Source organism: Plectropomus leopardus, chromosome 3, assembly GCF_008729295.1.
Source record: "Plectropomus leopardus isolate mb chromosome 3, YSFRI_Pleo_2.0, whole genome shotgun sequence".
Classification (NCBI taxonomy): Eukaryota; Metazoa; Chordata; class Actinopteri; order Perciformes; family Serranidae; genus Plectropomus; species Plectropomus leopardus.
Window position 1 is genome coordinate 5,754,482 of NC_056465.1, and position 131,243 is coordinate 5,885,724.

Sequence of the window (131,243 nt, forward strand, 5' to 3'; positions counted from 1 at the left end):
AGTGAACAGAGTGCTGAGTCGAATTCAAAGAGAATATAAAAGGAAAGATGGGTGCAGCATTTATTACCATTATCTGACCAAAGAACTGACAAACAACCCAAACTCACTTGTACACTGGAGCGAATGAATTTACCAGAAAAACAGTGAACCAAAACACGATAAAGCCAGCAACAAAAGCAACAACCACCACAACAACAGCAGCAGCAGTAGCAGCAGCAGCAGCAGCGGTGAAGGTGGAGAACATTATCAGTTAGAGACAGAAAGAACACAACAGCTGGCCCCAAACTGCCAACATCTCTCACCACAAAAAATACCTCTAAATGAAAAGGCAACATGTCAGACAAGTAGCTCCTCTCTTTCACTAACTCCTTTTAGTTTCTCTGTGTTTGTGACGCCTCACACCTTTCTGTCACCAAGCGAGGGCTGCCATGACAGTTTCAGCACTCCGTCTCCTCCGCACGCCGGCGGCAGCGCTGAGTCTGCACTCCTCCACCACAAACACTTCTTCATTCTGTTTATTTCTTGTTGTCTTTCTCTCGGTATTAAACAGGCTAAATGAGGACGTGCTTTTATAAGGCGGGAGCTTTGAGTGTACCCCAGTTTAAGTTACATCGCAGAAGAAAGAGGACGTTGTACTGCCGCTTTCTGTCACTCCGACAGTCTGTCAGATACTTGCTTTCCCCGTCTCTCTCTGTGATACTCTTATTGTAAATTTAATTGAGGGAAACTTTCAGGAGTTACAAACACCAAACTTCTACCAACATATGTAGAACTTTGCTAAATGAAGCCTTTTTTCACAAGACAAAACAGCAGCATTGGACATATGTTTGTAAAATTAAAACAACATGTCCATGTTTTACTGACCAGCGATCAGTGGGAGTTATGTTTGTTCTCTCTTAACCCTCATTCCCACTGCACAAAACACCCATCAACAACTGCTAACATCTGGCTCCGATCGGCATTAAAGGGAACACAACATCCAGGTAAGTGCGTGACACTAGAAGGGACCTTTCAAGTGCACATTGAACACCACCAGATGGCGTAACGTGAGAACACGACCGGTATTAGCCTGTTTAATACCGAGCCTCTGCAGAACTAGCTGTGGTGTTATTACATGTGGGCGGATGGCACCTGCCACATCCACCTGATACTCAAATAGGCAGCGTCGTTTAAAAACGTGGCTAGACAGAACATATAGTGTGCACATGAAATGCGTCAGGATGGCATCAGGCTGTAGTGCTGCTGGTAGTGTTGTAGTCAAGGTCATATATATGTGTGTGTGTGTGTGTGTGTGTGTGTGTAAACAATTTTCCTCTTTTTCTATGAAGGGTTACAACCATTATTGGTGACAAAAAAAAACAAACTACAAATGACTTACATGATTGGCTAGATTTCAAGAAGGAAGTTTTGCATTCAATCACAGTAATTATGTTAACAAATAAATCAGTTGTGTTCTCAACCAGTCTCGATTAAAAATCCGGAGTACGCTATGTCCGAGACGGAGATAAGGCCGGGTCAAAATGCGTTCGATTCTGAGACGAGACCTAGACTCTCTAAAAGTGGACCAATCTCAAATGCTACAACTGGTAAAGATGTAATATAAGGAACGTGAGGGCACATAAAGGGCGGGCAGGAGGGGAGGTGGATGGGTCCAACAAACATGGACTTTCACGTGGGAGTCTGGTGTTTTTTTCCTGTCTGAATGTGAATGTATTTTTTCTACACCTTTCTGTGTGCCTCCCCTGCCCTAACAACCACGTGCCAAACACATGCCACTTCATCCCACCATGTGCATTTGTTGACATCACTGTAGCAGCATCACGGAGCACAAACAACAGATGCAGAAGGATACCTAAAATGTAATATGTAGACATGGAAGTCCACTGACAAAGCTGCAACGTGTGATGAGTTGGGATGAGAAATATTTCACTGATGACATGAGGTGTGGTAGAAAATGTATCATCACACCTTGTTGTTGTTAAATCTTGTGGAGGAGGATTTTTGATTTAATTTTTGATTGCTCTACTAGAGTCTGTCCATACTCCCGCCTGAACATTCTCCTGCATGACAAATGTGACAAACAGATAACAAACATTACAGACACACACACACACACACACACACACACACACACACACACACACACAAATACACACACGCCCTCCGTCTATGGGGGGAGCTACCTTTTAGTTGGGCATCAGTCCGGAGAGTGTGTGTCTCATCAGTCCGGACAGTGTGTGTCTGCCTCTGGGTCCAGGTCCTAAGTGTGTGTGTCAGGCTCAGTGACACCTCAGTCACTTCGGCTCTGCAGCTGCACCGTATAGTTGCCACCAGGAGTGTCTGCGTGGCATTTTGCGGGTGCAGAGGGTGACAGGATGCGTGACAGCAGGCGGCGTGGGACTGGCACTCCCATGTCAGCTGTGAGAGCCTGTTTGGCACTGAGCAAACGGAGATCCACCCTCAGGACTGAAGAGGAGTCACTCAGAGAGGAAAACTGATCCTGGGCCACATGTGACGAGACTGTGTTTATAAGCTGGTCTGACTTCATGTAGTGTGACATTCATCTGGTCCTGCTGAGAGTAAAAGGACAGACTGAGAGACGAAGGAAACCACTTGCTGAACAGTTACTGATCTGCAGATAGTGTTTTGAAGTTAATAGAAAAGTCTAGGAGAAGTAGTTCATCATGGCATCAACATTTTAGTGTCTAATTTGAAACCATTGTGCTTCAGTCAACAAGCCACAAAGCACATCTTTTACTATATATATATTATATATATATATATATATATATATATATATATATATGTATATATATATATTATAACATAATTGATTTCTGAAGGTGTTAAGGCAAGTTATATTTAAGGCTTTTTAAGTTGAAAGCCACTCAGAATGAAATTTATGACCAATTTTACAATAACCAAAACTGAAATTTAAAAAAAAGGGGAAAAAAGCTGACAATTTCCCCAAATGTTTATTGTAACTTAAAACATGACATGATTTTTGTGTCTCTCACTCTGCATGGGAAATTCCACTGCCTTGATTCCAATCATGTAAAGAGTGAAAAACTTTTTGTGAAGAAAACACGAACCTCTTACACATCACTGTTTCCCAGTTTCAGCCATGCTGTGAAATCTTGGTTTAAGACAGTTTTCTTTGACTTTGCACTTCCCTGTGTTGTTCAGGGCACAGTGACAGCAAGGAACAAAATATGAGTTTAGTTGGTTCCACTATCCTGATGTGTCATTTTAATGCAAGAGGCACTGGGAAATAATTTTAAAAAAATAATAGATTTTTTTCAATTATTTTAAGATTATACGATGCAGCATTAGAAAAAAAAAGATTAATAAAATCCTACTTCCCATACATGAGCATTATTAAGACTTAAAATTGGATTTAAGAACTTTTAATACAATTTCACACCTTATATTCAGATTAATAATTTTGAAGCCTTTTAAGACTTTTTGCGGAGGAACCCTAATTTTAATGGTCTGCACTGGATGTTCTGTGTAATTCTGCAGAATCATCAATGTCGATGTTTGCATCTGGCAGTTTTGGTTGTAACAATCAGCAGTTAGTTGCATGTAAGGATGGCAGCACGGATCTCTATCTCCTATGCTTTTGACAGATCCTGGTTTCTTTTTTTCATCTTCTCAAATAATATGACAAGAATCATCATCAAGATTTGATAAGAATGAATGAACCGTCATATTTTCCACCTATTAGTGCCGATTTTGTGCAACACTGACATGTGGACAAGAGCATCAGTGGTTTGAGTCCAATCTCATGAAACTTTAAAATGTGTTTTTACAAGAATCTGTTTTGTCTTAGAGTGAACTGTGTGACTATTTGTTGCTTTTACTGAAAAATTAAGCACTGCACATGGTAGGATTTAGAAATATGAGGGTTTTTAGGGATACATGTGAACTGGGGACTCAAGGAACGTGAGTGAGTGTGTTTGTGTGTGTGTGTGCATGGTGCAGGGAGGGAGTCTGTGGTATGGCTGCAGGCCAGGCTGAGTGGAATAATTGATTGCTGATTGACCCTCCACTGCCACTGAGGCCAGTCCTCCCCACTGCATTACTGCACATACTCATCTGGTCAACAGCATGTGTGTGCACCTTCACAATCGTGTGTGTATACTGTGTGTGTGTGTGTGTGTGAGATCCCTCTGCCCACAAACCGCAGCCACAAACCATCAACTATTATCAGAACAAAAAGGGGCCTGTGTGACCTGTGACACGACAAAAATGAATGTCTGAGGAATAATGACTGATTGATTCAGGCTAAATGCTGAATCACTCTCTCTCTCTCTCACACACACACACAAAGATGGGGAAGTGAAACATGAATGGAAGTGATAGTGGTGGTTTAAGAGATTCAGCAGGAAGTCGACCCCTTGTCAAAAGGTTGACTCAGTAAATCGCCTCGTGATCACCGTCAACAGGAGATAATAACTTGGAAATTCCTGGCAACAAATAACGAGCCGAAACTGCCTCTGAGCATAAAGACGATATAAAAAACACAAAACCAATGTGCAGCACAATATATATAGAATTATTTGTGATATTGCAAATTGCTTTAATAACAATTATCTGAAGGTAATTTTCACTTTATGGCACATTTTCCTTTATTTCAGGTAAAATGTAGAGTGTGATTCACACACTGCCCCTCCTCCTGCTTGTTTGGAAATCAGCACATCATCCCACCGGTCTCATTTATTTGTTTGTTTGCTGGTTAGGTTTGTTTATTACTGTATTTTCAAAGCACGGGACAAGGTTAGATTTGCTGTTTGGGCATATTTTCTCCTGTGATAGCATGTTTGAATTTGTCTACTCAGCATGCGGCGTGTCAGTGTGTGTGTGTGTGTGTGTGTGTGTCTCAGTGTGTGTGTGACAGTATGGTGCCAGTGGAGGCAGGGCATACGCTCAGGGGTCGCCGCAGCAGTATGCTGCCGCCGGTGCCAAATTGCTTTCCAGGGCAGGGACCGGTGGTGTGGTGGCCCTCCAATCCCCCCCTCCATTTCCCCTGCTCTGTAGGGGCTCCTGGCCCCGGGTCACTAACTCAATCACCAGATCAGGAGTAATAATTATTAATACCCCGAGAGCGTTAACAGCACGCAGGTGATTTATCAAAAATGTCGATTACATTTTGCGCAAGGTGACAACTTTTTAAAGCTGAACACCTCCCAGGGGAGTGGGCCTAACTGGAGAACACCTCTGCTGTACGGAGCCAAGTGGGTCTCTACTAAATGAAAAGGCCTGAATGGCACCATGAGGATGTTATTTATACAGCAACCAGTTCTTCAAAATAAAAGTGTGTATCACTTTTACCTCTTGCTGCTAAATGAGAATGTTATTTGTTTGACTTCTGAATTTTTTTTACAGGACAGATTAAGTGTCCACTCTACCAGGTGAGTTACCAGGCATCCTAGATGAGAATATAATTTTAGATGAAAGAGAGAAAAACAATATTTGTGGACAGATTAACCTGCTAGGGGACCAAATATCTGCTTAAGGGCCCTTTTTGAGCACCTCTATGTCCTACACTCAATGCATCATGTATGTGCCTTGTCGAATCCAAAGTCCCATTAAAGCTATAGTTGGTAACTTTTATGAAAATAACTGTGCAATATTTGCAGAAACTGTCAGTATATTCTGAAAGGATTTCACAAGACTGAAAAACATCATGTCCCTCCTCCTATTCCCACTCCTAATGGCATTTGCTAGAACTGACACCAAAAACAACCAGTCAGAGCCGAGAAGTCTCCAACACATCTGTCGATCATAAACTTTGGTCAAACTGTCAAACCAAACAACAGGCAGTGCTGATCAAATATGATTCAAGATTGTGTTTCTTCATTGCCTACCCCAAGAACCAAACTCTGCTCACCTGTTGGACCAACTATTGCAATTACATACTCTCCACACTGTGGACGCATACTCTTTTTTTTCTCCTCATAAAAAATATATGATGCAGGGTGGTGAAAGGTAAGCATGACATTGCCTTGTACTTCTGTGGAGTGGAGTACAATCACGGTTCTTTCACAATTTTCCTTTTAGGTCCACAGGACAGCATCACTAGATTTTCTGTGCAAAATGGCAAACAACTTTGGTCCCTATAGACTTGGACCAATTGGGAGTGTAATATAGTGCCTGCACATATGATTTGCTGTCTCAGAGTGAAGTGAATTTAGTGTTCTTTAAATATGTTAGTGTACTGTTTAACTTTAAAGTTAGAAAGTTTGTGGCCAGACTGCCATATTGTAAATAGTTGGCTAAAGTGCTAAGAACAGCCCACCAGCCGGACCAACTTTTCTCATTTTAAACAGTACACTAAAATATATTTCTAAAAACAGAGGAGAAAAATAAGAATGCTGTAATAGAATCTTGCTTCATATTTGTAAAGCACCGTCTGTCCGACAATTTAAGTGCAGTTCATGAGCAGTGATTAACATTACTGACAGCTGCATTAGGGACTCTTTGGCTCTGACTATTTTGTTTTGGTTCACATACAGTGATGCCGTTAGAAGTGCTACAAGGCAATAGAGTAGGAAGAGGAGTATGATGATTTTTAAAAGATTATTTGTCTCATTTAGTGCTGTGTAATAATAGTGACAGTTTTCACAAAGATGAAAAAAGTTGGGGTTTTTTTACTAAAAGTTACCAACTGCAGCTTTAAATAGGGCAAGTTACTTCTGGTGGTTATGCTTAATTCAAAGAACTGTTGTATGTTTCTCTTTTGCAACCAAGAGCATCTTTTTCACAGGCTGATGTGAAAAGCGGTGATGGTGACGGCTACTACGGTGGTTCATAGTCTGAGTTTAACAAGTACTAGCTTAGCAAAGCTTCAGCAGATGCAGGAGAGGCAGTAGAGAGTGACAGAGGGGGGAGGTGACTGAATAGTAGGGAGGCAGTACATCTGCCCACACACTGTAACATTGCAACTTCTTAACTTAGTATTACTACTACTATTACTTTTCTCCCCACTGCGCAATTAGCTCCCCATTAGTCAATTAGCTGATTATCAGAAAATGAAAAATTGGCAACTATTTCGACGAACATTTGATTCATTTTCTATGAGGTGTTAATACTTTTACTCAAGAAAAGGGACAAAGTCTTTCTGATATATAATAATCATTTGGCCACATAACCAAACATCACAGTATGATACAACATGGCCAACTAAAGCAGGGCACAATATGCTCTGCAAAGAGATGTAATACTGTTTATTAGCACAAATAAGGGAGGGGTAGGTCACAGAGAAAAACAACAGAAACGCACAAATGTATGAACATTAAATAAAAATCAGAGCCGGCCGACTGCCCACAAGAGACTGAGTCTGTTAAACTTCACATCACACACAAAGCAAAAAGAATGAAAAGCAAAATAGTTTCTCTCCAATCATACATCATTAACAGCCTACTTGTACACACAACCCATAATGATGCAGACACAGAAAAATATGGGATATATTGCGTCCAGCCTTGACGACAAACAACAACAACAACTACAACAGGTAAAGGAGGTGGAGACTGTGGTCATTATCAGTCTTATTAAAGGATGTGGATCTATCAGCTGTGAGCTTCCACAGTGTTTGTCTGGGCTCTCTGTTTGTGTGTGTGTGTGTGTGTGTGTGTGTGTGTGTGCTGGTATACTGTAGGTAAGCTGAGCTGAAGAGACGCTGACTGTGTTGAATCTCAGCAGCAGCAGCTCCAGACGCCAGAGACACACTGCACCTCTCTCTACCTCCCTCCCTCTCTCTCTGTACCTCATCCTCTCTCTCTCTCTCTCTCTCTCTCTCTCTCTCCATCCTTCTCACTGCTTCACTTGTTTTGTTTCTCAGATGCAGCTTGGATGGACTCTGCCCTGATTTATGGATAGAAAAGCCCACAGTGTAGTCATGGTGATCTCTCTCTCTCTGTCACACACACACACACACACACACACACACAAACACAAACACATATACACATGTGCAGTACATGCCTTGTCCTTTATTCCACTGCATCTAAATCTGTGTGTGTTACATGCACACACACACACACACACACACACACACACACACACATACATACTCTCTGACTCTCAGTGAGGTGATGGCTGTCACACTGCTCAACGTTTCCTCTGAGTCAGCAAAAACAGAAAGAGGAGGATAGTGATGGAGAGGCTGAAAGGAGGGAGTGAAAGAGGAAGAGGAGAAGGAGAGAGGTATTAAGAGAAAATTTAAATTTGAGGTGAAAGCTGTGTGTTTTTCTCTCTCCAAAAAAGATTTTATTACTCAGCAATTGAATTAGTTTGTGAATTTGGTGAAACATTACAGACAGATGGATAGACGCACTTAAATAACCGTAAAAGGAAATTAGATGTGTTGTTTTGGTATGGAAAGACACTTTATAAAAGAACTGCATAGATGAGTGTTGTGAAAAACTGCACAAACACAAGCATACACATAATGTGTGGATGAGGGTTTAAGAACTGCACTGACAAAGTATTTTATGGGACAGAAATGTTTGTTGCAAAGAAACAAATGAGGAAGATTTAAATAATCTTTCTTTTTTGGGTAAGAAGGAAAGGGCAATAACTATAAATGCACTTGTCTCTTTGGCTGTTTCAGTCACACATAAAGTGGTGACAATGATTCAAGCACTTAAAAGACAAATAAGTCGTCAAATTTCACAAATTTTCCATATTAAGAAAATCTGAAAGCCTGCAAGAAAAAAAATGTAATTTTTACATCTCGGTTAGGCACATTTTTGTTACAGCCATGCTCCTGTTAAAATAGCCTAAAATATTTTAAGAGTTTCAAGATTACACAAACACAATAAGCTGAGATGCACATATGATTCTGAGCAGATCACTAACTTTTTATATTGACGTCTGCTGGCCTTGACGTGCGTGACCCCGCAACACACACGCACTCACTCACGGTGAGTTATGATATGTGTTTGAAATGAGCCGCCCGCCGCGCGCCGGGCCTGACGGCGGTGTCACATCAGCACCAACGCGGGGTGGCATCTGTGTCAACCCGCGGTGCTTCCACCCGGAGAGGAGGAGAGCAGAGAGCACTTAATGCAGTTTAGGGCACGAGCACGAGCGCGCGCACACGCCGTGGACATGGAGAGTACCTTTGAAAGCTGTCCCATGGACACACTCAAAACATACTTCGGGTGAGAAAGAGAGTTTAGCTGCTCGGTGGTGGCATAGAGCAGGCCGGATTCATCCATCCATCAGCGGCTGATGGGGCGCGCAGAGGCCCGCTGACAGGCAGCCGGAGCCGGGGCAGCGGAGCGGAGGAGCCGAGCGGCTGATGCAGCTCATACACAGAGACAAAATACAGCCAAAAAATATTACTGAATAAAACATCGCAGGAGGAAAAACAAAAATAAATTAACACTACATCATAAACAAATAATGCATATATAAACACTAATTGATTGGACTGAAACGTAGTCATATTTTTTTCTCCGCCTTTGATAATAATAATGATAGAGGAACAACAATGCTAATAGACTCACTGTCAACGTCATACACTCGTTAAAGTTCATCATATAGGCTACTTTATCATTATCAAATGATGAAGTTTCTGATTTCATTTAGGATTAAAAAAACATTCTATTATTATAATAGCCTATTATTTTAATTTAGAGTTTAACTATTTTCTTTTATATAAATTGTATAGACGTTTATTGATGCAGGATTAAACTCGAGTAATTGCGCAAAACTTCATTAAAAAAATCGTTCACAAATATGAACATAATCACTTAGTTAATAATAATGATAATAATAATAAAATAGTAATAATACATATTAATGAATAAAAAATATATTTATCGGGCTGTTGGACTTTTTTAAAAAAAAAATTAAACCACATTCATAAAGCTGCGATGGAGCTCTGCTGGCCTAAAATAAGAAACAAATGCATGCCATTCTTACGTAAATGCTTTAATAATTTAGAGGCAGGAAGCGTTTTTGTTTTGTTTTGTTTGTTTGTTCGTTCGTTTTTTAAAAAACCTTTTCTGTTGACAATGACGGCAGCGGCAGTCTGACAGATTTGGGACAGAACTTTTTATTAAACATTATGAAAACAAGATTCTCAACAACGTTCCACTTTGTAGGTTTTTCACTTGTTGACACGTTAGGACACGTTCATTGAATAAATATAGAAATTATATGTACAGATATACATTAACAGCACTGTGCAGAAGTTTACTTTCCTTTTTGTTCTCCTTTTGATTTACCGCAGTCTTTACAATCACATTTTTAGGCTGTAATTGTTTTAGTAAAAAATTGTAAAATTTGAAGTTATATCATACATTAAAAAAAAATTAAAACAGTTACTGAAGGGATAATGTCGGTGTCTGTAATTATTTATTTTTTTTTAAAAAGAATAATTTGCAGATGTGTTGCAAGATTCCTTTTGATCCTTTCTGTTGTTTTGATTCCCATAAAAGATCGAATATTTGGAGAGCAACAAATAAAAATGTTAGTTTTGCATTTATTTTGCATTTAGTAGCTTATTTTTGGATGCATTTTGATCTAAAGGTAATAATCTCAGCCTCTCTCTTCCTGCAAGTTTCCGCCGTCCAACAGGTGCGTCGGACACTTCTGCACAATATTGCACATATATCTAGGCAGCAGAAAAACACACGAACCAGGGGTTTCTTGTTGACAGAATAATGCATCGAGTTACTCCAAGAACAGTAAGCTCTACCACAGGCAAAGTCTCCTCTTTTCAAACAATCAAGCATCCTCCTATCAGACACAAGATCTTTTTATTAAGACACCGGGGCTGCAGAATAAACCCGCAGGCCCTAAAAAAATTCTCGTCTACAAATTAAGTAAAAAACAAAAATTAAACTATTTTAATCATCAGGTTGGTGCATAGAGTTTTAGCAGCGAATGCAGTCCTTGTCCATCCAATAAACGAAGCTTTCGCCTCATTAAATTTACATCCAGGATTTTGGAGAGTAACAGATCAAAGGTCCTATTGATAGAAAACAAAAGGTTTGTCCAGTTTGATCTCTTCTTAGTGCAGTATAGGCTTGCCTTTGACATTACACATGTTCAGAAGGAGGAGGAGGATACCATAGACGATTTGCATGCTGTAACATACAAACATTTGTATTAAGACATTTCGAATAATCCAAGCAACAAAAGCTCTTTAAAAAGAGGAAAAAAGGTAAAATAACACAGTTAACTGTTTGTTTGTTTTTTTTTCTCTACACATTATGTACAGGTGGAAATAAATACAGTCTAAAATCTGGCTCAGTTAATCTCTTTTTGTCGTTTTTCTTTTCTTTTTAAAACAATAGAAAAATTGATTGAAAATAGCAGTTAAAGACGCATCCATTTTTTTACGCAGTTGCAGATTGCATTTTTGTCCGCAGTTCTTGCACCTCTCTCGGGGGGGTGGGGGTGGGGGGCATTTGTGTTTGCATACCCAGGCCTTGCTGATGGCAGAGGAGGAAGAGGAGGGAGGAGGAGAAGGAGAAGCGTTAGAGGAGGAGAGAACCATGGGCCATGCTTTCCATACATGTGGAAGGATTCTGGGAGATGAGTTACCATACATGTCCTGCATGCAGGGTTGCAAATAGGGATGGGAAACTATAGACTTGCAATATTGAAAAGGTCTCTTCTCCGCATCACAGACCGCCTCGCGTTCACACAAACAGTCTGATGAGCTTTCTGGAGCCGGAGGAGAGGCGGCGTATTGCTTTTTCTGCTTCATTTCAGTCCAATCTGATTCTTAAAAAAACATTCTATCCCCAAGTTTTAAGACAAAAAAAAAAAAACATCCCTCTTTCTGATTTAAGACAGTCATGTTAAATGCGACGTGATTGGTTGAATGAATAAGACTTCTGACCAGTTGCACCAGAGAAAAGTCTAAGTGATCCCATGAGCCCACCTGACAGGTTGCAGTGAGCTTTACAGAAGTTTAGCCATCTTTAAGACTCAAAAAAATGCGCACAAGGATTACGTTTGTGCGCTCTAATGCGTATTTGTTTACTTTGTCGAGGGAATAACTGTAAACAAAATACAGAAAAATATAAATTAATGTAACAAGGGGGTGTTTGGGGTTGTTATTCGGAGTCTATGCTACAAAGAATCAGTCTCTCACATGAAGAACTCGGCCTGTTTCCCGGGCGGATCTCTCGTGTTCGCGGCTCCACCGGCAGAGTAGGTCCGGCTGGCCAGCTTCTCGTACTTCTCCTTGTAAAGATCCCTCTCCTTGGCGAGGCGCACCACGTCCTGCTTCAGCTGCTCCACCTGGCTCTGCAGGGTGCACTTCTCGGTCTCCAGCATGTGCCTTTGCTGGACGCGTTTGAAGCGGCAGGACTGCGCGTAGCCCCGGTTCTTCAGGGTGCGTCTCTTCTGCTTGAGGCGGATCACCTCCTCCTTGCTGAAGCCCCGCAGCTGCCGGTTGAGCTCTCGCACCGTCATGCTGACCAGCTGCTCGTCCGAGAAGCGGTCCTCCAGGCGGGTGTGGTGGCCGTGGTGGTGGTGATGGTGGTGGTGGTGGCCCTGGTGGTGGTGCGCCGCCGAGGCCGCGGACAGGTCCTCTCCGACGTACTGCTGCCCGCGGAAGCCCTCGTAGGCCTGGTGGTGGTGGTGATGGTGGTGCGCGTTGCCGATGAGGGCCTCCACCGCGTCCTCCGGGGTCAAGTTAAGCGCCTCCGGGTTGATGTGGTGCTGGTAGCTGGGGATCCAATACAGGTCCTCCAGCTGAGGCTTCCCCGCGTTGCTGTGATTGTTGTTGCTGTTGTTGCTGCTGCCGCTGCTGCTGCTGCTGTTGACCCCGCTGGTGAGGCTCTGGGCGGGCTGCGCGCCCGGGCTTGGGGCGCAGAAGCTCGGCGAGGAAGGCACGGAGGAGCAGGGTGTGCTGATCGGGGTGGAGGACAGGGAGCCGGACGGGAGGCGGTGGCAGTAGCGGTCGGCCTCCGGCGGCTCCTTCTTCACCTCAAACTTCATAAGGTCAAAGTCGTTGACGTACTCGATTGCCAGGGGGCTGTTTGGCAGCTCTGCGCTCATGGCGAGGTCGGTGGCCATGTCAGTCCATGCGACGACTCCTGCCCTCACAGCCAAACCGACGGCGGGCAGCCCTCTCGGATACAGATTGCGAAGAGCCTGTATGGTGTATATATAGACACGCGCACACGCCCGGTGCACAGAGCTGCTGCAGGGCCGGTGGGTGGGTGGAGAAACTTATTAAGGTTGCTCGGCTCTAAGACAACTTCTATATATAGTGGCGTGAATATACGTATGCATGTAAATGAATTTGTACACCTGCCAGTTTGCCTTCGCTCGCTGCTCTTGTTGACAACTTATCCCAGGTCAAATGCACGCTTTAATACCAGGAGCCCCCGGGGCGGCTGAAACAGGAGACACCAACCTGTCTTGTCCTCGCTTCACCTCTGCAGCCCACTTGTCTCCCTGTGATTTACTGTCCTCGATCAAGTGACACGTAAAAGACTTCTCCGCCCGGTGCGTTATAAATATTTTCCAAGCATCCTTCTTCGCCTCCTGCTGTTTACAACTTGATCAAGTCCCAAAGGCAGAAGTCACTGCAGCATGGCCCGGGTTGAAACTTTCTCACACAGTCACATCAATGAGTGTGTGACAGCCACGGGGCACAGCGCAGGCGTGCGTAAAGATGCCAAAAAGTCCCAAGAATCCAATATATGGAATGACACGTGCAGAAGTTTTCAAAGTTAACATGCATTTGAGATGAAAGTCCTACTTTGACGGACAAGAGAGTCTGGTCCCCTGTTATTGTGGTCAGTCCAGATTTTTGATGCAATCAGCCGATTACTGACAGCTTCGGTCCCCACGGTCCTGTCCGCCCTCACCAGGGCGCGCTGTTGACCTTACGTGTTGACTGTGTGTATTATTACACAAGAGGTGATAAATTCCACTTGGTTTTCTCTCTAACAGCCCTCAAAATTGTTTCTAAGAGCTTCACGGTGCAAGCAGCGGTGTCACTGAGGCGCTGGAAGGCAATCTGCTCTTATAAAGACAGCGGGGCCCGCGACCCTCCCACACAGAGGTGTGACGGGCCAATGGGAGGAGATCACAGCAGTGTATTTGCATTCTCCTATAGCAAAAGCCTTCACTCTGGCAGCGGCCAGCCCGAGGAGAGCCGATTGGAGCCGAGCGGCGACGAAACGGAGAGGAGCGGAGCGCGCAGCAGGAAGAACAGGTGCAGCAGATCCCCCCCTCTAGTGACCGAGCAGATGCTACTGCACGGAGGAGCGGAGGAGTAAAATGAGTTTCTCCGAGAGAGAAAAATGTTTACTCGGAACAGAGAAAACAGTTTTCACCGTTTCAAACATGCGTGTCAGTTCAGTTATTAAGGCTGTCAGCACGTGTTTAGATTTCACAAGTCAGAAAATGATTTCCAGGTTGTTAATTCGGGGGATCTATCAATTAATCTATTTATAAGGACTTTAAAGTGAATATTGCTATACTCCAGAGCTTTTATTTTTAGAATGTTATGCAACATGAAACCCTTTTAATCTTTCTAAAATAAATTTTAACCCTTTTAAACACCATTATATTTATATGTAAGGTTTTTTATAGGTTTACACATGATTGTGATCCACACTATATACAATATTATATATAAGATCGTGCAATATTTAATTTCTGAAGGCCTGAGGTAGCATTTTCAGTTAGTTAGGGACTGTGCTTTGTTTATCAGAGTGGCTGTGGTATGACTTCTATGTTATTCCTTGAGCCTCCCTGAGTGATTGTGGAAAAATCACAATAAATAACTATATTTCACAGTTCCTGGCTGATAAATTCTGGAGATTTTCAAAGAAAACATACCTTTTCAAACCCTATTCAGGGTTTTAGTGATTGTGATGGTATTTAAAATAAATACAAAATACAGCTATTTAAGACTGAATGTCTTTCCCCTGAGAAAAATCACAGAACCTAACTCCCTCCCCAGTGCTTAAAAAATATTTGGAGTGCGTCCTCTGTTTTGCGCATCTCCTCCTCTTTCATAACAGTAATATTTTGTTTTGGACTATAAAACCAACTAATTCAATCAAATTGACCCCTCTGACCCCTCAAAAAAGAACCATTGTGGTTAAAGTAAGTCATAATCAAGGTAATTAGCCACAATGCTGACACATGAAATGAATTTGATAATGTGCTGCTGGAAAAACAGGATAAAGCTACATACATCGACAATAAATATATGTTTCTCATTTATTGAAAAACAAACTGCCACAGCTGAATAAAAGAAAATCAAAGTATGAACACCGTACCCTGTGTATGTCTGAGTGGGAAATGATCCTAAATGGGAGGGGGAAGCATGAAAAGTCTGGAATGAAAAGTTTGGTTTGAATCTTATTTTTATTTTTAATTAAAATTGGCTGAATAAATCAGTTGAAAGACTGAATTTTGTGGAAAATGAATAGTAGAGGCTCCTCTCACACCTTAAAGGGTGAAACAGCAAAAGGATTTGTCTCTAAACACAGCCAGAGCTGAAGGAGTGACTGTTTATGCCTCTGTAGCACAGAATGTACATATTTTTCCCCAAGAAAGAGATATTGGGGTTCAATAAGAAAAGAAAGAAAGAAAGGGAAAGAAAGCAAACTGACTTGCTCACTCACGCCACTCTCACAGGATTAGTCCCAGGGGCGGACTAACCAAGTTGTGCCTTAGAGGAGAAAACAGCAAAATAGGGGTTCCAAAAACAAAAAGAAATAAAGAAAGAAATAAAGGAAGAAAGGGGGCAATAAATACAAACACTCAGAATTGGGGGAAAAAAAATAGGGTATGACTGTAGGTGTCTGTAAGCAGCACCGGAAAACCAACAATAAAAAAGGGTTTTCTCTTTCACTGCCTATACATGGGTATAGTACAGAAAGAAAGAAAGAAAGAAATTAAGATAGAAAGTAAGACAGATGAGCAGATCAAAGGGGTGGAGAAACAGAGACGGGGCCAGACTACATATGCACAGGGCCCCGTATCCGTTGCTACACCCCTGGCTTGACGTCAAATATGAATACAACACACACACACACACACACACACACACACACACATATATATATATATATATATTTTTTAGCAAAAATAACTACAGATGAAAATCACAGAAGGAATACAGACCAAACTGTTGATGTATCTTGTATGTGCAGCACTGTGTCTGGTTGGTGTTAAATTAAATGTAGAACTTTTATTGATGTGAACATAAAAAGAGAAAAAAAGGTCAAATATGACTAAAAAGTCAAATCTTCCCCATTGACTTTATTAAAAGCAGCTTAATGTTTCCATTTGACTCGTTTAAGTCTCGGAGAGGAAGCCCGGGGACGCTTCTGACACCACAAACTACCAAATCTATCAATACCAATCGATTGAATGCCGCGCGCCCCTGTGCCAAAAAAAATCAATCCGCATTTCCGCGAGGCTGCGAAGAGGCCGCGCTGTGGCTGCGCGCGGGGTTAAGTATGATTGGATCGTCCTGCTGGGGTTTTCATTCGCAATTAACCACAAATTGCATCCCGTCTCATCTCCGCGGATCGACGGATAATTAAGCCCCCGCCGCGTGCGTCTCCATCCTGGACACATAGGTCTTTTAGCCCGGGGAGAGAAAGAGGGAGGGGAAAGAGAATTCCAGGATGGTGATGGTATCATGGGACTTGAACCACTGCAACCAACTTAGCCTTTTCAGCAGTGGTGGCCCCCCGGGGTCCCATCCACACACCGAGATGTGAGTGATATATCTGCGGGATAAAGTGCCTATCTGCGGGAAAACACAGGTGGCAGTAAGTTAAACTTGGTCAGATGTGAACAGGAAGACCTTGCACAGCTGCTGAGCTTAACTTCCAGTCCGAAATGGCCATGAAATACGCGCGCGCCCCCCCCCCTCAAATCTGCTGGCGAGGATGAAAAGAAGAGTCTGAGATGAAGGGACGGAAATCATATCAAGGTATTTTAAGTTTAGGTGCGCTAAGTCATTAGGAGAGGGTATTTTTTATCAAATAAGCAGGAGTTGGCCCTTCAAACGCCGAGCTAAGCAGTCTGCATTGAAATGGCACCTTTAAGAAGATCTGCTGTGGTCCATTCATTGTCAGGGGAAGGGGAGTGTCTGTGGCCGAGGGCTTGAGACATAAATTTTTGAAGTCAGGGTTTTCATTGTGCCTTTGCATATTGGGACTTCGCTGCAAGTGCAGTTCTACCGATTTAAGCAAAATGGACATCAGCAAGGTGGAGGATCGACAGTGGGCTTTGAGCCGGCCGCAAGGCGAGGCGAGCTTTGAGCCAAGGTAGCCGGCATCCCAAACCAAAGAGTGCGGCTCCCAGGGAGGTGGCTCGGGGTTATCTGAGGCCCGGAGGGTTTTTGTCACCGCTGTTAAGTCACTAATGCCGCTGCGGAGGAATCAGCTTTAATTGTGTGGAGATGTGACATGCATGCATGTGCACGAATGGTGAAGTTAACAGGGAGGGTTACTTTAGGAATCAGGAGTTTCACCACATGGAGGAGGCCTCGCTTATATAGATACCACGTCTGTTCACCAGAATGATGAAAGGTTTGTGGTGTCAAAGAAGTAGCAAGTTTCTACCTCTATCAAACTTTTAAATAACACTGCTTCAGGCAGGAGGAATTGTGCAATAGTTCCGTATGTGCCATGTGTGTTATGTGCAATGTCCAGTATGTGCAATATTTTGTATGTTCACTTTGAACTATATGTAATTTATTGGTGTGGTGTTGCCCGTTCTCACTCCGTCAAATAATTCCGCTCTGTCAGTGCTTTTGCTTAATGAGCGTGATGCCAAAAGTCACCTTCTGCGTCCAAATGGAACATGGCTGGATGGTGTCAGATGAGAACGTGTTCAGATAGAACTGGTGACATTGTTATTAAACACTTGTGGACAGCCGGGTGGTACTAGTCGCGTCCACATGCAATGCGCATGGGCAGCATCTCTTGAGAATGCCACTGGATGGAACCAGTCGCTTATGCATGAAACGCCGTAGGACAATGTCAAGTAATAATATTGCCGGTAACCATGTAATATAAGGAAAGTGAGTGTGATTATAGGGTTGGTGGGTGGATGTGGTGGTGGTGGATAAGTCCCACAAACAACCAACTCTTGTGCAGAAGTCTGAAGTTCACTTACCCTGAGGATGTGTGATTTTTTTTTTTTTTTTTTTTTTGCCACGTGCCTCTTTTGCCTTAACCTGACTGGTGACTTTGTTGCATAATCCCAACTATCGTGACAGTTCACACTGTTGTGTAAACATAAGGACCATACTGCTGCATCCAACCATGTGCATTTATTGACATCACAGTAACTGCAACTCTTGAGTGTAAACAGCTAGTATAGCGTCAACTACAGTTTGGTACAGCTAGTATTGTTCTGTTTATATGACGTTTGTTTTATTGTGACTGTGAAGGCATTTATGGGTGGAGCATTTAAATCCAAGTCCAAGACAAATTTCCCTATAGGTACAATAAAGTATATTTTATTGTAACTGTGAAAACACAGAGTCTGGGCTGGAATTCTACACTAAACCTAAAGGATAACTGTTTTGTTTTTTTGTTTTTTTTTTTTTTGACAAATTGAGTGTTACTTTTGTAGTTTTGACCAGCATTTCTTTTGGTGATGACACTGTACTCACCAGGGATCCGGGAACAGCCTGGAAGACTGTGAAACCAGCGAAGACGTGACAATTCCAACATGATGACTGTTTCCACCAGCACACACAGATCATTTAGTCCTGCCTATCAGAAGAGGAACACACACCAAACAACTGAGTAAATACAGAGACAACACACCAGGTGATTGGTAGGTGAACGCTGCTGAAACTGAGAACACAGAAACATGTTTTTTTTAAAGAGTTGCTCATTTACTCTGCAGTCCACTCAGAAAGGTGAAATATACAAAGGAAAAATTCTAAATTTGGATGAGGTGGTTGATGAGGTTTGAGGAAGACATTGACTGCAAACTGCAGAGAACATAAGGAGAGAGAATAAGGTGGTTCACTGCCACTAGGCGGGTTTCCGTTAACCCTCAGATTGCACTGATTGAAATTGTGAATATAAAACATGCCTAATAGAAACATGTGAATTGAGAAAAAAAACTTCCATTTATCACAAAAAAAAATTTTTTAAATTCGCATGAGGTGGTATTTCAGGAGATAAAAAGCCATATTTTGCAAAACTGCAATGGAAACACTTTTTTCACATGACGCTATGGCTATGTGCTTGTCAGGAGGAACTGGCTCCCTCGAACATGATGCAGCAGGAGCTACAAGAGGTGTTGCATCACATAGGTCTTAAAAAGTTGAGCAGATCATCCAGAAGTTTTGAAACCACAATTCCTCTGTGTAATCATGGACTTTCACCTGCCAGAAATCTTGCATATGTGGCAGCTCCCACATATAAGGGGCTTGTTTTTCCATTATCGCTGGCATAACACACCTAAATCGCCTTGGATTGGAAATAATGATGGCTAACGGGCTGCTCCAATAGAAATAATCCTGCATGTGTTTTGAACATTCATTGCTGTTATTCTTGGAATGTTATCACTAGAGAAGTCGCAGGACATTGCAAGAGAAGTCTTTAATAACACTCAATGGAAATGCAGTCATGTTGCAATTGTGTTTTATCAACATGCCAGAAATACCGCTTAAGTTTTGTCCAAATATGTTATGGAAACCTGCCTAATGACTGTAAACTGTGAACCTGCTGCAGTGTTTTGTGGACTTTAAACAATAACTTATTTCAATTTTTGGTTGAAGTATCCCTTTAAGTTTTTACACGCAGTTCATTAGATGAGGTAGTGGCAGAATAACTAGATGTAAAGGTCGAACTGTATTGTGTCTTTAGTAGCTGAAAGAATGTAGATTTTCCTGAGCAGACCGAAATGTTTCAGCACTCCACAAAACATTTAGCACAGCTAATAAAGTTGTGAATGACTTGATATTTGCATATTTTCTGTGATACTGAAAGGTGTTTAAAGGTATATATATATATATATATATATATATATATATATATATATATATATATATCCACATATATATACATATATATACTGAAATTTTATCATAACCAACAGTAAAGAAAATAAGATCCAAGTTATAATAAACAAGAGTTCTCACTCAAAGGAAGAAAAGCTTGAAAGGAAAATCCTCATAAAAAAAAATAGTTTTTTTGAACAAATGTTACACACACACACACACACAGATCTTATCAAGTCTCTCAAAACACACTTTCTCTCACACAAACACACACCCAATGAAGAATCACAGTTGACCTTTCTTTTTGTCTCTCCGAGTCTTCGTGGACAGATGATTTCTCTCCTTCTGTCTTCTCTCCGTCTCGTGCGCTTTTACTAAAAATTGAAATATTGATCTTAATTAGAGTTTGCCGAGCTCAGCAGCTCGCGTTGAGGGTTTTAGACAAGAGGCAGCAGACATCTGTCTAAGGCACTTATGTTTTCAGCGCAGGAGAGGAGCAGTGTGGGTGAGGAGGAGGAGGAAGAGGAAGGGAGGGGGAAAAAAAAACGTGTGGTGAGAAGAGAAGAGTGATGGCTCCCTGTCTCCTGCCTTTTCTCAGAAACATGTCAAGCTCTCCATCTCTGCTCGCTGCTGTCAATACATCTGAGAGAAAATCGAGTTGAACAGTCACACATACACCAACACACACACCATTCAAATATCCATCCTGACTAAATGTATTCAACTGGCCAAATGTGACAATCTGTACACGAACGTTTCCCAAGTTTCTTCAAAATTATCAACCCACTGTTCACTTGATCTCTCTGTCAACATTTTGGTTGCAATTTATTGTTAGAGACAGTCCACATTGGTAAATAAAGGCAATCTTATTTTGGCATTTTTATTCATACAGTATTACAGCGGCATAAAGAACATGAAATTAACCCTTTGAAACCTAAGCAAATTGACTCGATTTCTTTCAAAAATATGGCAAGAAAGCAATTAGCACCGAAAGAAGACATTACCCCCAAATTAGCAAGAAATTAAGAAAGAAGAAATTAAATATAATAAATAACACGAATAATTGACCAGGAAAAAAGTGCTTAAAAGCTAAATTCTGTAACATAATTTTAAGTTTGTAATCATGACACTTATAAATACATTTTTTATTTGTTTTTTACTAGAATTTTTCCCTAGCTTAAATTTCTTTTTTTCCTAAATCTGCTTATTTCTTGCAATTTGTGAAACATTTATCACCAAGTTTCTCATTTTTTTTTTTTTTTTTTTTTTAAAGAAATCATACTAATTTGCTCAGGGTTCAACAGTTTATACTTGTGAAAGATGTTTGAAAGCAGCACAAGTAAAGTAATGTTGCTCCAGGTTTCAAAGGGTTAGAAATATTTGGTGGATTTTATGCACAATAATGGCTTAAAAATGACAAGAAAAACTCATATAAAAAAAATAAAGGCAGTGTGTAACATACACATGGCTACCACTGCCATAGGACTAACATTGTTGATCCTTCATCCCACAGTGGCTTCGTTTACATGCACACTAATATTCCACTATTATGTATGATATGACAAGTTTGAATTTGATGTAAGTCATGTAAAACAGCATACCTGAGTAAATATTCAAATTAGACTTTTTTTTTCTGAATTAAGCATTTTCTGATTAAGACATGGAATATTTCAGTATTAATCAGGTTTTAATAGCATTATTAGACATGTTTTCTGAATGCAGAAAATGTGTTTTAGCTGGGGTTTTTAACCCCAGCTGGATATGTGCAAATATTACAATGCTTACCTTTTCAAGAGTTTGTTGAAAGAATGAAAGAAGGAGGCTATATTTGTATGGTAAGTAAGTAGTAATGGTATGGTAATGTAAGTCCCACCACCGGCAGAACGCTGAAAAAAATCCTGTTTTGATGCAAAGAAGCAAAACAACAAGCAGAGTATGTGCAGCTGCATGTAAACAAAAATATTTGTGGAAATTTCTATTTTATTAGCTTTGTAAAAAGCTTAAAACCAGATTTTGTGCATGTAAACATACTCAATGTCACCCTTCTTTAGACCCCTTAAAAGTCTCATCACTTGGTCCCAAATACTCTACATCTTTAAAAGTTCTCCAAATCTCCAAATGAAGGAACACACCCAGCTCTTTTCCACAGACCTTTTTCGTTTTCCACAGTTTTCCACCCTTAAACATGGATAGACCCCAGACAGACGCATTAACTTTTTTTTTGTTGTTGTTTTTTTTTTTTTTTTCAAAATTCTATGCATTAACATGAACGTAAAACTGAGAACTCAGTATCCCAAACAGATGTCTCCTGCACACACAGACTGTATCTTCTGACAGCTTATTGACATTGAGGCAGGACACATGTACATATACCTGTATTGTGTCCTCCTGATTGTGTATTAATTTCGTGGTACTCCCCAGTTTCATGCTGCTTGTTTGTCGGTGTGACAACACCTTTGTTAAATAGCGTGGTAAGGCTGTAGATGTAACACACAAACACAGTCTCACTTACACACACACATGCGTGCACACAAACAGTGTGGGTCTCTTAATAGTTGTATTAATAGAGGTTTGTACTAACTCTGCAGAGCAGTGGATGAGTTACTCATCCCAGCACCCTCTCTTTCTCACTTTACACCATCTCATGGGGGAGGAGGATAAAAGGAGGCACATTGCTCTATGCCAATAAGTTAGCTTACATAACTGTTGTTTTCAAATGTACTCATACCAAAAAGTGCTGGAAGAAACATCAGTTTTGATCACTAATGTCCAAAGACCCATTCAGACTTGATTTATTTCTCTGATTTTAAAATTTCCTGCGCTGGTCAGTGATTTTAGCTTGGAATGAGTGTATCACATTGACAGTTCTATCCGATATCAGGCGAGCAAGGCAAACTAAACTTAGAAACTTTGTCAACTACACAGAAGAACTGATATTGTCTTCTGACTCGTGCTGTCTGCATCTTTAACAGACCATACCCTGTAATTCTATTATGTTTAAAATGCAAGCCCCCAGGAACAGAACGGGGTTTTGAAGCCAATTTGACAAATGCCATATTTACACTGCATGTCAAAGGTGGGAATATCATGCCATTTATGCCGTCTTGCTGTTCTGTATACAACGTCTGATCTTAAACGGGGGACAGAGTAGTCTCGCCTCTGAGCTGGGATCAGAGGTAGCAACAGCTCTGTAACGAGGTTTATGTAAAATGTAAAGTTGGAGAGACTTGACCATGGGCTGAATGGGTGTGACATTGTGACCTGTATATGTCCGCAAACTGGGAAAACGGGGGGTCAACAGGAGCTCGTTGACCCCCTGAGCAGAGGACAAGATCAGCTGCCATATGACAGGTACAGTAAATGATTGTGATTGACGTGTTATGCCTTTGTTATTGTTTAAAAAAGACTGTGTATATTATATGTCACACTAGAGGCAGATGCTCATGTTAAACATCATGCCTCTTTTGATCCCAGGATGCCATGATTCAGTATATAATCCTACGTATGCATGGCCCTGTAGCACCAAATTGTGGAGTTACATATTACTGCTGGTGCGGAGGCATAAAAAAAAATTAATATTTGACACCATTCCTGCCAATAAAGGTCGCTTAATCCTACACATCAGACCTTTATGATGTCACTGTGAGCTGCTGTCCTGTTCCTGCTGTGGATCAGAGGCGGCTACAGAGAGGTGCTGCCTGTGTCCGGGAGGAACAAGCGTGCGGCGGTCTTGCTGGCGTCAGGATGAGTGGACTGTCTTATCATTCCACAACCATCTGAACTATCTGGAAACATGGACAATTATAAATCAGCAGTCAACAATGTAAAGCCGGAGATATAGTTGCTGTTAACTATGTGTATGCGTACGCATGATGGCTGACAAGCGTTGGTTTTGTGCGCCTATGTGCATGAGATGCAGTATGTATACAAACAGCAGGGGCAGTGTAGAGGCAGAGCGGATGTGACAGAGCAAACACAGCATTGGCAGCACCAGAGACAGGTTCTCCCCATTGTCTCGATGGGCTTGATTTAGAGGCCTTACATGCCACTGACATTGTCACTGCTGTTGCCTTTTGCTGTACATATTTTCTTATATATATATATATATTTCTAGATATATATATTTGGATATATATATATTTTCTAGACTGTTTGAGTTGGCGCCTTGTAATTTCATTTTATTTTACTGTTTTTGCACCTTGTTTTTTTAATCATACTTGGCACCTTGTTTTCTATTTTCCAACATTTTAATATTTTTATATTTTAATTATTTTTGTCATAATTCACTGCTTATACTGGACCTCATATTGTAATTGAGATTTCCCCCTAAATAAGGGTTATCTTATCTTTTCTGCCTTGATCTCATCAAAATGTGACTAACTTCCTCGAGTCTCCACGTCTGTTGTTTACATCCCACACATCTGTAACTGTATACGGCCTGAGTGCTCTCATCTGCCCACTAGAGGTATCCTCCAGTAACACACATCGCATGTAAGCAAGTAGTTATACAAAAATTGCTCCAAGCAAAGCAAACAAGTTTTAACAGCAACTATGTCTCCAGCCTAAGAAGGTGCAAAAAACCGGAGGAAATTACAGAGCACAAGTTAAAGGATCTGATGGAATCATCTTGTATAATTCCATATGAAAAGTAATTCCAAGTGAAAAGTCACCTCGGTGAAGTGAGGCGTCTGCACAGAGCTCAAAAGATACTGAAAGACAGCAGCCACCCCAGACAGTCTGTTCACCCTGCTGCCATCTGGAAAAACATACAGAAGTATCTGCTGCTGAAGCAGCTTCTTTCATTGGGCTGTGAGACTCCTCAACTCCTCCTTCAACACCAAAACATGTAGCACGATTTAGGACCACCTTTAAATTTCATTTCTTCTTAAGCTACATATAAAAAAAATGACAAACTTACCTTATACCTTGTGCTTGCTCTATGGGCCCATGGATGCTTAAGATCCAAGTAATTCTATATGTGGAAAGTAAGATTATTAGCTTCATGTGCTAAAGAGCAACTTTCATAGGAATAAACTGGGCCCCACCTCAAAACTGCATCCAATTCTCTTTATACATCCATATAATAGTGTTGTTTGGAATGATGAGTTAATGTACCTTCTTTTTTACAATTTTACTACTGTCTGAATTGGAAGTGTAAATGGAAGCAATGGAGAGAATGACTTTTAATACGGAGCAAAAAAAAAAAAGAAAAAGGGAGCAGTCTCTGCGTGTGCATGAATTTCCTCAAATCACACACACACACTCACAGCATGGTGAGGATGAAGTCACCGTGCGCTCATGTGTCTCGTCTTCCAGGCTTTTAATGTGAGGGGCACTTCTGCTTCTGTCACCACCTTCCAAATGAAAACTCTCACAAACACACGCTCGGGTCATGTGACGCCGCTCCCAAACAGAGACACACTCGCAGCCCATAAACACTCTCACAGCGCTGACTTCACATGTCAAAAACAGCCTGTGAAACAACAAGTGGTTAGAGTTGATATTTTATTTGTCAGTTTAAAATGTACAAAATCTGATGGGAAATAAATCTGTACTGTAAACACCCAAAGTGATATGTCAGATATGCAAGAGATTTATTGATATAGATGATAAAACTTTCAGGCCCTGAGTGAATAAATTTATAGGGAGGAGATACAGAAACACGTGTCAGGACAAACCTGGAGCACCGAAATCATCCAGGAGTGTTTTTCACCTCCAGTGCTTGCTGCTCTCTGTCGTCTCACAGCCGAGGCTTGATCTGCAGTTTTTTCTCTGCGAAGGAAAAGCAGGGAATTTAAATGAAGAGTATTGGCAGAAATGAAATGACAAAAGACAAGGTGTGTGTTCATTCATGTGGAACCGACTCTGATCTCCTGCGTGCTGAATCGTGCTGAAACACTGAGTGATGACATCTTAGCTGATGGGTAAATGAGGAAGAGAACAGGACAACAGGGATGAATGAAGGTGTGTGTGTGTAGGAAGTGTGTGTGTGAGGTCGCAGTCCGGCAGTGATACATTGCATCTGAGCTAATTTATGCAAAGTGAAGAGGAGCTTGTTTGGCTCAGATCCACCTTTAATGAGGCTCTGGGCGGTGCAGAGGGACCACAGTGTCATTTGTAATACTTAAGAGCAGTGCTTCCCAACTGGTGGGTTGTGGTCAAAAAGTGGGTCACCACTCCATTCTGAATGGACTGCCAGTGACTCGAGACCATGTCAGGTTTGTAAAAAACACACTGTATTTTAAAGTACAGTGAATTTGCAGCACAGAGCTTTAATTTTGAAATAGGGTTTCCTCCTGTATAGTGAGAGAGTGTTTTTTTTTTTTTTTTTTTTTTTGCAAAACAGTAACTACTTTATTGCTTTATTGTTGGGCTCTTGGTATTATGTGGCCTGTTTTTTCTTTCCTTTTTTTTGCATTTGCATTTGCATCTTCATCATCTTTCCATGCAAAGCTGCTCAGAGACATTATGTTGTGTTAGAGTAATTTCCATTATAAAGCTAATAATAGATGATTTTGTTGGGCTAAAAGGAAGTTATCATTGTGCTGCTGAGTTCTGCATTGCTACCAACTCAAAGAATTGCATCCATGCGATCCCAATGGAGGACACAAAGGACTTGCGTATTTCTGTCTCCCAAAGCACAAGATGAAGTAGTCAAATTTCTTGTTTTGTCCAAAACCCAAAGACATTCAATTAACTTTCATGAGAAATACAGAAACTAGAAAACAATAACATTTAAGAAGCTGGAATTAACTTTTTGTTTTTTGTAAAAAAAAATGTCTCAAACTGTTTGATTCATTATGAAATCAGGTAACCATTAATTTCACCCTGTAAAGTCTGAACATTAAATAATAGCCAGAAAATTCTATTTCTAAAAATTCTATAAAAAAAAAAATAGATTTAATGTTTTTACAGGCCTCTTTGACAAAATGTAAAAAGATTAAAAAAAAAAAAATTTGCTTATAAGGTAATAATTTTGTATTATATTTGATACATCAGGCTATTATGGTAATTCAATGACCACAAAGAATGTCATTTTTGAAAGCAAATACATACCTTTTTTAATGTAGTTGGAACACTTCGGCTAGTTTTTGTCATTTTTTTACCACCTTTATAGTGCACTGTGGTGGAAAAAAAGTTTTTGTCCTCATTCAGGCAAAAATTGACTTTATATTCCCCTAAAAAGACCTTATAAGGAAAGCCATCCACCATCTGAATGCCCAAGTTCTCAAGTGTGTGATAAGGCTGTGATTGTCCCAGAGGTAACAATAGGTCATTTAATAGAATGAGGTCAAGGTTGCATCCAACAGCTTTTTTTAAAGTAGTGTTAATGTCGATAACATGAAGGTCACATAAAGTTGTGTATCAAATCTGATATAAATGGCATTTTAGTGTTAATAGTTAACGGCTAATCAACTGATTGACATATCTGTTTAGCTCTATTCTACTACAGTAACTATTAGTTTGGATACGTCTTCTTCAGAAACACGTTTTATGGGAGTAAACTCTAATAGACATACACACAAAGTAAAATACAAAAACAAGAACAGTGTAACACATAACTTTGTCAAGATAGTGTTTTCCAGTCCTGGAAAGTTACTCTGCAATTTCCCAAGTTTTCCAGTTGTTAATTGTTAGGAAGACATTCCTTCATACTTACTGGACATTCACAGCAGGCCAAAGCAAACACACTTAAACGCATAGTAAGATAAGAAAGAAAACTGAAGCAGAAACATTTGAGAACATTTACTGTGACAATGTTATTAGAAATGTGGGCTGTTTGAACAGTATGTGAGTGAAGAAGGTCGAAAGTCAAAATGTCTCTGGGCAGGTCAAAGGTCCTGCTCGTTTCCACGCATAAGAGACTAAATATAAACCATGAAAGACAAGGAGGATTACCTAAGAGCAGAACAGTAGAACTGACCAGAAATATTTCAAACAAACCCTAATTTTGTCTTCTGTTATTTATTTAGAAGCTGACCAAATTTGGAAAATCCTGGGTAATGAAGGAAAAATGAAACATGGAGACATGGTAGTATTACTGGAAAAACTCATTGGCAGTTAAGTTGAGTCTGATGATCCATGTCCAGCTTTTCCATCAGAGCAGATACAGCTGACACTAATCAGCTGTCTCTCAGCAGTTTCAGTCTCTGGGGACATCTTCATTTTGTTTGTCAATAAAAAAAACACCTCTGTCATCTCTTTAGGCAAGACAAAGTACAATATAATATTCATGGAACTCAAAGAGTACCTGGAAGCCTGAAGCACACTCAAAAAAACACCCTATTTATTTAAGGGAATTTTTTAAAGACAAAACTAAATTAATTTTGAGGAGACCTTAATAAAGTAAAAAAAAAATTAAAAATATGGGGTAGGGTTGGGAGATGTTGGTTCCTTAAGTGAGACAATTGTTTTATTTTATTTCATCTTACTTGTCTTTTGGACACTGATTGTATGTATTATTATTCGCTTATTTTAACAATGACCTGATTTTTGATATATTCTACAATGGATGTCAATAAAGGAAAAATTCATTTAAAAAATTATATATATATATATATATATATATATATATATATATAGGTTTGTGTGTGTGTGTGTGTGTGCACATTTAACATAGGCGCTACAGCCCGCTGAGAATAAGGCTGAATGGGGGATAAAATACACTTAATTAACTTTTCGTAAAAACGTTCTGTCAATAGATAGAGAAAATCAGAAAATGTTTGGTAAAGTGGCACAGGTTAAAACAGGTTGAACACAGGTGAAAGGGATAAAGTGTTGCTTTGCTGTGCCAGCCAGCATGCGTGTGTGCGTGTGTGTGGTGTGTGTGTGTGTGTCCGTCCAGTAGGCAGGGGCAGGTGGATGGTGGAGCCTGGTGGGAGGAGGAGGGGGTGGATGGGGGAGGCAGCCTCTCTCCCTAATCCTCTATCTGTCATGTCTGTCAACAGAGAGCTCAGCTGTGCCTCCCTCCAGCCCAAAACCTAAATATTATTACCTCTGTCCTCTGAGCATTATTACTCCTCCCCTGAGCATCATTGCACTCGTCAGCCCCGCTCTGATCATCATTATCTGTCTGCAGCTCAGACCAATCACCACTCCCCTTTCTCGTGAACTCAGGAATGATCCTGTGGCTTTCATGACAAACATGATCCTGCCACAAAACATGTCTGCACAATATGCTACATAGTCAGCACTTTTACTTTCACAGTAAGCAAACTACAGTTAGTCCTCTTAGGGAACATTGTTTTTTGACAACTTAGATTAAAATTTCCACCCATAATTCCTATTAATTAAAACATTTTACTTGTCAAAGCTGGAGATGTGGAAAACAATGATGGAAGATTTGCAAGACAAGTTGAAAACAAATTAGAGATGTCTCCATACCATTTGTTTATTCTAAATACGATTTAAATACTGAGTTCTGATCCAATACCAGCGCATAAAAGTAACACAAAACTACAATTACCGCCATGTGTTTGTATTCCTCCATTCACCAGTCAGGCTGCATGTACAGTTTGCATCAGTGTTTGTAAAACATGAATGCTTCCCACATCCCCGGATGTGCTCTATGTTGGTCAGGTCACATATATTTGTACCTTTAACCTGCAAGGTCTCGGCTGGCAGTGTGTCTGGTGCGTCTGCCTCCTCTGGGGAGCTGGAGAGGGAGATGAAGGACGGCAGTTCCAGAGGACCTTTGGTGGGCGTCCCTGGAGCTGCCTGAGAGCCCTGCGGCATGACGACAGACAGGCGGGGCCTAGAGGAAAGAAACAAACATTTAACTAGACCTTGAAGCATATCAAAATTAATTTATATGATGGTTCCGGTCATTCAAGAGTGAGCTCTGTAAAATCCTCCTCCCTGACCTCTTAGAAGGCTCCTTGGTTCTGGCTCTTTTGGCTGTGGCAGTGGAGGTGCTGCTGGCGCTTCGTTTTACTCGTTGGCGGTGCTGCAGCTTGCAGCGAGCTCCCCGAGGGCAAGATCCCGTCTTAGAGAAGTCCGGACATACCAGAGTGTGTTTTTTCTTGCACTGGTGGTTAGAGAAAAGGGAACATAGACACAAACACACAGGTTTACTTGTAACAAGTAATATCAAGAAATTACAAACTGGAAGTCACTCATAATCCTTTTCCACCAAATTATCTCTGGTACTTGGAGGATATGTTATCGAGGAGGACATCGCAAACTGCAAAACACAAGTAAACGATAGCTGCAAAATCATGGATTGCCCTGATTACCTACAAACGTTTGCCCTTTTATTACAGATACTAGTCCATACCCAAGAATATGTGCACCACAACCATATGCACATTTCAGGGGATGTGCGTGCCACAACCTTGTACAGACTACAGGCCTGTTTATTGGTGAAGACTTCAACAAAAATGCAAATAAACAGGCTAAAAACAAACAAAAAAAATCTACTTTGTTAGTCACTGGTTCAACATCAAATGCACTGGAACCTAGACTAAAGGGGCATTTACACGGCAATGGATCTTGCATGAAATGTTAAACTTTGGTTGTGGTTTGGCCTTTCATTCACACAACTAAAACATTTTGCAGCCCTGAAAACATAATCTTTTGAAACCGGGTTCCAGAGTGTAATCTTTTGAAAACATCACCCCTTCTGTCGCTGTGTAAACTTGCAACATGCAAATGCGCTTTTGCACATTCTATGGTGTGTGATTACAAAGTTATACCGCCACCTACTGGCCTGGCATACATACTACAGGATTTTTGGTTGTTTTTGCAGATCCGTGTACATGAGGATCGTTTTCACAATGTTATCATATGAACGCAAATTTTTTTAAAAACTCAGAGCAAAGACTTTTCTGTTATTAGCAGGGTGGTTTTTGTCTAAACGTGGCTTCAAACTGCTAATGAGGGGAAAAAAAAGAATAAATGAGTTCTGACTGTGGACCCACAAAAATGTCTCACTTTAGAGAGAGGACACCTAATGCTAAAAGAAAGGTGGACACACAAGAAACGATAAAACTAAAAGTTCGCAAAACGTGTACAAACATGTTTAAACCTTTATGGGAATATCTATAATAGATAATGTTTCTTTTCATCCCTTAAAGAGATGAAAGTTTTTTATGTCTCTGGTAGCACTCGGATGATTTCACCACTCAAAGTTAAGAACTTGTGTGACAGCATTTCAAAACAGCTAAGTGAAGATACATCCTGACCCGGTACTTGATAGGTTTCCTCTGTTATTCCAGCCACTCTTTTGTAAGTCACTACTTTCAAGAGACTCTCTTTCCGTCACCCTCTCCTTTAACGTGCAAGATGAGCAAGTGGGTCACAGTTAGCGTCATTCTGGGGAGCATTGTGCATGAGAGAGAGCGAGCTTTCACATGCATGTTTGCAACTGAGTGTGTATGACAGTGTAATACGGGTGTAAATTGGTAGCTTCATTCTCCACGAGATCCGATCCCTCCCACCTGTCAGAAAAGCTAATTATATTCACTCTGGGGTGCAGGCTGCGAGAAGTGTGTGTGCTTGTGTGTGCCTGTGTGTGCCTGTGTGTGTGTGTGTGTGTGTGTGTGTGTGTGTGGAGGGGTGAGGAGTGCGGGACCGGGGAGCAGATTGGGTCCAGAAATAGAGTGTGTATCGGGGGACCAGTGTGTGTTTCTCTGTGTATGTGTGTGTGTGTGTGTGCGCGTGTGTGTGTGAAGGGGAGAGGGAGCTTGAGATCGATTTTCCAGGAACGCAATGGACTATTGGTGGACTCTCTCTGGAGCCCGTCAGCCCCTGACTCGCTGCCACCAGAGCCCCTCTCATCGCCCTCACACCCATGTTCCTGCACCCCTGAGTGCCAGGGGGACCCAGGGTCAGCTCGCTGTCAAATGTTTCTTTGGATCATCTTATAGGGCTGCGGTTTTGACACAACATTTCGCTCAACAAATCAGATCTGCTGCCGGTGTCAGTAACGAACATCGTTTTATATTCAGTGCATGACATCACTGCTGAGCCTGTCAGCTCCACACTGGGCTGAGAAATACACTCATATTCATCATTTAGTGTTTTATTTTGTGGACAATGTGTTTCTTAAAATTGAGAACTCTGATGCATAATTTTAGGGCTGCAACTTCATTTTACCTTTCAACATGTTTCTTTTTTTCATTTTTAGGTTAGTGAAAAATGCACATCATATCTTCTCAGAGATAATGGTGACATCTTAAAGTTGCAAATCAATAATGTTTGGCATTTTGCTTTGCTGAAATAAATTACCAAAAGTGTCCATTAATTTTCTGTTTGGTGATTTATCAACTAACTTTTCAAGCACTATGTGATTTTTTGTTTTTTTGTTTAATTTAACATTTAAAAGCTTTAAGCCTTAGTGGCAGCATCTGTTTGACTTCCTATCCCCATCAGAGCTCCACAGCTGACTCTATAGTAACGGTGATTGTGACTTTTGTTTATACGCGATTAATAAAACTTCATCTGTTACAGTTTACACCTACAGAGCAACATTAAACTGAGCATCTCCTGTCAACAGGCCAATCACCTACCTACCTGACCAATCAAATTTCAAGCACTTTCTGATTATAAAGTTGCTGCTGCAGACCTACAAATGTTACTGCTTTTTTAAGGAAGGATGAATTATTAATGTGTAACCATTTGAAATCTGAGCAAATTGGCTTAATTTCTTTCAAATACATGGCAAGAGGGTGATAAGCAATTTAACATAGATAACAAAAATAAAGCAAAATATTAGTAAAAAAATAAAAAAAGTTACAAGGAAATTACCCAAAATTAAGCAAAATTAAACTGACATTTAAAAAATAACAATCTTACAATGTTTTTACCTTGTTTCATTTTGTTATTTTATGAATTGTGACACATTTTTTTCTTTTATTTGTCGTTAAGTTTTTTCTTTTATTTGTCGTTAAGTTTTTTCTTCATATCTGTCTTTTTAACACGTAACATATACAATGTATATGTGACGTGTATACAAGTATACTATGTCACTTATACCTTTACATACATAAACAAATATTGTATATACTATATTGCAACATTAGGTGCTCTTATCATAATTATTCTTTCCCATATCACTCAAGAACCTATTGCTGACATTAAAATGTTGACTTTAATATACCAAATCTAAACTTTGACTTGTAAAATGTGCTGTCTCCCACAAAATTCTGATCCAGAGAAGAAAAGTGTGACGGGCCAACAGGAGTTAACAAAGCTGAAGCGCTTTCAGAGTATAAAAAACAGAAACTGTGTGAGAAATTGACTGTAAAAGCTCAGTCCACTCCCCACAGCTCCATACATTCTCATTTTCATAAAAAGAGAGACAGAGAGAGGGAGAGAGAGAAAGAAAGAAAGAGAGAGAGCTGGGAAATGGGAGGAAAAAGCTAAAGTGGACAGAACATCTTTATCCCACACCAAGTTAACAATTTTCCACTTGATTTAAGGAATGCTGGGATGTCTCTGGGGCCTATTAGAGAGCTCTCTGCTGGGCCAAAACCAGGAGGAGTCAGCACATTTACCAAGAGACTGAGAGAATGAGCAGAAGAGGCAAGGAAAAGAGAGAGAGAGGGAGAGAGAGAGAGAGAGAGAGGGTGGAAGATGGAAAAGACAGTAAAATAAAAAAAGGGACATCACATGCATTTACATCTTAGGCATTAAGCCGACAGTCATCCAGAGCAGCTTACAGCGAAGAGAACAGAACAATAAATGAACTCAGGTTTGTGGAGTATTACTGTAGAGAGGCTGATGTTAAGAAAATGAAAGTTCAGTCTAGATCTTAGCTCATGTCCAGTCCAACATTATTGCTGCATCAAAAAAAAAGACCCTCAGTTTTTCAAAAAAATGTCATATTGTAGTAAGTAAAAATGTTTTAGTATAGTATGTCATAAAAATGTTACAGTATATCAAAAGATGTTGTAGCATAATATGCCAAAAAAAAAAAAAATCAACAATAAGGTAAAAAAAAGTCACAGTATAGTATGCCAAAAAGAAAATGTCATAGTAAAGTGTTTTTAAAAAAATGCCACAGTATATTATGTATAAAAAATTGCCATGGAATAGTTTGCCAAAATGTCATAGTAAATGTCAAAAATTGTCAAAGTACATAGAAAATGCCATAGCATAGTATTTCTTAAAAATGCCATAGTATAGTGTGCCCTCGTACAGCATGTAAAAAACCCCATAGTTTATTATGAAAAAAAATTGCTGAGTATAGTATGCCAAAGAAAGTCATAGTAAATATGTCAAAAAATGTCACAGGATAGTATTTCAAAAATGTCATAGAATAGTATGTCAAAAATTCTCATAAAGTATGCAAAAACGCCATAGTATAGTATGTTAAGCTGCATAATTCATTTTAATGAGAGCACTGTGTTGATGAAAAAATGTACACATTGTTCTGCAGAAAAGTTGGACGTGGCTCAACATTTGCTGCAATGCCGAATAGTGACATCGGGGAGCACACTGTTCTTTGTGTGATTAAATTATAAAACATTATTTAACTAAGGCATATTACAGGGTCCCTGCAGCTTAAGGCAAGTTAGATTTAAGATTTTTAAAAAAATGTTACTCAATAACTACAACTGAAGGAAAAAAAAACAAGAACAAAAAAAAAAACATGATGCGACATCAGCTACAGGGACAATTCTGCTCAAATGTCTATTAAAACAAAAAAAAATGGACTTGTATTATGGCGGAGATGAGGGCAGAGCAGAACTGGGATATTCCTGGTATTTGTTGTCACATTTTCTCAGCAATTTTATTTTAGCTCACTGTGCACATTGGATTCAAGTGGCTCGATTCCCATCTAGTCGAGTTTTTTCATAGAAAACACAGAGGCTCATATGCATTGTCTTGCACCTCTGCAAACAGCTCCCCCCAAACAGTTAAACTTATTTTACCTGTCTGCTGTTTGATGGAAAACCACTCGCAGCAAAAAACTTTAGCCGCGGATCAGCCTGCTGCTTTTAAACATCATCATGAGCCGACATCAGTTAATGACCCACCTTCAAGCTGGTAGCCCTTTTGCTAAGGAGACGCAAATCGCTGCCACGCTGGGCTGCCAAACCAAACCAAATCAAACTAGGCCAAGCCAAGCCAGCCATGAGTGTGCAAAAAGGGTTAAACTCACTTATGTCAGCCCCTTGCGCTGCAAGAGCTCGCATGAGTGTATGGCCTTTATGGGGTCAGATCAGGTCAGAGTGTGGTTTGGTATTTTAGAGGTTACCAAACAGACAGTAGATGTAGCCAGAAGCCAAAATGTTGAAAATGATGTTGGTGGCGCATTTTATGATTGACTTTCATGTTTTTTTTTCGTTAGTTATAAACAGGACAAATTAGACAGGGATTACCAAACTCATCCCACCCTGCAGGAAACAGATTGGCAATGTCAGAAATATCACAACAAAGAATTGAGTTGAGTGTTACATTGAGGTAAAAAACAAAGAGCAACTGCTTGAAAAGGGTGAAACCACAGAATCATTTGGCTAAACAGAAGATCAGAGAGCTCTCTGTAACCGATTGCCGCTCACACCCTTTCAACGTGCTGAATCTGCTTCGATAGGAGCCAGTAAGAGTCAACTAAAGCCAATCCTGTAAAAACTATGGTTGACAGTTGGCCACTGACGCTCTGATGGCTGAGTGTCGACTTATCAGGCACCAGAGAGAAAATGGACCTGATACAGGAGCCACATTTGAGCTAATGAAAAAAAGGGGGAAATAATTAAAAAACGCTAAAAAGTGACGCGGTGGAGTTAAGAAATGAGAGGACAATTAGGATGGCAGAGACAGATCCTGCGAGGTGGAGGGTGAGTGTGAGACAAAGCCAGGATGAGGCAGGAGGAGGATGGAGGCGAGGAGCAGACTTAACCCCCGAGCTGCTGGAGTGTCTGCCTGCCTGGCCCAGAGTGCCATCCTCAGCAGTTTTCCCATCTATAATTACTGCCTGCTATCCATCATAGAGCCAGCAGAGCCTCACAGCACAGCGCTCCATAAACACACACACACCCAGGCACAAACACACACACAAACACACACACACACAGGGGGAAAATCACAGACCTAAGCACTTCAGCTAATAGAATAAATATTAATATCCCTTTTGTTTTCTATATCCTCATTTCCCCATGCACTATTTAAATGAGGTCTGACAATGTGAAAAAGCATCTGTTTCACACTCGACGCTCAGAAACAAGCAGAAAAAGGAGGAGAGGGGGAGACAAAGGGAGGTAAAAACACAGGAGGAGGAGGAGGGTAAGGTGTGTGTTAGGTGGATGTGGGGACAGTGTGTGTGTGTGTGTGTTTGTGGGAAGGGGGTGCTCGGGTGTCTCGAGTCATGTGTAGGTGGCTCTCTGTTACCCATCAGGCCCGCAATGTGTCACTCAGACACTACAGTTATGCCATTATGGACCACCACCCCCTGCAGCTGTTGCTGCCTGTGTGTCACTGTGTACATGCCGCTGTGTGTGTGTTTGTATGTGTGTGTGTGTAAGGAAGATTGGCTACCAAACTACTTGTTTACCTAAGCCTCAGTTTAACTTCAGTGGAACTGTATACATGTCGTACAATATAATTATACATTCAAATGACCAACAAAGCTTAGACAAAGAACTTTACAGTCCGTAATGGCGTCAACACTGTGCTAAATAAAATCTAGTGAAATCAAACCAGTGATGAAGGCGTTGACGGCCTATCTGAATGAGCCAAAAGGCATCGGTTGACCAGCGTCTATGACCTCGGCCTGACCTACACTGAAGCTGCCTGGCTTTGGTGAACACATGTCTGTACTTGGGATAGATTTAATTTGAGGATATTGATGCCCAAGTGTCATTTAACTGACTCTCCAAAGAGAGAGAGACGGAGAGAGTGTGAGGCAAGATAACCATGGGCAATGACAAGTAAACAGTAAGCGAGAAGAGGGAAGTCAAAGTGAAAGCAGACTTGATCTGGTGCTCATTCTTTGTAATTTTGTATCTGAGCAGATCAAATTTTTTGCAGACATGAAAACCAGAGCTGACTGGGAAGATATGCTTATCTCAATCATACAAATGATCTATTGGGATATGATTTATTCATTTACTCTTTTTTTTTTTAACACAAGGCCTTTGGATGAAGTTGTATAATACACTTCTAGAGAGTGTGCATCATGAAACATACTTCCAAAAACAAAGCACATCTCATGCTAGTCAATCTCTTTGACTTTTATATTGCATAGAAATGTGGTAAATGAACTAATACAAGTTTTTATGGTCTTGCTTTGTGAAAGGTATTACATAAACTTTACTTACTTACTAAGCAATAAAATGAACAAGAAATATATACTTTTTGACAGTCTCTCTTTCAGTCTCTCTTGCAAACTTGGCGCAATTAACTAATTTCGAATAGACAGTATTTAGTGATGACGCATCATTGCATCTTACTAGTTAGGGGCTGTAATTAGCATGTTCTCCTGGGTCTTGTGTTCCCATCAATGTGTATTGGAGCTGGAGCCGATAAATACCCATGACTATTGCAGAGTCACGTGACTCTGTGTGGATGCCGATTATTACCTTTCCCATTACATTTAAAACAAGATGCTAGCAGTTTTTTTGTGCAGTGGAAAAGGTTTTCGGAGACTATTCACTGCTAGGAGAATGGATGGAAGCTCTGGAGACAGAAATAGTAATGACTGAAGCAACTCAAATTCTAGCGTAAACCCCACAGCTGGGGTTCACAGCAAACTGGGTATAATCTGTGTAATAGCAGCCACAGAAAATTTGCTCATCTGGTTAGAAGTTTGCTGTGGGCTGGCTAAATTGGAGTTAGTATTCCAGTAGCTGAAGGTCGGTGTCCTTGGACCATCCACCATTTTCTGCTTTCTCACTTCAGCTTTGTTATTCCTTTGGGGATTTGGCATTACATTAATTATCAGCGGTCACAATAAAAGCAGCAACTTCTTTCTTCTTTCCTCCGCTTTTGAATCATAGCAATTCAGGCTTTCAAAAAATCTATTCAAACATTGTAAAAAGAAAAATTGTGATACTTACGTGAATTGCTTTTTCCCCAACCATAGAGGTTTCCCTGTAACATTTGTCTCATATTAAATGGGTCAAACCAGATAAGGTCTCCAAATTCACTTTTTATTATATGCTTTATACTCAAACTTGGAGATATCTTATTTGTTTTGTTTATTTGTTTCTCTTCTGTCTTTGTTCTTGTTATGCTTTATTGTACTTGGTGTTTCGTTGTAGATTTTCTGTATTGTCATGTGGAGGGAACCGGACATTTGTGTTTGTGTTGTTTGCTTTGGCTGGATTAAAAAAGTGCTCATACAGTATAATCCCAATGAATCTGCCTCAGGTTGAAGGTCTTTGGTGTGTTTTTGTGGTTTACCTTCTCTCCCTCAGGACAGTAGCCTTTGACAAAGTCCTCACACACTTCAGCTTTGCGGGACACATAGACGTGACTGTAGGGACAGTCGCTGTTGTTACAGATCCCCTTCAGGAAGTAGGAACACACAGGCATCTGGAGAGAATCACACACAAATATGGAAGCCATGTGAATATGAGAAACTGGTCATGGTATTTGATCAAGACAGGGTAAAAAAAACGAGGTATTATATCAAAAATGAAAAAACATTTAATAAAAACTCTGAATGAATCCTCTTTTTGTTTCATTATATTAAAATGTAGTGATTCATCTGGCTTTTGTTGGATGGGTCAAAACTGCCCAAAACTTTCAGATTCAGGCAAAATGTCCAAAAAGAGATTAAATTGATTTTGGGTATCAATCTGACTGACTAAATCAAGCACTTCTGATCCCTGGCACTCTTCCTGAAACTTATCAGACAATAAATAGAGATTTGGTTGTGATAGCAAAAAAAAAAGTCTCCTGGTAGAAATTACAGCCTCCCAATGTTGGGCAATAAAAAGAAAGTTGGTGTGAGTCATGGAGAGGATGTGTTTTTGGTTTTTTTGTCCAAATACTATATGCCATTCTGTTTTTGTTCTGCATCAAGATCATCTCCCCATGAGTTGCCCCCCAAAAAAAGAAATAAAACAAGGGAGAGTGCAGGGGTGATGAGAGCATGAGATTACATGAGATTATACAAATTTGTTAACAGACATGTGGTTCTAAAACCACATGTCACGTACAGTACAGACATGTCCCGTGTGCCAAGCAATCTGTCACACTGAGCAGTTAAACGACCTTAATTGCAGTTGACAGCGGGAGAGTGAGAGTGAATGTGTGTCCTGACCATCTCCCCATGAGTTGCCCCCCAAAAAAAGAAATAAAACAAGGGAGAGTGCAGGGGTGATGAGAGCATGAGATTACATGAGATTATACAAATTTGTTAACAGACATGTGGTTTATAGAGGGGGTTCGGTGAAGAACGACAGCAGGGGAGGGGGGCGGAGTGTGTGAGAGAGACTCCACCTTGATGGGATGGGATCAGTTCTACCTAATTAACTGCTACAGAAATATTTATACAGGCTGCAGCTCGTCCAGCTCATGATGTGTTTATGTGCTCTGGATGTGTGCGCAGACTGGTCCAGGGGTGGAGGGGGGGGGGGGGGGGGGGGGGGGGGGGGGAGGGGAGGGTGGTGTTCCCGGGGTAGGGGTGTAGCAGGGGGTAATGCCAGGGGAGTAGGCTCGGGGGTGTCTGGTTTCGAGGTATTTGTGGTAGTGGGGGGACAGGAGGAGGGTGCAGCAGGATTCTAGATTCGGGCTCACCTATCAACACTAGTGTTCGGATCAGGTTCGGAGAGCTGCTGGGTGCATAACCCTGCACCCCCCTCCACTTCAAATCAACCCCACTTTGCCCCAGGACCCCCATACAGTCCTGTTTAAGGGGCCACATGAAATAAGAGCGGGAGTATCCTGTGGAGGGATGGGCAAAGGTTTGGGGGGGAGGGGGGGGGTTGTTGGAGAGGTGGCATTACAAACAGACAGCTGGGCTCTCAGCACTTACAGGCAGCAGTGTGACAACCAACACAGGTGCAGGGCATTGTGTGTGTGTGTGTGTGTGTGATTGGAGGGTGAGAGCGAGGCACCTGTTGTTTGTCTTAAAGGGAAAAAAAGGGAAAAAAATAATCTTTTCCTTTTTGAGTGGCTACACTTTCCCCTAGACGGTATACAGTATTCTCTCTCTCTCTCTCTCTCATTATATATATATATATATATATATATATATATATATATAAATATATATATATATATAAAAGCTATTTTTCTTTTTTTTTATAGTATAAAAGTTAGTAAACATATGGTCACAGGCAGGTTTTATGTAGGAATATGGTAATTAAAGTGAATTAGATTAATATACATTTGGCCTACTGGTACATGTAAGGTATAAATTAAAAAGACAGTATTGGTTTGATGGTAGATTTTGAGATTTGTAACATCAGAAACAAGGTCTTTTATGCATTGACCCATTTTGACAGATGGAAATTAAAAGTTCAATAAATTAAATTAGATGGCAATCAAGAAATTCAATTTCAACAAATTCAGTTTTGAGACCATTTAATGACTAAAAGAAGGGGAACACTACCTCAATTAAAAATGCCAATATTTTGCTTTCACAGCCTAGGAACGTTCAATCAGTATTTGTGAACATGAGCTACTCTCTCTCAAAGGCAAAAACCACAGAAGTAAGTCTCACACTTGTGATGTCATCAAGTATAATAGTCTAGAGCTCTCCGTACAGACAGAGCACAACACGTCACACCCTGAAAGCCACAGAGGGGAAACTTTCACAGCCTTTGGATATGTCAGTGATATTCAGCAACATTGATTATGACAGTGCATCTTGTGGAAAAAGCATGTATTTTGTCCATATGCCAAATATGTTAAAAATGATGTCATCAGGTGGACAATAGTAAAAAATACAAATTCCAAAGCAAAAGCCCAGAATAACACAATGAATGTTTTTATGCTTTGTTTCAAGTGGTGCATTTTTTGCACTTAACAGTATAAATGTAACAATTTTGTTCACACAGTGTATTTTAGAATTATTGTAGGAGGCTGAGCTGGAAATTCCAAGATTATAAAAAATAAATAATCTTGTCAAAATGTATGCTATATGCATGACCACAGCCAAAATCATAAAAAAAAAGAAGAATGACAAGCGTGTTAAATACACCAAACATTCCCGAAGGATTAAATCAAACATTTGCTTCTTTGTTTTGTTTTTTTCCAGGAGAGAACACTCACAAAGTAACACACACTCACGAGGATGAGGTGATGAAGGAAGAGAAATCAGTGCACACCCACATTCATCCTGCTGGTTTGAAGGTCTAACAGGTGACCCTCAATCACATGATCTAACCTTTAGGCTGTTCTCCTACCCATAAACCCCTCCTTTCACACAGCATCAGGTCAAGTCTTCCTTACACTTTTGCATGTCATGGAAAGAGGAGCTGTGCCAAGAAGGCAAATATGATCCGAGATCACTGTTCCCAATCATGTGTCATCTTATAGCTACACACTGTTCCAAACCGTGGCCTTTGCAATGAAAACCCATAAAAAACTATGTTGTCCAAAGGATAGATCGTGTGTGGGTGCACGTTACCTTCTCCTTGGCCACCTTATGGGAGAATGGGCATGTCCCGTCCGCCTGCTTGCATGTGCCTCGCAGAAACCTGCACATACACAACGGAAACAGGTCTGAGAACACAGAAGCTAATAGATGTGCAGAGGGAGAGGAGCTGCTGGTTCCTGAAGTGATTTTTCCCAGTGTAACATGCCATTGGAAAGTTTTTTGTAATGGTATCCTTAATATACCTCAACAGAGAAACATAAGGGCATTATGAGGCCTCTGATTTTAATACATTTAACTAAGTCATTAAATTTTTTTATTGAAAAATTAGACACAAATCACTCATTTAAAGCAGAAACAATCCCTTCAAGACTGTTTTCTTCTGATGATTTACAAGCCATTTTTTTTCGTTATATATTAAGGTCCCTTTCACACTTTAATTAGAAAGTGACAGCTGAGGAGGTGACAGGACATTAAAGATCCCCTCCAATGAAAATTACAACACTTGCTAAACTCATTAACATGCCTATATAGTGTTTTTATATGCTAAAAGACACATTATGACTTAAATAAGCCAGCAACATCATGGCTGAGCATTTTCGCCAAGGAACTGCAGTGTGTCTTAAGCCCTTTTTACACAGAAATGGCGCTAAAGGACTGCTAAAAAGTCCCTTCTTTGTGCTGTCTTTGCATTTTTACACATAATCTGTGATTATAGGCAGCATGCTGGCATAGTGGAATCAACAGATGCATGATAGGCATGATGTTTGACAACAACAGCATCAGCCTTTAGTGTGACATATAACATACACATTGACAGCACTTTCTGAATAAAAACAATGGCATAACATAGCAATGACAATGCTTTATCGTTCCTCTTATATGGCAGCTCATCTCGTCCTCTGCTCGCAGGGTAAGGAGGCAGTGGACTAGGCTTGGGTGGTATCTATTTTTTTTTTATACTTTTGTACCTTTCTGTATCAGGTATACGACGGTATTAGTGTGCAGCGCAAACACCCCCTGTGGCCACGTTGCCTGGGGAGTTCACTACATTCTGCAGGCTGTCTTGCCATTCTCAGTGTTTTAAATACACAATACACTCACGAGATGTCAAGAAAAGGTAAAGTTCTTACCCCTTTTTTCCTTACTGAGCAGAAAAAGACAACCATACACCTTCTGAATTCATGTTTCTCTCTTTTACTGAAACTAAGACTTCTAGGTCACAGAACCTGTTTTTTTCCCCCCATTGCCCACATTAACCAGGTTAGAGCAGCCACACTGTCAGCATGAGCAGCGCTGCTCAGTCCTTGGCTGCTACTCAGCAGCTGCACATCCAGAGAAACGGAGTCTTGCTGATTTTTTTCCGCATGACCCATGCCTTTTTCAGCAAAAATAGAAAGTTCGTCTTTTGATAATTATATTGACTTTCACTATAGTTTCCGTGTCTTAATCTGTCATTGATGGAAAGAAATACAAATGTATCTGTTTTATTCAATCTTTCCATTTTTTGTTTCAAAACAAAAGCCCTCTGACAACGTTTCTGTCGACAGAATCCCTTCAGTTATTGACACAAGGCATTTTACTGTGAAACATTTGCAGAACTGCGTTGTTGATGATGCAGTAGCTTGTGCGGCTTCATAAATGAGTGGAATATGTGCTTTGAACTGTGAAAACACAGGAGTTATATAATAGTAGGCAGCCCTGAAGCAGCGACACGACAACAAACGCTGCCAATGTGAACACAGACTGCTCACATGTGCATTGTGACCCCGGCGTAACCTCCAGGGCACATGATGCGCACATCCTCAATACAGCCTTTCCAGAATGAAGTGAATAGAATGACGATGGTCCATATTTTTTAGAGCATTTAAAATCACACCCTCAGGATTCCTGAATACCTTGGTTTCCTGTATTACTGCGATACCGCCCAAGCCTATCCATGACCTCATTGTTTTTCAAATTTGCTGATGTTAACAACCGTTGTTCTTCATCTCTGAGTCTGCAACTAGATGCTTTTTCATTCTACCGTGGTGGGTCACATCCTGCCAGTTGTCCCTTTCAAATAGATGTTGTTTTGGTGCTGTTACTACCTTCATTACTGGCTTTAATGTGAGACAACTCTATCCCCCTATTCTGTGATCGTACCTTTTATACAGAACAGCAAGGCGGCGTAACGGCATAATATGGCATGAGAAAGGGTAAAAAGGTCTCATAACAGTGCAATTCCTTCGGCTTTCCATGCAGGTGCATGGAGGGCGGAAAAGTACGCTCTCTCTGCCTTACGTGTTCCACGTAAGCACGAAGAAGGGCAAAGATGTCTGAAAGCAAAGCAATACTGCCAAATATCACACTGCTTATACATATAAAACTTTCTTTGACTGATGTGGTCCTGACTGAAATGTTATTTTGATAAACACAAATGAGTTTTTAGGGGTTTAATGAAGGTCTGAAGAGGAACTTTAAGGGGGAAAGGTATAAGGAATGACATGCAATAAAGATCTCCAGCCAGGGGACACTGCGATTCGATGAGGTTCATACATGCCTTTAAGTTCTCCAAATGCCAGTAATCTAACACTGAGCATCACAAAACAGGCTTTTATTTCCTGAACGCCTGATGCCCTAAATAACACCACACACTTCACAACTCTGTGTTGTCTGTTCAGTGCACACTTGGTACAGTGGCAAAATTATCCACCTTTACTGAGCACCAGGGATCAGAACATTAATCTTCCCCCTTGACCCTTCACATATGACAAATAGCATGTTCTTGTGTGTTTACTGTATGTTACCTAGTGCAGACGGCAACCTTGTCTGGGTCGTGGATGTAGGGACAGCTGTTGCCACGGTTACACTTGCCAAAGCGGTTGTAGTACATGCAGTACTGCTTCTGCTGCTTCTTCTGACGAGCATGTCTGATTATGGCGAGGCTCCGCTGGACTGCACGGCTTGTTTCAGAAAACACAGACAGACCACAGGTATCCACAAATCAACAACAAGCAGATTAAGGAAACTGAAGTGGACAACTTGTGCCAGAAATAAAGTTTAAACTCTTGCCCCAATGAGGAGCTTCGGTGTAAAAGTATCCACCATATGCTAACTTTAATTTTAAGAGATTACCTCTGGCTTTACAGCACTCAGTCGACAGTGGTGAAAGGCAGTTAATGTTGGGGGAGGGAGAGAGGGAGATCAAATGTAAAAATCTTGGCTGGCTTGGATTTCATGATGGTGACTTTGTATGGGGAGAGCCAGCAGGATGGCCCATATAAGTTGGATATAAATGTTCACACTACTTGGGCTTGAGTGCTTCTGCTGAGAAGAGATGAAACTGGTTGGTGGTGTGAAAAGCTTACCTGGCTAAATGACGAGAACTGGAGGAGCGGGTGAAAGCAGGACTCATAGGTGAGACCTGGCCACTGCTGAAAGACCTTCCTAAATATGGAAAAAAGGGATACATGAGCAGTGTAAATGAAATTTGTGTTTTGTTTTCAGTTTAACTTTGCAAATAATCTCAACAGTAAAACAATCAGTTTCAAGGTGGACACCCAAGATTAATTACTGTAACCAATTCAGTGTTGGACCAAATGTATATAAATACATACATATATAATGGTCACATATAATTGTTTTGGTTAACTGATTAGTGACCGACTAGAAATAAAAGTTTAATGTGATCATGTTATTGGAGTGGCACTGTTCACCATAACTTTTTGGCACGTGTTGAATTTTTAATAAGCTGGTTTTTAATAAGCTGCTTATAAGTTCTGACATTATTTAGGAGTTAACTTTTCATGAATGAAATTTCTATATACATGCACAACAATATAAACAAAATCTGAAATACCTGTATGTTTTTTTTGGTGAAGAAGAACTGAAAAGTATGAGAACACCCCGTGTTACTTTTACATTTGTGGTCAACAAACATGTTTGTGGAGATAAAGTGAATTTTATTAAGTATAGTTAAGCATTTACAGCTCAACTATAAATGATTCGCAGCGGTCTGTGTTTTTACATAAACAAGTCTTTGCCTTTATTACCAGTACCAACATGATGCAATGTCCAGGAGCAAGTCCTACAATGCATTAACTCCTCCTAACTGACTTATGTTGTGAAATGTTACCACAATATTATAAGCAATTAGTCTGGCATAGCGATGAAGACATAGACACATATTTGGAAGGAGAGTAGTTAGTTTTTGTCTTTATCATTATGCTAGTCATGATTATGTTATCTTGCCTAAGTCTTATTAAAAATAAAACGCATTAAAAAATTCTGTTAGAACTATTCAGATCAGATATGACAGAAGTAAAGCTGTGTGAGTGTGTGTTTGTGAAGCAAATGCAATAACAACCTGATATGTGCCTGGTTATTTATACTGTGGTGGTTTGACGCGTTGGTGCTGAAGCCAAACGTGACGTCTAGCTCTGTCTGAGAACATCAAAACACTATGTACCCAATGCACTCCACAACCACTGGAAGGAAAGGTGTGTGTGCATATGTGTGTGTGTGTGTGTGTGTGTGTGTGTGTGTGCGCGTGCATGTAGGGTTGTTGGAGGCCATGAGAGGAGTGGAGGTTGGGGTTACAGATGGCAGTCGATCTTATTCAGACCTCTAATTTTGGAACTCTTTTTGGCTGTTAAAGCTCTCATCAAGTGTGCACTCTGGTGTGATTTAAGCAGAGCAGGATTACAGGCCTCTGGCTGCAGACCAAAAACAAATGTGAGGCGCGCCTGGGGGGAAGATGTGGAATTACAAGTCCTGCTGGGGAGACACCTGAGGTGCGTTTGTGGAGGATGCAGGAATGTGTGTGTTGGGATGCTGGTCACGAGTTGAACAGAATGGGGCTCTTCAATTTCACCTGCAAGTGTAGTTGCTACAGAATGTGCAGAAGAAGTGTGAAGGAGGTAGAGAGCAGATCCGGGCTTTAATCTGCACCGTCCAGTTCTCCAGACCCTCCCCCTCTCTGCTCTGACAGATGACAACTTTATTATTTCAGATGGCAAATCCAGCCAGCTCCCGTAAGTCTATTAGAGAGCATGTGGGCAGAGCTGCAGCCACAAACATGAATAAACACTCCTTTATCACCTCGGGGTGCACACGCATACTGCCCTGTGCTCGCAATTCATGTCCAGAAGGGCTGAGTATCAAACCTCAATATGTTTTTGGTGCTGACTGAAATGTGTCTGTAGCACTGACTATCAAATGCTAGTTTTAAATAACAGGTCAAATTCGGACTCTTGTCTGCTTAGTTCCTGATTTAGATTTAAGTTTTATCAGTTTGAGACTGTGTTTCATCCAGCCAGCATTCTTAAACAGTTACTACAACACCAAAGAAGTTTTGCATATATCGTGAGATAAAGGGATTTTTTAGGAAAAAAAAAGTTTTCATTACTCAAATGTATGGAAAAAAAGAACAAGTTTTGGGATGCACAAATGTGCTATGACAAAATTGCTTTGGATTCCAACACTTCGGTACACTTGTGAAAAAATAAAAAATAAATAAGTGCAGAACTGCAAAGCCAAACCAAACAAAAACCCTGATCAGTATTAAGTAATAACGTTAAAATTACTCATTACACATTACACAAGTGAATTACATTCATCTGAAAATGAGAGTTTAAGAGATTTATATGTGTAATGATTAAATGAAAGAAAAAAAAAATTACATCTAAAGAAACTTAGATTTGGCTCTAGTAGCTACACAATGGCTTCTCTTTACTGCACCTGCACCTTAAGTTCCTTTGTTAAAGGAACACTTCATCCCCAAATCAAAAATACATATCATTTGTCTTACCTGTAGTTCTATTTATCAATCTAGATTTTCTTTTTGGTGTGCGTGGCAGAGTGTTCGAAATATCATCCATTATAATGGAACTAGATGGCACCAGCTTCTATTTTATTGGAGAGGAGGCAGACATTTTTCCAGCCTTCATCTCAGGAACGGACACTAAAACAGTCTAGATTTTTTTAAAATAGCACCACAGGTAAGAAGAAAAATATATTATGACTTTGGGGTGAAGTGTAAGCCCCACAGGATTTGAACCTGGTGCTTACATTAGATGACCGATGTGTTACGATGTGTGTGTAAAATGACACTGACCTGCATGCACTGTGGTCACAACAAGCAAGAGCTCTGCTTCATAATACTTAATACTACCTGTCTTGTAACAGCTCAGCCATCATGCATCAAAGGGAATGCAAAACTTAATGCAAAGTAATGCAAAATGTATTGCAAAGTAAAGCAAAAGATTATTGGAGAAAAAAAAATGACACTTTTTTGGATTTAGTACAAGCTTGACGTGCAAACTAATTATGTTTTGTCCTGAGTATTACTACATTTAAATTTCTGTGCCTTAATTGTGAATTATCACAGTTCAAAGTTCACAGTTCACAGTCGAAGACTATTACAATGACAGTCAGAGTACCTGTTCGGTTGATGGACATGCTGGATGCCACGGTGCGGGACAGCTTATTGGCTGACACCCGATACAGGGAACCACGAATCCAACACATGCTGCTTCCCCTCCAGTGCTGAGTGGATGACGGGTGTCTATAATGGGGAGCTCGCATACGGCTCTGAAGGAAACTCCTGAGAGAAAAATAACATAACATGAAAATAACATGAAGTAAGGGATACGATAACAACTTTGGAACTTAAGTTTTATATTCACTTAAAGGATTAGTTCACCTTAAAATTAAAACTTTGTCATTATCAAGTCATCCTTACAATTGAAAGTTGGGTGTTTTATAGTCCACAAAACACTGCTGGAGGTTCACGGTGAACTCATCTTCCAAACAATTGAATCAAATAGTGACCAGCATTCAAACATTAAAAATACACAATAAACCCACAAAATGTCTCCTCACTGCTAATCTGAATTAATCCAAGTGTCCTGGAGCCCCGACATGCCAAGTTGTTGTTTTTTTTCTCTTTCTTTCTTTATTTCTATTGTCTGTTACCTGCCAAGGGACTATGGATGTTAATTAGCATTCCTGCTAACTCCAGCATATTGAAAATTGCATTTTATACTGATGTTCATTAACATACTATGTCTCTTTTAAATGAACATTAAACAAAAAAATAAAGGTGTGAGCGCTCACTCGAGACAAACTAGAGCTAGAACTAGAGCAAGCAACAAGTCCCTTTATCGGATTTAAAACTACTGTGTGTGGGGGAGGCCTCTGGGTAGCAAGGAAACACTGGCGTGCAGATACAGCGAGCTTTCGTTGGTCTTGAGGGAGTTTTAATATGTATTTTTTTTATGTCTGAAACTTGGTCATTTGCCACCATTTGCTTCAACTGTTTGGGGGCTGAGTGCAAAGCCTTTTCCCACTGAACCTCTGGCAGTGTTTTGTGGACTTTAAAACTTCACCCAACTTTACATCGACATAAGGGGGAATAGATAATGACTGAATTTTCATTTTTGGGTTAGCTATCCCTTTAAAGTTTAAAAGGTCCCATTTATTAAATCTTGGATTGATTAGACTCTTGTCTTACACTCAGTTTACAAACTGTGTGAAATTCATGTCATACTCTTAGCGGGGCTGAAATTATCCTCCCCCCCCCCCCCCCAACACCACCACCACCAGTTCCAGCCCTCTTTTGCCTGTCTTTCCTCAAGCTCCTTCACTATATCTCCCCTCCTCACTTTATGTTTCCCATCCTGTAGTCTCCCCTCCTCCCTCCCTCTCTCTCTCTCTCTCCCTCCCATGTCACAGCACTCTGTTAAATTGCTCCTCTAATGGAAAGGACGGCAGTGTGGAAATGGAGAGAATTGAAAAGAGGAGAGGAGGAAATCAATGAGATAATAGGCAGGGCAGGGGGCCAGAGCAGTGAGGTTGGCCCCTACACTGGAGCGAAGAGACCACACACACACACACACACACACACACACACACACACACACACACACACACACACACACAGTATCACAACACACTCCTGTTACAGTATGTACAGTGCACACCATCACAGGCCTTTACACACACATGCTCTCCATTCAGAAGTCACTCAGTAGACGTGTGTGTACATGGGAGCCTGTAGTGTGTATGGGGCTGCTGGGTGGTGGTGGGGCGGTGCAGGGGTTATGGCGATAAATTGCGCTGCCCTGTCACTTCTATTTGGGGCGGATTGGGGTTGGTGTGTAGGGTGCCGCTGGAGGTAATTTGCTGCCGTATTTCAGATGGGCTGGAAATGGGTTTGGAGCGAGAGTTCATGCCTCCCATTACAGAGAAAAGAGAGGGTTACCCTGAATGCACGCCGCGCACAAAACAACTGACACGGACGCTTAACGCGCTGCAGGCGGCAGAGAGCTGCTGCACTGCTGCAAAGGAGGTAAAAAACGGAGCAAATATCAGCCATCAGCTGCGTTCACGTACACGGTCTACCTGACTGCGCGCCATAACTCAGCGGCACAGACACTCAGTTTCACTGATACAAGATCAGTGGCTGCCCTACACAGGGCAACTGCAGCCAGGGGAGCTGTAATGGAGGCTAATGTTGGAGCGCTGACTGCCACCCAGGGAGGCTTAAACAAGAACCGGGCGGCCTGGGGAACCACAATGGAGGTTAATGGGGATATGACATGAACAGTTAACACAGACGGCAGTTAACCCTGAACCAGGGACGCAGTCGGGGGGGATGACTGGGGGTGTAGCACCCAGTCTGTTAGAATATTTTCTAACTGGGTTCATATGTCTGAACATTATAGTGACTGTCCTGCTGATAGCTCTCACACATTTGTGTTTACCGTCATTTAATTGAATTCACCTTCCTCGTGCCATGTATTTCCCCTCTGTAGAGGTACCTGTAAACTACTGACTGTTTGTCTGCCCCCCCTTGGAAGCTGAAGTCAAACAAAACTAATGGCTACAATAGATATTCATTGTCAGTTGAGCACAGCATTTGCTGTTGTTTTGATGCTCTTAATGAAGCAACAGCTTGATACCAACGTACTTCTTCTAGAGGCAATGAAGAAGAGAAGAAGGCGAGCACTAGAAGGCCTTTCTCGGTGAGGACAGAGTATGCGCAGAAAGAATTCAGCAAGAGAAGAATCAGCTTCATCATGTACATGATCCAAATTTTCCTTTGATGGGTTTATGAAAAAGTTTATGAAACTACTCCTCTGCAATCAACCGAATTTGAATCAGTTTGGGCCTGTTGAAGCTGACTGAGGTCTTAATCAAGGTCTTAATCTATTTGGGCTTTTAAACATATTCTAATCAGATTAGTAGGCTCCATGTTAACATGGTCAAGGTTTCCAAAAGATTTATATATTTGTAGCGGCCCACCAAGTTAAATCATCTACTGCCACAAATTGATTTTATAGTTTTGGAGCTGGACCATTTATCAGGAGTGCTATTGGAATATATTATATATACCGTCTGTGTATTCATTGCACAACTTTCTCGGTGCACAGAGCATAATCTGGGCATAGGTGGAGCAGCTGAACATCAGGCTCAGTGAAAGTGAAACTTAACTATTAATTGCGCTGGGTCTAAAGATTTACTTTTACTCCCTCTGCAGCAGCTGCTCCTCTCATCCACTGATCTTTTCAGCTCGGACCGGCTTTATAGATCAATTATCCACTCTGCGACTTAAACTCCTCAACCTGCTGCTGAGGGAAAGAAAAACTCATGATGAGTTCTGCCTGTGCTGCATTCATGGGCATGCAAAAAGGTCCCAATTTAACAATGGGACACAGAAAGATATAAAAAGGTACACAAACTAGATTAAAAAAAAGAAAGTGGCGATGAAAGCCCACTGCTGCTTCGCCCTCATCTCGCTGTGTCTCTGCCAAAAGTTGCACAGGAACACACCAAACTGACAGCCAACCAGCACTTATGTTCATCACCTGGGTGAGAGGAAATACCCCTTCATACCAGCAGACAGCGGTCATCTGTAATTGTCATTCAAAAGAAAAACCAGAAGACTCCACAGCTGATTTAACTTGCTAAAGCAGAGGGAAAAAAGCAGGCGAGAGTCAACTAGGGACAAAATGGGACACCCCGCGGCTACAAGGGACGCAGATGAGGGACCTGCCCACATTGGGCCGACGGCTTACTGTTGTCTTGGTGTGTCACGGCCTTTATTTAGCCTAAAACAACACATGTTCCAACTATACATATGCAGAAGGTGCAAACAACTCAGGAATTGAACAGAACATGTTTGTGTCACACAAGTTATTCGACAATTAAGAGAGCAGTCATATAAGAGCAAAACGTCAAAATAGACTCAGTCTAAACTGCCAGGTTTATTTGACTTTTTGTTCAATATGTGCTGTAGACTCTTTTGTGCATAAATACTCTCAGTCTTCTGTGCCACTGTACACACAGCCATGTGAATGAGTTTCACCCTCAGGCCGAACACCATTAGTGAAAACAGCCTCTGTAGGAGATTACCTTATTGTAAAGGTAATCTGCCTAATAAGAGAGCGGGAGAAGGAAGAAGAACAGAAGCACACAATACGAGAATCAGACCATCAAAAAGTAATAACATCCTTTTAAAAGGAGGAGGTGTTTTTTCCTCTCTGCCTCCAGACTCTCCTTGGCCTGTTCCCCGTGATGTCCGTGACCTCCGGAGGAATATCTGTTATCACAGACCCTCCAGGCCCATCTGATGCACAAATCCTCCACAGCTGGACAATCAGGGGGGAGGCCTTTCAATGTTGAACACACACTGTTCACTACTGCCTTCCTCTCTGTTACAAGACCTGAGGGACACATCCATACAGCCATCATACAAACTGCTGAACCATTTCAAGCTGCACTGATCAATATTTTCTATATTAACAATGGATAAGAAAGCAACACGTAATGCACAATGGGTCACTCATAGTGACGAGCCCATGTGGAATTATCACCAAAGATGCTCTATAACAGATGATACCTCATTACAAGCTGCACAAATGATATGAAATGGTATTTACTTCCAATCTCCTAAGTAAGCCTGGTCGTCTATTCCCCGCATACCCCCACCTCATCTTGAAGTATAGTAAATGTTGTATGGATAAAAAATACGATTCAAAACAATACACCGCTGTATCCAATACAGATTTTATGTTTCTCATTTTGCCTCTTGTTTAACACTCCATTTAACAACAGCCAAACTATATCAAAATATCTTTTTGATATACGGGGCTGAGGGGATAAAGCATGTCGTCCCCATTCTCTCTCCCCCTTTCATGCTGTTGATCTGCCCTGTCTAATAAAAGGCTGAAATGCCAAAAAAATAATCTTTAAAAAAAAAAAAAAATTCTGTTAACAAACTCTCACACAGCTTGTACAGTATAATCCAATGGGGCATTTCCACCAACAGGCCGGTTCGGTTCAGTTCGGTTCAGTTCAGTTAGGTTCAGTTCAGTTTGTATTTTTTTTTGTGTCTCCAGGTCAAATGTTGTGGATGGTACCCTACCTTTAGTAGAAGCATTTGTATCCCCTTTGTTTGGGGTACCTAGCACTGATCTTATATCAAAATGTGGAGCTAGAAACTCTGCAGTCCGATGACTGGTCAGTAGAGAATCAACACTCAGTGGTCAGGGCTGAATTGTGGCTAGTTTAACCGCTGTTCATACCGTGACAAGTTTTTCATAATGCAACGTGTTACTGAGCACACGACCAGATAAATTAGATTTGGATTATCCTGAATGAGTTGTGTGAGAGTTTTTAGAAGGATATTTTGATATAGTTTTGCTGTTGATAAACAGCCCCAGTGACTTCAATTAATCAACAATGTTTGCATTTATGGATTTTTTATTCACCGGAGGCATGAATGAAAAACAATATTTCTTCATAAATTCAAGGGCGCACAGCATGAATAACTCAATCAAAAATCAAATACATTGTCAGTTAAATTTCTGTTAGTTGATCATTAATCACCTAATTCCTGCACCTTACATTCATTTAGCTGTGCTTTAAAACATAAAGAAAACGATTGGAGGTCGCAGTAAAAGAACATTAACTCCCCAAAAAGTAAAAATATGTTGAGAAAAGGAAGAAATGAAGGAGGGGGCAAGGGCATGCAACAACTCCCCTGTGACTAGTCTGCATGCGAGTGTGTGTCCTTCCGTGCGTGTATGCAGGCAGGTGTGTGTGCGCGCACTGCTCTGACCATGCGTTGCACAGATAAAGGAGAGCGCGATTCAGCACTACCGCCGCTGTTGATGAATGATCCGACTTTTGTTTTAGTGACAGGGAAGAATTTGGAGGGTCGCGCGACTGCTCCGAATAATGCTGCCCTTGTCTATTTGTCTGCAACCCAAGCATTAGTGAGCTCATATTGGGGAAACAGTTACCCTTGAAACAGAGCACAGCAAAAACAGTCATCGGGCTAATTCCAACAGTAAGGACTGCTGCTCTTCTTTCGGCACTTAAAGGAAACCAAAGTGGCGTCGTTAGGCATCGCCATGCTATCGAATCCAACTTAAAGGGACTGTAATGAACAAAATCTTGTCTGAGGGTAGAAAATAACATTAAGAAGCAGCCTGGAGAGGATCTGTGAAGAGTATAGTGTGAACAGAAGCAGAGGAGGAACCCAACAAATGATGGTAGGTGATGGGGAGATGACTAATGTGATAAGTAATGAGTAAATGAATGAATTGGGGTATAAAGGGGGATGAATGGGGGAGTGAATGCGGGAAAAGGAGGAGAGGAGTGAAGAAGAGGGAGCGCTGCTTCACTTTATTGCCCAGTCTCTTACATCCTGTACTGATCGATACTGAAGCACTAAAGGAGATGAGCGCCTGGACCGAGTGTGTGTGTGTGTGTGTGTGTGTGTGTGTGTGTGTGTGTGTGTGTGTGTGTGTGTGTGTGTGTTTGTGTGCGTAGATGAATACACTCAAAAATAGTGTACTCATTTTGAGGTAAAGGGTCCCAGGGTTATGTTAGAAATAGATGGATGCAAGTAGAGGCCAAAAAATTTGGATAAAACTTCAGTTTATTCAAACTGTTATATGCATGATGTGACAAAAAAATCCTAATATATCTTATAAAACAGGAAGAGACAAAACAAAGAACAGAGCAAATGAATGGGTATTAAGAAGGGACAGCGGAGAGAGAAATAGAGTGTGTGTGAGAGGGATGAAGGGAAGGCCAGGCTGTAATTTATCCTCCAGTGTGCATGCTTTACGGCTTTCTTAATTCAACTCCTGCTACTATTAATGGAGTTAATGTTGAGATTATATCTATTTTCTGGTGGCGCAGGTTGAAATACTGCAGCCGATTTCCCCGCTCCTTCAAACTGCTGCACGGCACTAAATCAGCCACCACGCTCGTTATGGCTGAAAACAGGTAAGAGCTTGGCATGCTGGGTAGGAGAAACTCTCTTCATGTGGGCCTGGGAGCAGGGAAACGTCTATATACTATAGCTGGTGAAGAGGGTTTAAAGTTTAAAGTGTGGTTTGAAAATTTACTAAAGTTTTTTTCTTCTTCTTCAGTGATTGATTTGATTGATCTTTATCCTAGTCTTTACATTCATGCTTTTATGTCATTCTGGTGCATTTTCTTGTACGCTGCAGTTTGTATTGTCTCTGTGTTTAAACGTTTCAACAAAAATAAACTTGCTTTTCCTAATCACACAGATATCGACGTCAGACTGGTGCTATCAATAAATGACATTTAATTAAACAGTAATAAACAAGTTATTGAGGGTTGATGTTTCACATGTGTAAAAAAAATACTATATAACTATAACTATAACATTATACAACAGTCAGATCTGACCAAACAATTTGATTGGTTGAGAGGCATTCCATGAGTGCTGATATACAGAACATCACTGCGACTTTTAACTCTACATGTAACACTCTGAACTCTTAACAGAATTATTTCCTGATGGGTTGTGTTTGTTGCTCACTGGTACACAGTAAATAGACTTTGTTCTTTCAATAGTGGGTTGCGTTGTTAATGTGCGAATTGGCTAACAAACATCATGGGATCTTGTTTTGGACAATTATTACAGACGACCACTGTCTGCTGTCCTCTCAAGCAGGCGCAGAACACACGTGCTTGTTAGCTGACGGTTTGGTGTTATTATTTATTTTGTCATTTTCCCTTGTTTTTGTAGTCATTTTTCCTTGAGTTTTCTTATTCTACCATTGCTGAGTAGGCTACATATATAAATGCTTTCCCTTTGTCTGTTTAAATTCTACTTATTGATGTTTTTTCCCACTTTACTACAGCCTACAGTCCAGCCAGAAACCAAGTATATCAACAAATTTTGGCCGTGTTTCAGTAAAAAAAACATGTCCACCTCAAATAATTATACAGATGAATAATTAATAATTGAATTATGAACGAAAAAGCTATGTAGGAGATTTTAACTGTCTGTTAACTTAATTATATCTACTTTCTGTCTATTTCATGTAGCAGGAGCATTCATTCTCCCGCTGGACAGAATAGAGGGCTGGTGGAAGGAGAAGGAGTAGATACTGTTGATGTCATGTTAGTTAACCCTTTCAAACCGAAATCGACACCACTTTTCTTGTGCTGCATTCATACACCTTTCACAAGTATTTTCAAACTTTGAATCTTGAACAAATTGGTTTGATTTATTACAAAAACAAGAGGGAAAAGGCAGTGAGCAACTCAGCAAGAAATGTCCCAAAATTTGCAAGAAATAAGTCAATTTACAATTTTTTTTTTTTTTTTTTTTTACAAAAGCTGTGGAAAATGTCCACAGAAGTATATTTGTAATTGTAATGAAATATTTACAACTATTTTTAATGAGGTATTATGTTTTTTAACACCTTTTTTGATGTAATTTCCTTGGCTTTTTTTTTTTCTTCTTTCTTTTCAACTTTTTGTTGTGTTTTTTCTTTGTTTATTTCAGAGTTGTTGTTGTTGGTTTTTTAAGCAAATTTTTAGTTCATTTTCTTACATACAAATTTCTAGATCATTTCTTCTTAAGATGCTCATTGCCCTTCTCCAATGTTTTTGTTTTTAAAAATCAAGCAATTTTGAGTCTGTGCAAGGCATTTTATTTTGAAACGGACGCACTGCATAACTTCCTTTCTGGTACAATCTGCTCTGTGGGGCTTGACACGACTGCTGTCTACCTCTGGCAAAAATAGACTGCACCAAGTGGAATCACGAGCATTGTCTGGAACAACCGTGATCGGTACTAGTGGCTGTGTCGTGGCTGTAACACGAGGGGGCCCGTTGGAATTTAGCAGTAACAAAACAATGCAACATAAAACCCACATGAAATATATTGGAAATCTGTGGACCACCATGTTAGGTTGAGGCTGTGCCTTTTAGATGCATAGCTGTGAGTGAGGGGTTCAGCTATGAGCGGGCCCGGAGATAAGAGCAGAGAACATATGAGGACAGGGATCAGTGGGTCTGATAGGCCAAAGATGAAGAGCAGCACTCAGTACTTAAGAGCAGAGAATATGAGCTCATGCTCCACTCAATGGCTCCAAACTGATAAAAGTGGACGGCCTCTCGAGTTAAGCAGATAGATAAGCATGAGAAAGGAGCACATGGGTGGGCGAGGGAGGGGGTAATCCACTATCCATGGGGACCCGACCTGTCCCCCTCCCTCCCTATCTATTTCCTCACCTCTACACACTTGGTGATATTTCACGATATGTCACGGGGCTCAAATTGAAAATCCCTTGATGAATCAATATTTACTGCAGCAGCTAAATGAATAGTAATAAGTCACCAGAGAGGCTGAGTCCAGCCACAGTTTGGGCCCCTCTGTCTCACCAAATCTGGATAACACAAATGAACCAACACACATATACACACACACACACACACACACACACACACACACACACACACACACACACACACACACACACACAAACGCATGTAAAATGCAAACACGTATAGGCACAAAAATGCTGGAATTATAAAAGGCTACCCAAACATAGCCAGTACAAGCAACTCACAGAGTATGCTAACTCAAATTGCTAGAAGGACATCAAATTTCATTCTTATTTGATTAGGTTTTGTTAATTTGCCTCTGCGATATTTGGTGGCACTCATTTTAATGGGATTGTATGGGATTTTGTTTGTGGTGCTCACATATGGGCCGGAAAACTTTGAGCCGCTCAGAATTCAATTTAATTTGGATATTTAACCTAGAAGTAATGCCACTTTGTACCCCGTATAACGGGTCTATGTGTGTGTGTGTGTGTGTGTGTGTGTGTGTGTGTGTGTGTGTGTGTGTGTGTGTGCGTGTGTGTGAGACTCTCTATTCATACCAGCCAGTTTCCAGGCAGAGCATCCTGTTAATTCTCTACGCATTAACAGATCGTCAAAACCAACCACAACAACCTGTTCAGAGCTTTTGCAACAAAGTTCAAACAGCACTGCAGGGAAAATAAGGCTTGACACCACTAAATAAAAGGTAGTGTGTCTTTTCATAGTGATTAAGCCATGAATAAGGCCTTAAGTTAATGTTTGTCGCCCAGTAATGACCTCTTTATAAACATTAATTAACTCACAACCACAACCAGTTGTGTCACACAAAAACGACCTGCTTAACTCAGAAGTTTAAAACTCGAGCATATGGGCTGGATTTTTTTTCCAGAAACATGGGAAGAAGACAATGAACAACTTCAGATATGGCCCAAAAATTAGCAAGAAATTTGTAAAATGTTACGTGAAAATTACCTAAAAATTAGCATTTTTTTTCTGTAACATAATTTTAATTATTTAATTATAAGAATTATAATTTCCTTAACTTTTTTCATAATATCTAGTAATGCCCCCCCCCACACCACCTAATCTATTTTTTATCATAATAATTCTTTTGCAATTTGCAGGACATTTCTAGCCAAGTGCTTTGTTCCCAATGTTTTGAAAAGATATCACAACCATTTGCTCAGGTTTAAATGCTTTGTGAAAGGTGTCTGAGTCTAGCATAACAAAACTGACACTGATTCCGGTGTTGAAGGGTTAAAAACTTGTTTCACCCCTGTAAAAGTTCTCAAAAATTACAGGGGCGGTTCCTGTGGTGGAGACACACACGGGCAGTTATTTGTCAATTTATTCAGAGCTGATCACAGAGAAAAAGAGAGAAAGATTGATTAAGGAAAATGCTAAAAATTTGCAACCCTACCAAAAATGTTAAGAGTTCTCTGGTTTCAGATTATTACATCATTGTAAAGTTTGGATTTTGTAACATACAATATGCAATTTAAATTTCACTTTGTGGTTTTCACAATGTCATTACATTTTATGGACTAAATTTGTAAAGGAATGAAACAATTTAGAGACTCACCAAAAAAGAAATGAATCATTAGCTGCTGTTTTATATACTGAATTCACTACTGCTTTATTCACTGAGTAATCTCATTCACTGATTGGTGGATTAAACCTGAGAATGTGAGAATGATAGAGGACTGAGACAAACTGAAATGAACGTTAGATAAATGAAGAGAGAGGAGAGAAAGAGAAGACTGGAGATGTAACAACATTAAGAAACAGACCCACCCAGCCTTTCGCTCTCTCTGTATCTGTCCGAGGTGAGACGCTCTCCCCGCTGGTGTAAATTAATGTGAGGAGCACAGTGGTGCAAATGGTTTATTCTCTGGGTTATCTACTGTGTAAAAATGAGCGCCATAAATTTCCGACCTCTCCCACTCATGCTGCACATGACAGTGACATTAAAGACAGGGCGCTGCTTGGCTTTGAAGGATATTAGCCATTGAGACACATTAAAGGCGGACTTGCAGAAGGCGTGTGTGGATTTGTCTTTGTTAATGTGGATTACCTTGCAGTCTGGATCCTTTTGGCTCTCCAAGATAGGCCAGGGTTGTAGTGGGGGGTGTGGGAGGTGCTGGAGCCCGGGCGGGTCACCATCTTGTAGCGAGTTCTGAACACCCGTTGAGAGGCGGGGCCACGGTGGGACGAGGAGGAGAAGGTAGGACCTGAGGACAGCAAAGTTGACCGATCAGTGTGAAATTCAGCAATTTGATTCTGATCACACATGGAAACAAAAGCAATAGCTAAACGTCCCATCAGTGTAAACAAATAGACATATTGTTAATGCCTAAAACTGTGCATACACACACAGACACACACAAGTTTGTCTGAGGACTCTGGCAGGTGTGCTCTTTAATAAGCTTCACATATAAAAATGAGAGGGAATAACAAAGGCAGAATTTTTATGAGCCTAATAAATCATATCCTCTGTCTCTTTGCTCACTGCCTTCATCCCTCCTGCCCAGCCTCCCTCCCTCCTCCTCACTTTAAGTCTCATTCGTTATTTCATTTTGCAGATCCATCAGAGAAGAGGCGCAAGAGTAGAGAGATCGCAATAGAAAAAAAAAGAACAAAGTGTTTTTATTTATTTATTACTTTGACTGTGTATCCATCATGTTGTTTTATGATGGCCTATACTGGCTGATGTACTCGCACAGAGAGTAGAATTTGCATTGTGGGTTTTCTAATGCCGCAATTCCTCTGCATGGTACATGATACCTTTACTCAAATTGACTCGCTTTTTTTTCTTTCAGTTTTCCACTAACAAATGTTGTGGACAGTTGCTGGTACATTTTTTAAGCACCAATTTAGTCGTCTAATGCAGTATTTCCTCCGCACATTACAGGGCACCTCAACTCAGACTGACTCACATTTATTTCAGTTTTTCAATAACAAAAGTTGATAATACATGCCCCACCTTAGACTTATGAGGCTCTATCTGTATTCTGAGCGGTTTGGCCTACTGAGCTTCACAGTTTTGCATTTAAGGTAGGATACATTATATTCACCTTTTTGTTTATTACATAAAAAAGTCCAAAATGCAATTACTTAAAAAAAGGCTTTCTTTACTTTTAACGCACTTTTGTTCTAAGTCATTTCTGTTTTCGTTTTTTTTCTTTTTAATTTTCTGGTCATTTTCTTTTAACATTTACTCTCTTTTTTGCTAATTTTGGGGTAATTTCTTGTTAAGTTGCTCATTGCCTTCTTATCGTAGTTTTGAAAGAAATCAGGTCAATTTGCTAAGGTTTCACAGGGTTAATAAGTTGACACAGAACAACATATGACACAGAATAACAAGGTTTCAAAGGGTTAATAAGGTGACACAGAATAAGAATATATGGAAAACTCAGTTTTGACAAAAATGTCAGATAGAACCTAATTCTGAGGTGATGCCTCGTACATTTTGAGGTACCACCTTAGTATATGTTCCAAGTGAGCTGAGCCAATTCTTGATGGTATAGTAAAAATACTAACGAGCACTGACTGTTCAAAAAAGACTGTCATTCTAATCATCAATTGCACAACATCATGCACAAACCTACAATTTTTAAATTGCCAATTTAGCAGCAGTTGCAACTGCAATTTATTTATTCACTTGAGAACTAGGCTGCACACTACACACACTATGCAGTACAAGTGACAAAGTGCAGACGTTCTGTTTGGTTACAGATGAAAAGATCCACTGAGTGTTGTGTTAAAGATGATGTCTTGGCAGTTTCACGCTACATCGCTATGGCAAACAGCTGAGAATCTCATCTAAACTGAGGGGGTATCTGCAGTGGAAAAAAAAGAGAGAGAGAGAGAGAAAAGACCCCGGTACCGAAAGTGAGTTGAGTCCGGGCAAGCCATACCATGCTGTGAAACTGCGAATGCAGTCCCTGTTTGCATCAATTCAAAGACCAGAGACTACGCCAGCCTGGAGCCTCTTCACAGAGGGACCAAGTGAAGGACCAGTGTCAATAGTTGTAGAAGTTAGTGTCAAATACAAATGAAGCTGAAAGAAAGTTAAAGCTCAGATAAATTTTAATGAAAACATGAAAGAGTGAAAGACTACTAACATATCCAGTGTTGGGGTGTAACTACTTACATATAAAAGCGTTACAGAATTACAAAAAAATTTGATTGTAATAAGTTACAGAAAAAAATGTAATCAAATTACAGTTACTAATCAATATGTCTGTGATTATAAAGGGGTTACATATGAATATAATCTATTTGGTAAAAAGTTTATATGTTGATTAAAACATTCATTCTGTTGCTTTGCATCATTATGTTGTACCAGGAATGCCTTCTTTCAGTTTCAGTTAATGCATGCCAGCAAAGTCGTTGAGACAAATTTTAGCGCAGCATTTTTAGGACTGTTAGCTTTATTGCGCGGTTTAAAACATCTAATAGAAAAGTAATCAAATGTAATAAGTTACATTACTTTGATGGAGTAATTAAAATAGCTTAGTAAATGATTACATTTTAACAGGGTAATTAATAATCTGTAACCTATTAAATTTCGAAAGTAACGTTCCAAACACAAAACATATCAATGTATCTCTACGATTTTATTGTCCTCTTGTGCTGGCTATATCAAATAAATACATTTTTAATAACTCTTTTATAACATTCTTTTGAATTAGTCTTGGCTAAATGAATTAAATTTAGGTACCCACTAGGTCTCATTACAACCTGTCTCACTGTTTGTGTTTCTTGAGCCATTTGACATCTTTAGGGATGTTCCCAATTCTCGACAATTTACTTGGTGTGAACAATATTAGTAATATATATAAAGACATAATGGCAAAACTGTCAGAAATAAGAGATACCAGAGATACCAGAAATAATCGAATCACCAAGCTTTCACACACAGACTAAAAGCTTTTTGGATGATTACATTTTTTAAAAAGCCTTCAATAAATGTTTTTTGTATCACAAGCTGCATGTTCACTTTAAAAAATAACCACCACTGCTGCCTGAAAAGCAAGATTTAATGCAACATGATTCACTTCCTCACTGTCTTCATTTAAATTACTCCACTCCCTCAAAAAACAAAACAAAAAAAACCTCTTGCATGCCATTATCTGCACTCTGTCTTCCCCATCAACCAATCATTTACTGTGGTGGTCAGTGACAGCACTCTGTCTTCCTAATGAGTGGAGAAAAAACGGAGTGAAGAGAGGTGTGAAAGAGGGATAAAGAATGAGTTTATGCTCCCAGTGAGGAGCTCATTTCCTATCACCTCTTTCACAAGTCTTTAATTGCCAATTGTAAGGATTGTTGCCGTTTTAATTAGCGTCCAATAACAAACCGTGACCACAAGGGCCGCGGTGACAAACAATAAAATGATTCGATTTCCACTTCAACACATTTCAGCTTCTCTCTCCACTCCTCCCACCCCTCCTCTCCCCCCGGGCGCTGGTTTCATTTGTCAGCCGGGATGCAGCTCTGGATCAGCTGGAGAATTCATCTCAGACAAACATTTACTATTGAACAAATCACTACAGGCTGGGGAGGGGGGCTGCTGAAATACTCACTGCATGTTTAGGACACACACATACATCACATGTACTTATGAAGGTTCTATCTAGCATTATGATTCTATGTTATACCATGCCTTTACCAGACTGATTGGCTGGCCAGTGTCCATTAAAGCTGAAACAAAATCCACTTTAATTAAATTTAATATCATGCAATTTAATCATAGTGCTGTATGACAGCACAAAGTGTTATAAACTGCAGGTACTCAAAGTAATATCTACTTTTATTTGTCTACCATGGGTAGGGATGGGTATTGCTTAAAAAGTATGATACTAGTACTAATTCCAGTACCTGTGATGTAATACTGATATGACTATTTCATTTAATACCCCTAATGTGAATGGAATACCACCTAGTATAGCCATATTTTTGAACGTTTTCGGCACACTGAGCTTCGTTTTACACACCGCACTACATCACAGACTGTGTGGGCTGGAGCTGCTGCTGCTGTAGTGTGCTCAGCACAGAAAACTGCCCAGCCAAAGACACACAGTAACAGGGCTAACTGTCAGCATCACACAGATAACGTTACCAAGCACTTATTCATGGGCTAAACACACAGACAATGTATAAAGATGGACAACACATCTTCACTTCCTCCTACTGTACAAAAATAAATCCAAAATATCCTGGATACGGCCACTTCCGTCTTGCACAGATGATGTCATTTGGAGGCAGAGCCTGTGCAATCTCCGCAACATCGAGTTACCACCAATACATTAGTCTGACCATTGAGTCACTAGCTCAATTGACCGCAAGCACAGTGATTGGCCCCCACACAGCTGTCAACCATGACATCAAATTCCCTATTTATAGCATTACATATTTAATAAAAATCAAACTTATCAGAAAAATTAACACTTAAACAAGCATCAGCTTGATAAGAATTACCTAACTTGACGAGTATCAAGACATTCAGAGGGGTTTTAAACATTTCCTGAGGGTTACTAATTTTTTTGAGAGAACAAAAGGGGAAACTGTAAAATTTCTATCCAAACTTATTCCAAATGTCCACTACAGTTTACAGGACATCATCCATGTCCAACTTTGACCTGTAATACTGTGTCTTTTCTCTGTCATAAAACATGTCTGATTGTTCCTTTAGCAATGTCACCACATTCCTAATTATGTTTTCAGAGCTGACAGAAACAAGGACCAAGACTTTAAAATAGGACAAAAGTCATAATAATCTAGTATTATCCTTTAATTAACCTAGGCCAAAGGGTGTGTGTGTTGGGTTATGAAAGAGAAACCTTGTAAAAACAAAAAAAGAGACAGCACAAGAGAGAGCAAAAGAGAGTATATGGGTGGAGGTAGGGAGGGGGATTTTACAGGATTAGTTGCCTGGCTTGTAGTCACTTTTTCTCCCACAATCCATCCGTATTGCAGTCAGAGCTATTTGGGCGTCCTGGCAGATGACAAATAGGGCTTGTCAAAGGTGCTGCCACGATTCCCACCCTGCAACCTTGCACACACCCCTCACACCCCCACCATCCCTAACCCGCACCTCAATCTGCCTCTTAACCCTCGGTCCAACATCATGACACCCGCTGTGTCCATGACACTGTCACACAGCTGTTCCACCTTGGCTACTGTTTAATGACATCTATAGTGAGCTGTACTGTTGGTGTGTTTCCCTCTATGTGTGTGTGTGTGTGTGTGTCAGCAGGGATGGATGGACGGTGTTGCTCTGATTGTAAACCACTGCAGGTTGTGTTGGTTGAGTGGCTCTGGGAGCAATGGGGTCTCAATCTTCCACTATAGGACCATGACCAATGAGCATGTGAAACACACACACACGCACACACAAACACACACTTACTCGCACACACATACACCTGGGGTCTCAATCTTCCCTTAATAGACCTTTGACAGTGGCCTCGCAGTGGGGGGGGGGGGGGGGGGGTGCAAGTGAAGTGGTGCCCTGTGCTGTGAAGACACCGTTTGCAGACGCATGCAGCTCGCACGCCGTCCATCCATCTCTCGCTGACTCGCTGCTGTGAATCCACAGATAATCTACTCTAGTCGCTACACGCTACACACATCGCTCCTGCCTCCCAGCCTCAGAGCCACATTAAAGAGTTGGTTCAACATATTTTCTCAGTCTAGTGGATCTATCAATGCACATAGTTTTGGCTTTTATCAGCCCAAGATTTTAAATATTCACTTCTGAGATTTGTGCCTCCAGCACAACACAATAGGGGTGAGGGAATTTGTTTCTGGTGACACCTAGGGATTTACTGCTTGGGACGGTATCAGATCAGTCTCTGCACCTGGTAAAGCAAATAGGATGGCCACTTGTCCGATTGACATTAAATTCAGCATTTCTTTCAGGGCTGTCCTGTGACTCTTATTTATGATCACTCTATTGGTAGAAAAAAATATGGGGTCTGGGAATGCAGTGTCTTTGCTATAAAGAAGTCAAATAAGGCCCGAAATACAAGCAGTCAGATGATAAGAGGTAGTCTGAGCATTTTAAAAACGGCCAATATTAAAATCATTTTCGAAACTGTTAACTGAACATTAACTATAGTTCAATTTTAACTTATCTTACTTCAAAGAGTTTTGAGTGCTTAAAATATACTGGCTGACATTCCAGGTGCACTCAGTTTAGCTTTTCCCTCAAAATTAAAGGCATTATTAGATATTATGAATAATCAGTTTCTCTCTCTCTTTTTTTTTAACATGTTTTTGTCCAATTGTCTCACTGCTTGTTTCCATTCACCTCAATTGTAAACGTGTGGAGGCAGAAATACGACAGATATCTCAAAATCCAGGCAAATAAAACCACAACAATCTGCATGGCTACAGATCCCTAAATTTTGGTGAACCAGCCCTTCAAAACAAAATCCTAAATTCTTAATTAATCCTCTTTGATATATAACAGGTCTGATCCTCTTCTGTTAGTCCAACTGAGGAATCCACTCAAAACTTGTGACAAATCACTAATAAAGATGCTGCTTTATCAACATGAAGCTGCAGATGTAACATCACATAAGTGGATCTGGGAGTTTTGAACTAGAGTCACATCCCTAAGATGACTGAGTCTCGTCTAAGCAGCGTGGACTAGACTTTGAGTAAAGTTGGCTGCCACTTCAGAGCTTTGATACTTCCTCTGTGTCTCTATCCTCAGCCCTCTGACTGGGGCTACTGACAGGCCACTGTACCTCCCCTCGCCTCCTCCATCCTCTTAGGGATCCCCCCAGTGATCCCCACTCCATACCTGACGGCTAATTCCAGAGAACAGCGGTCTCCGTCTGCTCTCTCCCTTGGAAGACCCGATGGATAATAAATCTTATTATTGACAGCGCCTGTTCCCCCTGCCATCCCATGCCCCCGTCCCCTGGGGCTCATCTTCTGACTCCCACTGCTCCAGCGCGCTTACGGAAGACAGCAACGCCATGCTAACATCAGACTTAACAAGGGAGTTATCAAAATTTAATAACTCGCTGTAGGCCAGCATGGTTATGGTAATATGATCTCTGCTTGTTTGACACCCAGTGATACCTTCTGACAGACTACCCAGATGTCAACAGAGTTTGATGCCCCACCCTGCCAACAGAGGACTGCATTCCATGGTCTTAAAAATACTGCATCCCTTAACTCATCAGTATATCATGTACTCCTAGAGTATGTCTAGAATGAGAGCTTTGCAGGAGATGTTGCATGCAAACGGGTTTAACATGTTGTGTTAGAAAAACTGAGGAGGACAGACAAGATTGGAAAATGTTCATACATCGCCATATACGACTCCTCGTTGGCAGAGGCATTTGTGTGTAAAGTCTCAAAGTGTTTTTTCCAACATGACAGACAAGGTCACTAGTTTCACTGCTGCACGATGTGGATCCATTTATTAATTCCTGACCCGCTGTCAGGGTCAAAATATGTGTGTTTAATTTGTCGTGTTGTGACTTGATAGATATGCAACTAGTGTATAAATGGACCATTTGGTTAGAGTGACATGAATAGGAAATAGCTCGGGCCCGAGTTTAGCTCCTATGAGCTGCTGACATTTCGCGTTGCAATAAGAAAATAAACAGATCTCAACATTTGTCGGTATTTATATTGGCAGTGTAATGCTTATCATAGATCAGTCCCTGCAGGATATTGCAGTATAGGGATTGTGACAAATGATGCAAATTCAGCTAATCCCCATGAATTCTGCACAACTTGCAATTCTGTCCAATCACACCAACTTTTTCCTATATTTGACGATCTGACCTATATTTGATCATCATCTTAGTTTCCAACAAGTCAACAAACTCACTCTCTTGTTTATGGTTGTGAAGATATTCACGTGCAACAAGAAGGAAAAAAAATACTGCTAAAAACCATGCAAGGCATCCCCTGATGTTCTGCACAAAAAAAGGGGGTTAACTGTTTTGCAATGCCTGCCCTGTTGTAGTGGAACACAAATGTCATCGACTGACAAACACTTCTAACGTTACAACAAAAACACACCAAAGAATGGCTGAAACGTGTGGACTACAGACAAGTCAAATCACTATGACAGAGGCTGTTACATCCAGATCTACTGCAAGTGCTGGACAAATCAAGGTAGTTAAATGTGCATTGTTAGTGGTAATGTTAGTGGAGTATAAATCACAAAATGATAGTGGTGGAAAAAAAACCCAACAGAAAACATTACTTTTGCAATTTTCCTTTGCAATAAATAAAAAGAAAAGAAACAAAAAAAATATTAAAAATATCACACATTCATTTATTTGTGGCAGCCTGCTATAATCAAAACATCTGCTGCCATGTATTGACTCTCTATTTGTGGAGCTGGACCGTTCATTTTGTGCGCTATTTAAATATTTATACCTTTCGGTTATTCATTGCACCAATCACAGAGAGGCACAGATGTAGCAGCAGAACACCAAGTGCAGTGAGAGTGAATCTTACCAATTAATTGCACTGCATCTAAAAGTTAGCTTTTACTCTCTGCTATGGCAGCTGCTCCTCTCATCAATCAATCCAATCTGATCAATTCAACAGATCAATTATCCACCGTGACTCAAACTGCCTTTGAGTAAAAAAAAAAAAAAAAAAAAGGATTCCGCCTGCTCTGCCTTCACAGACCCACAAAAACATTCCATATTAGAGAGGGGACACAGAGACACACACTCACAAAATTAAATAAAAGAAAAGAAAAAAGATAAAAAGGCAGTTTTCAAACACGGTGGTTTTGGCGTCTGTGTTGGTCATTAAGTAATCAAAATTGTAGTACAAAAAACTCAAAGATGTGTACAAGGTAGTTAACAATAACAATATTACAAAGTTTATCCACCAGAGAGCACTGACAAACATATTAAATATAAAATGTCTAGCTCAGTACATATCTCAGGCAGAGAGCATAAAAAGCTTCCCAGAACTACAGAATTCAATGTGGGTTCATGAATACAAGTGGCACTTTTAAACAATACAGTTATCTGATTAAATGCTAAAATTAAAAAACAGTTAATTGCGAGGAATTAAGTTACAGCAGACAAATCCTTTAAGTAATTCGGCATATGACCTTTATTCATTCCTGCAGACTAAAAACAGAACTGCCTTCAGAGAACTGCTGTAACTGTAAGTGTGATGACAGACAGATGGCTTAACATTAATCAATAGCTCTTCAGTTCTATACTGTGTTGTGACCAAATTAACACTTGCCTGCGAGTAAGACGCCAGAGAATAAACAGTTTTATATTTAAAAAGGTATTTCTGTATGTCAGAGCTGCTCAGCTCTTTTAGAGTAACACTCAGGCTCTATTAGTGTGTATGTGGATGAAGAGTTGACACGGACTGACAGGCTGATGGCTGTGTGGGGGCCACATACTGACACAGGAGGCCCCTGGTGCGTGCCATCAGCTGTCAGCCAGTGTGGTGGTGATGTCACCACAGAAAGGCGTGTTCAGGGGGAAGTGTGTGTTTTGGGAAGGAGGGCAGTGGTGGTGGTGATGATGGGGAGGAAGGAGGAGGGGCAGTTACTGGCTTGTGGCCTCGTCCATCATCGCAGTGGAGCCATCAACTGTAACATATACCAGCTGACCCAGGGAACCTCAGGCTGACCAGGGGAGGGGGATTCTTCCACTCAGCCACACACACAGGCAAATGCAAACACAAATGCATGCTAGTAGGTTGTTGCTATGGTTAAGGTATACTGTATGTGTTAATAACTTCTATAGCTTTTCAAAAAAAATCATAACTCATAAAAACCCTCAAATTAAAAATGCAAAGATCAAACAAACAAGAAAACTAACAAATAGCAGATGGTGTACCCCCAAAAATGTAAAAATAAATGATAAAAACAAGATACCAGAACGATATGGTTATTTTTTACTAAAAAGAGTGAATGCATAATAAAATAATTTAATTCGACCTTCTTTAACTGTTAATTCTGGCCCTCGAGCTACTAACAGTTATCATTAACTAGCTCTCCCCCTGCCGATTTCAGCACTTATGTGTTGTTCACAATGTACAAATAGGTGTGTTTTCATTGCGGGAACTCTGGGTAAAATCTAGGATGTGGAAACATTTACAGATCTGGCCTTACACTCATTGTGTGGTTCTATGGTTTTAATTATGATGCAATCGTTCTTATTCTTCTCTTTCTTCTTCTGCTGGGTTTCATGCTGCATTCACGTGATGTGAGAATAATCCGCATATAGACTTTCCACTAGAGAAATTCACATCAACTCGGTAACTTGTAAATAATTTAATAACAAGAGTTGCCGTCATGATGTCATAAATGCATAAACATGACTGTCGAAAGTCAATGTTTAGTCAATGGTAAGAAACTGATTTTTTATTAAATATCAATTTTTGATCACATTTTAAGTGTAATATGGTATTAATGTATAATTGCTGTAGAGCAATTAGCCATGTAGAGTGATCTAGATTATTTAGAAACATTACTTTTTTTAGTGTAAACCCTGATAACTCGGATAAAGCTATTTTTAAGGTACATTTTATATTTTATAAGTTTAAAATACATGTCTTTGAAATCATGGTTCACCTTATCCATTTCCTTTGCTCTTTGCTGTCATGAATAAACTGGAAACAGCTCTTAGCTTCTTGTTTAAACGCTCTTGGTATTAAAATGCAAAGGATCTTCTTTGTAGCTTCCATGGTGTTCACACGTTACGACTGCAAGCACAAGAACACAACAAAGTCCAGACGACTTCCCAACTTGGAAACGCTGACCTTCAGACATCACATGAATGCAGCATAAAAAATTGCTTCTTCCGCCCTGAGTTACACCCAATCAGTCAGTCAACCCCAAGCCCCACCCAGCGGTTTACCTCAAGGCAGGGACTTGTTTCGCCCCAGTGAAAGTTCTCGAAAAGCATGATTCCTGCTGCGGAGACACGCACCAACGGGCAAGATCCCGTAAAACTACCCCCGAGTTCCTGCTGTGGACAAAAACGGTTGCCTCCCCTTATATGTTGATAGTGAGTTTACAGCGTCCTTTTTTACCTTTGCAAAAGATCTAAGTTTGTCCAAAACATGTTCTGCATTGTTCCCAGGACGCCGTGACACCGTTGGTTCATCTGATTTAAACACAGTTGGCGGGCTGTTTCCCCCTGCTTCCAGTCTGGTGTGTTGGATTCAGCTGCATCCAGCAGAGAGGTTGCATATTAAAAATTTCTCCGCTGGGCCAAGCGTGCAGGAGAACTACGGTGGCTGACGCAATTTGCTAATGGTGCTATTTAAAGCAAGTGTTTGATTTGTCCATTCTGGGCTACTGTAGAAACAACATAGAAGGTAGAGGGTAGATCTAATTGACATTTTTAGAAAAAGTTTGAAAAAAGAAATTTCATTTGTCCTGCTACATCTTTGAAGTTGAAAGATGAGTTGATCATCTTAATCATAATGGACGCTGTGAAAGAGTATCATCTCCGTGTGTAAATGCCTTATTCTAGGGTAAGGAAAACACTACAATTCTTATTTTTAGGTGATTATAAACATATTTATGTATATTTTATACCATTTCTGCAAATAGATGCATCTAAATCCTACATAATGCACCTTTGATGCTTAGGGCCTGTCTCGCTCTGTGCACAATATGTGCTTTTCAAAATCAAGCTTTAAAAAATATTATACATTAATATTATTTTTGAATTTCATCAAGTCTTAAATGCCCGTTTTTCCATCAAAAATACCATTATGTTTTAAGATGGAAAAATACCCCACAAAAAATTAATTAATTTCAATATACTATATACTAAGTAGTTGTTTTTTTTTAATCAAAGCCTGGGATATGTCAATAATTTGCAGCAACACTGATTGTGCCAGTGCATCTAGTGGAAATAGCATGTATTTTCACTAAATGCCAAATATGGTAAAAATTACGTCATCAGGTGGAAAACAGTAAAAATGAAAAATTCTAAGGCAAAAGCCCAGAATGACACCCAGAAATAAAACAGTGCATGTTTAATGCTTTGATAGCTGTGGGATCAAAAATTGCCATTTCAATGGTGCATTATTTGCACCAACTAAAATTAATGTAACAATTCTTACACAGTGAATTTTAGATTTATTGTAGGAGCTGAACTGGAAATTCCAAGATAAAACCTAGATACACAATCTTGCCAAAATGTATGCCATATGCATGATCACAGCCAAACTTAAAAAAATTAAGGATAAAAAGTACATAAAATGTGCCAAACAGTCCCTAAGGGTTCATGCTTAGCTGAGTCAATCACCTTCTGGTTTTACCTTCATACTCAACAGTGAAAAATGATATTTCCAAAAACTGGCTGATGTTACTATTACAACAAAATAATTCTTAAATGTTAAATGTTGGATACCCAACCCCTGGCGGGGAAGAGGTTTATAAAGGTCAGTAATTTATCTCAGGGCCACACATGACCATGCTTTAACAATGAAGACATGAGCAACTTTCCATGCCCACAATCCATGTCTAAGTATTTTTCCAACTGTTGAATAATACGCATGGAGACTTGACAGCATCCTTGATGAATAATTAAATGATAATAGCCCCTCTGTGTGCTTTTCCATAGTAGCCATATGCTCTTGTAGCCATAAAGTACATCAATAACGTAAATAAGACATGATGAAAACATGCATTTCCTGTGAACTCAACCTTGACCCTGACCCCAACGGTGGTGGTGTTCGGGAATCCGCCAGGTTGTGATATGCCTCAAACACGTCATGTGTGTCCCATGACGTGTGTCACACACACACACACAGACACACACTGTCGTGTTTGGTCAAACGCATGACTCTGGCTGTCAATCAGCAGATCCCATTAGACGCATCAAGAAGAAGAGCCTGGGGCTTTGTCCACTTAAGGACTGCCATTATTACAAACGTTATATGTGCGTCTGTTTGTGAGCACAGAAAGTGTATGTGTTTGTGAGAGAGGGAAAAGCTTAGGCGGTAAGCGTGTCTTATAAAACCTTTTCCAAGTGTGACCAGGGCACTTGAAGGTTAAGTGAGTGCATCCCTAAAGGGCAACACAAGATTCCACAAGGGACGTGAACCTCTGCCCCGAGCGATACACATCAAGACCCCCATGCAAGTAAGCTCCCCCAGAGGGGGTGGAGAGGGGGTGGCAGCAAGACAGCACACTGGGAGTGAAAGAAAAGAAAGAAGGGAAGGGCATGTGGACAAAAGAGTAGGCTATCAATTGGTCTGATAGCAGCTTTTTACATTTTTGTTTTAATTTAAGCATTTTGGATGCAGTCAGAAAACCTTTCGTTTTTTTTTTTGTCTTGTGTGTGTCCCCTCTCTAAATTCAGATGTTTTTGTGGGACCATGGGCGCAGCACAGCCTTCCTCAGCAGGACTTTCAGTTTTGCGGTGATTAATTGATCTATCGAGCTACAGAAGGATGAGGCAAGTGAATGGAAACTTTGAGACCCAATGCAATTCACAATTAAGTTTCACTTTCAATGCGTCTGGCCGTCTGCGCTGAGTACGCTCTGAGCTCTGAGAGTATGGTAACAAGAATAACCAAACTGTATACAGAAGCAGTATACAGAAGCATTATATAACAGCGCTGATAATAAACTGTCCCATTCCAACAATGTAAAATCAAAACATGGAGGCAGATGTTTTGGTAGTGGTGGGTCACCACAAATAAATAAATGTGTGGTAAACACTGAAATACTGTACTGATGATGACATAGAGGTCTTTACAAGGTATGAGAATTGAAAATGTCAAAGACGTTGAAACATCACAGCTATTTTAAACATGGTAACCCCTTCAAAACCTGAAGCAACATCAATTTTCTTGTGCTGCTTTTTACAAATATCTAAAACTTTGAAGCCTGAGAAAATTAGTGCAATTTCTGTCAAACACATCGGACAAAAAAGCAATTTCTGGACCAGCTCTAGTGTCTACCTGCCATCAGACTTGAACTGAACTGTGTCTGTGTTTTGTTGGGGAGCGTTGCCGTTACACCCAGAAATAGATAGTGTCTTGGACATCTTGGTTGACAACATTCTTGCACTAAAGTAATATTAAGAAAGAGGAGCTGCTTGCCTGTGTTTCATCATACTGAGTGACGGTTTGAAGACACATGCAGGACCTTGTATGTCAGTCACCACACACACACACACACACACACACACACACACACACACACACACACACACACACACACACACACACACACACACACACACACACACACACACACACACACGCATGCACACACACACACACACACACACACACACAGAGGGAGCAGAGGTGTCTCAGTGGTGTAGATTTAAACCAGGACTGAGGTTCTGGTTGCAGATGCCAGTGTGGTACGCATCCATCATGCTGCTGATTCTTTTGGGCCAGTGAGTGATGGACCCCAGTCAGCCGGTCGAACACCAGCACCTCAACTTCTGTTTCAGCCACTGAGTGAGAGACAAGGAGGTGATGTACAAGCCCGCCGGGGAGGACACACGAGCATCGCAAGTGTGTCAGAGTGTTAGGGGGGGGGGTGATTACCACAGCAAGAAGAAGGGGCAGTAGGGGTGGTGGGGGGGGGGGCTTGACTGTCGAAAGAACACCACACAAACATGACAGCACTGCTCATATGGAGTATGTGGATGTTCGACTGTAAGCAGAGGCAGATGTTTCAGGGGATAAAGGTTAGGCTCAGATTCAGCTGTATTCCTTCAAGGTCAGTTCATGAAAGCACTGGCAACGATTTGCCACTTAGCTCTTACAATGCCAGGTCATCACTCCCTATTCTTGTGGTGTTTTTTGTAAATCTAAAGTTGGAGCCACTGAACGGATTAGTTGACTAGTCAGTTAATCATTTTGGTAAATTTTAAATAGGAAATTCTAAAGATTTGATGCTTCCAGCATCTCTAATGGGCTTTTTTGTTAGCTTCTTACTTTCTTAAATCATATTAAATCTTTGGGTTATGAATTGTTGGTTGAAAATGAAAAGGACTTATCTTTTTATTTATCTTTTGACGTTAGATAGACTATCTGATCAAAGGGATAGTTCAACTGAAAATGAAAATTCAGTTATTATCTACTCATTATGCCAAAGGAAAGGCAGGTGAAGTTTTATATTCCACAAAACACCGCCCAAGTTTCACAGGGAAAAGCCATTGCACTCATCTCCCAACAACTGAAGCAAATGGTGACCAGGATTCAAACTAGGACTGTGTCCCTTCAATGTTCCTGTGAAACTCCTGCAGTGTTTTGTGGACTATAAAACCTCACCAGACTTTCCATCGCCATGAGGGTGAGCAGATAATGACTGAATTTCCATTTTGGGTGAACTATTCCTTTAATAAAAACAAATGATCAGCGGATCGATCTGGAATCAGTATAATTTTTAATTGCAAGAAAAAAGAGGAAAGATGAAGTCCAGTGTTAGAGTGATAGTTCTGAATTTTTAAGTGGCGCTGTATTGGGTACATTCAGTCACATATTAGTGTAATGTCCGGGTGTCCACATGCTTTTGCACAGTGTATAGATACAAATCAGTTTATTTTCTCTTGTACCTGAGAAGCTCTGATCAGCTTCTTTGTATTGGTCCCTGTAGCCTATGATAAAAAAAGAGCTTTTATGTTTACGGCTTTTTTTTGACTGGAGTAATATACCTGAACCAAGTCGATTCTTGTCCTCATTTGGTTTATTTAAGGAATGCTTTGTTTTCTTATCTCAAACCCAAATTGATTGTTGTCTCTTTATTGTGCAATCACTCTTATTTCTTCTTGTGGTTATTGTTTACTCTCAGTTGTTTGTTTTAAGCAGTTTGAATTATTTTGTGTTGACTGCGGATTTCTCTCTTAGTGACAGTGTACCATTGTTATGTTTTTATTTTTTGCTTTTGTTCATGTGTTTTTATGGGACGCTCTTCTAAACGGAACAAAACAAAATCCATCTAATATGTACTACATTTGAACAATACACAATTGTTTCTCTATTTTATCAAATGCTCGTATTCACAAAGCAATTAAAAAGTTGTCCTGCTGATACTTTAAGACATTAGACACTATATTTAGACGTCCCCCTCTGTTTGGGCACCTACTCCTGCTACAATACTGGCATCCTTCTCTGAGAGTGTCATATATAATGACAGCATGTGGCAACAGCCTTAGGATGAGAAATTGGCCTGCTTGTGTAACTGTAAAGGTTTACATGTCCAATAATTTATAGAGTATAGATTTACAGATGACCCTTCACAAAGACCCTGATATTTGACCTTTGAGTCTCCATGTAATGAAGAGGGCCTGCTGGAATAACTGCAGAACTTCTGTCTGACGGTTCACTCTGGCCCCGGGCCATAGTTAGCTCAGTAACAGGGGGGCCCAGCTCTTGACATGGTACTGCATTTACCGGGGTGAAAAGTGAGGGTTCAGGGGCTTAAGGTCAGGAGGGAGAAAGGGGGACAACGGTGTGATGAGGGACAGTCAAGTCACTTGTCGGCTCGGGCGCTAATTTGGTAAGGGCAGGGGGCCAAGGGGCTTCCACTCCCCCCTTTCTGATCCTTTAGAGCACCAGCAGGTGCTCCAAAGAAGACAAGCTCCAAATAAACAAACAGCCCCTCCGACTACTTTCCGCCTTTCTCTTTATCGTCAGCTGCTCTCCAGGAATCAGCTGTTTTCTGCTCAGACCAAACTATCCTTTTTTCGACTCAGCAGCAGAACCCTTACTGTAATAACTCAGTGATGTTTTCCTCCATGTCTACATATGTGTCCTTAGCTCTATCCGCCCTTCTCTTGTGCAGCATCCTTTCTCACCCACCCACAGCCCCCTCATTCCATGGTGGCATTCTGGGTGCAGCTGCCAGGGCCTAATTGGTCCCTCTGGGCCGCAGAAGAGCTGGCAGCAGCCCGCTAAATTGCTGATCACAACCAGGAGGAGCGGGCATCTGCTCGGAGCAGACACCGCTGCTAAACCGCTGGGATGGTCCGCTCACAAACACAAACACAGAGGCATATGTACTAATAAAGGTCCTTCAAAGTCACACTGGCAAGAAGCATCAGTTCAATAACTCTAAGATGAGACTACAAACAGTCAAGTCATTCACAGGATAAAGTCACGGCAAGACAACATTTGTTGTATTGTCATGTCAGTTGCTCAACGACTATTTTCTCACTGACTACTGAAGGGAAAAAGTAGAGACAAAAATAATACATTAGTTTTTAGAACTCCTTGATGCATTAAGTCATAACATGACTTGACTATGAAAAATAATGCCTACAATAATGACAAAAAATCTAATTTCTTGTTTCTTAAAATGTCTGTGCAATCTTTTTTTATGTTGGTAAAACATTAAAATAGAATTTTGCTGCCCCCGTCCCCGTCATCAGCCACTGCCACACATACACTCAAATTCTGTGGGAAAAACAATTTTTCCTACAACTTGTAGTGGGACTTTTCAACCTAGATTGTTTTGGTGTAAGTTGCAAAGTGTTGGAGATAGAGATGTCTTTCCTCCATCTAATATAGTGGAACTAGATGACCCTCGGCTTGTGGTGCTCAAAGCAGGGCAGAAAAATATTGCACCAACAATTTTTTTAGAAAAGCTGCGAAATCAAGAATTTTAGACTGCAACAATCACATATACAGCCCACAAAATCCTGGAGGGTATGCTTTAAGCAGGTCATCAACTGTTTCTAGTAAAGGTCATGCCTTACTTATCCTTGCATTATCACTCAAGTTGTGACTCCAAGTAATGCAATAATGCAGCAATGCAAAACCTCTACATCTGTAACTGATGCTGAAAGGTTTTCAAGGAACTAGTCTTAAAAATAGTTAGAACAAATTTGTTACACAATCCCCATCATTGAGGGTAATTCAACACACATTCCAAACTGGTCACTTATAGCAGTACAATAATCCTCTCAAAAAAAATACCAGGGGTCATGAAGTTAAAGTACACAAGCTAAAGTGTGAGAGATAAGATATGCTAGAAAGTATCCTACACACATGCACAGATGCTCAGATGCACACTTGTAGACATAAGATGGGCTACTGTAAACAGGAGGCGTTAACAGGATCTCATGTCTCTGTGCAAAAACAGGAGACAGAAACAGAATCAAAGTGTGTGACTTTTTTATGTCACTATATATACACCTTTTAGTTTGGCCAAGGTATTATGTGATGGTCATGCTCTTTCTGTAGCATGTCTTTTTATGGGATATACTAGAGGGATAATGGGATGACAGTGATGTAATTTATTTTTGCTTCTCTACCTTTTGCTTTCTTAAGTTTGTCTTTGTCTGTTCTTTTAATGTTAACACTTGGAAAGAGTGTGTCATGAGATTAGTTGCTTAATTGTCTGCCCCAACCACATTAGGCCTGACCGTACCCACAGGCCAGTTTGTAACTTCACAAAAATCTCCTGGTCTTTAATCAGTTAAGGTTCGATCCAGTTCCAGATTTTATAGTTGGTATTATGTCATGGATAATGTATTGGCTGTGTTGCCATTAACCCATCCTAATCTCTATTTATCACACAAGGAATATGTTTGGGGTGTGCTAAACATGTGGTAGAAGAGTCTATATGTTAGAGGTCATGTCACAAAAGTTGGTTACCACACTGAAAAAGGTTTATTTGACTTTAGCTTGTAAAAGATGTAATGTTGTTATTAGTAAGATTTTTTTCTTTTTTTTGGAACATGGAAAAATTGGGAAATTAACCAGGCTCACGCACATAACTGTTCAGACTTGGGTCATTCTCAGACAAAATCTCTGCAGGTTCATGTGGGGTCTGACATTATTCTTTGAGCCTGATCATGGCTTCAGGCTAGATCCAAATGCCCGATGCATTTGCTAAATATATGTACTTTAACACTGGAATCATCTTAAGGCCCGGGCCATGCTACATGCATGAGCAGGGCTTGGTGGTTATCTCACAGAACTGCTGTGGCTCACACAGGAGCAATGTTCACACAGACACCATTGCTACTGCGGCGCTGCCTGCTAATATATCTACTGCAGTTTCTCAATTACACTCATTTATGGAGCCATGCAGCCACTGCATTGTCAACAACATTGTCCTTCAGATATTTCATAATACAAACCCTTTTTTAACAATTCTGTTGGGATTCTGACAAAAGAAATGTTGTCAGAGGGCTTTTATTTTGAAATAGATACAGGAAAGGTCAAACTAGAAGACAAATTCTTGTAATTCCTCACCTCTGTGACAGATTAAGACACTGAAACTGTAGTGTAAGGTGATATAATGTCAATATGATTTGAAAAGACCATTTTCACCCATTTACTGAAAGAATAAACCACAAGTTCCACAACAGCCTCAGTGTAACTGAGAAAAGGGGAAAAAATAACCAAATATGATGACTTTTTTTTTTTTATTAACTTAATGTTTTGCACATCTTTACTGGGTTGCACAGCTTAAATTCTCATCTTATGCGCTTTTCATTCTTCATGTTTTGATAATTTTGGCTGTGTTCATGGATGTGACATACATTTTTGCTAGATTGTGTATTTTTGTTTGATCTAAACATGCACTGTATTGTTTCTGCAAGTCATTCTGGGCTTTTGCTTTGGAATTTGTTATTTTTAGTATTTTCCACCTGATTATGCCATTTTTACCATATTTGGCAAATGGAGAAAAAACATACCATTTCCACTGGGTGCACAATCAATGTTGCTGCAAATCACTGACACATCCCAGGCTGTCATCATCAAAAAATATCTAATATATCTTCAATTTAAAGGATTAAACTTCTGAAAATTAATGAATAGTTGATATCTACGACTAGGACTGATGTTGGTTAAAAAATTACCTCATTGATATAGAAAATTAATTAACATTGATAGAAATTAATATAAATGTATAAATTTCTTTAAAGCTTGATTTTGGAAAGCGCATTTTGTGCGCAGAGCAGTATGAGTGTGTGTAATATTAAAGCAGACTAGGGGTTAATGGCAGCTTTTTGGCAATCTGTTCTTCATTATTGTCATCAAACAAGATGGCCAATGATATCAGCGTGTGTCTCCACAGAGGCAGAGTGAAGTATTTAACAGCTAAGCCCCCCTCAAGACAGGACACATATTAACCACACACACCACAGGCTCACACACACACACACAGACACAGACACAGACACAGACACACACACACACACACACGCACGCACACGCACACGCACACGCACACGCACACGCACACACGCACACACGGAGAAGCCCCCAGACAGAAGACAAATTAACCACTTCCCACAGAGCAATTCACAAGGGAGCAGGGGACAGTAAACGGCAAATGATCAATATTGCCTTCTTCAGGAGCGCCCACACAATATTAGCCCCACACGTTGATACATTTAACACGAGTGCATGTGCAATCACATAAACATACACTGACATGAGGGCAGGTATGTCAATCCTGTGCATAAACTTGATATTTTAGGATTTTAGGACTAACTGAGGACTTTGTGTTGATATTGTGACAGAGGAAGACTGTGATCGTGACGCTCTTGTCCCAATAGACAAGTGGCATTTTACCCTGCTTCTCTCTCTCACTCTCTTTCTTTTTTTTGTACTCCTCTTTAACTCTGAAGCTACAATGACAGGAGACAAACTAGCTATTTCCCCCAGAGCAACTCACTGGGGACAGCAGAAAATGAACTGCCCCAGATCAATACTGTACTCTCTCTCACAGTCACTCTCTGCTCTCCTCCACAGACACTCAGCAGAGCGTGGCCCCCCAGAAGAAGACACTTTTAGCTTTGAGTTAAAATTTCACAAAGAGAAATAAGAAGTGTATTTAAATTAATTAACTTGTAAAGTGTTCACAAAAATGTGCATGGTATCCTATGTGCAACTATTCCTGTACGTTTACATGCATTACACAGCCCGGCTATTTGTCTCACTCTGGTTAAGGTCAACCTGCTTACATGCAGCTTTAACACGCAGCAACTCAACTTCCCTGCTTTCATGAAAAAAAACAAAAACCAAGAGCAACAACCCACAGATACAAAGATGCACCCACAGAAGTACAGAGGAATCATCTCTGAGCAGCAGTGCCTGCTTTAACACAGGGGATATGATGATTCTGTCTATACACAGCTGCTTCTCAGCATGTTTGTGTTAACAGAGAAAATACTTAACCCTTTGAAATCTGGGCAAATTAGCTCGATTTCTTTCAAAAACACAGGAAGCAGTTACAAGTTCTGAGTAACAAGATCATTACCTGAAGTGTAGTTAAAACAGATTTTTTTTTTTTTTTTAGAAAGGTGAAAAACTAAAAAAAAATAATTTTTAAATAATTATACTAATAAGTATAGATTAAGTTGTTAATACAAATAATAATAATCATATATATAGTTTTCTGGACATTTCTCCCTTTTTTTAAAAAAAATATTATCTACTAATAATTTCCTCTATTTTTTCCTCTCTCGCTCTCTTTCTTCCTTTTTTAAAATTTATTTTCTTTTGATAATTTCTTGTTGTTTGTGGGACATCTCTTGCCAACTTGCTCACTGCCTTTTTAGCCATGTTTTCTAAAGAAACCGAAATCAATTTGCTTAAGTTTCAAACATCTAAATGCATGTAAAATACATTTGAACGCACCAAAAAAAAAAACCTGATGTTCCCGGTTTCAGAGGGTTAATAACTACATCTTGTTCAGTCTATTCATTACTTTTATAAATGTGTTAGTTATATACCATATGTGATAGAGTCAGGTAAAGCTGCAACAATTACTTAATAACCAATTGACAGAAAATTAATTGGAAACTCTTCTAATAAGTAAGCAAAGTTTTACTTTTTTTTCCATTTGCTTAAATTACCAAAGCGCGTTTAACTATTCTCTGACATTTTTTGACAAAAAAGGGCAAATTAATAGATAGTGAAAAGAAGTGTTAGCTACATCCCTACTGTCAAGCTTCTAAGATACAGACATTGTCCGTTTTTGTATTGCTGTTGCAGTGTAGTTATGTGTTTTGGAGTCTCTTCTATGTATATCATGCTTGCGTTCAGTATGATGTTGTGCTAATGTATGTGCTTTGCTATATACTGTCTGCCCTTTGTTCTTTTTGCTATGAAGTTCTTTATTTACTTTTTGACAATTACTGTGTATTGCTCCAAAGATAAGGGTAAGATGTTTCCATACTACAGTAATTTGTTGGATACTGGTTAACAGTTAACCTATAACAACCCAGAACCACATAAGCAAAAATGCTAAACAGAGAGTTGAGGTTTAAAAGTCATCTTTCTTATCAAATCTAAAACTTTTTTTGTCTTGAGCTCGGCAGTGTTTGTCAGTGGAGTCAATAATTTAAAAAAAAAAAAAGACTAATACAGTTCTCCTTGAAACAGGACCAGCAGAATGGTGGGAATGCAGTTGTTTTAACTACTGGCAAAAATAAATAAATAAATAATAACCTGCACTTATGTGGACTTAAAATAATGTTCCTTGGTCATCATCTTCCAAACCTAATAAAGTCATACAGAATTCTGAAAAATGTTGACTGGGTTGCTAATGGTCTTAGATGTCGACACAAAAGCAGATCTCTGGAAATATGTGCATGCATATGTGTCAGATAAACCAATGTGAAATCTGTGTGAAAGTAACACTGAGGTAAACAGGCACAGGAGTTAACCAGTTGCTCAGGTTGCTGAGCCAGCAGTAACCATGTGCAGAGCCCCCTCTGCAGCTCACTGGCAGGAATGCAGCAGTGGGTCCTGCTGGTGCTCATGCACATGTGCGTACATGTGCAGGTGTGTGTTAAAGTGTGTGCATGTGTGCGTCTTAAATCTGGCTGTACACCCTGACCCACTCACAGGTGAGTATAAATAGTACTGACGCCTGATTCTGGGTTTTCCTGCCAAGTTTCTGCTGGCTCGAGAAGACGTGATGGAACAGAGAGCAGCAGCCTTCAGCGAGCTCAGTGCTGCTGCCTGCTGCAGGCTACTCTTTCCCAGTGTAGAATCACAGTCAAACCATTATCACTGCCAGCAGACTGTAACCAGTGATAACCAACCAGCAGCCAGGCTTTAAATTAGGAACAGAACAACTAATCATCAAGACATCATCAAATTATTACATTTACTGATACTTATTTTTAGGTTTGTTGAGCTGTGTAGTTTTGAAACCATTAGTTGATTAGAGCAGATCAGAAACCAGTAATCAGAAAATGAATTGTCAACAGAAGTAGAGTAAGTTATTTAAAAAATAAGGTTTCCAGTTTTCAAATTGTGAGAGTATGTTGCTTTTCTGTGATTCATTAATCTATTCATCCATCAGCTATGGCTGCATATCCTGAGAGGGTTGCAGAGGACTGCAGCCAGCTGGGTGAGAGGCGGGTTACAAACAGGACAGGTTGCAAACTCCACACAGAAAGGCACCAGCCAGCCGGTGGGTTTAAACCATCGGTAGAAATCTTGAAATTTGATAATAAAACTTAAATCAGCTTTAACCCCTTCCATCGACATCAGTTTTCTTGTGCTGCATTCAGAAACCTTTCACAAGCTTTTAACCCTGAGAAAAATTGTTTGGATTTTTTTAAAAACACGGGAAAAAATAGGGGCCGACAGATTATCAGCCTGGCCGATTATTAGGGCTGATGTTTGGCATTTCGCCAATTATTTGTATCAGCGTTTTATTCCAATGATCGCCGATACAACTAATTAATGAAAAAGTGTGCGTATTAAGCTCAACCAGTACCAGGGAAGGCAGTCTGCAATACATGCGAAGAATATGTCAGCATGAGATGAACTTTAACTTTATAAAACCTCAGGGAGCTATTTTTATTCAATTATGTTTTATTTAAATTTTCACTGATCTTTAGAAAAAAAGGTTGCAGGGAACTTGCTGTATATGATGTTGAAAATTTCAGTTTTGCTAGAGGCATTTAAACAAAGTTTTATGTTAGAGTTTGTTATATTCCAAATTCTGAATTTTGACAGAAATATTTTCATTTTTATTGTAAATTCATAATGGTTCCAAATACTGGTTATCGGTCTGATTAAGTACTAATAATTGATATCATTACCTGTCCTGAAAAACCAATACCGCTCAACCTCAAGAAAATAACATAATGAGCAACTTGGCAAGAAGTGTCCAGCAAGACACTTGGCAAGAAATTAGTATAAGGTTACCAAAAAATGACCAGAAAATTAGCTATGGGGTGATTATTTGATATTACCCAAAACCAGGGAAAATGCCCAGAAAAACACATTTATATATTATTTTTGTTTCTTATTTTAATTTTCTTACAACATTTAAGTAATTTATTGCAAATGCTGTTTGGCTTATTTTCACATAATTTTCTTGTAAATTTTTGATAATTTTTTACAAATTTTTGGGTCATCTCTAGATACGCTGCTCGTCTCTCGTTCCCTGTTTTAATGAAAGAAAACAAGACAATTTGCTTAGTTTCCCATGGGTTAAAAAGAAAATATATGGGAATTTGCCAATATGTGGGTGCAATTTACTTAAAAAAGATATTCCCTACTATTATGAGCATTTTTTTCACAATGCCTTTCGCAAAATGAACAGAAAAAACTGTATTGCTGTTGTTGTTGTTGTTGTGTGTCATTTGCAGGGACGCTGCTTCTGTCCTGCTCTCTGTTGTGCGGTTTCACTGAGGGCAGGGCTCAGCCCCTCTACACACACTGGCAGGGCCACCAACACTGAGTGAACGCCAGGTCAGCTGTCGCCAAAACTTTTGCTTTGGTCTGCCTGTGTCTGTGTCTGTCTCCAAATTTAGCTGGTTTGACCACAGAGGTGCAAATGACGGCTGGCTTAACTGGAGTCTGTTTCTCTCGCTTTAGTAAGCCAAGCCAGATAAAATCCTGTGCTTCTTGGGTCATCACCAAGCTAGCCATTACTCATATCTCTGTGGTCAAACCAGCTGCTGTTTAAGTTGGAGTGCCCTCGTATTCTGACCTGTAAAAGATCCCAAGATACACATATAACTATGTCCACCTTTCAAAAAATGGTGTTAACACAGAGTGAATACATATGGAAATAAAATTAACTGGATAGCATTTACAGGAAACATAAAAAATGCTACCTGCATCCCTAAAATATTAAGAAAATCCCACTGAATTGTGAAAGCAGTTGCATTATTCTTTTGCTGGAAAAAAATCCTGACAATGAATGTTATTGTAAGACCCTGCAGTCATTCAAAAAACTATGAAATTGAAATTAACAGCTTAATTTAGAGCAGAGCATTGTGAAGCTCAGATGTGAATCACTTTATTTTACAAAATGATGGAATGCTTTGTTTCATATCTGTATCAAAGCACTTTCTTTGTTAAAAAAGTGCAATGTTGTGTTACATTAAATTCACTGGTATTCATTCATTTTTTGAATGTTTTCTCATAGAATTTTTGACATTTTAATTATCCACCACATGAAAGAATGAAAAGATGTGCTTAAATTGTACAAGACAGAATTCAGAAAACAAAAAAAAAAACATAATTTGGGATTTTTTTTCCTGAAAATTTCCTGAAAATGCAGTAATTTGGAGGGTCTTACCCTTGATACTGGAAAACCATTTCCTAACATTTTATAAAATAAACAGTGGCTTACAAGGGATGTTTACTAGGTGATCATAAACACTACAGCTATCAAAACACTTGAAAATTCCAACCCTTGAATTTCCATGTTTACTGTTATGCAGTATTTTTTTCTGAGGTATTGTTTGACATTTCTGTGCCTGCAGAGGCGCTGGTTACATTTAAATGGTTAATTAAAAGGCTGCAGAGGCAAAAATGAAGGTATTGTTGTGCTGAACTGAAATAAATAGTGTCTCAAAAAAACAAAAGTCACAGTAGCCAAATTTGTCTCCCAGCAGAGCATGGTGAATCCTGGAGCTTTCAGCCTCAGTCCATTTGATCAGAATGTCGGGTCAAAGTGTTGAGCCTCAATTACAACACCAAAGATGATCAACAAATCCTTCATCATTATTTTGGCCTGCAGTACCAGTTATTAATATCACAGCTGGAGCTCATAGTCTGAGCTCTCCACCTATCACTATTAACCCCCCTCTGCCCTCCACGCCAACTCTGCTGGCATGACGGCTGCTGGAAAGGACCACGGCTTCCAGCGCCGGAGCCGCCATACCAAACCGGTCACACCTCCGCTACCACAAATGCCAATGGTGCTAATGCCAAGTCACTGACAGTCACGTCGAAGCCACACTGCTACTGTAAATCATACAAGCGGGTTCAACTGAGAGTGCAGGAGGAAGGGCAGCGGCTCCACGCTGTGACCACGGTACATGTGACAGATACACACAAACACACTTCCCCCAACAACACACGCAATTGAGGACTCCATTACTCTGCTTCTGTTCAGAGCAAATCTCACTAATTAAATAGGTTAAGCATTAATTATTCAACCAAAGAGAGGGAGAGAGACCCTTGGGGGGGGGGGGGTACTGAGGGAGCAGGGGAAGGGTGATGGAGGGGGATGCGGTGCTCTTCTCAGGGCTATAAAACAATCCACACCCAGCGAGGCTAATCAATACAGCCCTGCTGGAATTAGCAGTTATCTTACAGCCCTTTAACAAGAGCGTGCTGACTGACAAACACAAACAATCATCCATTATTAAATACCAAAACACAACAAGGCCCTGTGGGAGAGGGGGTGAGAGGGACACTTGAAAATACTGAGGGAACAAGTGGAGGAGTGTGGGAGGCTGAATAGAGGGGAAAGTGAGACTGAGGAACAGGGAAAATGATATGAATGAAATAGAGGAAGCAGAAATTAAAGGATTATTCTACTTTTAACAATTACAATAGGTTGGGCTATTATCATCCATTGTACTGACCAAATGAATTTCTGAAGTCTGGGAACTCAAATATCTTGACATAAAGTTGAAAAGCAAAATAAAAAAAAAATACAATGCCTTGCTCTGTCAGCACTGTTGCCATTATTAATAATGGTAGTTCTGTTGGCACCAGTAATAACAATGTGCTGACTCATTATGACAGGACGGCTTTGTCGGACAAACCGAGCAATTTGATGCCACCTCTGTTGGCTTTAGCAATTTTTATAAGCATTTTTCAACACTTTCAAACACCTTGCTGACCAAACAAATACATATATACGAAATTTCAAAAAATAACTGCTGCATTAATGACTAATGAAAATAACAATTAGTTGCTGTACTACAACAGCATGGATACACATTTTATAAAAGGTTCAAAATTCCAAAAATTCTACAGTAATACTACAGCAAATAAAACTTCAGGAATCCATCCCACCCAAAAAACAAGTGCACCGCTGACGGTCCTCTGATTTCTTACGATGACAACTGCATTATGTTTTACATGTGTGCTGTGATCAAATTTTTATTTAGTTTTCTGTAGAGTGTAATGATAAATCCTATATACATAACTGCATCTCATCCATATGCACCCATATATATAACAAATTTTGCAGGTATTGATATTCCAAAAGAAAAGTTAGCCTACTGTCTAACCCTCTCCTCCCCACCCCAGCTAGCTGAGAATGACCTGTGATGTCTAAGTCATATAATTAAAATAAATAAATATATAAATAAAATAAATGAAATAATTATAAATAAAATAATAATAAAAAAAAAACAGAAATATGTATGATGAATAGATGAATGATTATAAAAAGAAAATAAAAACCCTACTTATCTTACCCAGATAAGTAAGATCAGTAATAAATGTCCTGTATGTGCACATATATAGACATACCTACACATATCCATACAAAGCAGAAACTGATACATCAATACATGTAAAAAAAAACCCACAAAAAACAAACCAAAAAAATGGTATCAAAGAATAAAGACTTACCTATTTCATTAAGATAGAATTTCTCTGACTTTCTCCATTGCCTAAGCCAGAGCTTAAAATTCTCAAACTTCCAAAAAATACAAACATATCCAGAATAATATTTTACTACAGCAAGTAAAACTTCTAGTATCAATCCTCCCCCCAAAAACACGTGTGCCAGCCCTTTGATTTCTTACAATGATAACTGTTACCATGTGTACTGTAACTATTTTTATTTGTGTGCTTGTTGGAACAAAAACTTATTTACAAGCTGCTGGCTACAATCAGCAAAAGTAAGACCCAAATGGTTATAAACCATTCTTTAAAGAGAGAAAGTAAAGAAAGCGGCTGACAGGACCAATCTGTCATTCAGTTTACACCTGTCCATCATGTCTCTGCTCAAGAGTCTGCTCCACATTTGTTCCCAGCACCGACAACATTATTCCTAATGGTTAAATCTGGGAGACACCTGTAGGGAGGTTATGGTGGGCTTAAGAAGCCTACCCTCTGTCTGCAAGCATGGAGGTCAGGGCCATCAGGGAAAGCATTGAGCTCAGAGGTTTGCATGCCAATCATGGCTAGAGGCAAATACCCGGGGGGCCTGAGAGAGTGGACAAATCTTAACTTTCCCCATGGGAGGGACAAAGACGCAAGGGAGAGAAAGGAAAGGAGGGGACAAATGTTGACTGAGAGAGGAAAAGAGGTACTAAGATGAGAGGAAGAGTAGTAGGGACCGGAGATAGTAGAGGCTCAAGGAATAACTCAACAAGACCAGAATAGATTTCGGGGGGTTCGGATGTCCAGGCCGGTATGACTGAAATGGAAAGTTGGAATGGCTGAAAAAAAAAAAGACAGCAAGAAGATAAAGGGTCAGGTTTCTCCACAGCCTGAGACCTCGACCTGGAGCTTGGCTCAGGGGTGTGGATGGAGAGCCAGGTGGAGCAGGCAGAAGGGGGGAGGAAAATAACCCACGTTAATATTACACACACTAGTATCGCTCTGCACACAAAATGAGTTTTTCAAAATCATGCTTTAAAAAATATTATAGATTAACATTATTTCTGCTTTCATTTAGTTCATTTATTTGTCCTCAGTCCTACTTATAACTATCAAATAATTACTGATTTTCAGAATTCTAACCCAAAAATGACAACTTTTTGTCATGATGCCACTATGTTTTTAGATGAAAAAAAAAGATTTATATTCAATCTACTTCATACAAAGTAGATTTTTTTGGATTATCACAGCTTGGGATATGTCAATGATTTGCAGCTATACTGATTGTGCACCTTGTGAAAATAGCATGTATATAGGTAGTATAAACGACGAATCCCAAAGCAAAAGCCCAGAATGACACCTAGAAAAAAATAAATGCATGTTTTTATGCTTTGTTGGCTGTGGGATCAAAAATTTCAGTTTGAATGGGTTTTAAAGGCACATTTTTTGCACTTAACAGTATGAATGTAACAATTTAGTTTACACGGAGTATTTTAGACTTATTGTAGGAGCTGAGCTGTAAATATAAAGATTTTGCAAAAATACACAATCTTGTCAAAATGTATGCCATATCCATGAACACAGCCAAAATTATCAAAAGAATGAAGAGTCCCTAAGGGTTAAAAATAGGACAGAAAGATGAAGACAGACAGAAAGTCAGAAATAAAAAATCTAAGAGATCATGGTCATAAAACCTGAGCTAGAAGGAATGATCAGTTCATATGACCATACAAAATTCACTAGCTTTACAGGAATATGGGTCTTGGCCCCTACTTGGCTCTACCAGCACACTAAGACTTGCAGCCAAGATATTAATTAGGTGAATATGTTTATTCCCTGTGGACAGGGAGGAAGTAGAGGGATAGAGTGATGGTGCCAGGGGGGAATGTGACAGAATGTGACTGTAGATAGAACACCAGGAAGAGGAAAAGTGGACATCCCTGACCCCTTTAAAACACTAATGCCAAAATTTGGTCAAGAAAGTACATGGATCACACGGAACAACATAGAATAGTCAAAATTGGTGAATTGAAAGGAAAACAAATAAATAAATAAATAATAAAAAAATCATATAAAAATCCATTTAGATTACAGGGTTTTAATGCAACAAAATTGAAAAAAAAAATGCCAAGAAGGGTGAACACTTTTGCAAGGTACTGTTCAGGAGGTATTGGGTGGTTTGCTATGGTTACCATGCAGAATTAGAAATCAACTGGATTAGCAGGATACAGTGTGAGTAATGCGCGCAATACCCGCCCCTTTCACTCACTTAGAGCGAGATTTTAAGAATGCTTCTTTCCATAATCAAAAACTAAAGTAAAAGAGACCCAAAATCTGAAAAAACCTCATCTGCCTTATCAGAGCTGTGAGTTTCGATAAGCCTTAACTGACAGTGGCAACAGATGCCAACAACTTCACAGATGTCATTTTTATTCAAATGTTCAACTTTTCAGCGGTGTGGAAATAGATGACATCATTTTTTTAAGAGTGCTGCCCACTTCAACTTGAAAGTGAGAAAAACAAAGACAAAAACAATACATTTATCAAACTCTCGTGTAAAACAACCAAACTGGCAGAAGATGTGTGTAGTAACCCATTGCTCTCAGTGACAAAAGTCAAACTTAAAGGAGTAATTTAATCCCCTTAAATAACCCTGAATTTTAGATTGTTTAAACTAAATCCACAGTTGAACTTTGGCTCTGTGAAGCCGTCACAGAGGTACCAAAGTACCCACATTATAAAGAAGATTGCATTACGTGATTACACTGAACAAAATCAACCTCCTAGAAATCCTCAACACGACCCTGAAGTCATAAACCATCCCCATGTCAACAGCCATGCCCAGTGCCCAAATAACCTTGCCCAGGCCATAATGACCAACCAATGACCAGCCCCCCCACTCCATCAGTCACACAATCCCTGCTCTACCATGTGTCCATGCCCGTGTGTGTGGGACATAATTAACATGCCGAGCGCTCCTTGGACTCTTTGCTCGTCTTCCCACGTAAACGGCAAACCCCCAATGATTATTATGGTAACACGTCAGTGTGTGCAGACATATGGAGGAGAGCTGGGGGAGATAGGGTTACTGTCATAGGGCCGGGGGTACGGCAGGGTGAGGGGCTGGGCAGCTATACCAGCATGCTCTCCAGCTGACAAAAGGTGGAGATTTATGGAGTGGCTCCTAATGGCCTTTTACTTTCCCTGTTACCAGAACACACATGCTTTATGTAACACAGCAAGACCACTAGCACATAAGACTGGGGCGCATGAATTGATACAATTAAAGAAACAGCTCAAGAATAAACAGTTTAGATTTTTCTCCATGACTGTGAACTTGAGTGTATTTTCAACATTGGAGGCTGACTTTAAATGAATGATTTCTATCTTTACTTGTACGGCAATATGGCTTTAAAATAATACTGCAATATTTTTAGGCTATATTATGGCATGTGATCAATACTTTGAAAAATCTCAACTAATGTAGACCACTAAAAATTCGAAATTATTAAATGAGCTACAGTTACAATAGAGTTAAATTAAGTAGAAACTGTCATAATAAAGTTAAATAAATTATGGGTAAAATAAAGTTTATTAATGTATTGCTATGATTCAACTATTCAAAGCAGAACCCAAGGTGCTTTTGTTTTGAACGACTCTGCTAGTCTCGCGCTGGAAGTTTCGTTTTTTTTTCTTTGGATTAAAAGCTTCTGATCAACTGTTAGATGTTAGCATTGGAAGAAAGTTCAACTGTTAGCATAGTGCCTTTACATGTGAGGAGTCATTCACTGCAAGATGGAAACAGCTCTTTAGTTCATATATTACAAAGATTTGAAAATTGCATTGGTGCTTAATGGTCACAAAATTTGATACAAAAACACACGCCTCATCTGCTCACACTGCTGCCATTATACCTCGTTAAGTGGGTCTGTTACTGCAGCGTTGTTAAATGTAAGAATTTATTCACTGTAAACAGAAAAGAAAGTAACAGCTCTCCAATTCATATAATAAGAGACTAGTATTTGCAAGTCACAGCGGTGCTCCGTGGTAGCAAAATTTGTCTAAATAGTCACAGTCTGGAACTCCGCAAAAGCCCTGCTTGTGTGTGTTTGTCTGTTTCAGTTTTTGACCTGAAAAGTTGGTTCTCAGGCACAAAAAAATTGGTTCTCCTTGACCTGAGATGTAAATTGTGATGACATCAATGTCATATTCTGAAGTCAAATGAGACCCTGTCAGAGAAAAAGGGGGTGCAGTAGTCTTACTAATAGTTGGCCCATGCTTGTTTTTTGGGTAAAAACAAATATCTGTACCAGCAGAACAAAAGTTAACAGGTAATCAGTGTATTTGGCGATTTTCCTTCTACTATTTACTTCTGTTGTGGTTTGTGCTACAAAAGCATCCTTTTTTATGATGTTCTGCTCAAAACTAGTGGAAACACGTGTTCTTACACTTGATAGCACCAAGTTTTCAAGAATCATGAACAGAACTGGTTCAAGAACTAAAGCTAAGTTGATGAATAAAGTGTATGTGAGAGGCAGAGAGCAATAAGAGCAAGAGAACCACAACACCATAGAGAATCTCATGATGGTGTCTTCATAAAAAAACACAAATTGACAATTTACAGTCAGCGTTCATAGTCAATAGTCAGTATATATCGCATGTGGAACAAGCTGCAATACATCAAGTGTATTGGATATATCACCCATCCCTACTTGAACTGAAGACAACGTCATGACAAATTGGGCATGTCTGTTTAAATCTTGGAAAGCTCAATTTACGCTTCCCACAGCCTGGAAAAATCATGGAATTATAAAAATTATTAAAAGTTTTGTAAATTTTCTGTTGCTGTCATTGTTACATTCATTTTTTTCTATTGATTGCTATGTGTGAGTTGTTCTATGTGTAAATTGGCTACTCTGTGTGACTTTTATTCGCCCCTGGAGTATGAATAAAGTGATCTGAATTGAACTGAACTGAAATAAATTGCTCTAATATGTGTCGATATGGGATGTTTCGATGACCTCAAGTACATTTGTCCATTTTCCATTGTCAGCAATATGAAATTATGTGTGATTGGAGTTTTAACCTGATATGTTTGAAAAAATGCTGGGTAAATAGGACAAGGGAACAAAAAATGATTATTACACCACCTTGGTAAGGTGGACAAGAATTCATTCTGAGGGATTTTGAGGTATTCAGCTTCATAGTTTTAAGAGCAATGATATGATGATATGAACCGTTTTGTATTCCAAATAAAAAGTACAAAAATGCATATAACTTAAAAATACAACTCACATAATGCTAAGTTGTCAAAGAATCTACGAATAACTCAATTCTGACAAAAATGTCAGATAGACCCTTTTAATCATAATGTGACAATAAGTCCTTGAGATGTCATGGGAAAGTTTTGTCCATTAAAATGTGTGGGAACCCTGTAGATTATAGTCAGGATTCATATGACTACAGCTGAAAACAGCAACACCCTGTACCCTCGCCAAGCCATTTACCAATAAATGACACCTACATTGCCTGCCATGTGTTCTCAAATAATTAGTAAGGCTATGCCTGCATCCTGTTAGGTTTCTGATTTATTCAGACAAGCCTGGCACATGGGCCACTCCTCTGGATACCAAGAAAACATTTACCTCCTTAACTGGGAAGGAGTCACAGTCATTGCGAGCTCAAGTTTCTGGACTCAATAGTATTGATGACACATTTCAACACATGCCGCTCCCCCTCCCCCCATAGATATGGAGGATAAAAACACCCTCACAGCATGGCAAATGGCACTCTGAGCTCATCTTGGAGTTCAGTCAAAAAAACACTGAACTCTGCTGGAACTATAGAGCCATAAACCAACATTTCTTAAGTAAAATATGTCAAACCTGTTGAGCAATTTGAAGTGTTTTCAACAGAAGTTATCCTTTGACCACTGAGTTTACTACTCTGTGTATGTTCTCAAGGCCAGAGATGTCCATCTGCATGTTGATCTCCAATGAGTCAGAACTTTAATTATGGCCAGTTGACAGTTTGATGAGAGTCTGTGGAGGAAGGAGGGGTCTTAGAATACAGATGGGTAGGAGTCCCTCATGTGGGCATACTGTAGGTACAGGGGTCTGATCGCTGGCCTGTGCGGCTCCCTGGGTCCTGGGAGGTTAATCAAAATGCCAAATGTCACTGTGCACCGCTGCGGAGAGCTATACTGAGCCTGTCCTGCACAAGACACCATCTAACATGAGAAACTGAATCATTCCCGCAACCGAATAACCATACTGTTTATAGCAGGCACAAAGATAAATGCATGCAAAAGGTTGTAGCTGCTTTTTTGGTCTGCATGCTAAAACATACACGGAGTGACAAACGGCTCTCCTTCTCTTGTGCAGTGGCAACAGCGGCCTAAAGCACTGTGGCAACGCAACAATCCTGGATGTTTGATTTTTGCATGTGTGTGGGCGCACATGTCTTGCACAGCGTGTGTGTGTGTGTTTGTGTGTGTGAGAGAGAGACAAATGGTGACCAATATAAGGAGAAAGGAAGAGAGAGAAAGCCACAGACAGAGAGACAGACAGAAAGAGGACAGAGGTCCACCTGTTTGACACAGAGAGCCTGAGAAAGTGCAAAGGAATGAGCAGAATGCCAGTGTGTGTGTGCATTAGGTTAAGGTCTACCCGGTGTAAATGTGTGTGTGTCATCCAACTGATAATACTATGGGAACACTGGAGAATGGCATTCAGAGAACGGTATGTAAAAAAGCAGCTGATGGGGGGAATCATACACACCAACACATACGAACACACACACACACACACACACACACACACACACACACAAACAAACTAATAAAAATCATTTGACCAATAAAAAGTTCTGAGAAAGATCAGCACAAATATATATTAGACGTAGAGTGGCACCTCCAGTATGTGCATAGCAACACCTGCTGTGTGCTGTGATGTCCAAACAAACAGTGAGTTAATGTCCTCTATAAGCTAAGCTGCATGGGGGGGTCGGGTGAGAGGAGAGCGCAGGACAAGTGGCTGCGGTGTGAAGGAAAAGTGGGAGAAACTGGAGCAAGTGTGAACCAGAGAGTGATGCAAAGAAACAAACAAAAATAAACAAACGTGTGCCGTGCCAAGATGAAGTCAAAAAAGGACAGACTGGGCTTTACAGTGCAGTCCAAAATAAAGTGGCAGTGATATTTTTAGTGTTTTTGTGTTTTCATATATACCAAGGATAACCTACTGATAATCAGTTTAGCAGTGTTGTAAATCAAGACTATGAGAGGACCCACACAAGACAAAGAGAGCATCAAGAAAGAATACAACTGTAGTGTAGAAAAAGAAGAGTTCAGTGTACACAAATTGGTCTGCAGACAGAGGTTCAAAAACAAGTTTCCACTCTGTACAGGTCCAGCAGGAAAATTAAAGTCACTTTTTAGCTCTTAATTAAAATTATCTGACATCTAAAAGGCTTATAATTGAAAGGCTGTTGTAAAGCATAACTCCCCATCATGTTTTATGATGCAATACTCCTGATTGATTATTACAGTGGCCCTGAGGATGAAAACTCAACATTTCAGAAGAAACAACCTCATTTCACACCACAACACAACATTTTACAAAACAAAATGACATTTCACAAAACACAACCACATTACAAAAAAGTGTGAAATGTCATTTTGTTTTGTTGATTTGTGGTTATATTTTGTGAAATGTCATTTTGTCTTCTGAAATGTCATGTTTAATGAAATGTTGTTTTCCAAAATGTTTTTTGTGAAATGTGCTTTTTGCTTTATTTGATGTTTTATTTTGAAATGTAGTTGTGTCGTTTTTGTCTTACAAAATGAAGTTCTGTTTTCTGAAATGTCATTCTGTTTTGTGACTTGTGGTTGTGTTCTCTGAAATATCATTTTGCTTTGTGAAATGTTGTGTTTTTTACCTTCGGGGTCACCATAGATTTTTTAAATATCTGGATCCAATAAAACAAGTCAATGGTCTGCCTAAACTACATCTGAGCCAGCAGTACATGGAGTAAATGGCCAGATGGCAATTTCTGTTATGAAGAATATGTTCCTTCTGCTGCAATCAACTGACAAACATTTCAGAGCAGCCCTATTTGAGTGTTACTGTTGCATTTTTTTTCAATAAACAAAAGTCAACTTTAGAGATAGTGAAATTTTAGCCCAACATATATGGGATGCATCCCGATGCAATTTGTTATTTGACACACATCAATTAGTGTGTCAACCTCCCCAAATTGAAAATGAGATGGTTTTCTGAGGAGTTGGTGTGCAGTAGTGGCACATCCTGATGAAGGAATATGTAACAACCTAAAATGATAAACCTCAAGTCACCTGTGTGGGTTTGCACTAAAAGCCTTGGATGCAATTGTTTTGACGAATGTGAGATGCTGCAGGTGTGTGTTTCTCCGTGGTGTAACACAACACTGCTGGCGTTTTAATTTCTTTAGAGGAGCTGCAATCAGCAAGTAACTTAAAAATGGAAGTCTGCTTTAAAGCTGGCAAATACACATTTTCTTTAAGTGCAAGTTTCTGCTGGTATCTTAAAATGATGTTGAAAAAACATTCTGCTTGTACCTCTGCAAAAAAAAAAGGTTTCTCAGCTCTTCAAAGCACAGTTAAGCCCCTTGTTTGTCAATGCCATCTGTGTTTGCATGTACATACAGTGTTGTGGACATGCATATCAGTGGAGAGTGTGGAAAATGTTAGAGAGAGCAGGACCCCGATGCAGTGCAGAACATATGATTTATAGGTGAAATAAATGGGATCACTGTAGGCACGGTAACAGGATCCCTGAAGGATGAGGGGGGATTCTTATGTAGTGGTAATGGGCTCCATGATACCAGTGGGGTGTGTTGGGGGGGCAGCATGTTGGTAAGCTGATGCTGAGAGCAAAGGTGGCAGCAAGAGAGCCACTCCTACTACAACACAGAAACAATCTGACCCCTGTGTGTGTGTGTGTGCGTGCGTGCATGCGTGCGTGTATTTTATGATTTACATAAACAGGGCTGGGGATTAGCTGAGCAGTAAAACTTGAGTAGCCAGTGGATGCATCCATATCTAAATACTAAGAGTAACAAGAGAGAGTTGGACTGCAGTGGCACTGAAAACAGCCTTACATAAAAACCTAAATAAGTCTGAACTGGTGATGTTGTGTTGCTGCAAGTACCCGAGAGAAGCACAACAATACAACACAATAGTCCCACTGAGTGAGGTTTAAGATGCCTGAGACACCAAACCAGAGACAGGATTTCACAACTCTTGCAAGTTATTACAGCAACAATCGTTTCATTCTTTGTCTTTACCGGTGTAATGTAAATACTTAATTACATCATTCATTTTGCAAACTAATATGCTAGGAAAGTGCACCTGCACATACATTATTTGCCGTTTATTAACTACAGCTACCGTCAACTACGGGTCAGAAGGCACAACTGCACCTATTTTCAAGGACATTTAAATATATAACAGACTTAACAGAGTGTCAGAAACTGAATTTAAAGAGCACCAGTAGCAACACCTTTACAGATTACTACAACAGGGAAGTTGGTTGGTCAGTTGGTTTAACTGTGTTTACATAAATGATTCAAAACACAGCTGACAGACTACTGACTAGGACAAGCCATTGGTCCCACACAACACCTGTTCTTGCATCCCTCCATTGGCTTCCTATCAAATTCAGAATAGACTACAAGATCCTGTTGACTGGTGAGCAACAAGGCACTGCATGGCCTCACCCCCACTCTGATCCTCAAATCTTGGCCTCTTCTCCATTCCCGCTCCAACCGCAAAACAAAAGGTGATCTTGCATTTGCTGTTTTCTCTGGATCAATCTTCCCCAGTCAGTCAGATTTGCTGAGTCCTCAGACTGATTCAAGCGTCTACTAAAAACCCACCTATGGTTTTCTTTGTTTGTTTTGGTCTTGTCTGTCCATCATTGTACTGTGTTCCATATTGTAATTTATTAAAGCTCCATTAATTCATTTTTGACTTACTCATTTTAAGTGCGTGTACATGTGTTGTTAAAGTGCTTTGTAACTACGTTTTAAAAAGTGCTATATAAATAAAGCTTTACTTACTTACAAGTTTACAGTTTAGAGAGGTTTTAAACAAAACCCATTAGTTACCAATACAAACTGAAATGCGCCAAAAGTGACTTTATAAGTGAAACTAAAATGTTGGTTAAAGCTGTACTTTGTAATTTTTATAAAAATGACTTTTATCATTTTTGCTGAAACTGTAACTTTATTCATACAGCACTATATGAGACAGATAATCACTGAGCAAAATCATACTCCTCTGCCTACTCTAATGCCTTGTAGCATTGATAACGGCCTAACTGCGCATGAACAAAAACAGCCAATCAGAGCCGAGGATTCTCTAAAAGAGATGTCAATCATGTCAGTCACTGCTGGTAAACTTCAGTTGAACTGTCAAGGCTGCACTCATCAAATATGAATCAAGCTTCTGAAGCTTCTGTCACAGCATGGCCTATTTCGTACCTCAAGTGTTTTGAGAAACATATTATAGTGTACAGTTTAGCTGTAAAATGAGAATGTTTGCTGGACCCAGTGGGCAGTGCTTGGTGCTCAGGTCGATTATTTCCAACATGGCAGTCTGGTCACTTTCTCATTCAATGTAAGGCATCCTGCATCGCCTTCATTACTCTGAAGCCGAACTCCCTTAAATGTTCCTAGATGTCGATTCCACTGCAAACTCTCACCTACCCCCCTGGCACACTCATTCAGGCTCTGTCCTAATCTTGGAGCTCAATTTTCAAAACACTGTCAGATATTTTTAAAATGACAATTCACCCAGATCCCTTGATAGCGTTTTTTCTCTTTTTTTTCCGTAGAAGGGTAGGAACATAAAAATCTGTCAGGAACCAAACTCAAGATGAAGAAATATGTTACTTAATTAGAATGAAGATTGATCCTTCACCATTGGAAGAACCCTCACCTACCGAGCTGGACTCAGTGGCTAATGGAGGTGATGCAGCATCTCAAACTTGAGGGACTGAGACTTATATTAACACTTTAAAATTCGTTTAAAATAACGTGGAAAAAATGCTGCAATAACATAATTTTATGAAGAATCAACTATGGTCATAATTATGGTAAATTCCTTTTAAACAATGAAAAAAGTTTTTGGACCAATTTAATTTTTACTATTAATCAACTTAAAAATGTGTTCATATTTTATGCTAACAGTACATAAGTACTTAACTACTGTATTTATGAACACACATTTGGTGTTAATTACTTATAAAAATAAAGTTGTTACAACATTTTTTTCCACATTATTTAAGATGACTTGTAAAGTGTTAAATGGCTCTTCTGATAAATTTGTGAGAATCTGACATCCTTTCATGGAATACATTTTAACTAAACTAACCTATTGGATAGAACTCCAAATGACCTAAGTCACATTTATATGCCTTCTTGCATCTTTCTGTCGCCAATCACAATGGGATTAGCCCTAGATGGGCCTTTATTTTGTGCAACTGCATCTTATGTGTTGGAGTGTCTGTATATATGTTCATGTACGCATGTGCACAAAAACATGTGAATGTGTTCATTTTATTACTATCTATCTATTATTATCAAAAAATTAATAATTGTGAGATGATTTTGCTACATTTGCTCTTTAAATCTTATTCTTCCTAAAGTGATTTATGAATTCAGATGAACTCTCCTGACATTACAGCTCAGACCTTGAATAAGATTATAAAGAAAACGCCTGCAGTCTGCAAAGTGATGTGCAGTACTTGGGCTTAGAAAAGTCACAAGGCATATTAGCGGAGCGGTGGAGACAGCTACGGAGAGGAAAAAGACTGAGCGAGACTGGATGAGAGATGGTGAGGGAGGAAGGAAACCGGAGTGAGATAGAGACCTAAAACTCTCCAGAAGCCTGTCACATGGGGCCCAAAGCCGCACGCCTCAGCACTCTTCCTCCCTGTGTTCTGTCCGCTCTTGACATTTATCTGCTTTATTAGATTATCTGGGCTACATGGCTGTCTACGGGCACATGCAAGCACACACGCATAGATATATACATTCACACACACCTCTCGATTCATTACAGCCCTGACTGCTTACTTAGGTTTATGCCCTCTTTAAATTAAACCACAGATAACCGAGCACCTCTGAAAACACACCAGCCGCCCCCCCTAACGTGGAGCAGAGAGGCTAAAGCTGGCCATTGAGGAGGAAATTAAGAAACATTGTTTGCGAGTGTTATTATCATGCATGTGTGAGTGGTCATAAGGTTGGTTTTTAACGGGCTCATCTATAGGGACTCTGCTTCCCATCATTAGTAATTCAATTTGCTCTTTATTAGCAGCTCTTATCGGAGGCACAGACGGCTACGAGCAGCTTTCCTCACTCCATCTTCCTCTGTGCTCACCCCTGCTCCACCTTTCCTGCGTCTCTGATTCCGAATCCCCATGTTTAATTAGAGATGTGTGTGTGTTCCCGCTGGAGGCCATTCAGGGTCTCCACATGACATAAAATACACAGAGAAATGATGAAGAGGAAGAGGTGTGAGAAAGGACACGGAAAGTTAAAAGAATCGGAAAAAGAGAAGCAGACTGATAGATGCAGAGCCATGGGGACAAATAAAGCCTAATGTTAATAGTGATGGTTTTTCTAATGTCTTCTGACTTCATTGAGTATGGGAGATTACACTAAGATGGGCATGAGGCGTGTGGGGTACACGCAGAATGACCGGAGGGGTTGGAGGGGCAAGAGGAGGAGGGACGGGAGAGAGCGGGAGGGGGGGAAGGGGGCACAGCTGTAAAAACAATGATTGCTTTCCATCAGGTTAGGCCTATATTCTACAGTTCGTTAAAACAATCCAATTTGCAAAGGGATAATTATGCATTAGCTCCTTTTTATCTACTGGAGGGAGAGTGGTGCCAGGGCTTGATAGCAGTGGCGCTGCCTGCCTCCACCTCTGCAAATTACCCGCTATCGGCACTTGTTCGCCATCACGGCTGAATTGGGCAATCAATTAACCTCCCCCCTCCTCCTCTCACAGTGTGCCTGTAAGCCACTCTGGTGACAGCCAGCAACACAAAGCCTCTACCACGACAACGTGGATGTGAGCCGCTGCCCTCTACTGGACTGAGCTGTAATAGCTGCTGTCAGAGCCACAGCTGAGGGGCAAATAACCTAAAACTCCCTTTCAACGGCAGCTGCATGATTATAAGCAGGTCTTGAGTATGTAACGTGTTCACAGAGAAAAAATTAAAGAAAACAAAGTATACACTGGAGAAAGACTAGAATTATATGGATGCTACACACACACACAGACACCTCCAACCCAGATTGGTGTCTCCCCTTCTGTTCCTGATTTATGACGGTGAGTAATGGACAGAAAGGTATTTTTGCAGAACATTATGATGTCACAGGAGAGTTGACCTTTTGGATGCAAAATGTCTGAACTTCAGCATTTTATTCTAGAATGAAAGAATGGGATGGGTGGACAACCTGAAAACCAAATGCCTCTGCCCACAGCTATCACTGTCACAGAGGCAAAACATCAAGGCGCAGAGAAGAATGTTTGATATTTGAGTGTGCTGTTGTCCCACAAAGAGAAATGAAATCACTAAAATAAGTTGCAGATGGTAAAAACAGTTCCCAAAATAATTTGGAAAAAAATAACCCTTGAATCTTGAGAAAACCTTGGATATCTCTTCATGAATTACAACTGACAGTGTCATTACAAAATTACAGGTTGAGTGAACTCTCAGCACCTGTACTTGGTCATCTCCTACTAGCACAAAATGATGAAATGCAGTGATTTCTCCTGAACCTACTGCAACAGCAATGCATTACGACAATTAGTACATGTAGTAGCAAGTACTGTATTCTTTTAGTATGTAGCTTACAGCGGTCTCAGATAGGGTTGCAACAATATGATATTTTCACGGTATGTTATTATTAACACTGCATACAATGACCCTTTAAAGGAGTGAAAACAAAAGTTTGTGGTTAAACAAATGCTCATCATTAATGAAACCTGAAATCTTTTTTTTTTAAATACAAGCATGAATGGAACGTCTAACAGACAGTGGAGGAGTAAAGGAAATGCACATGCGTAGCTGCGTCTCTCCATTTAGTTACATTTTTGTTTTTTTTTAATAAACTTAGATAAAGAAACATACACAGTATAATAGCTATCACTTTTTTATCTGAAACCCTCATTTGAGAACACTGGAGCACAGGTTGTGCACAACAAGTGCTGAAGGGAGACATATTATTGAGGAGAAAGTGGGTATACTGTCCTGTTTAATCCAGTGGCTTTTTGGCTAAAAGGAGGGTATGACTGTAAACAGTCAGAAAACGAGGTGGATATATACTGTATATATGCATATACCCTTCACAACACCACTGGAGACACATTGCTAAAATAGAGAGAAAGTTAAGAAAACAACTAGCAAACAACTAAGAGGTAAAACTAAAGTGGGAATTCACAGCATATCTCTAATGTTTAAGGTGCTGCAAGTAAAACCACTGTCAGATGAAAGTATTGCTCGGAAGACTCTTTGTTTGACCCAAAGATCTCTCTGGTGATGCGTCTATCATTAACAGCATGTTTGAAATCTCCTGAATAAAAAACACAGTGAGACATGGTGATGTTGCAGAAATGAAATTTAAAATAAATCTAATAAAAAATGCAACAAATGATGCTGATGATCCTGGCAACTGGAAGAGGCTAAATAAAGGCCAATCCCCCAGGTAGTAAGAATGTGCTTGCTGAGAGTGTTTTTAATGTGTAAGAACGCCAATGCCCATCAGTGAGTCTGCGTTTTCTTTGGTGTTTAAGAGCTATATGCTAAATCACGCACAGATTTTTTTTTAAAAAGTACCACAACAAAGCACGAAACGTCACCTCCTTAGAGAATACAATAACTGAAGACAACACTTTGTTTAGATTTGTCACATTTTGTGGGAAATGTAGTGGACATAGTGGATGTGTGGAAAGATTCCAATGGCTGCACACAAAACACAAGACGAAGCACTTGATTAATTCATAGCAAAAAAATTCAGAGCATACCTGCCAGTTTTGTAGAATAACCATTGCAGTTAAATGGAAAAGAAAATTACTAATGACTAGACTAATTGCAATCAATTTGGTCCCAGTTTCATGAAAATGTCTGCAGATCCTGCAGGACTTGAGAACTGCACAGGGAAAATAAGAGTTTTTTGAGCGCTTGATGGACAGTTGATGAGTAATTGGCTGAAACAAGTTGTCATAGCACCACCTAATGGCTGCAGAATGTAACTCTTAGCTGAGGAGTGGGTAAGAATTTGGATCCATGGACCCATCTAGAAAGTTTAACTGCTGTGGGTCTTACTGTATGGCTGCTGATAGTCACATGCTTAAAAATAAGAGAGGAGAAGGAATATTACAAAAACAAATCAATAATAACTATATGGTCCCAGCATTTATACTATAAGAGCACAGACCACACAATTTTACCACAACCAGACAGACTGGATATGCTCCCTCTTAGCCATGTAATGTTATTTTCCATGGATGAGCATTTGGTTGACAGCTCATTACAGGAATACTGTGTAGAATAATAGAGCAAACACTCAACAACACAATAGTCTGAAGTGTGTGTGTGTGTGTGTGTGTGTGTGTGTGTGTGTGCGCGCTTCTTACTTGTTCTTGATAAGGTGGGGGAGAGTCGTCTCAACTTGTGTCTACCAAAAGACACAAGCTCCCTGGAGGGTGTCCTTCTGACTCCTATGGGAGACCTGGTCAAGGTGTGCAACCGGCCCCGCGGGGAGAACTTTACTGCTGATGGGCTGGCCCCCTTCTCTGATACACCTCCGCTGTGGTCACAAGACAGAAACCAGAGGAGAAGAATGTTATCAATAATACACTGAAGACGACCATTCAGGAAATTATATTTAGAAAAATCGATTAACTCAAGCATAGGGTTCCTTCAGCTGAAGGCAAGTAATATCTAAGACTTTTTTATTGTCACTCAGAGTAAGGTTTAAGACCAGATTTCAAGTAACTAAAATTTAACAGGATTTCCGCAAATCCTTATTGTCTTAAAAGGCAATGAATTCATTTATATAAAAATAAGGCCTTAATTGTTAGTATATTGGCTTAAATGAATCTTTAAAAAGTCTTAAAATGCTCAGACATGGGAAGTCTCATGATTTTTTTCTGACACTGAATTGTAAATCTCAAAATAATTGGCAACATCTATTTTTTAAAATAATATAATAAATTTCTTTTCTTAAAGTCGTCATGATGGGAACTCAGGCAGTGTCATCTCACATGCGGATTGAGAAACACAGAGTCATCCAGAAATAAGGCCCAAAACGCCATATATTTCACACTTTTGTTGGTAACCCCTAATGGAATTGTTTATAATATAATATATTCATTGTCTTCCATGTGTTTTACCTAAAAAAGGGGTTGTTTTTTCAAAATTTGATGTAGATAATCTAACTTTTTCCCTGGAAAAAAAATCATGTTTATGATACAACAAACATTTGGGCAAAATAATGGTTATCAAAAAAAATTGGTCTCAAAATTAATGCAAAGTGGCATTAAAAAAAGTCTGAAAAAGTCTTAAATCTACCTAGCCTAAATCTGCAAGAACCCTGATTGAAGGACAGTCTTATTTACCAAAATGTTTCTTGTAACATAAAACATAATTTTTTTGTGAAAAAGTAAGATTATCTACATCAAATGCTGAAAAAAAGCCAATCCTTTTTAGAGTCAAACACATGGAAGACAATAAACATATTTTTGTATTATATATCATTACATAAACCTCTGAAATCAGCTAAGTGAAAGTTTTCTTTTTAAAACATGGGAGAAAAGATAATAAGCAACTAAGCAAGAAATGTCCCGCAAAAAGAGAAAAAAAAATAAAGTAAAAGGTGAAAAGCAAATTACCTGAAAATTAGCTGGGGGGATTATTTTATATTTACTTAATTTTTAAGACTTTATTAGGGCTGGGGCAACGCGTCGACATAATCGTTTACGTGACGTCGCACCCTGAGCCTTTGTTTATTCTAGTGCATTAGTCGCACCGTTTCACACAGCGTGCATAATGAGAGCGTGAGCAGCGCCGGGCGTGTTGTTTCTTGTTTCGGCGCTCGTGTATCAAGTTAGAGTGCGCACACTGCTCGCCCGAGCAGCGCCTGTCAGGCGCGTCTGAGCTGCGCGTCAGCTGCAGCACATCTAGAGAAACAGTGGCTCGCCGTTTTTTTTATGTGTGATGCTCTCGTTTGTTGACTCTTTACCACTTTATACTGCAGTTCAAAGTCTCTCTTTGTCACAGAGATGAGGAAATACAAAGATGTTTGCTTCACCTCAAATTCCTTGCTTCCCTTTCAAAACAAAAGTTATCTATCTGTGTCTCTGTGGCTATTTTGAAACATTTACAGGATGGGGTTGTCAGCTGTGCGGGAGCTTAAATAACTTCATAAATGAGAGGAATATTATAAATATGAAAATACAGCACTCATATCAGCAGGCAGTGGTATGCCTTAAGGCCCAGTTAAGGCTGGACTATTTTGATGCAGAAAGAATGTACTAGTTATAATTATTTCTGTTAGAGAAAAACTATAGTGTTATTCAAATTGCACTAATTTTACTGTAAAGAGGTTTTGTTGGACTGCTAGATTTGAGGTTTGTTACTGTAACAAAGAGTAACTGTTTTGTTACTCCTCCTAAAAGTGACTTGAATTTTACATTGCTTTTATTTATTTTGCTGTTGGATTGCTAAATGTAGATTGCACTACATTCCTTTTACTTGAGTGGAACAAGCTCTTGCATTAATTTTATTTTGGAGAGACTTTATATCAGTAAATATATATATTTATATTTTATATAACACAGATTCACAGTTAAGACTGGCCTATTTTTTGCTGGAGAATAATGCCCTGCAGTGTATGAGTTTTAAAATGTAATTTTCAGTCCATTGTTTGTTATATTAATCAAGTAATAAAAAAATAATAGTTAGACCAATAAAAAAAATCAATAGATTAATCGATTAATCTAAAAATAATAGATAGATTAATCCATAAAAAAATAATTGTTAGGTGCAGCCCTACTTTTTATGGATCCGCGGGAACCCTGAGGTATTCTGCCACATTTGCAACTACTCTCTGGCAAATGACATTAAAAAATGTAAAAGAGAAGGACTCAGAGTAGCAATAAATTTGGAGCAAAGTAAAGCAGATCACAAAGATATTTCTGTTACTTACCTACTAGCAGATTTCCTGATGATTTTCATCCTGCTGCGGAGCTTGAACCCACCAGGAGAGGAGGATGGTGACAGGGAGGTACGTTGGGCTACAGATGGGGAAAGAACAAACCCTCCTTTCACTCCTTTGTTGTTTTTTTCTGACGTCCAGTGGAAGGCAGATCTACGACGGGACACTGCCCCGCCTCCTGTCACTGCCACAGAGGTACTCTGGCCTCCAGCCTTCCATCGGTATCGGCTACTCAGTGAGGAGTTGCTAGAGGAACCTGCAATTCCCTTTTTTATCTTTGCAGAGGGAGTGGAGGCTGCTCTGAGTTTCTTGGTGGCCTCTCCTTTCTCCAGAGCTCTCTGGGAATGAGTCAGGGCTTTGGGCGATGGTGATTTTCGAGGTATTTTAGCTTGGGCTCCAGCAGAGGACGACACCCATTTGTACTTGGAGGTCTTGGGGGCTACAATGACCGTACTCAGCTTTCGAGGTAACTTCTTGGCAGGGGTTCGCTTGCTGCTTGAGAATGAGGGGGAGCTTCCACTCGCTGCTCCAGCTTTTGAGACAGATGTTGGGGCAGCAGTCACAGCTTTGCCTGGGGAGGAGGTAATTAAGCTAGTTTGTTTAGGCTCCACTCCTCTGATGTTCTGGCTTTTAACCCATGTGAACTTAGATTTTTTCAAAAAAGATGCTTGGCCCTGGCTGGTGTGAGAGGTGGTGTTAACAGAAGGTTGTTTTGGCACTTTCAACAGAGCAGGAAGAGGTGGTGCAGTACTACCAGTGGTGGGAATTGCCGGAGTTGTCGTACTTAGAGTCCGTTTAGCATCAGAGCTGGTTTTGCTTGTCAGTGAAGGTTTGATCTGTGGTTGAGGACTGCTCTGCAAACTGGATGTGGTTTTGGCCTTAACTGAAGATGGCACTTCCTGAGAGCCACCAACGTTCTTTTCGGGCTGGACTGCAGGCTTGCTTTCAGTCCTCTGCAGAAATTCTTGAGCCTGTCTGTGAGATGTTGGCACATTTGTGCCTGTTGAGCTTGAATCTTCTTTTCCACCTTCATCCTGAGACACAGCTGTTTTTCTGAGAGTATCTTTGTTTTGTTTCTGTTTCGCTGCACTTCCTGTGATGCTGCTTCTATGTCCCTCTCTCTTCTGTTGAGGGCTCCCTGATGATATAGTGGCAGTGTTGACTCTTTGACTCTCCTCTCCTCTGCTGAGGCTGGGCAGTGAGCTGCTCTGAGATACACTGTGGGACTGATGAACAGAGGAGGAGGTAGAAGCTGAGGGATGTCGTACAGAGGACTGGTGGTCCTTGTTGCTCAATGAGTACATTTTCCTCCAACTTCCATGACTCTGAGGAGCATACAGTCTCCCTCTGGAGCTGTGAGGATGGACGACAGATGTGCTGTGACCTCTGCCTCTGGCTGATGTTGGAGCTTCTGGATGCCTCGGCTCATCTCTTGGGAATGGGGTGTCACCATGGACGCTCTTGTGTTTATTGATTAGATCTGGGAATTTGGAAATAGGAGTTGTTTAGTTCAGAAAAAATCACATTCAGAGTCATAAAACATATATTAAAAAAAACAAAACAAAAAAAAAACAGAAACCATGTACAAGAGTCACAACAAAACATAGTTCTCATTTTCCTTTTGTGGCATATAAATAGTGTTATTTTAGTCAGGAGGTTAAAGGAAAGGAGTTTTGGTGCTCAAAACACAAAAAATACAATAAAACACAGTGTCCGTGTTACTCTCGTTAAGAATCTCAACATGCTGTCAACAGTTTTCAATTGGTCAATTGGGACTAGAGATAAGTTTTAAATTAATTAGATTATTAGTGTGTTATTAATCCAGCACATCCTGATGATTCCATACAGAACACAAGGACTTACTGAAAAGGTTGACAAGATTTCATATAATAATAATAATAACAATAACTTTATTATATGCCACCTTTAAGAAACAGAGTTTCAAAAGTGAAGCGAAAGCAGAAACAGGATACTCTGAGGGCAACATAGCAACAGAGAGCTAACAGTCCTTCCACAATGTAATGCCAGACAAAACTAAAGGACAAAACAAGGACAAAAAATGCAAGAAATAAGACATACTGTCAATATAGATTAACACAAATAAAAAAACATAAAAGCAGTAAAATGACAAAATGATAAATGGAATGAAATAAATAAAAAGACGGCATCACATAAAATCAGCTCTATAAAGATGGGTTTTAAAAGGTGATTTAAAAGAGGTAGGGATGCACAATATTAATCCTATTCCTATTATTCTCCATTCAATCTATATTTTTTGATCCCACAGCCATTAAAGCATAAAAAGATTTAATGTATTATTTCCGGGTGTCATTCTGGGTTTTTACCTTGAAATATGTCATTTTTACTGTTTTCCACCTGATGACATCTTTTTTTTTTACCATACTTGGCATATGGAGAAAATACATGCTATTTCCACTAAATGCACAACCAATGTTGCTGCTAATCATTAACATATCCCAGGCTCCAAAAATCTAATAATAAATAAGAATAAATAAGAATATATAATATATATAAAATAAATAAAATTTTTTAAAGCTTAATAACTCCATAACCTCTACATACTAGAGAGATGAAAGGAACCCACTCTGGTGGAAGCAACTATAACTCACAGCAACCTCTACACGGCAATTTTAATTTCTTTCCAACAAGTCAGAGGCGTTATCACCTTTGAGGTGGCACTCGCGGATTTGAGACCCTTTTGTCCATGAGAAAATTTGCTTTTAAAACAAAACGTTGTTTTTTGGCTTGTATATTTATTACTTTTAGTATTAATTATTCACTGGCTGTCGTCTGTAAACACAACAGCTCCTCTGGGGCATTAAAGCCATACTCTACTGTCCTCTATATCAATGGGAGACCTTGGAGAGATATGTGACATTGTTCATCTCCCCAGACATCCAGGCTCTTGTAGGATCTATGCTATTAAGCACTGAAGCAGTTCTGGTGGATTCTGATTTAACGGCGTTGCATTTTGCTTTGCACTTACACTCTACTGCTCCTCTTTAAAATGTTGGATTTTCCTTATATTTATTTTCATACACTCTAGTTTTTTGTTTTATTTCTATTAATATTATCTCAGTGGTTGTATTTTCTTTCTTATGTTATGCATTCTGAGTATTCTATTTTATCCTTATTTTTTTATCTTCTTTACCTGGGTTTTATCCACGTGGAGGTGCATTTTATGTATTAAATTCTGATCTTAGCTGGTTTTGATGTGAAGCACTTGGGGCATGCAATTTCTTGGTTGTAAAGTACGTTGGACTGCATTTCTTGTATGAAAGGTGCTAAATACATAACGTTTATTATTATTATTATTATTGTAGTGGACCAACACCTTACACTTTGTGTTTTTTTTATGTCACACACCAGTGCTGTACCCATGATACCAGACCACGCGTTATAAGACAGTAAGTTTTCGGTGACGCTAACTTAATTTGTTAGCTAAAACGACCATTTCCCGTTACCATTTGCAGTTTAAGAATGAGCTAAGCTAACCAGTCGACGGTAAAACCAGCGAACTAGTTGTTTACGTCCAATCAAATTTTAATAAAGAATAAATTAGCTAGCTAACACCTCGTATCGTATATGCAGTATGTAAAGAAAGGTAATTAAATAAAGGCAGCAGACACCTGTGGGCAGAGTGAGCAGGAGACAAAGCTAACGGTTAACGTCCGTTTTTAAAATAAAAGGCGGGCCTCGCGTGCACATTACAACTCTGAAATTATATAGCTCAACAATGCAAAACGGTCTTCTAAACTGCTTTTTACCACACAAACTGTTAACGTTAAAGAAAGAAAATTTACTTTGAAGAAGTTCAATTTGCCTCTTCAGTGCTTCTCTCTCCTCCATGTTTACAACCGACTCGTGTCGACATCATACTGCGGCGAGAACAGGCCCTTGCTGATGATGTATTTTATAACGTCCAATCACAGAGCTTGGTCTGCGATTAGTGAAACGGCATTTGTAGGAAGGCAGTACACCCTCAAACTTGTCTCACAGGCTAGGTAGTGACCTAATTGATATTATATTGATATTTCCGCAACATTTTCTTTGATTTTATATGAAAGGTTGCTTATATAAAATCAAAGCAAATGTTTCTGATGCTGTTCAATTTAATGAGTGACACAAATAAGACATTGTGAAATAAACATTCATCAATAACTCAGTTTAGTAAGTGAGCTTTTTTCATTTTTAACCCATGCTTTTTGACAAAAGAAATGGTTTTATAGCAGGTATGACAGGGTACAGTTATCCAAGTTTTCTCTCTTTCTCTTTCTGCCTCTCTTTTTAATTTTTTTTTATTTCGCTCATGTTTTTTGACTAAACAACAGATTTTACAGCAGGTATAAAAGGGTACATTTCTCCAAGTTTTCTTAATTTTAAATGTATTTATTTATTTATATAAATTAGCACATGCTTTTTGGAAAAAAAAACAACAACAACTGATTTTCTAGCAGGTATGAAAGGGTAAAGTAATCAAATTTAATATGTTTTTTTTTTTTTTTTTTTTTTTTTTTTTTTAAATTTAACTCATGCTTTTTGACAAAACAACTGATTTTATAGCAGGTTCATTTGTATATCAAAATGTTTGTTTACAGAGTCTGTTTGGTCAGTCAGGACAACAAAAACTCAGACTGGAGTCATAGAAAGTGACAGCATAAGCATCACCACTAACAAGAAAGAAATTACATCAGCAACCATTTAAAGCCCTAGCGTTAAAAGGAAAAAAAATGGCAGAAATGGAATATAATATTTATAGCTTTTATCTTATTAGTATATAAACACCCAAAAACTAAGAATCATTTGGCTTTCATTACGCTAGAATGCGTCATTTACATCTACACATGGAGCCGGTCATCTTAAAAGGTTCCACAATTTTGCTTGCATCCCAGAATAGACAAACCAATGACTGATTCTAGATAGGGCCATAATCGTTTTTGTGTTTTTGTGTTGGCCACTGTAGCTCTCCTACATGTTTACTATACAGAAGTTTCAGTTGGTTGCAATCTGCATTATAACCACTGGATGCCACCAAATCCAACATACAGGACGTTTTAAAGTCAAGGAGTGTTTTTTAAGTCAAGAAGTGAATTTAGTGTCTTAATATATGTGTCACAAACATCCCATGCACTAGAATTGTTTGTGTTGTCATTGATCAATGATTGATCAACTAAAGTCTCCTCTGTTTTACTGAGTTTCATCTGCACCTTATATATTCTTATGCTTGAATGTTACAATCTCAGTAGTAAAGCGTGTTTCTGGAGATAATGTCCTGATTATGATAATACACAGACCCTCCTTTCAGTACTCTGTAATCACCAACAAAATGAAGCTGTAAAGATGGCAAACACTACATGTAATAGGATTTATCCCAGACTAAGCCTGCTTGTTGTCTGCCTGAAAGACCTAACTGAGGGAACTAATCTTCCCCTCTAACATCGAAGGACTTGCTGCTGGCTGTCAACTGGTCTCAAAACAAGAACGTAACTTTGAGACCATTTCGACATTAATAACATTTTTTTTTCCTTTAAGAAGTATGTTATTGCCATTAAGTTGTTAATCTGGTTTACAACAAACTGTCACTGTTATCGTTAGAGTGTGAAACGTCAGTGACGCCGCTGTGAAATGAAAAGGGAAGTGAAACTTAAGGCAGTTGGGTCGGGCACAATTTAAACCGAAAAGAGCGAAAATAAAACGGAAAGCACAGTTTAAAGTTGCGTTACAAGTGAAGGTAAGCCTAACTTTTTTCTCAAATGATTATTGGAGTAAGGAAAACATTGTTAGCTACTCAAAATCTAAGCTGTGACGTTTCATTTAACGTTTGCTTTGCTTTCTGTTTGACGTAACTAACGACAGTTAACGAAAGCTAGCTTTCTTAGTCCACTGTTGTCGCTAGTTAAAGAGCTAACATTAGCTTGACTATTAAAATTGACAGCAAGCTTATTGTAATGAGTTAACACAGTGTGTGTGTGCGTGTGTATGTGTATGTGTGTGTATATACACTGTATTTGTGTTTCTGTACAGTTACCCTGCTCAGCACCATGACGTCATCAGACACCCTGTACTTCATGATAACAAGAAAACCTGAATATCCAGCACACATCAAGCCTGGCAGCATATGCTACATCAGTAAATTCAACCACAAAAAGTTATTCAACAGCGCTCATTCTCCCCCAAAAATACCTGTCTTCTTCCTGAGTGCACAAATAAAGATGGATTATTGTGTAGATGTGAACAGTATGGAATCACTGAGTGTAGATGAAGCCGACCTGTTGCAGGGCTTGTCCAAAGACGCAGAGAGACTGGAGTGGTTCAAAGACAGAGATGCTCTTCAAACAGCACTTGGACTCACTGTAGGTACTGCAGTGACTGTGGAGAAAGAAGAAGAGAAGCTTAGAGGCATCATCCGCTACATAGGAGGACTTACAGAGCCATCATTCCCCTGTCAGTTACCAGGAAGGTTCTTCGGCATTGAACTGCTGGTGGGGCTTTAAAAATGTTGGTGCAATTCATAGACTGTATCTTATGTATATACAGTCTATGATGCAACCAAATCATCTGTTTTCCCCTACTGTTTTCTGTCAGTGCAAATAGTTTTGGCTTAGGTTTTGAAACATGCATCGTTGATGTCTCTGCCTACACCCAAACTAAATGGAGTTGTGTGGAATTACATTTGTGGTATTCCCTGAATGAAAACATACAGATAAATGTGGTGATTTGCGCCTTAGATTAAGCTTGAAAAAGCATTGATTTGGCATTAATATCTGCATGATTAGTTCCACTAGTGGTGAATTAAACCTTTATATACATGCTATTTTTAAAGATTAATTTATAGAGGCATTAAATCTAGAATGTAAGTGACATTCTATATCGGGTGTTACTATAATTCTTTCCCTTCAGGGAGAAGACAGGAAGAAAGGGAACACTGATGGGTCCTACCAGCATAAATACCACTTCTCCTGTGACAAAGATTGTGGCATTTTTGCCCCTTTCTCCAGAGTCAGGCCTTTGGTTCCCAGCTCCTTCTCCCCCTCCAACCCCAAGCATTCCTCACAGCCAGAAGCAGAAGAGCTGTACACACCAGAGGAGCTGAACACAGGAGATAGAGTCACTTACTTCATCAGTGGTGAATGCCGACATGGAATGGTGGTGTGTGTGCAGGAAAAGGACGGAGAGCATATTGTCCGGATCTCCACAGTAAGTGATATTTCAATGGTCTCCAGTAGAGTAAAATTATATATTTTGCTCCTTTAAATGATGTTTTAAAATTTGCAGCAGTTTGCAGCACATTTGTAATTTGTCTTTGTGGGGTTTTTTTAGGACACAGATGAGAATGGACAGAGAGGGGGTGAAGTCGATGTTCCACTAGACATGGTTGCTAAGGGGGAGGTGCCCGCAGGTTTGAGCAGCTCTTTACATGAATAAGTGAGAAAATATTTTCCATATTTGAAAGAAGTCTGATCTGAATCTGTTCTTCACTGTAGAGCCAGAGAACATGGATGTTGATACACCCCCGATGGAGCCAAACACCGGGGATCTGTACTTGGATCTGACGGTGAACTCTGTGGTGGAGGTGACCTTGGCTAAGGGCAATTCATTTGGAATCATCCGCTGGATCGGCTCTCTGCCTGGGGGAAAGGAAACCATGGCTGGACTAGAGCTGGTAATATTTCTACTGAGATGTCACTGTGCTGATTTAAATAAAACTGTAATATGTACAATGACAGGAACTGATTGTTTTATAGGTTAGGTGTGCTGTTTTGTTCACTTTCTGTGATGGCTTATTGTTTACACGAGTTTGAAGCCACTGCAAATTATTGCTTTTTCATGTTTTGTTTTTTTTCATTTTTCTTTATTTTAGCCTTGGATCTAACAAATATATTCTTCTGTGTATATCTGTCTCCAGGAGGAAGACACTGGAGTGAGTGATGGCACCTTCAAAGGTGAGCGTTTCTTCCATTGTCCCCTCAAGAGAGCTCTGTTCGTGAAGCTTAGTTCCTGCCGTCCTGACTCGCGATTTCAGAGCCCATCAGCCAATAACAGCAAGAGGAAGCCAACACAGGACGACACAGGTCAGTACAAGATCGATCAACTTAGTTGTGCTTAGTCTTGTGCAACTTCTTCCCACAGTTTTGTTAAAGAAGCTGCATATAGCATTTAGGGCATATCTGCGATCCAGAGTCTGGTTTGTCTGTGCACAGTTCTCAACATGAAGGTGGCTGACGGTGCAGCTGATGGTGCTAACAGTTTGAACAGTGCAAACAACTGTATCAGTACTGACACAGCTAACTGTGTTGACATTAGTGGGATATCACAAGTACTAAAAATGCATCTGTGGTTGGCAAGGCTACCTTAGCAACAAACAGAGAAACTGAGATTACAGCACACAAAGTGGTAGTTTGACTTAATTCATGACACCATTACTTCACTATATCTTTACATGGCAAATAGTTGTTTTTTTGCAATATTGATGATCTTAATGTTGCAAAGGGAACATTTAAGTTTTTGTGTGCTAAAAACATTATCTTATTTTGCACAATGAATTAATTTAACATACACATAAAAGCATTTGATTGTATGTCTCCATCTGCTGATGGGCCATCATGATAAAAGTTTGCATAATATGATGTTAATTCCACTACAGAAGAGACCTGATGATCACTAAAATTAGGTGGGGGATGTCGATATTGGTATTGGTTATCAGCCAAATGAGTTGTTATATGCAAATGGGATATCAGCAAAAAATGCACTCCCTAGTTTTAAGGTCATATTTGTTTGATTTAACATATGAAATTATTTTCTAGATAAATATGCGAGCTCATATAATTTTTAGAATGGGAAAAAAGTAGAAAAATTAGTTATGGAGAAAACACTTCATGGCCAAAAGTATGTGAATTCCTGCACATGTGCACATCACACCCACATGTGGAAGTTGACCATGCCATTGCAAAGGCAAGGTCACACCAAACTTGGAAAACCATTTCTTTATGGAGCTGGCTTTGTGTTATGTTGAAACAGGAAAAGGGACAAATATAAAATGTTGATACAAAGTTTGAAACAAAAAAGAGCCAAGGACGAAAAACAACCCAACACCAAAAATACACATTAGTATGTTGAAAAATTTTCCACAATTTTCCACAATCTTTTTAGCAATGCAGGTACAGAATACACATTATTGTTTCGCTAATAACTGCAAATGGCAACACTGCATCAATGCTCATCACCAGCTATACATTCATATCATGTAAATTGCTTCTCTGTTTGCATACACGATGATTCGTGTGTGTGACTTCAGAGACGGAGACAGATCACAGCACAGGGAAGCTGGAGACTGTCCCTCCTATCAGCACAGAGCAGGTTCAGCAGATTTTGATTGGACGAATGAAGGGGATCCAAGGACACTGCAACTCCTGCTACATGGACGCTGCTCTCTTCAGGTCAGCACCAGGAACATACAATATGGCAATAAATAATACGCATGCAGGAAGTTCAGCTGGTTTTGTTTTGTTAATGATACAAATCACATCGGAGACAGCTGTAGGATCACAGACAGCTAATATTTTCTGCTGACTTTGAAATCAACTTCCAGATCTCTGCAAGTGTATTTTTTAAAGCTTGCTGAAAAGTAATCAAAAGAGGCTTTTTGCAGTGTCGTAAACCAAATTAAAAACTTGCATTTTCTTTTAGAAAACTCTGTAAAAACTCTTGTGTCTGTCTGTGCTTTCAGCTTGTTTTCCTGCTCCTCTGTGTTGGACTCCATGCTGTTCAAATCAACACAACCTCAAGATGCCCCAATCCAGAAAACCCTTCTCCATAACATTGTTAATCCCCTGCGCAGGTGTGTCCTTCCATGTATTTAACAAAACATTTGATTCGTTTTTGTTTTGTAATGTATTAATACTCTACATGGTCTCTGCAGTAATGGCTTTGTGGCAGGACGGCACATCATGAAGCTCCGGGAGCAGCTGCAGAGACACGGCTACAGTCACTCCTTTACCACTGATGAGAAAGGTCAGTTTAACATGGACACTTTAAAACAGCTGATTTGTTTTCTGGGTTTTAAGGTGACTATTGATGTGTCTTTTATCTTTCAGATCCAGAGGAGTTCCTGACCATCATTATGCACCACATTCTCGCTCTGGATCCTCTACTCAAACTGTACTGTCTCAAAACCACTGCCAGATATTATTTCATACAATGAGCTTGAATAAAAGTGAGCTTTTAAAGAAAGTTGCATTTACACTTCACATTCTTCTTCCTCTTAGCTCAGCGGGCGGTAAAGTGCAGGAGAGTTACTGCTATCAGATCTTCTTGGACCAGAACCACAGCCTGGTGCTGCCGACAGTCCAGCAGCTGCTGGAACATTCATTCCACACTGCAGGACTCAAACTGGCTGAGGTGAGATCCCATGGATTTCTGTGTTGCGCTCATAAATGGTAATGCTCATCAACTATATAATCAACAATATTTGTGTTATTGGTTATAGTGATTAGCATTAGCAGGGGCATCATGCTCTAAAAAGTTCACACATTTGCAGTAAATCTGCTTAATAGGTCAAAGCTACAGTTGGTAACTTCTGTAAAAATAATTTTTTGTCAAAATCGGGAAACTGACACTATATTCACACTATGTTGAACTGGTAGTGATTGTTTTCATTTTATTAGTCATTTATTCAATTAATTAGCCGTTTTTATCAATAAATTAGGACATATTCTGATTTTGTGTTACTTTTTGAAATAGCTGTAGCTCAGGAGGTGGGCTTATTAGATGTCCTGTAGAGTCTGTGATTCTGTTCCCGGCTTTTCTTTAAGCATGATGTCAAAGTGTCCTGACAACAAAAAGTCCAAACAAAAAGTAGATTATTATGTACCAGGTTCATTCAGATTTTCACAGAGCAATGTAGGCCAAGAACTCTCCCCAGGCTAAACCCACGACTCCAGCCAGTCAAAGAGAGACACCTAGATCCTCTCAGGACAGGACACACACACTTACATAAAATACAGCCACACAAAACAAACACACAGAAAAAAGATACATATCAAAATACATCAAGGGCAGTAGCACTGCTGTCAGTTCAATAGATGTTCATCTGTTTCACAAAAACTGTCCATTTTCTGGTCAAGAAATGCATTTATCTGATGCTTTCCCCTCCTTAGGCTGATCCTCCAGTAGAGGTCACTGTCTGACAGATTTCTAACAGATCCTCTCATCTCCTGGAATGAGTTAATTTTTGTGTTTCCTGTCTGTGCAGTGTGCGATCTTCTTATTTCATTGTAACGTACTTGCAGGTGCCGTCCTGCCTCATCCTCCAGATGCCTCGCTTTGGGAAGAAATTCAAGATGTTTGACAAGATCATTCCCTCTCTGGAGCTTGACATCACCGACCTCCTTTCTGAAGGTCCCTTTAAATACGAATACACACAATCACACACGGATGAACATGATTTCAAACGGATGGACCCAGTGAACCTGCACTGTGTGTTTCAGGTCCTCAGCAGTGCATGCTGTGTGGAAACTTGGCCCAGTTAGAGTGCCCTGACTGTTTTACAGATCCTCTCTTCAGCCAGACGGGATTTAAAGTCTTCTGCAGGGCATGTTCAGCACAGGTGCAGCTCATATCATTGTCCAGAGCACTTTTCAGCACTTTTGTCTTTAATTGTCGTTAATAGTTATATTTACTTTGCTTTTTCAAGGCATTGAGTTTCCAAGATTATTTAAAGTAAGATCAACTTGTCAGATTTTACAGTGTATTTACATCAGAAGTATCATTTTTCTGTGTGTGAACCCATTTATTTTCATTGTGAATTGAAAAAATGGTTAGGGGCTCCCTGTCAGCCTATCACAGGCCAAATCTGGCCCACAGGCAGTAAGTTGAGTATCAGCCACTGTTTGTGAATCAATAAATAGGCCAAATCTACTTTCAAATGAAAGCAACTAGTAATATGTAATGTATTACATTTTAAAAGTAGCTTGCCCAGCACTGGATATAGCCCACCTCACTTTACCAGTTCTGGAAAAAGAAGATGGCTGAATTTTATGTGAATCTCTTTCTATGAATCTATCTATTTGTGCAGAAGGTGATTTCCACCAGTCAGAAAGTCTTTTTACAGTATTTCCTATGTGAAAGCATGAGGGCAGAGGCGTACTGTGTCATGGTTGCCACTGAAGGGGTGAGCGGGCATAGTGGAGACTTTGCATACAGTGACAATACATGCATATCTTCTATTGATAGATTTCTGGCTGTAATATGTAGTGCTGAAACACCAGCAACAGACAGAAAATCAACCATTTTAATAATCTGTTAAATATTTGCGGAATTTTTGAAGTAAAACTACCAAGCATGTTGTTTTTTTTATTTGCAGCACTAACTGCATGTTTTTTGTTTTTTTCCAGGTTCACTCTCATCCTCAGCGCCGCTCCCATCAGCCAGCTGCTCTGGATATCCCCAAGGGCTATTTGGGTCGCTTCGTACCTCACGCTCTGATCAGAGACAAGCTGGAGCTGTTCGCTGTGCTCTGCATCGAGACGAGCCACTACGTGTCCTTCATCAAACACGGACCCAGCAGCCAAGACTGGATCTTCTTTGACAGCATGGCCGACAGAGAAGGTGAGCCGTCTGTTTTTATGCATTGTCTCATCACATGCACCATTTCTACATGTGCTCTGTAGCTCAGTTGTGCATTGTGTGCAGGAGAGACAGACGGCTTCAACATCCCAGAGGTTCATGCCTGCCCCGAGGTCGGCACATATCTGGAAATGTCTCCCGCAGAGCTGGCCAATCAGGTGCCTCGAGACATGAAAGGTGTGGCCAAACGTCTCTTCTGTGACGCCTACATGTACCTGTATCAGAGCCCGAGCATGTGTCTCTATCGCTGAGCGAACAACTGATGTGTGAAAATATACACATCAGAATTTAAAATATGTATATATGGATTTCTATAATTTTCTGTCCTGGTGTTTGAAAAATATTATTAGACTAATAATTTATAACAATATTGGTTTATTTTTGTTTATTTCTGTTTTATGCAGAAAAGGTAACTGACCTTGCTTGCTGATTCATTTTGCACTATAAAGACAAAAAATGACAATTACAGTCATGTGATGGCAAAAAGACAAATGTTCCTCTTCCTCTTTGTTTTTGATAATTGTCTTTAATATATGCAGTTTTTACACTGAGAGTGAATGCATTTTGCAGACAAAAAATTACCAAAGAATGAGGGTTTAGAATGCTGTCTGGACCACTTACTTTATTAATTTCAGAAACATTAGTTCAAAATCTTCAGGATGTTTAATAATATTGCCTTTTTGATATGTACCTGCTTATTTGTAGCCATCAGCATCTGGACTGATGTGATGTTTGGGATAAAGTTTTGGAAAACTGCACTCAGATGGTTACAAAGGAGTTTTTGGCTAAACGTGTGGCCTTTTCCATTATGCTGTTCATTTATTCCTACTGGATGTGATATATATTTCAATGAATATAGTAAATAAACACAAGTAATACCACATATCCCTAGTCCTGCATGATTTTACTGAAAGAGAAGGTGATACGTTTCTATATAAAGACGCATAGCTATTTTGGTGAAATATTCATCCAAGCCACAAAAAGGCAAAAACAAAAAAAGAATATTTGATGATCTCATATATAAAGTATCAGCATTGCTTTATTTATTAATTATACTTTCAATTCAAGCTTAGTTTTGGGATTATCTCAGCATGCAACTGTACCCACTTATAACTGGCATCAGATTTTGGACTGAATTTTTTCAAGAGTTCTATTCACAGTCTGTGCTAGACGTTGCATCATTGGATAGCTTCTTTTTCCTTTAACAACATGTATCTTCCTGATGGAGCTGAAATTCTGTCACAACTCTATAGATGCACTTGAGTGTCCTCTGCCAATGCAGTCCATACAGTATCTTTCGTTTTGTTAACAGCCCACAGTCTGGCATTTTTTCTAGCTGTCTGTGTGTCTGTCTGTCGATGGACAGAATTTTTTTTAACTTCTTTTCATTTTCTTTCAAGATGCAGTCAAATCTTTACAGGCATCTAGTTTCAATCACAGTGAGGGGTTTGAAGATGGGTGTAGTCCAAGCAACAACAGCAGCAGTAGATCATAGCAAGTAGGGAAGGGCCCACATTTTCAGATCTTTTTCTCTTTGCTGATCATAGCCCAGTATCAGCCATAAACACAATACGATACGATGCGATGCGATGCGATGCAATACGATATGATACAACTTTATTTCAGACTCTTCTGTAAAACAAATAACAAAACAAAGACAACACAGAGTCATAACTATCGCAGTCCATGAGTCCACAGTAATTAAAACATGTACAGAGATCTGTTCTATTGATTCCAAAAACAAGAGTTGTCCCTTGTGTTACTTTTGTGTCTGCTCAGTTAAGCCATTGTGGTTACATTTCTTTCAAACAAGTCAATCAACACATGAATCTGTACAAAAAAATACCTCAGCACCGCATGAAAGGTTGGAACATTACATGTCACAAACATATGACTTAGACTTGTCTATCTTGGAAGCTTGAGCACCATTCTGAGTGCATTATAAAAGGCCGCCTGAAGCTTTTTAATTTCCGCTTTACACTGTCTGAACGACAGATGGGCTGTGTAGAGTGCATAATAAAATATAACATCAGAAAAAAAATTCTCTAAAGAAAAATCTCCACTTTCTTTTTAACTGGCAAACGCACGGGTCAATGCCAAACTTTGCATTGGAAAATGTAAACATCAGACCCAGGCACAGGCACTAAGAATAACCACAGAAATAGTCATCGTTCTTGCTGCTGGTCTCCTTTGCTTAGAGGCATCAGTATTCAGTTGAGACTGTTTCATAAGCTGCTTTAACCCTTGGAAATCTGAGAACATTGGCTTGATTTCTTTCAAAAACATGGGAGGAAGTCAATGAGCAACTTAAGAAAAAAATACCCACAAAAAAAGTAAAAAGTACAAGAAAATTAGCTGAAAAGTAGCATAAATAAATAAATTGTCAAAGTTGTCAATAACAAACAGTAAGATGACCTGAAACAAGTGTCTCTAAAATTACTGTAATTCTGGAACATAATTTTAAATCTATTATTAAAAAATCATTAATATCGTTTTCTGGACTCTTTTCCTAGCATTTAAAAAAAAATCTAAACCTATTAATTTCTTGCATTTTACAGAAATTTTCTGGCCAGGTTGCTAATTGCCTTTTTCTCCCCATGTTTTTGAAAGATAGAAACCATCTTATACAGGGTCCAAAAGTTTAAAAACTTGCGAAAGGTGTTTCAAAAGGTTAAAACATATCTAAGGTACAAAGATTTTTTAGAAAACCTTGTTCGTATATTAATCTCCTAATCCTTTCAAATATTGCAGCAACTGTGACATTCACGATTCTGTGCTTCGATTCTTTGACTCAGATGAGAAAATCTGATGCCATCTCAACAGCCAATAATCTTTACAGGAGCTAAGGTTCAGATCAAAGCACTGAAAAATATCTGAAGTGATGGGAACATGAAAAATAAAGACATTTGACACAGTCATTTTTAAAAGATGGAAACAAATGGTGCTCATGAATAAAAGATCAATGTAACTGAGGTTTGCTTCACAGGAAAATGTCATGCTGCTTTAGCTGCAGAGAGAAAAGACTGTCAGCAGGTGAGGTGTGTGTGTGTGTGTGTGTGTGTGTGTGTGTGTGTGCGTGCGTGCGTGCGTGCGTGCGTGTGTGTGTGTATGTAAGGGACAGCCTCAGAGAATGAGGGGTATTTTCTTGGAACAATTGACTGTTGAGAGCACAAACAGGAAGTTGGCTTTTATTATCTCCCGATGAAACCTTAATCAAAGCATCACTTTGAACACAATAATAAACATAACAATTACCATTTTCTGGCTGTTGTTGGAAACAAATTAACAAATGCTTTTAAGATGCAGTTTTACATTTGTTTCTAAATGACTTAAAGACAAACTCTTTGAAAAAGAGAGAAATGGGCAATAATTTTGCTTTTTTACAAGAGGAAGGTTCCAGTCATACATATTCCAGAAATACAACATACTGTACTTTTGTGGGTGGGAAGCCTGTGAGGGATCACACAGCTACATTAGCGTCACGGGGTGATCCAGATGCATAAATATAATAGGGATAGTATGAGCATCCTCACATACTAATGCCCTCTCATATTTGCTCTCCAGTGGCAGTTGGGAAGAATCTAATCTACAGGGGTAACAGCAATTTAAAAGTGGGGAGATGCCTTTCAGATGAAGCTCATCTCCTACAGGAAGTGCCATTAGGTAGGTTTGTGCAAAACATAAGCAATATTTTTGAATGTTGATAAAACTCAATAGTGAGATGACTGTGTTTCCACTGAGTGATGTTCTGGACTATCAGGCGATAACATTCCAAGAGGCATGGCGATGGATGTTCAGAACATTAGCAGCTTTATTTCTATTGCAGCCACAGCACAAGCCGTCATTCCAATCGAAGGCGACGTAGGCGTGTTATGTAAGGGATAATGGAGAGGCAAGCCCCCTATACGTGGGAGCGGCCACATATGAGAGATGATAGTCCGCGATTTCACAGAGGAATTGTGGATTCAAAACTTCCAGATGATCTACTCAACTGTTGAAGAGTTATGTGATGCAATAACACCTCTTGTAGCTCCTGCTGCATCATGAGGGAGCCAGTTCGTACTGACAAGCACATAGTCATAGCATCATGTGACCTATAAAAGACAAAAAAGTGTTTCTATTCCAGGTTTGAAAATATGACTGTTTGGAATTGCCTGAAATACCACTTCATGCAAGCGATAAAACTTTTTTTGCGATGGGAGTTTTTTTAAAATGGACTTTTTTCCATTAGGTGTATGTTATATTCACATTTCAATTTGTGCAGTTTGAAGGGTAATGGAAACCAACCTAAAGACACTTAAAAAATTGCAGAACAGATGTGCCACAAGGATAAAAACCTTCTTTTTTTTCTATAATTGGGAGTTTTTTCTAAATTGACCTCTTTCCATTGGGCGCATTTTATATTTTTGGGATTTCAATGTGCACAATTTGAGGGTTAATGGAAGCCCTTCTATTTTCATCAGAGGTAAGACCCAAAACATTTTTTACAACCAAGACTTTCAAGTTCTTGAACCTAAAAGATGAAATGGTTTTATTGTTTTGACCACAAGGGCTCAAAAAGAACTCTTGGCTAGTGTTCGACCAAAGCAGCTGCATGTTGCAGCCAGGCGCATTGTCGGCTTATTGCTATTTTTGGGGCAGCAGAAAGCTTTCTGTTTTAGACCATGTAATATATATTGCTTTAATTGGACTGTTGCTGTTTTTGTTCTTTCCTCCAGTCTAAAATACAACATTGGATGCGTCTTCCAGTCAAATCCCTGCACCTTATGCAATTGTACCACCTCTTCAGTCAGAACGATGTCTGAAATTTTTTTTTTTAATGGCCATAATAATTTCACAGTTTCTCTCTTAATTGATTTCTCTCACACAATCAATGAACAATAGACTTCTCATCACTTGTCTCTTACTGAGTGCGTCCTCGGACATATTCGCTGCTACACACTGACATGAGTACAGTCTGTGGGTTCAGCTAAATTGTTTGAGACTTCTCACCTGCTGCAAATACACACCGCACTGCTGACTTTAGTGTTTCCTTTTGAAAGCAAAGCAGTGAATGATAAAACAAGCATGGAATTAGCTCTTTTGCACACTTCAAAGGCACGCAGTCAGATTCATAACCTTGTCAGGATGTGAAACGTCTGTTACACTTAAGGTACGACAAAATGCTGCTTTGCTGGCTTTGAAGTGTGCCTCTGTGTCAAGCCAACCTCGTCTTGATCAGTCCGACACCGCATGCACCACAGCTTCTCGTGACGTGTGCACACCAAGGATTTTTACATTAAAATGTACTGTATGTTTCCTCGGCTCTCACTCCTTCTCATCTTTTTTTCAAACGATGCCTCGGTGGATATTTGTCTTCATTCCGGATGCTTTTGATCCTGCTGTCCGGCATGCTTCCCCTCCGTCTCGCTATAATCAGCTCTGCAGATGACCTCTACGCGAGTTCGGGGTGCTGCGCTGTGCTGTGCTCAGTGATGAGTTTGGGTTCTTTTATATACCCGAGGGCACAGCGAGCGTAGCAGCCTTGTCTTAATATACGGCCCTGCAACTCAGAGCTGCATCCTCTCAATCCAACACGCTCAGCACTTTCAGGCATATTTATCATTATGCAAAAAAAATAGACAAAAAAGTATAGATTCTGCATGTGTGTGTTGACAAACAGGGAATAGTTGTGCTTGTTTGAGCAGTTCAGTTGAACTTCTCCCAGTTTTGTCGAAAGAAGATCATGTCTGCATAATAAAACACACAGAGCCTGAAGCAGCAGACCTTTTCCATGTCAGAGTCAACATGACATTTCTAGTCACGCTGCTCTGGAGAAAAAGAGCAATGAATGAGCAGAAGGCCATGCAGTGATACACTCATCATTTTGTAGATTACATATTTAAAAATTTAAAGTAACATTATGTGTCTTAACTCAATTGTTTAGTCTCATTCCCAGGTCGTCTAATACCAACATGTAATACCGCACCAAGGAACCTTAGATGAGTTTGTAAAAGTATGGTCCCCCTTCAGTGAGTATTTTGGTAGTAAATGTCAGCAAGAAGCTTTATTGGAGTAGACTGACCATAGTATGCTTGGCAATCTTTTATTTTCTTGCTGCAAAATTTTTCCCCCTTTGGTTGTCTTTGGTAATTTGTTGTGTGTGGTTTGTTTTGTTTATGTGTCTGTGTTTTGTATATGTATAATTTTACTATTAAATGCTGTTCTGATGTTGTCCTTTTAAACAATTAAAATAACATGGGCTTACAAGAATCTCTGGTATAAAAAAAAAACATTCATGTCATTTATTTGTGTTCATTAATTTCATTCCTTTCATTTTATTCAGTGGCCGCAGGCACTATCAAGGTGTGCACTAGTAGCCTTCTTCTGTGGTCACATGACGTGCACTGTGTAGCCTTATTGTTATTGTGTGGAAACTTTAAGAGTCAAGGGTGCTGAGGAGCTCTGAATTGGGAGAAATGCGGGAGTAATGTGATGCCAGAAGGACACTGGGAGAGGGCATTTAAAAAAGTGAGTCTCCCAGAAAAATCAGGAGAGTTGTGAGGTATGAACAAAACAGCCAGATGAAATAAGAAATAAAAGTATAAAGTAAAATAAAACCCAATCAGAATGAAATAATTGACACAGGGAGGAGCTGCATGAAAATGTAACAGACTGAGCAGGGGACAATAAGGACACAGGGTCAAACTCAGACAAAGGGAAAGTCACAGGTACATATCATGGATGTATATAGAAAGCAAACTAATCACATGAACGAGACCCAGCAAGAGGAGGTGGACACAGCAAAAGGAGGGAAACACAATGATTGGCTGACAACAAGAGTGTGGCAGGAAACACCAGAGTGCAGCAAACCAGACTAAAGCAGAACAGGTGTGCAGGAAGGCTGATAGAGACTGATAGAGGACACGTGTAACAGAAAAAAGATGAAGGCAGGAAGTAAAAAAGACATGACACATGAAGAGCTTGACTTCAAAATAAACTGGTATCTTTATAAACGGATACCGATATAAACAGATATATATATGGTGACAAGAGTATAATACTACTCATCATAACTGATAATCAAAGATGCAAAGTTGGAAGCTAATGAAAAAAAACCAAAATAAAGACAGAAAAAAACAGTTAAATACAAGCAAACAAAAACAACCAAACAACATTACGACTCAAAAAAGTTAAGCAGAAAATAACATACTGCTAAAGTGAACGATGGCATGAGCCCAGGTAACAGTTGTGTTACAGCAGGCATTAGTAGGTGGACAGTGGACAGACTGGTCAACATGGTGAAAGACTTGTGTTTCAATGATGTCCCCAGGTCGGCATGTTGGCACCTGTATGAATCAGAGAAAGCAAATTAACTGGAACTTCTCAAAGTGTTTCCTAATCAAGACAATCTGGTAAGAATTGCTTCATGTTGTCAATACTGACTTCCAAACTGTTGAAATGCAAAAGAATAGTATTGTAAACTTACAATAAAAAATATGATTAATTATAATTGCTATTGAAATTCGGCCATTAATTGCAATTTTGAAAATGTGTCGTTTGACATCCCTAGTATAAAATAATACAATCACTCCTCTGCTGGTCCCCACTAATGTAAAATACTGCTCTGTAACAATTTATCTGTTCTTGTTATCTGTTTCACATCTGAACACATTAATCCTCACTGTGTGCAGTCAGGAAGCTTCCAGCAGGAAGGGGAACAAAAACTATCAGTCTTCATGGACTGGAAGTCTCAGTGATGTCTTCCTGCTGTTGTCAGCGCAGATTCTGATAAATCAGTCCAGATCTGAGCTGGACTACAAAAGGAGACATTTGTGCTGTTGACCCTGGCTTGATTTCTTTAAAAAAAAAAAAGGGAATTGGTTTTACCTGATAATTAGCAAAATATATTTTTTCCCTAGCTTTTCAAATCTAATTTTCTAAATCTACACATTTTCTTGCAATATTTAAAATATTTTTCACCAAACTGCTCATTGCCTTTTCATTCATGTTTTCGAGATAAAGCAAACCAATGCGTTTAGGGCTCAAAGGTTTAAATACTTGTAAAAGGGTGTCTGAACGCAGCACAAGAAAAGAGACGTCTGTCCAGGTTTCAAAGGGTTGAACATCTCTTTCTATGGACAGTGAATGATTTAGTGGTTAAGCTAACTAAGTTGCGGAACAATTTCTCATTCTGTTTTATCCATTTTATGGTGTCAAAGGGTTTATGCCATTGTGGTTTGTCTTATCATGAATGTATTATTTCTGACCTGAATTCAGCCTGTTTGTTTTTATCCTGCATAGTCTCACATGTTCTATTTTGTTTAATCTTTTCTTCGTCTGCCTCTTTTCATTTCATAAAGCATTTGCATGAAAGGTCACACACAAATTAAAGCTTGATATGGACAGTTCAATTCTGCTCCGAGTCCACTTTTAATCTATTCGGATTCATGAAAACGTTCCTCTTCTCCCATGAGAAGACGGGCCTTTATTGTCCCCCTGTCCACCCTGTGAGAATATCTCTCATCAGCCATATGCTTTTTCAATTACTTATCAGTATTAGTGCTCATAAATGTGCCATTAAAGCACGCATACTGGCCTAACACCATTGTCTTTACTGGTGTTCTTCTGGCTCTCTGGAGAATTAATTTGCAGCAGTGTGGATGTGGTGATCTTTGGATATTGCTTGAGATTTGTATGTCATCAGCACCTGTGGGACTGTGATCTACATCCATCATGATGAGCGTGTTACTCCCTGACTGACTGTCATGGGAAGTACTCACAAAGGGGGCAGCTGGCCAATGTTAAATCTGCATAATTTAGCAGTGGAAAGGTTACCTCCATCTCATTTGCAGCTTTGAAATTTCTCCCACGATGGGTTAGATTTCCATGTTCTGCTTTATACTGGAGCCAGGACAGTGGAGGCATGTGACGGGAGCGAAGATGACACGTGAATGAGGAAGTATGGCATTGGAAAAATTAAAAAAGTGTTAGAAGAAGTTGGCTGCATGTAGCTTGATGATGATAAATAATGATAAAGTTTAATAAAGAGCGGTGTCGTTCTCAGAGAGAAGCTCCCTATGGGACTGCAGCTGATTTAACCGTCACAATAAACAGAGATGAGTTTGCCCATAATGGCTGAGATGGGGCTTTTATACCAGGAAACCACTCATCGATTCCCCACAGGCTGCAGGTCCTCTCTTAATCTCCTACTTTATGCTGCATGTGGATGCTGAAATGACTGATTTGCAAGCTCAATATTGGCTCTGTGAGGGACGTGCATTCACCTCCCTGAAGCTCCATTCATGTTTTAACAGGAACCACAGCTGCCACAAACACCTCTTTAAATCTACCATGCAGCGCTGTGTGAAAACTCACGACTGATACATGACATCCGTTAAATGTCACCTTCACATGTAGAAAACATTCACAAAGCACAAACCTGTGGCTGCTGAATTATCCAGATGTGTTATTGTTGTACAAGACGTGTTTGGAAGTTTTATTAGCAACACTAGCGGTAGGCTATAGCTTCGTGGATGGCAATGTCGATGGTAACACAGCCAGAAATATTGGGTTCTGAAAACGTTCTGAGAATGGTACAAAACAACCAATGTAATGTTTTAGTAAAATTTTTAGCAGTAAGTTTTCTTTTAGTTCCTAGAATGTTCCTTTTAAAGTTTAAAGGTTTTTTTTATCGCCAACATATCACATTATATTTCATTTTCATTCAAAAAAAGGTTTGTAATCTCATTTCTCAACATGTTCTGAATTTTGCCTTTAAAATATTCTTCCTTTGTTCTCATGTAAGAGGGAATGTTTTGTTAAAAAGCATTCTATTATCCGTCATCTGTCAGAGTCAACAAAACATCATCAGAATGTTGCAGTTATGACATTATCTCTTAGTCAGCATTTCACTTTATAGAAACGAATTTTAAATGTTAAACATCCTTAAAATGTTCTTAAAAGATTAGATTCATATGTTTTCTGTTCAGTAGTTCAGTTGAAATATTCCAATAAACGTCATCTTGATTTCAGACTTTTGAATCACTGCCCAATTCTCAGATGTGTCCAATGATTCATTTACTTTAAAAAATGAAGTAAAAAGGCATTTCAACCTAATTAACTAACAGATAAACAGCCACGAACACAAAATACAGCAGAGAAATGTGCAATGGGAGCTGGGAATGATACCTGGAATCATGAAATGAAGCATTACAAGTGTATGCAGTGCTATTGAAATGTTGTGCACATTAACATATTGTGACATGCTCTTGAATCTGATGCTGTGCCTTAACTAACAAATGATCCTAATGAATGGCAGACGCCCTAATGGAAAGAATGCGAACAAGTGTTTACGTACTTTGGAGCTAATGATGACTAATGTGAGGCTTCGAGCATTCAATTACTGGACATCATCAGAAAGGGAGGAAATGCGCATGGTTTGGCTTACTCATCTGATTAAAGCGAGGCCTCTGAAACTCTATAGCAACCGTCACAGAAAGCTTGATCCTTTAGAGAAGCGACATGTAAACAGGAGAGATCAATGAGCTTCTCTAAAAAGGCCAAGCTTTGGATGAGGCTTTAATTAGGAGCTGGCTATCAGTCTCCAACCTGATACTCTCATTAAAGCCAGCATACAAGTCACACCAAAGAGACGCTGGGACTCACTGTACTGTAACACGGGAGGGGCAAAGTTCTATTTAGTTTAAGATTTGCTTTATTATTATGTTTTCACAATCATTTTGTGTACAGCCAAAAAATGAAATGTGGAGATGGATTCAAAGGTCTGACAACAAGCTATAAAGTCAGGTTGGGCTTATTATTGTAAAATTGATTTTTTAAATTGATTTTTTTTTAATTAATTTGAAAATGTTATCAGTAATTAAATATTTATTAAATAATGTAATGTTTGAAAAGTGATAAAAATAAAAGAAATTGTGCTTTCAACAGTCTCACATGAATACTCATTGTGGTGGACACAAAATGTGTTAAATTTGTTAATACAAAACATTGCCAATACCTGGTCAGTTATGAAAGCTGGTGATTTATAATAGATGTGGTTTAAGATGTGAAACGATTGCACTTAGGCTTGGTTAGCTGTAGGGAAAGAAAAATGCTTGGTTAAGTGTAGTTAAGTGTGTAGTAGAAAAAGCAAGTGGTTTTTACTTTAATTTTGTTGACACAAAAAAAATGAAAAAAAGGTCTGACAGCAAGCTATGAGCTCAGGTTGACTGTAAAATTATTTTTTTTATTAGTCTGGAAGTTTATCAGTGTACATTTGGAACATTAAAGAAATGGGTTTGTTTGTTTTTTCTTAATCAAATATGTAGTCAATATTTTTTGAAAAGTGATAAAAAGGGGGAAAAAAACACCATCCAACATATGTACTTATTGTGGTGGACACAAAATGTGTTAGAATTACACCCCGGGTAATACAAAAACACCGCCAGTGCCCACTCTGTTCGTGTGTCCATCACTTTCAAGACTGACATTGCATTGGCACTGTTTTCATGTTACCAGCATGCAATTTTAACACATTTCATGTCCACCATGGACAGCAGACATCTTTGATGATTTGACTGTTTGTCAGTTTTCTGTGTCTGTCCTGACTCTTGACCTCGGTCAGGACTAATGAGAGAGAAAAGACAGATTTTTTTATTCTAAGGGATTCCTCCCCGTCAGCTGGGACAGGTCTGCTGCTGCTGTTGCAGGTCCTTGAGAAGATAATGCTGATCGTGTTTCTGTTTTAATGATGCTGTTGTTGTGAGAGCAGCTTCACTGTGGTTCGGGTTAGAGCTCTGAGGACGGATACTGCAGAGTATTGTGTCAATAATACACAAAATACAAAAACAAGATGCTTTTTAGTGTAGTTGAATTCTGATCATATTCAAGCTGTGTATTCATTCTTACACAGGAGGGATTTAACATGATCTTTAATTTTCAACACAAATTTCTGCCCCTTGATTCAAAGCCAGCTTGCATAAAAAAAAAAAATCAGTTGCATTTGTTTTTTAAATTAACCACCTATGGTACACATAATAATGCCAGTTGATAAAATCTTGTTTGTCTGTTTTTTTTTGTTGTTGTTGTTGTTTTCATATAGTAAGTTAGTTAGTTAGAGCTTTACTTCAAACAAGAATTGGAGAGCAAAATTAAATATAAGCAAGAAATACAACACCAGAATGCCAATGTATTAAGTAAACAAATGTAACTATTTCATGTCTGAAAAATAATAGAAGGGAAGTGAGTACTTATAAAATCCAACCCCTTTTTTTCAATTAAGAAAAAGTTAATTTTAAACATAAATTTCCCCAATTTCTTCCCCAATATTCATCATACACAACTTGATCAAATCAAGTTAAAATAATTTAAGGAAATTAAAAAAAAAGTCAGGGTAGGTAACATACAATGTTGCTTGAATTGTAATTTTTTTTTTCCAGATTGTAAAATGACTGAAAATATGTTTTTTCAGACCGTGTTTGTGGAGAGCTGCAGTTAAACTGTGCAAGGACTACCCACAAAAAGGGACTCAACATGGCCTTGAGAAATGCATGTCACAATATAAATGGTGTTACTGGTTTCATGGAGGATGTATTGTGTAAGTGTAAACAGCCAAAAATGGGTATATGACCTTGAGGCAACATGGTACCACAGAGGGTTAAATTCTACTGAATAAGCTCTTTCTCTAGGGTGCATTTAATTACTTATTTTGTCCATCCTACAAAAAAAGTATCCTGTTTGTCAGTGCCAACATTAACTCTGTCTTCCAGGTGCAGTGATAAAATATATTAATAATTATAATAACTATACATAGGTGGAGATTGTAAATTTATTGAAAATATGCATTTGTGTCCCAAACAAAAACATAAAGTAGCAGAGGACTTTTATTTGACAAAATGAGAGACATTGATGCAGAAAAACATCACCAGAATGCAGGAAATGAAATATTTGATGCTCAAAAGTTTTTGGCGTTGGAACCTAAAACGCCCCATTTCATATGAGACCACCATGCCATCAATGCTGTTCACAAAAGATTTGACTGGGTCAGATTTGCAAATATAAAAGCTCTTCCCAGCTGGACACCTCTCTCTGGGATACAATTAATTCTGACATTCAAATGGCACCGTGAGATTGTTTGTAAAACGCTCCACACATATCAATGAAACATCAGAATCCCTCAGCGGATAAACACATATTAGAAATGAAAGGAGTCATATTTGCTTTGACTGTGTCCCCTCGATTCAGTCCAAACTCTCCTTTGGGTTCATTTTAAGAGAAAATCTCTGCAGAACACAGATGTGGTGGGTGGAATATGAATCCATTGCATTTATATGTAAAGAAGTAATTGACAAACACAGGAAAATGTCAGTAAATGTCACAGAACTGCGTGTATATGGTTGTTTTGTGACATTTTGCTTATTAGCAGTCTAAATATTAGTT

At 39.7% G+C, this 131,243-nt stretch overlaps 3 protein-coding genes across 5 annotated transcripts; 1 reads left to right on the forward strand and 2 right to left on the reverse strand.

Moving 5' to 3' along the window:
• Nucleotides 1-10,053: 10,053 nt before the first annotated feature.
• Nucleotides 10,054-13,960, reverse strand: mafaa (v-maf avian musculoaponeurotic fibrosarcoma oncogene homolog Aa). Its single transcript, XM_042484037.1, has one exon. It carries the CDS (start codon nt 13,048-13,050, stop codon nt 12,118-12,120), a length of 933 nt encoding a protein of 310 aa, XP_042339971.1. The 5' UTR covers nt 13,051-13,960; the 3' UTR covers nt 10,054-12,117.
• An 11,512-nt stretch (nt 13,961-25,472) lies between these two features.
• On the reverse strand, nt 25,473-109,088 carry zc3h3 (zinc finger CCCH-type containing 3). 2 transcript variants are annotated; one of them, XM_042483624.1, is made up of 13 exons: nt 109,004-109,088; nt 105,171-106,659; nt 102,598-102,770; nt 59,194-59,350; nt 47,894-48,057; nt 45,313-45,339; nt 44,822-44,900; nt 44,261-44,416; nt 41,505-41,574; nt 38,327-38,458; nt 29,845-30,008; nt 29,578-29,735; nt 25,473-25,753 (listed from the first exon to the last, which is right to left on the reverse strand). In XM_042483624.1, the coding sequence occupies exons 1-13, from the start codon at nt 109,047-109,049 to the stop codon at nt 25,722-25,724; spliced, it is 2,847 nt and encodes a 948-aa protein (XP_042339558.1). In that variant the 5' UTR covers nt 109,050-109,088; the 3' UTR covers nt 25,473-25,721. The 2 variants fall into 2 exon arrangements, with proteins under 2 accessions (XP_042339558.1, XP_042339559.1); XM_042483625.1 differs by lacking the exon at nt 45,313-45,339.
• A 1,554-nt stretch (nt 109,089-110,642) lies between these two features.
• On the forward strand, nt 110,643-118,707 carry cyldl (cylindromatosis (turban tumor syndrome), like). Of its 2 annotated transcripts, none has more exons than XM_042482783.1 (15): nt 110,643-110,931; nt 111,225-111,682; nt 112,101-112,397; nt 112,521-112,599; nt 112,685-112,863; nt 113,107-113,272; nt 114,496-114,637; nt 114,928-115,038; nt 115,120-115,211; nt 115,295-115,358; nt 115,466-115,636; nt 116,452-116,597; nt 116,687-116,805; nt 117,593-117,806; nt 117,891-118,707. In XM_042482783.1, the coding sequence occupies exons 2-15, from the start codon at nt 111,242-111,244 to the stop codon at nt 118,073-118,075; spliced, it is 2,406 nt and encodes an 801-aa protein (XP_042338717.1). In that variant the 5' UTR covers nt 110,643-110,931; nt 111,225-111,241; the 3' UTR covers nt 118,076-118,707. The 2 variants fall into 2 exon arrangements, with proteins under 2 accessions (XP_042338717.1, XP_042338720.1); XM_042482786.1 differs by having other exon boundaries at nt 115,466-115,598; nt 116,489-116,597.
• The last annotated feature ends 12,536 nt before the right edge of the window (nt 118,708-131,243 follow it).

Coding starts and splice junctions, on each gene's coding strand:
- mafaa (XM_042484037.1), bottom strand. CDS start 13,050: ATGGCCACCGACCTCGCCATGAGCGCAGAGCTGCCAAACAGCCCCCTG.
- zc3h3 (XM_042483624.1), bottom strand. CDS start 109,049: ATGGAGGAGAGAGAAGCACTGAAGAGGCAAATTGAACTTCTTCAAA. Junction 48,058..59,193: donor AAAAGGATCCAGACTGCAAG/GTAATCCACATT, acceptor TTTTTCTCTCAG/GAGTTTCCTTCAGAGCCGTA. Junction 30,009..38,326: donor ACTGTCCTGAGGGAGAGAAG/GTAAACCACAAA, acceptor TCTAACCACCAG/TGCAAGAAAAAACACACTCT.
- cyldl (XM_042482783.1), top strand. CDS start 111,242: ATGACGTCATCAGACACCCTGTACTTCATGATAACAAGAAAACCTGAA. Junction 112,864..113,106: donor CCATGGCTGGACTAGAGCTG/GTAATATTTCTA, acceptor ATCTGTCTCCAG/GAGGAAGACACTGGAGTGAG. Junction 114,638..114,927: donor ATGGACGCTGCTCTCTTCAG/GTCAGCACCAGG, acceptor CTGTGCTTTCAG/CTTGTTTTCCTGCTCCTCTG.